The sequence below is a fragment of the Cottoperca gobio genome, chromosome 6 (assembly GCF_900634415.1).
Source record: "Cottoperca gobio chromosome 6, fCotGob3.1, whole genome shotgun sequence".
Classification (NCBI taxonomy): domain Eukaryota; kingdom Metazoa; phylum Chordata; class Actinopteri; order Perciformes; family Bovichtidae; genus Cottoperca; species Cottoperca gobio.
This window is the reverse complement of record NC_041360.1, coordinates 23340201-23484379: the sequence shown is the minus strand read 5'-3', so window position 1 is coordinate 23484379 and position 144179 is coordinate 23340201. Positions and strand designations below refer to the sequence as shown.

Here is a 144179-nt window from a genome sequence, read left to right as displayed (position 1 = left end):
TTTCAGTGACATATGGATGTCACATTACAGCATCTTAATTCATTCAAAACAAACAATTTGGGCCCAATTTTACAGATACACAAACAGCGGAGACTCATCAGCAGTCCCGGCATCATCCATGCTAACATGTCATATCATCTTCACTGTGACCTCAATGACTCGATCGATCAGTGTCAGCGCTGACGGGGCCACGTCAGGGATGGGGAAGATCTGTTGGTCGGTTACGTCCACATGGCAGCTGACAGCGTCTCAATCTGTGTACGCTCACGTTTTCTAACTTCTCGTCTGAAACGTAGATTTCTTATACAGAATCATCAGTGTTGTTCACTTTCCAGAGCACTACAATCCTGTCTGATAGACTTATAAACCTTTCATCAGCATCATGGTGTCCGATAAGTCTTAGATATATTACTTAAATCAGCCGTCATCCTCTCACCAATACCTTAAAGATGACCCACCAATGAACGTACAGCTTTCTATGGTCTGAATGCCCGATTACTCTGTAACTGCTCTGTAAGGAGTAGTAATTATCTGTATATCATGACACTAAGCATAATTAAACATTCTTTGTGTGGCTTTATGAAATGACCTGTACATGAACATAGGGTGATGGATAAGTCAGTGACACACACCTTCAAATCATATCATAATGCATAATTGCAGTCAGTGTCACAGTGGGCAAGAGAACGTGTCATCCATAGTTACTAATATTAACTTTCAGTAACGAGACCACTGGTATGTACACCATGCAACATACGATCAGTCGCACCTAACCCAACTTTTTTGCATTTCAGGGGTTGACCTCACCGGCTTTTTTTTGCCTCGTTTGCAGAGTTTTCAGGAGTGACGGCATCGTCTAAAACAGCTCCCACATTTCATCATGCATTCCTGAATGACACCTCGAAAGGGTGAGGAGAACATGTCATCCTGTTTCTTGTCTCACACACACACACACACACACACACACACACACACACACACACACACACACACACACACACACACACACACACACACACACACACACATTCAACGAGGTTGTAAGTCGTGGAAGTGAACTTGCAAATACCTGCTTGCTCTATTTTGAGTAGATCTAAGGTTACCCATGATCAAGCCAGCAGCTGCTAGTCAAGTGACATCACATGACACTTGTGATTCCTGCTTAACTGTAGGTGTGTGTGTGTGTGTGTGTGTGTGTGTGTGTGTGTGTGTGTGTGTGTGTGTGTGTGTGTGTGTGTGTGTGTGTGTGTGAATGCTTGATTTATTCATTTCATATCATCACCCATTTCCTTTAGCACACGTGTTTTGTGCCATGCTTGTAGTGAATGAGAAGTGTCTTAAGCAGAAACTGTGTGTCCTTGGGGACGCCTTGTTTTCCTAAAAGAGCCAGCCAAGGCTGCATGTGTTGTAGACGAGGACATCGTTTGGCAGAAACAATTCCCAGAAAGAAACATTTGTTGTTAAAAGCTTTATTTAAAACGAAGAGGTGGAAATCTTTTTACACATGTTCCCGGGTGCTGCGTTGCTCTATCCCATCCTGTATCCTGTTGAATACAGATTCAACAGCTGATGGCATTTGGAGGAGAATACTTCCATCAGGGAGCATCAGCAGAGGCAGCTGAGGAATAATCCCTTTGAATCCTCTCCTTGATTACCTACACCACCCTTGTCCCATCCGAAACACACACACACACACACACACATCCACCTATTACAGATGGTTTCAAATAGACTATATGTGGATATGGCTATTAACTGGAGCACTTGAAAAAGCTCTCTGTACATTTCTCTTGTTTTTGACTTACCTTAACCTCTTTTAGCTTATTGTTTTTACTGCACATTCACTGCATTAGGTTCAGTCTCACCACTCTGAGAAACCAGCCGTGCAACCTACCAAACCAAACTGATGCTACAACCACAGTATAGCTCCTTTAAATGTGCTCGCAACAACATATTCCAAATGAGATCTTAACTGGAATACGAGCCAGTATCAGTGATATAATATGTATATAAATACAGTCCTGGTTATGAAACATGGTCGAAACAAGGGCATCGGCTGGAAAAGGAATCAGAAGGAGTCATTGCAATTAGCAAGCAGGCTCCACTTTCACTAACTTCCACTTCATTAGTGTGCAAGTGTGTGTGTGTGTGTGTGTGTGTTCAGCATGTTTGTGTGTGGCAGGTACAGTTACAATCAGGGCCCTAAAGTTAACGTTAGGCTATAAACAAACTACACCACGGCTGCATGACTTCACGTCACCACCAATAAACTAAAGGCGGACTCGCCTCGTATCGTAGAAGAGAAATCTCTTAAACGTGTGTTAACCACACACTTTATCTCAGGCATCTAAGCCATTAGCAAACCCATCGACTTCGAGGCGAGGGAACCGGAAGAGCTCAAATGCTAACTCATTTCTGCACCACTCTATATAAAATATATTTGAATTGTCTTAACTTAAAGTACATTGTGATCATTAGTGCAACTCATTGCATGTTAATTAGTGTGGCTTACTGATAGTGAGCGCTAAACCAAATGCACTATAAGACAAGTCAATAGAAGGAGCAGTAAACAGTGAAACAAATGTGTTTGTTACAGAAACATGCGGTCTGGCTCTGACACAAGTGCCTTCAGAAAACCAAAAGGAAAAGGAAAAGACTGGTCACTTATTTAAATGATGTATTTCTCTAGCCATGGTCGGTCTGTCCGTCGGTCCACCACTTTCGTCCAGACTGAAATATCTCAACAACTACTCGATGGATTGACATGAGCTTTTGTGCAGACATGTGCGATCCCTCAGATAAATCCTTAAGACTATAGGTGAGCCCCTGAATTTTCGTCTTCCGCCACCAGCAGGTTGGTAGTTTCGGCGTTTACTGAAATATCTCAACAACACTTGATGGATTAAATTATTTACAGACATCCATGGGGCCCGGAGACTTAACCCTGGTAATTTTAATGATTAATAACATTTGCCTCACAGAGCTGCTAGCATAGCTATGGACTTTTAGTCTTACTTATTTCAGTTTGCACTCTTTCAGATCCTTCTTAAACAAACAATTCCCCGTATACTGTTCTAGGTTAGTTCAGGTCATACTGCTCCGCTTCAAACACAGAATGCAGACAGACAAGAACTGTGTGTTTACCAGCCGACACTGTGGTGGCCTTTGGCAACACAACGATTATCTGTACTTGTGCAATCAAAATCAAACAGCCCCTTTTAACACACATTTCTAATTAGGGCACATAAATGCATTCAGTCAGAGACAACAACACTTTGCTCTACTTACACACATAAAAACATTTGCATCTGTCAAAGAATCACACACACACACATTACCAATGCTGTTAATTTAGTCTTATAAATCCACGTTTGTACACTTACGATTCCCCTCTCCCTATAGATTCATGGTTCTTAGAAAAGAACATCGTGTGAGTGTGTGTGAGTGTGTGTGAGTGTGTGTGTGTGTGTGTGAGTGTGTGTGAGTGTGTGTTTTGGAGTTTTTGGTTGTTTTTGTTCAAGTGGATTCCAGTGTGAAGAAGCTGGAGCTGTGTCTATTTATTTGTTTTGTTTATTTTGTTAACATTTCAAAGCTATATATAAAATAAGGACACACTAAAATACTTATATACATAAAGTATTTTCAGAATGTGTACACAAGTATTGCACAGCAGCCTATTAAGCCTGTTGTGCTTAAGTTTGTGCTGAGAGAGCGAAAGGATGTGTGTGTGAGAGGGAGAGAGAGAGAGTGTGTGTGAGAGGGAGAGGGAGAGAGGGAGAGAGAGAGTGTGTGTGAGAGGGAGAGAGAGAGAAAGAGAGTGTGTGTGAGAGGGAGAGAAAGAGAGAGAGAAAGAGTGTGTGTGTGTGTGTGTGTGTGAGAGAGAGAGAGAGAAAGAGTGTGTGTGTGAGAGAGAGGGAGAAAGAGAGTGTGGTATTGAGAAGGGAGAGGGAGAGAAAGAAAGAGAGAAAGAGTGTGTGTGTGAGAGAGCGGGAGAGACAGAGAGAGGACGATAGTGTGTGTGTGAGAGAGAGGGGCGCGAGACGAGGCCCCCCCGAGCGCGCGCGGGCGCGCGGAGTGTGTGTGACTCGAGCGAGCGCGACCCGCGCTCGCGGGCGCGCGTGTGTGTGACGCCGCGCCTCGCCCGCTCCGCGCTCGCGGGCGGGCGCTTCTGTTTGTGTTCTGAGATCTCCGCCCCCCCGCCGCGGGCGCGGTTTGTGTGTGGAGCCGGGCGCGCGCCGCGCGTGTGTGTGTAGGGAGGGAGCGGCTAGCGAACAGACTTTGTTGTGTTTGCGCGGCGTCGCGCCCCGCGCGCGCGCCGCGGTGTTGTGTGTGCGCGCGCGGGCGCCGCGGCGCGCGCGCCCCCCGCGGCGGCCGCGCGGCGCGTGTGTGGCGCGCGCGTGTGTGTGCGGCGCGCGGGCGCGCCCGCCGCGCGCCCGCGTTGTGTGTGTGTGTGCGCGCGCTCGCGGCGGGCGCGCCCGCGGCGCCCGCGTGTGTGTGGTGCGACCGCGCGCTGGCGCGGGCGCGCCCGCGGAGTGTGTGTGTGTTGTGTGCGAGCGGCGCGGGCGACGGCGCAGCGCCGCCAGCGCCGCGCGGAGGAGCGCCCGCGAGACGGAGCCGCGCGAGGCGAGAGACGAGGAAGAGAGAGAGAGAGAGCGCGAGAGCGCAGCGCACCCCGAGAGAGAGGAGCGCAGAGCGAGAGAGAGAGAAAGAGAGAGAGGCGAGAGTAGGGAGAGCGGAAAAAGAGAGGAGAGAGAGGGGAGTCAAGGAAAACCCATTATCCAGGTCCACGGGTCAAGAGGTGAGGTACACGCCACAGGCCACATTCCCGGACCAGCAAATCAGCCCGTACCCACCACGATGGGACGCCCATGTTACCATAGCAACCTAAATGTCAGGGAACGAGAGGAGGGGGACCAAAGTTGGGAAGTCACATAACAGCTCAGGTACACTGATAATAAATATCCTGCTTCTTCTACCAAAAGAATAAATGCAACTGTTTGCATCAGAATATTATATATATAATATATCAAGCAAGACTAATATGTTGCAATGATTTTAAACCATAACTATGAAATTGTAGTTACTTGAGTCACATTCTGTTGATTTGATTATTTCTTTACACCTTCGGTTTCTGCTCAAATCTTATTAAGAGTTGGGACCATCACTGCTAAAGCATTCAGTACTTCAGTGGTGCAACGGTTTGTTCATGGAGGGCAAAATGGTGTCATCAGATCAGCCTGTGGTCTCGTTCAGCGGCACTGGGCTTTGGTAGTCTTGCAAAGGGCCAGGGCCTGTTTCAATTATGAAGGTGCTTAAAACAAACGTACCTCTTCCACAACGTCATGTCACAAATCAAATCCAATTTATTTATATCGCCCAATATCATAAATTACACATTTGTCTCAGTGTGCTTTACAGACTGTACAGGATACACACCCTCTGTCCTCAGACCCTCTGTCCTCAGACCCTCTGTCCTCAGACCCTCTGTCCTTAGACCCTCTGTCCTTACACCCTCTGTCCTCAGACCCTCTGTCCTCAGACCCTCTGTCCTTAGACCCTCTGTCCTCAGACCCTCTGTCCTTAGACCCTCTGTCCTTAGACCCTCTGTCCTCAGACCCTCTGTCCTTAGACCCTCTGTCCTCAGACCCTCTGTCCTTAGACCCTCTGTCCTCAGACCCTCTGTCCTTAGACCCTCTGTCCTTAGACCCTCTGTCCTTACACCCTCTGTCCTCAGACCCTCTGTCCTTAGACCCTCTGTTCTTAGACCCTCTGTTCTTAGACCCTCTGTCCTTAGACCCTCTGTCCTCAGACCCTCTGTCCTCAGACCCTCTGTCCTTAGACCCTCTGTCCTTACACCCTCTGTCCTTAGACCCTCTGTCCTTAGACCCTCTGTCCTTACACCCTCTGTCCTTAGACCCTCTGTTCTTAGACCCTCTGTCCTTAGACCCTCTGTCCTTACACCCTCTGTCCTTAGACCCTCTGTTCTTAGACCCTCTGTCCTTAGACCCTCTGTCCTTAGACCCTCTGTCCTTAGACCCTCTGTTCTTAGACCCTCTGTCCTTAGACCCTCTGTCCTCAGACCCTCTGTTCTTATTATATTCAATCTGAATTAAAGTTGTATTTTTATATCAGCGCTATAATATGTATATGATATACATTCATGCATCTATGTTCATTGCAGTACGCAGAACATGACTAACATCACTCGATGGTGTGTCGTTATTAAGAGGTATCTTTAGTTCTGTTTGAAAATACACGAGACAGTAAGAAGCAACATTAGTGTAAATCAATAAACACGTCATCTTCTGGGGTTGGCCTGGTTTCCCTTCCCTCCCTCTGTTGAGTCAGTAAGACGCCATAGGGACAACATGGCTATTTATAGACTGAGACTTGGAGACTGAGAAGGATTCCCATCCAAGAACACTGTGTCTGTTTACACACAACCACGTGCATCCACAGATAATAACGTTTTTAGTGTCACAGATAGAAAATAATATTTTCTTCCGTTGGTTTTGCTTGTGATTGTAATTCAGGAAGAATCCAAACGTGTCTGATCGTGTTCAGAGCCGGCATTAACCTGCGTCTGTGGACAGCTTTAAGTACAGGTGTGAATGCGCCCAAGGAGCATCGAGGTCCGATCACCACATTCGGAGGTGGTCTTTCAGCAGTGTGTGTGTGTGAATGCATCCTGGGCCTCACTGAAGGACTGCCTGCTCGACTTGCAACCGTCTTGAAATACTCACCCTGTATATCGCAATCATTGCACAATTCAAATGTATTCCCTGTGAATCGGTTTATAAAGTGTTACCACACTGGTGTGCATTACAATCTCCCTCAACATGCCACTAATGATGTGTGTCAGTTAACATGAGGATAGTGCCAGTCGCTAAAACTCACACAGGAAAGACGTGATCTCACAGGGCACGGATAAATGTTGGGAGAGGACCAACTGTGGTGGAAAGACTGACACATAAAAATGCTTCTGCTTTTAACCAAAAGAGTAAGTGTAAAGGTTAGTTTTGATAAATTGTACCCATCAACTACAATCAGAAGATATATGTTGCTTATAGTGCGCTTGATGTTGAGTAGAAAAGCCCACCTACTATGGAGGAAGAGTGAAGGATGGAGGAGAGGAGGAAGATGTGCTTCTGACTCCCTGTAAGTCCAAACAATCTTTGTAAGTATCAGGGAGAGACTGCGATGTATTTTAAGTCCAGCAGCTGATCTCAAGTTAAAACATTTAGAGACACAAATCTTTTCATCTCTCTCAGAGGTTTGACCAGAGAGAGGCAGCTGCAATGTGACCCGACCAACAACACAACGTGACCAAGAGAGGAAAGAGAGGAGGAAAGGTGATAAAAGACAGGGCTGGAGAGATGAAGATTAAGAGGCTAAGGAGGAGGAGGAGGAGGAGGAGGAGGAGGAAGAGGCACAGTAAAGGAAAGTGAACTGAAGTTATGAAGCCAAGGGGAGCTGGGAGGGTGAAGTGAATCGGTCAACTCGTTCCCAGAGCAGCTTCCCAGCAGGACTTCAGACTCTACTTAAGACTATATTAAACAGGTACACACACACACACACACACACACACACACACACACACACACACACACACACACACACACACACACACACACACACACACACACACACACACACACACACACAAACACACACACACACACACACGGCATGGAAACTTTAGCTCGACAAAGAAAGACATGAGTTTGCTGCACAATGTATTACTGTTGGAAACCTGCAGCTTTTCCATAATAACTCATAAACACAACAGCTTGGTCAGGACTGCCACTCACAGTGCAGTTTTGGACTTCAGGGGAAAACAAACTCCTGTAATTGACATTTGCTAATGAACTCTGTCATATGTGGCATCAACCATTAGAGTCATCGTCCCCTCAAGCCGGAAACAGCTTTCAACGTGTTGTTTCAACGCTCTGAGTAATACATTTCCACATTTCAACTTAAAGCTCGACTTCCCGACTCGGAAAATGAGACCATACCTTGCTTATGTCTTAAGTATATATTCCAAAACCTTCCCTGTGCGTATGACAATAAAGCCTGTGAATGTTTAAATCTTTAAATATAACCTTATCTAACACTGTTGCATGTGTATTAATATACATGGTGACATATTCCCCACCGGACTCCTTTCAATATCTTTGTATATCAATACTTCATGTGCCACGCAACTCATCTAAATCTCTGTAATCAAACATCCTGCAGTTTACAGTTCACTGTCGGGGGATGTGAGACTGCAGAGGCTGGTGGCTGGAGATCAGGTGGCCGCAGTGAACAGCACGGGACAGGAACGTCGCTGGACTGCGGCCTAATTAGGTGTGATCCATACGGTGTCTCCAGAGAGAGCCAAAAAGGAATTAGAAGCAGCCGCAGCTCCCGTAAATCCAAACCCACATGTTTGCAGCTCTGCACAACAGGTGTAGGGATCTGGAAGCAGTAAACAGTGGCTAACACAGGAATGCCCGGGCAGCTTGTTAGTTAGCTATCGTGTCACATGCCAAGTTCCTTTGCCAGGCAGAGTGGAAAACGTCAACAATAACAAGGCAGAGCCGGGAAAGTGCTGCAGATACAGGAAGACGAAGTCTAATTCTGAATATTCAACGGGAATTAAGATGGCCAAATGTATTACAGTACGGTACAATTATACAAAACAGTTACTCAAGTCAGACTACATTTATGTAAACACTAAATTAAACTTAATAAAAGTCGGGCACAGCGCTGCACCGACGAAACTACTACGACCTGTTAGGCAACCTGCTGCCCTCACTGAGGGTCGTCTTCATTAACACGTGTTGCCGAAGCTGTTTGCTCCTAACAGAGGAGTGTGTTTATGACTCCTATTGTCGGGGGAAAGATTACGGCCGGCACATCAGACTCCATCAGACCAAAGTAAGGCAAGAGTCAGATGGGGCAGCCAAGTTGTCATGGTTACAGTGAGTGCTGTACAGATGGAAAAGCAAATGGAAAACTGAGGCTTGGGGGAGTTTACGGTGTCTTGTCTGTGTCAAGTGGTGTACAGCTTTGAAAAGTACACCTTGGTGGTCTTAACTTTCAGAGCAACTGAACACTAAATCCATTTTTTGAGTTTGTAAATACAGTTTGTGCCGTAACTGTGTTATACTTTCAACTGATCCTAATCCCAGTTTATAATGTTCATCACAACAGAAGTTATTTGCCTTTTTTTCCTCAAGAAACAATGCTGTGCTGTAGACCAAAATGAAAGTTCAGGTCAGAAAAGCTCTGGTTAAGTTGTAAATTGTATGCATTTGAAAAATTAATAGATTTATTTGGTAAATTAATGGATTATGTTTGCATATGTATGGTAAAAAAGTGTGTTTCTACATGCATGACATGCTAAATACATATTTATTATCCATTTTATTCCATAACTTCTCTTGATTCCCATTTATGTCTTTAATCCATGTGACTTTATCTTCCTTTTGTGGCTCTTGGAAAGATTTTTGAGCAGATATTTGGTGTTAAACCTCCACGTACAACCTCTTTATTGGGATTGCAGGACAGTTTGTTCTACTCGACCTGTCCCTGGCTGCAGCAGGACACCTTCTTACACTGTTCTACTGGAACAAACTGTTACACGAAGCTTCCATATCAAAAACAATCTTCCCGTCTCCCAGCAGTCGAGAAAGAACAGTTGAGTCAGGTCTATTTATGTATTTACCACAGGATGGCTTCGCTATGAAGAACCCTCTGATTTAAACACTGCATGGAGGGGGATTGGTTTGATTGGACTTGCATCACCGAGTTAATGTTACATGGTGAGTGAGCTAATGCCTGAATATAATAACCTGAGATCAAATAGACTGTTTAACCACGGGAAAAAGAGGAAGTTTCTCTGATAAATGTGTAAGATTATTGGAGAAAAACTGGCTTTAACTGATAGATTTCATAAAACTTAACAAACTGATACGGAAACAGATACGGAAACGAGGCATGAAATTAAACAATGTTATTTTATACTATTTTAATTCTGCTATTTTATACTATTTTAATTCTGTTATTTTATACTATTTTAATTCTGCTATTTTATACTATTTTAATTCTTCTATTTTATATTATTTTAATTCTGCTATTTTATACTATTTTAATTCTGCTATTTTATATTATTTTAATTCTGCTATTTTATACCATTTTAATTCTGCTATTTTATACTATTTTAATTCTGCTATTTTATATTATTTTAATTCTGCTATTTTAATTCTTCTATTTTATATTATTTTAATTCTGCTATTTTAATTATTCTATTTTATATTATTTTAATTCTGCTATTTTATACTATTTTAATTCTGCTATATTATATTTTAATTCTGCTATTTTATATTATTTTAATTCTGCTACTTTATACTATTTTAATTCTGCTATTTTATACTATTTTAATTCTTCTATTTTATATTATTTTAATTCTGCTATTTTATACTATTTTAATTCTGCTATTTTATATTATTTTAATTCTGCTATTTTATACCATTTTAATTCTGCTATTTTATACTATTTTAATTCTGCTATATTATATTTTAATTCTGCTATTTTATACTATTTTTAATGCTACTTCACACTCATTTACATCAGCACTGTGATTATTGTCCTGTAAATGCTCTTCTGTCTAATCTTGTACTATGTTTTTGCTGTGAAGCATTTTGGGCTGCAATTCTTGTATGAAAGGTGCTATACAAATAAAGCTTATTATTATTATTATTATTATTATTATTATTATTATTATTATTATTATTATAGAACATATCACCAGGAATCACCCAGAGGAATGAGTTGAATGTGCAATTCTCCATTTTCACAACATTATTGTTAATCATCCAGAAAAGTGAAGCTCAATGCAAACAATGGAAACACATAACTAGGGAAGAAGCAGCAGCAGGGTACGTTCTCAACACATGACCTGACCCATGACGGTTTTGACATCATGCATGTGTCTTTTAAGAGTGCGTGTGTGTACGAGAGCAGGTGGAAAAACTAAAAAAGATCTACATTTTCTCAGTATATTAGCTAATCTTAGAAGTGTCTGCACCGTCACATGATTCTTTATAAAATGATCAAGAATTGTTTTCCATAAAACAACCTCATCACATGTTGTGGGTATAGTTACAACACAGGTTGCATAATCCCTCTAGTCTTTCACTGACTCCTGTATTTTGCCAACATTATGCACAGATTGCAGAATATTTTCACGACACACTTCCTATAACAACGTGTATGTGGCTTGAACTTGCCGGTCCTATATTCATTTTCAGCAGCGGTAAAAAAAATAAAAAAAGCATTTAAATTCAATTTAAAGTATCAAACACTTTTAATGGACACACATTTGGTTATTTTGGAACATAGGACACAATCCAAGATAATTCAGAGACAATTGTTTATTTCAGAACTACAGCAATCAAGAACACCTCATGCATCTCTTTAGTGTCACAAAATAAACAGAAGTACTTTCTACATGTACAAGTATTGATGTCCTATCTGTTACACTTATGTCATGTTTGAACATAATAATGGAACAAAAAGTCATGAAGTTAAACCTAAAGGAACCTCAAAGTCATGTATTTGTAAGTGCATGTTACCTTTTAATAGTGTTGCCGAGAGCATTAGTAGTTCCCGTTGGTTTATTATGTTTATTTCAGGCTTTTAAAGCTAAAGTTATGGCTGTCGGAGTCTTGTGTACTTTTACTACAGTAGTTTAAATATTCTGCTTCATTAAAACACGAGGTTTTAAAAACCTGAAGGACCCGTTTGAGGGTCTGAACAGACAAAACGTGTTCAACAGGACAATTAACTAATTCCAGTCCTGATGAGCTGTAATTGGCTGAAGTGGCCACTTTACTTGTTCCTTCTCTTTTTATAGCAACAATGTTCCCTCCAAAAAGCTCCAGAAGATAAACAAGGGAGGAAACCATTTGCATTTCATGGCACTGCACCAAAAGTCCCATCAACAGTGACTTGTTGTCATGAGGACACTTTTGTAAAGACACTTTTCATGACGTACGAAGCAAAAATGTCATCAAATTACAAAGTGAAACGAACAGAAACAACCGTCTGTGCTTAACAAATAAATAAAGTCAAAGTAATACGCAGAGCTGATATTTTATCCAGCCTGTAAACCTTCATGATCAACCGTTCTGCTGCTTTAGCTCCTCTGAACACACTCATGTCTGATAATCACCACTGCAGAGTTATTATGCTTCAATTATGCAAGAGGTGAATTCACGCTGAGCCGCAAATCTCCCCGTTTGAGCTGTTGTTCACGCTGTACACCGGCTTAAATGACCTGCATGCTCTCTGAGAAGGACGACGACACACTGCAACCATCAGATCTAGCATCTAGGCTCTAGGATCAGCATTTGAAATCCAGAAGAACCTCAGACTCTGAGGGGAGTTTATGTTCGGCTGGGTGTGAATCGCAGCTTCGTCCCCGGCCTGTGGCCCGCCGGCTCTGGGTAGGTAGTTCTGAAGGTCAAGTTGATGCGTGGGCCTCGGTCGTGGTACTCTTTAGCCACTTGATGCTGGTGGAGACGGATAGAAGTTGTATTTTACACTCACACGTCAAAAATGTACATGTTGGTCTGTAATCCAGAAGAATTTATATAAAGTTAGGAGGAAGTGGATTAGAACTAGAGAAGGTTTGATAACATATTTCCCCTCTTAAACAACTGAACACACACACACACACACACACACACACACACACACACACACACACACACACACACACACACACACACACACACACACACACACACACACACACACACACACACACACACACACACACACACTATGTAAGTGGAGGCAACTCAAATGTAAGGTGATTAAAAGTGTAATTAAATAGTAAAAACAGTGCAAGAATAATGCTTCATGTGGATAATATAAAATACACATTGAAGATAAATATATAAACAAACAAATGCAGTAAAAATAAAAAAGCACATTTGTGTTTTTCCTCTGGACACAGGTCAACCAGAGAATGTGAAAACAGAAATCAAACACTATTTTCTTACCATATGACTGCACGGGGCTAAAGGCACATCTATACCCCCTTACACAGACTCAATTAAGTCTGGACCTTTTGCATACGAGAATAATTCTGCACCTCGTGCACAGACCCACACACACACACTCCTTCACACACTCCTCCTTCACCTACATCTCAAAAGGAGGTGAAAGATTTGCTTTTCCACAACCGTGTCACGAGAAAGCGTCGGGGCAGGAATAACCCTGTATCCTTTTTCAAACAGATTAACTACTTTAGCAAGATTGGCAGGTTTACTTAAATATTTATCACTCACTTCCAAACCTCTCCAAAAGGAGCCAGGAGGTTTTATTAGGCAGACCAGGGCTGCAGTGACAGAGGAAGAATTAATGGATGGTGTGATCTTCTTTCTCTGGCAAGATCTTTAAAGGAGAGATGAAACCTTTGTTGAGATACTCGGCGAGGTGTCGCCATAAAACACCTGTGACCTTCTCCCTTTTTTTCTTCTGCTAAGCTCAAACCTCGTTACGGTCTCTGTAGGTTTTTCCCTTTAACTCTTCTTCTTATTTTTCCCGGCATTTCTGCTTTATTAGCTCGGAGAGGATGACATGCATCACATGTCGGATTCGAACCCGGGACCATCTTTCTAGTTCTCACGCTCGAAAAAAGAAAACTCCCCATGTGACAAACAATGTTTAAACAGTTCAAACTGACCGATTGTAGACAGAAGTGGAGCTTTCATCTACTAAATGCTGAGAACATTAAGTTAATATGAAAATCAAACCATATAATATAACTTATTGTCACTGTTGAGTGCAATCCAATTCTTTTCAACAGAAACCAGCTCCACGCTCTCCATCACACACTAATGTAAGACTTCATCTGTTTTCATGCACTCGTATAAACCAGGCCGCTGTCCCTGATTGTAAAACAAATGACTGTCATTATGCTGAAGCGCTGCTATTCTCTCAGGGACACTTCATCCATCTCGCTGCCTGTCGGTCAGCGGAGGAACAGGAGAGCCTTGAACACAGGTCTCTCCTCGCATGTGTGTGGAGTCTGAAGCACTTACACACTGCTCCGCACGCACGCAAATTTATCAGAGTCCAAATACGTCCAACTTTTCATCGGATCAGAAAAGTGAACATATACAGATACGCATGTCTAACCTGTTGATAGTGCATCACTTACTAATACAAAATGTATCAGACGAATGCATAACGTATACAAAATATGGGCAACACGCTGGTGTACGTTGATATAAGGTAAGGTATAAGTAGTGTTCGTTAAGAGCTCGCTGTGTTACGCTGGGGTGCGTTGTTGAACGCTGATGTTTTGAGCATGTTCAAAATTACCGGACGTACCCGACGTGTGCTTCATAAGATATGCAGACGTTACGTTACGTTAGACATACGTGAATACGTACGTGACTACATTAGAGGTACATTAGATATCGGCTACGTCGGCTGACGGTGAACCCTACAGCCAATGTATTGATAACGAGTGGATACTCTATTCCTACCCGATGTTAAGATGATGCCTGACGATGGAGTAACTTATTAAACGTGTTTCTACAGTACAGCTAGCGTTCAGCATGTTAGCCGTTCTCCAGCATCAGCGTGACGTGAACCAGATGGCACTTTTCCAGCTCCGTCGTCCAGACGCTCTGATACGTTTTAAATAAGTAAGTGATACGCTATCAATGTTTGACATACGTACAATAATTAGTTATGTATTCGTTATGTATACGTCAGCTACAACACCGCTGTGGACAATTTGGACTCTGAGACATTGTGAGCTACTTTACATATACGCCCGCATGTTTCTGCCGTACGGAGCTGTGTGACAGGGCCGTGTGTCTGGCGTGTTCGGCGTATCGTTTGCGTCCTTCAAACGATCACAACTTACCCTTAATTTATATCAACCTATTGCCGATATTTCGTATGTGCCGACATACGTTTCTGTCATACGGATATGTGTGACAGGGCCTTAACAGAGTAATAAATATAAACTAAATAAATAACTTGAACCGGAGGGTCAAATCAGATCGAGGTTATTGCTTACGTTTCAGATTTGGTTCAAACCTTATGTACAGTATGTGCCGTAAAACATTTAGGCTGAATTTGGTAATTTTGAGAATTGAATAGTTTTTCTGCCACAGAAGACCGTGACGATGTGGAAAGGTCTACAGTATACGTGGGCATTTTGTGAGTAAAGTTCCTTCCATGTTGTCTTTTTGTTTAAATTTAAAAAAGCTATGAACACTTTGCAACAAAGAGGTTTCCGACCAAACAACACTTCTTTCATTTCTGCTTATTTCTGGCCCATCCCTGAGTACAGACGCTTTTATAAAGAGGCCATTTTGCCGGCACGGGCCGTGCATGTGATTGACAGATCCTACCTGCCAATCGTCTTGTGTAGCTCCGTCCATCAGCAGAAGTGTCCCGTTACTCAGAGGAACCCGAATCCTCTCCACATAAGTGTAGTCACCATTCTCCTCCTAACAAATTAACATAAAGAGCATTAAAGCACAACGTATAAAACACACGTGGTACAATGTACTGTCACATGACAGGAGAACAAAAGGCCACAAACTAAGGTGACGGCACATTGTGTTACCTGCAAATCACAACTACATGCCAGCACAACTCTTCTACATCAGGACTAATGAACCTCGTCTCCTAAGAAGTGTAAACTTTAACACTTAAAATAACAGACAACTATTAAACACAGGCCTCTAAGTACTGTGCTGAGTCCAAACACAATACCTAACTTAAGCCTCCCCCCTGTTTCCACAGTTTCACTACCTCCCCTTGGCTGCTGTTCCACACTCCGCTACCTTCAGTAACTTCTCTTTTATTAACATTTGCGGAGCAGCTCTGCTTTATTTCGCAGCGTGCGGTGGAGGCAGGAGATCTTACCACCAAACTAACTCATGAGAAACAGCAAAAGGTCAGGAAGAGTGTGTGCAGGATTTGGAAGGCCAAATCAAATATTTAATGAATCTGGAGCTGGATAAAGAAAACATAATGAACTTTTCTTTTTCTAAATAAAGCAAATCACACACGCAAGCAGAAGAACATGATTGCTAAACATTCAGTGTGCAGAAGCACAACAGATTTAATAAGTATAATTCCTAGTAATGTAAGAATGGACACCCATTTTCATGCTCTTCCATCATCTCACCGGTGGAGGCTGCTTGCGGAGGCTGAACATTCTGGTGTCGCCCAGACTGAGGGAGGCGATGGTGGGCGTGTTACCCAAGGAGGCCTCATCGTCGCTGTGCCAGCCGATGCTGTCGTGGCAGTCCCGATACAGGTTACACAGCAGGGAGTTGAAGCTGCATCCGCTCGCCTGCTCCACTTCCTCGCGAAGGTTCGACAGCAAATAATGCCACTAAACATAAAGAGAGTTCAGCAGATAATTAAGAAAAGAAACAGAAAAGTTATTACAAATAATTCAAATGAAGAGGAAAGAAAAGCTTAACCAATACAAACTAATTATTATAATAAAAAACAGAACAATACAACAAGCTAGGGACATCCAACATGTTCTCAGAATAACATAAAATAGTGCTTGTGTTGGTGGCTTGGAGGCGTAATGAGTTTATCTAACCTGTGTGTTAGCAGGCATGGTGGAGCGAGCGTATGTGTAGGGCAACTCTCCATACCAGCAAGTCAGCCTGGGCTCCTCGTAGGCCTCACCTGGACACACACACACACACACACACACACACACACACACACACACACACACACACACACACACACACACACACACACACACACACACACACACACACACACACTTTGTGTTCAGTACTGTATTTTTGGGAATATGCATTTTTTTTCTTATTACTATTCAGCAACCTGCCTGATGGTGTGATTCAATGCTCTGGGGACGTGTTCTCCATGGCAGGAGCGAGAACAGAGCGTGAGCAGGGTGGCTGGTGTCCTTAATGATGTTTTGGGCTTTGCTTTAGCAGCGGGTGGTGTAAATGTTATGAAGTTGTGTTAGTTCTGCGCCAATGATTTTTCCTGCCGTCTTTAGTCATCTGAAGCGGTCTGAAGTCCCGAGCAGAACACTCAACGGTGCTCATACCAAACTTCTCGAGACGCCTCACAGAGTACAGCCTCTGTTGTGCTTTGTTGAGGATGCAGTGGAGACACCATGTCAGGGGGTTTAAAACTAACAACAATTCAAACAGATGATTGTCTGGTCTTCCTGAAATTAACAAAAGATATATTTTTGGAGAGGTTTTCGCTGCATCATATTTTGCAGCCCATCAACGTGATTCTGCTCCTATCTTTTGAGTACCAAACACTTACCCCCCCCCCCCGCAGGCTTTAAATACACTACAAATCTGTCTTCCTTTTGGAGAACAGCAAGCTGTGACACTTTTCTCATATCTATCTTTATATTGCATCAGTAATTGGGTCAAGGCAATTTCAACTTCAAAAGAGAAGGGATCTGTTTGTTGCTGAATGACAAGTATAAGTGGGGCAGAACGCTGACACAGATAATATAATATATTCCTTCCCAGCGTTAACACACGTGTACAACGATCGTCTGCACCAGAATATATTAACATGTGAATTCAACTTCTCTCCGTCTGTTTTTCTCTGTTACTGTTTGTGTATCTTTCTTTCTCTGGGAACAACAAGACTTATTTCAAGAACCAATTTAGTGTATTTTGGCCCTCTGGTACGAGAACTCAGAGAAAGCAAAACAAACTGCTCGAGCAGCAATCGCTTTTTATGGTCCTAAATTATTCAGGGCAGTTTGGAGCTAATACTGTGCTAATATGTGTGGTCATTTATCAATTTTTCAAAAGCCTTACTCATTCCATTAATAGATGCTACCAGGGGGAAATATTAACACAACCTTAACGCAATCACAGGATCCAATTTAGAGTCGTGAGCGATCGTCGGAAAGAGTCAGGAGGAGAAACGACAGAGGACGTAGGAGGGGGTTAACAGCCTCTTTCCACTACTTCTTCTTTAACCCAAACATCACATGGACTTTATTGACAAAGTCTCAAGAGTGATGGATTGAGATTACACAACTTTATGATCCATGTTAGGAAATGATCTTGGTCTTTATCGTGCTGTTTGCCTGCTTGGGAGCTGTCGCAGAGCAACACACAAGATGGACGAGAGCCAGCTGAGAGAAAGAGACGCTGAGGCAAAGTCTGGCTCCAGCTCAACTATCGCTGTAAATAGTCTGTCTGGGTACAATGTGTGAGTAAGTCTTTGCTTTTAAAAAAGGAAAATGCCAACTGTATTGCAAAAGAGAAACCATTGCACAACTCACACATGTGGCTGCAGTTTCTATCTCTTCCAAGATACACTAAACTAACTTCAATTAAAAATATATCCATATCACTATACAAACCCAGATGCACACTGAAAATAACCAATTTAGAGGATTTTGTAGCCTCAAAATGTCACAAACGTCTCAAACATGAGTTCAACACTGCACTGTAAATACACATGAACCAGGCAGCACACCAGCTGCAGTGGGGGAACCCTGTTCACCCTCCAGGATGCATCATACGCTCACATTTCACCCCTTCCATACTGCTCATCCTCAAGCCCCTGGTACCCACCCTGTCTGTAGTTGGTCTTCTGGGACCAGGGAAGCTCTGCTAACAGCTTACTGAACATCCAGTCAGCATCTTTTGGGGCAAGAAACCCGGGAAGCAGCCGCAGTCTGGACACATGGAAAGACGAAACACACACACACACACACACACACACACACACACACACACACACACACACACACACACACACAGTTATTATATTAAGAGGATATGTTTTTTATTTAGTTTCAGATTAGGACAATCATTATCACTGACATCAACGCTCTAATAAACGTAAACAGGTCACAGTCACCGTATGAATCTCAGAAATGTTTGAGGTTTCCTTGCTCTTGGTTGTAATTGCGGTGGCTCTAGATGTTCGTCTTGATAAAAAGTAAATGTAATATTCTGGTTGTCCAGTTTGCTATATGTACAGCACATGTTACTACATATTCAGTGTCTATTGAAAACGTGGCTCACGCTCATGTGAAATATAAACGATTGCTTGTGGGGTGACTGCCATCTAGTGGACTTAAAACTCAACCACAGATTTCTTATTATTACTAAACACACTGCTTTGGAAAACAATCACATCATTGTTTATTCCCGTCTTTTTCATTTGGTTTAAACTTTTTTCATCTATACAATAACACTGTACTCACCTGGACACTCCTGATGGTCCAAGGCTGATCTCATGATCACCTGCCTGCCTGTCCAGAACAAAATTAAATACATGTTGGCCAACATGTGCGTAGTATACAACCAGATAACAAGACAAAACACCTTGAGATAAGAGATAGAAACACATTTAAAATAGATAGAAAACCCCCCCTGATGTGTAACTTACTCGATCACCTTCTCTGGTGGAACATCCCTAACTGGCTGCAATGTAGAATAGACAGAACAGAGAAGGAGTAAGCACCTCCTTTGTAAAAGGCAGTTATAGATCAAATTTGCCTAAAATGAAACAGACTTTTTATGTTTACAGTCTACCTTGGAGGGCTGGTGAAACTCAAATGTCTTAGGTGTTTTCTGTGGATCACATCCCCAAGAATTAGGTGCATTTTTTGGTTGTTGATTGTTTGGAACTGCACCTGGAAAACCCCCAAAAATAAGCAGCTGTTGTCTACATATCAGGCGAAGAATCCAGCATCCAGGGCTATGAATAAGTAAATATAAGGAGCAGGCAGAGGGAGTCACGTACTACCAATACAACAGAGTATACATCGACCCTGGCAGTACCTGATGGTCCAGAGGGTTTTGGCAGGGGTTTGGCCCAGGAGCCCTGGACTCTGGCTCGCTGACGCTTATCTGACATCTGCGGGTGGACCGAGGAGGATGAGATTTCATCAACATGGAAACACATTCTCCTCAAACCAACAGAAATAAAGACAACTGTGCTGTGCTAGAAACCCACACACACTTATTATTTATATAAAAAACAAGAGCTTCCAGAGGGAATATGGGAGTGTTTCATCTGTGTCAATAAATGATGACAACTCACACACATTAATGAAGTTAACTTTTACAACAGGACACAACCGACTCCAGGGTTACAGGTAGCACTATACATATATACATATATATATACATATACATATATATATACATATACATATATATATATATATATATATATATATATATATACATACACATACATACATATAATACAGTTATTAGTGACATATTCTATATTTATGTTTCTCTAGTGCCACGTTGAGAGAAAACAACACAAAAAATGACAAATTCTTCACTTACTCGGATCATTTCTGAAGCTAACTGTTAGCTACATTAAGATAACTATGCTATGTTAGCTAAACCTACTTGGAGTTATTTCAATAAACCTTTTGTAAAGGTCAGAATTAAAAACAAATGTCCGGTTGATTAATGTTAAACTACATATTTAAACTACTTACCAGAAAGGCTGCTGAAACGCAACCATGCTTACAGAGAAAAGACAACTCCACATAAGCTAGGACGTCAGTTGAAAGCAGCTACGGCTAGTATGTTACATAAAAACAAATCCTACCCGGAACTGAGCTGCGTTAAAAGGTTCCGTCCCATTATTTTCCTGTTTTTAAATTTAATTGACAAAAGAACATAATACAGATTCAGTATATAGTTGATAGTTAAAAAATAGAGCCAGGGGTATACCATACTATATACAAATATTTTAAAGCATACAGATAAGTAGTTTCACATATTGCTCAACATCCTTCAGGAATACAACATAAGGATTTTAATTTTAATTTGATTTACATTTATGAATATTCTTTTTGCCAACATTATCACATTTATTATAAAAATAAGTCTTATTTTCTTGGGTTTTTGAAAAACCAAAAAACTAATTTTAAAACTAATAAAAAGGTATTTAAAGATATGACAAATCACAAATCTCTTTGTGATGTGAGAATAATGCCAAAAGAGTTTTTTTTTTAAAGTTTCTGAATTTAAAAGAGAGCAGTTCATGTTAATGTCTTTTTTTAAACTTTTCTGCAGGGTAATATTTATTAAACACCTCAATCGGATTCACCTCCTAAACCTTATTCAGAAGCAGCATCTGGACATTCTTCCAATACACGTTTATTTCCTCCATTTCAATCCTGTTCTTTGTTTGCCTCTAATTTTAATGTGATCTATAATCAGATTTACACAGTATGAAGGTTATTTTTTGGTAATGAGCCAATAGGATATAGGCTAAAGTAAGATTCTAAAAATATTTTGTCAGCTAAAAAAAGAAACCCACTTACACACTGTGCTGTGTGCCAGAGCTTTTATTAACAAACAGTAGAAAACATTAGTTGCCACTTTCCAGCTATATAAATGAAAACAGTGAATTTTACATGTAGAGATTTTTATTATTTATTTCCAAGCATATTAAAAAAGACTTATTACAAAAAGGCAAAGCATTCACAAGACCGCTTTAGTTGCGGCACAGGTCAGACCAAGTCATATGGGGTATTCACTTTTGCATCAACTGCATAAATAGGAGCAGTTCTCCTGTTTTTGAAGAAAACATTTGGTAGCATGTGAACCAGTCTGTAGGTAATGATGTAAAACTTTCACATTTTAGTTTTAACTTCAACTAGAGGGAGATTTGCTCCACAATGAACCAAGAATATTCTTCATCCCTGTGAAATCCTTTCAAACACACACTGGAGGAACTAATGTAGATGTCCAGCGGTCAAGAGGTTTTCCTTCGTCGGCTAAAGGTTTACATTTTGATTAAAAAAAGGCACAACACGGAGCAACTGTTCAGTTCACAGACATCATACTAGTTGAATTACATCCTTTCATAATACATTTTTAACCAGTCAACACCCGCTCATTGAATTTGACCATTTCCAGCATTAATGTCAGAAGGCACTTGTGAGGAATGCCAGTTAATATGAAAAACTTTGGTTTAGAACATTGGTGCAACAGCAACCCACCACAAAATATCATTTTAAATATACTGTAAACACACAATATTATGGAAGAGCCAAAGCATGATGATAGCAGTTAGTAATGAAAGTTAACCGACATGATAGAAAGCAGAAATTGCCATCTTTAAATAGCTCATGAATTGTAAACAGGACTAGGTTGAAAGCTAGCCTCTAAAAAGAGTTTGGCTCATGTGGTCATACAAATACGAAATAAATAATTATATATATATATAAAAACCACCACCAGTTTCCACTGCTTACAACAGCAGGGTTAACAACTCCTGCATTCATTTTTTGGTTGCATTATTTCCATCAGCGTCAGTGACAAAATGGATTAATGTTCTTTGCCAAGAGCAGCATTTTAACAACATTTCAGCTTCTGCCTTCTTTGATCATTTCTCTCCAGACAAAATCACATCAGGGCACAGTTTGCCGTTTTAAACAAAGTCATACATTACTTTGACGAGCACACTTACTGAAGGCACAAATGTGAAACCTCAGGTAACCCTGGAGGATCAACCACACGCATACTAAAACACAATCTCTCCTTTCCTTTAACGCTGCACCTGGTCAGAACAGAGTTGATCAACACCGATTTGTCAGCCATCTTCCTAATCATTCTTCAAACTGTCTCCGTTCCTCTCCTCCCGCTGCTTCTTCCTCCGCAGGTATCCGGATCGCTGCAGACGGTTCATTCTGGCTCCAAAGAAGATGACGAGGTTGATCGGAACCAGCTTGGTGGTCAACCATCCCTGCGAGGAGAGAAACATCACAGCAAGAAGGATGCGAGTTTACAAATCAGGTTAAACTACAGGCTTTAATCTTTCAATGAAAACGCAAACATTTATCAAAATCTTTCTGAAAACATTCAAAAAAGAAAAAGCTTCATGTCACTTATAGTAGTTTTGTAGCACGTAGAGCATTGGATAAGCAAAAACCATCAAATGCTCCCATTTCCAATATCGGGGGGGTTTACTTGTTGCATTTCTGGATAGGTTCAGTATAAAAATGTCCATTTCTTACCATGACAGCATGTGGGAAATAGCCATTGGTCTGGGACTGCAGACCCACAGTGGCGAGCTCAGCTGCCACATAGCGCTCAGGAGTGGGCTTGTCCAGGGTGGGCTTCTTGATGCGAGTCATTTTAGTGACCACGAAGAAGGGCAGCACACTCTGCATGATACAAAGAGTCAAAGGAGTTAAAAAAAAACATATTGTCCCAACCATAAATGTACATTTCTTTAATAAAAAGAAATTCCTTGGTGTTCCTCATGGTTAGCTTTAAGTCTCTTGTTTCTTGATGTAAATGACAACATCCCATAGTTGAACTCCAGATTTGCAGCACAGACAACTTGTATCATGTGTCCTTACGACCAATGGCACTGTAAGATGCACAAACGTACATAAAAACTGTTGCTGTGGGCTGGTCTAATGCCTGGAGTCATCAGGTGAAAATACACTCAGGGTTTGCTGAGGTGAAACTGCAGTACACACTTCAAACACAAGGTGGCACACATGTGAATACTACAGAGGGGGCTAAAAACAGAACAAGCCTCATGTGGAACAACATATTTTCATAAATACCTCTGCTGTACAAAATGTATCATTCATGAATGTTTATTCATTGTGTTGCCCTTCAGGCAGGAACAGCTGAGATTTTGTAACTTCTTTTATAAGAGGAGTTAAATATACGAGGGAATTCAATTAGGGATCATCAGACGGACACATCTTATATCCTTCGTCTCAGAATCTTTAGCAAAGGTTTCTATAAAACAATGTTGTTAAGCAGTTCCCTCTTCCTGCCATCTGTCTGCCTCAAAAGAAAACTAAAGATCCTTCAGTGTCTTCACAGTTGAGAACACAAACAAACAAAACATATGCAAGGTGGAGGAGAGGGATTGATCCCTGACAAGCCTTGAACTCACCTGAATGATGACGCCCTGACGCCTGTACTCCTCCTGAAGGCCACGGGAGAAGAAATCCACAAAGGCCTGCACACAGAAGGATGAAAGACGGTCGATATTAAACACATCCGTCCGTAAAATGATGATTTGTTATCAAAACCTCCAAATGGGGCAATACAAGGAAGGGTTGGCTTGATGAAAGTAAGGATGTTGAACATACCTTTGTGGAAGAATAGACTGTAAGCAGAGGGAGGGGGTACATGCCGCTGGCAGAGGAGATGTTCAGGATAATACCTTTGGACCTAAGAAAAACACAACAAGGAAGATTGAGGACAAGAACTTCACTTTGTAATGCTAAGAGAACATTTAGGGGCTGCCATTACAACACCATCTACATGGCAGGGCTTTCCTCAAGAAGTGAAGCTCTGATCCCAGAACAGCGTTTTCAGAAGTCCTTATTTTTGCTTCAAATCGACAAACTTTCAAAAGATTTTCCATGCCAGTGGGAACCCTGCGTCTATACAAATAGAGCACGAGCACACACACACACACACACACACACACACACACAAAACATTGTGGTAGTGGCCGTGTGTGTTGCCATGGCAGCCTGTTGCTGCAGTGATGTAGTGGAGCGACGCTCCATCCTCACACGGCACCAAATGTGCCGGCGCTGCTATTGGCCAGGAGGAGTCACATGGGAACAGAGCAGCCAATTGGGTGGGAAGAGCACTTTGTGTGAATTGAAAGCTTGTCAGCATTGTGAACAAAGGAGGAGAGGAAAAGAGATGCAGTGATGGAAAGGGCTTGGTGAGGATTTCTTATCCGCCTTCCCGAATAAAGAGCCACCTTTATAAAGTTTAATCTCCCCAAATACTCTTCTTGTAAAAAAAACAACAACAAGCTTTTGTTTAATTTTGAGATTCCTTGTGCAGCTTCTGTGTCACAATGCCTCATTCACAACACTGACTGCAGTCATGTCGCAAAACATGGAAGCCGATCATTTAACTCACCTGTCAGCCATTCTGGGCAGCACCAGACGAGGTCATCTAAAAAACAACAACAACAAGCTCAGTTAGCATCAGCTGTCACACAAAAACAATGATAAAACATGTGAAGGAGAGCAAGGGGACTAGGGAAAGAGTTTTATTTAATAAAAAAGACTAAAAGTAAGGGAGAGAGAGACACCGGAAGAGAGAGAGTTGCGTGGGTGGCGAGTACAGACAGCGTTGGTGTAGTCCACCGTTGCTTTGGGAACAACTGAGACACTGCAGGTACCATGGTAGAAACAGCAGAAGAGGAGGAGGAAAAAGAAGAAGAGGAGAAGAAAAAAGGGGAAAAGTGAGGGGGCAAGTGATGCGCATGGATCAAACTTTAAAAACACTACGTATAAATTTGTAGTTTGCAATCACTGGGTTGAAAGTATTTGGTGCATCTCCTCTCTGAAGAGCAGAAGTGTGCAGAGTCGTTCAAACCTCACCTGGCAGACGGAGGTCACGTTGACGTTTATCATGTTTGTGATGAACTGAAACAGAAACAATCAGTCAGTTCAACACTCATGAGAGGATGCGTTTGTACAGTAGAGAGCACACTTATCACACAATGTCTAACAGGAAGACGATGATCAGGCATGAGACAAAATTCATCTGAAAAAATGATAAATTGATTGGCTCGAGTCAGATCAGTTATTTCAGGAGTGCTCTTAAAACTAGCAGCATCAAAGAACTCACATTGTCCAGATCAGGAATATTGAGGTAGTACTCAGGGTAGGAGTAGGACACACCAACATTGTTGACTGTTGAGAACAAAAAGGAGGGAAAAAAGCAATTATTCTACAGTTTTCACAAAATAACCTGGTGCTGAAGAAAGCAAATCAGTTTACATTTCAACCACAAGGTGGCAGCAAAAGCAAACAAGGTAGAAACAGACACTACACACAGCCACACCTTACCAGTAGAGCACAATTGGCATCATAAAAGAGGACAAAGAGTCCCTTAAATGTTCAAATCAAAAGTACAATGTGGACTCTTCAGTTTAAACGGCTGTGCAACTTTAAAAATATACCATGAGTCAGGTGAAATAATGTTTTCCTGAAAAGTCTCTCAAAGAAAGACAGAAAGCTAAAATAGTTTCCTGCACAAAAGAATCCTGTGTGCTCGGTCAACACGCCGCTTTCATAATGTCATGATGATTCAACAATGACCCCAGTAAACAATATGCACGATGTAGTTTTTCTGTCAGATTATCAGATTACTGTTCAGAGAGAATCATGAAATCACACCTTACAATTCCACAAGTGTAAGATTTGACTTGGCTGATGCATGTTGTGAAATCCAGAAGGGAGCTTTGCCAACAAAAGGCTAAACTGCACGGTTTTGTACAGCACAAAGCCCTTCAACAGAATGAATTAGGTCTAATTTACTGACTCTAATGCTTCAACTCCTGCGGCAAACACAAAGCGTCTCGTCCTGCTCGAATACACTCGTCAGGATGTGTATTGTTAAGTGATAGTTTGTGGTTTTGCTCTCTTATGTCTGCAATACAACAGGTTCTTACGGTACGTTAACTTCGCTGAAGACAAAACTAAACCAACATGTTTTTCAAGCTGTAAATCATCCCTGGACAGAGAGGAAGGATGAATGAACACACTGTTCTGAAAGAAACAACTTACCAAGAACACCGATCTCTAAGCCAGTCAGCCCCTCCTCGATCTTCTGGTAGATGTCCGCCTTACCAAAGTCGACTGTAATGGTCCTGGTCTCCACTTTATACTGATCCTCTGAAGGGAGAAACAAGTGGCCATTAACGTTAAAGCTGGTGTATTGACTTGACCAAGACAACAAGTCAACAATACTTCTCATACGTATAAAAAGAGCTTTAAAAATCAGGCAGAGAGACCATCACACTAAGTTCCAAGTCTTTTTGAAGACAGTGCACACAAAAGCTTAAAGTGCATGAATGAAAGATGCATTGTACAATTGTTGTGATAATTCATCCTTCACAACACTCATAGCTTCATGTGGCACAATACAGCGAGCATTACATGGCCCAACAACAGAGCAACCCCCTGTTTCAAATGAATGGAGCATGAAACAAGTCACTGTCAGACTTTAACTGAAGAGGGCACTGCGTACCAACAAACCAGCAGAGCAATCCCCCCCCCCCCCCCCTACACACACCTCGACCCTCCCTCCCCTTCACCGTCATGTTTGACGTGCCTGCTGCAATTACAATTTATTGTCCAAAGACTCATTTAGCTGATAGGTGGCGGAGGGAGTTATAAGAGGAAGATTCCTTGGCTGTGCTTTGGCAAAGACCAGTAGTGTGTCAGAGGACATTCAGAGTTGATGCAAGAAAAGGGGGAACCTGAAAGGGATGAAAATAATAAAAAGGGGGTGCTAGGAGTTGGGAGCATTCCTGAAATCTATATCCAGCTCAGATTATTTTAAGACATCGCAGCCACTTTGAGTCCATGTCAAAGGAAATTATCAAATCATACGCTTTGGTGGCAAAGAAGCAGAAATATTAAGGCCGAGTTGCCAAATTGGAGTCATTTGCGGTTGCCAGGTTGGTGCGAATGAGACATTTTGCATGAGAAAGGAGAAATATTAATGACAATGAAATTATAGGTGGGACCGCGTGGGTTCCCCCGCTACATGCTAAGGAGGGCGGTTGTCAGACTAAATCGTGAGGGAGGAGTGCCGGAGTTTGGCACGCCGCATCCCGCTCGTGACTACCCATCAGCCCCCTCTGTGGACTTGAAGCACGACAGGGGAAATTGCGCTGTGGGAGACGTCAGAGACAGATGGAAAGAGAGCGAGTCAGGGAGAGGGCACTATTTGAACAGGGGGGGGGGCACTCACCATTCAGTCCCTTTTAAAAATCTGGAGACGAGCCAGGAAAAGAGGAAAAAACTTTTTCCTCATTTGTCATTTAAGTCTGTGTAGACTTAAACGTGGAAAGCCTTGTCTTGTTTCTGTCTCTGCACAAAGCACAGCCTGCTTTGTTTGCTGCATGTTTCCAAATCACCAGCACGCAAACAGATGAAGGCATGACTTCGTGGGGAAGCAAAGAAAAGCATGACAAATGGGATTTAGAGGATAAATCTGAAAAGTGAAACTACTCACATAACGAGTAGAAGCTAGTAGATCCACACTTTTAAAACAAACTTATGCTAACTTGTTTGATTATCGTGTCCCCTTTCCTTCCGCTTTTGACTACATTTGAAATCTTTATGTCAAGGGTAACAAGGCCCTCTTATCGGGGCCTGGGAAACCCTGTAGTCGAGCGGGTGGGAGACGCACGTCACCGCCTGCCCATACACACATCCTCATCAGCCCCCCTCACTGTGCTCTCAACCCTAAATAGGTTTCCATGATGTTGTGCACACACACAAACACACACTTACCGAGTGACTTGGCCACGTCATCCAGTTTGTCCTGAGAGCGACTGATCAACACCACAGAAAATCCGCGACGAGCCAGCTAGAAAAGGAAATACCCGTTAGTAATGAATCCACCAGTTCGACCAGAATTTGGATACATTGGCGAGCAATGTCACATCGTGTTGGCAACTCCAGGTAGAGCGAGGAGACCGAAAGAGCACTTCAGTGCCCGTCTCTCCTCCCGTCTCATTTTCATATAACATACTAACTAACCCAGGTTGATCTTTGCGTATGTGGGCATGTTGCTGTGCACAGTGAACTCATGCTTTTGAACCGATGCACTTTAGAGCACAGAGGATTCATCATAAATACTAACATGCCTACAATCCCTACATAACATAACACACTGGGTAAAATGGTGGCCTTCCATTGCGTGACAAGCAGCCACATCCACTGTAACGTCAACAGCAACAGCATGAGTCAAAGGCCCTACATGACTACATTATACAGCCTGCACACCCACACTAGAAGGTAGCCCCTATTCAACGTGTGCTTGTAACCTCCGTATGAGCTCTTGTTGACGATGTGTACACACGTGTGAGGACTCTCTTCCACGCTAATAGCCCTCTAAGAGCTCTCTCCTACCGTGGCCTATGAGTGAACACGGTGTGTGTATACATGAGTCACAGCTTTGCCGTACAAAAAATGAAATAAATAAGGGTCCGGGAGCCTCACCTCCTCCGCATAGGATTTCCCGATTCCATCAGTGCCTCCCGTCACAACTGGAGAGAAGAAGAAAAGAAGAAGGGGGTCAGTATTGTTGTTTCCTTCACATCACTCATACATGTAGCAGGACAGGGGTCGAGTCAACTTCTGCTCAACTAATCACGGAGTAGATCTTCTTTAACGTCCCCAAAAGTTCATATTCTTTGAGAATAACTGAAACCAGAGTGTCACTTTGTATTTTGAACGTAGGATTACATCAGCGTCACCAGTATCTCACCGGCAAGTGACCCCGACCGACAGCAAAGAGATGTTTCAGAGAAGTCTGTCAATCTCCACATTTTGTTATCTTGCACTTAAAAATGTGCAAATACGATCCTCTTTGTTCACAGGCTTACAACACACCTTCACATCAGGTTTGACAACTTCCAGTATTCATCATAATAGCTCAGCGCAGAGAGTTTACCCCAAGGCTCTTCACGAGTGACAGGCGAGACGTTCATATGAACACTTGAACTTTGAGCAAACCTACCGACGGCCACACCCCGCTGTACTATTCACCGGCTATTTAGGAAAGTCTCTCTAAGCTCTAACATGACAACTTCTCCCCATCAGTCTAGTCAAGTTCTCTTTTGTTTCAGATACTTATACAGGGCGTCCATTCTCAAAAGGGAGTGTGCAGTTCGATGTTTGGAGCAGATATGAATATTAAAATCCCCAAGATCATATAGATGGGAGTCAAATCCCAAAGATTAAGCTACAAAGACAACAGAGGGGCTGGAGATTGTATAGAGACGGAGATAAGATGGAATAACGCAGAACGATAGATAGAAGACAGTGTAGGATTCACAAAGCCCTCGCTGGGAGCTGCTCCCGCGATGCAGAGCGATATGTTCAAGATCATGTACATCTGACTGACAAGGTTAAAGTGAAGTGTATCCTGGGAGGAAGGAGAACGATGGGAAATCAGAGGGAACATTTCAGAGAAGCACAACAAGATGGTAAAGTGGCTGAATGGTGGGGAGACGGAGACCGAGAGAGGGAGCTGATGTGCCGCTTGTGTTCAGAGCTCTCCTCACCTCGTCAAAGCAAGCAGGGCTATTTTTAAACACTCACTGCCCATCAACCCCAGATCCTTCTTGACTGACTGAGGATGGGCCGGGAAAGGAGGGAGGGGGAGAAAGAAGACGCATGACAAAAAAAAAAAAAAGGGTGGTGGTGAGGAGGGATTGGGGGGGACTCACAAATACACACACATAGTGGTGCATCATGAATATATTAGTAGCAAGGCTTGATGAAAGATTAATAGAGGTAGAGGACATTCTCTGGCAAAGAGCTGGAGAGCAGCAAAAAGAGACAAGATGAGAGAGGGGATGCAGAGAGGAGGGAGTGATGACGAACATGGAGCGGGAGAAAGGAGGAGGGTGAAGTGGGGTAGGGAGGGTGGCGGGGGGGGGGGGGGGGGGGGGGGGGGAGTGAGGAGGGATCCTAGGGGCGGCTAAAATAGAACTGGAGCGAAGCAAGAGAACGAATGAGTGAAGGAGGAAGAGACAGAATAGAGATGGCGGTGGAGGAGAGGAGAGGAGGAGGAGGAGGAAGAACAAGAGAGTGAATGAGAGAAGAGGAGTGAGAGCGAGAGAGAGCAGCACAAAGTCAAAAGTGAAAAGAGAGCAGAACCCCTGGTTATTTTTAAACCTCCCCCGTGTTAAGAATGAAACGCTCCGTGGCAGAAAAGCCTCAATGGGCGCGGGCTGTACCAAATCAGGGGCTCTCGTTGCAGATGCAGGTGGGGGGGGGGGGGATACAGAGGCAGGGAGAGGCTACATTCACTGCAAAGTAAAATGGCTGAGGGGGGGCAAAGACAACAACAACCTCGACATAAAAATCTGCTTTTCCTAGTATAATCTAGTGACGTGAAAGAGGCTCATTTGCTTCATGCGCTACAGGGTTCATTCTTTACACATACCCAGAACACGCATGACAACATCTCATTGGAAATATTAATCTTAGACAATATAAACCTCATGTATTGTCAACTTGCCAGGAACTGTAAGAATCAGCCTTTCTACCGGTGACAAATACACAAGTTGTGGGTTCATCTAGTGCATGAAACTCGATCACACGACTGGAGTAACAAGGTGGATGGATGGTAACAGCAAGACCGCGTCTTCTGAGACATTTCGTACCAATAAGTGAAGACATTACCTCGAGCTAGAAAGAACAAACCATAGAATACAACAATGTGTACAACAGGCCCGAGCACATTCCTGTCACATGGGACAAAGATACCCTAAAGACAAGGCAGCTGGGACGCCGTTCGCTCGCATGACTGAGGGGAGGTGCAGAGAATTACACCTGCGTGTAAGAATGTGTCAACATGAATGTATAGCTTTGACATGTGCTATTCTCCAAAACCAGCATGACCGTTTGAACGTGAACATGACAGTAAAGAAATGAGTAGGAGACGTTTTTAACTAATCTTTTAGAACAACATCTTATTCTGGAAGGGCCAAAGGTCATGTGATATCGAAGTCATAACAACTGTAATATATAAAAAGGAATTTGCATGACAAGGAGACAGTTTAACAAGAAAAACAGGACTACTTAAGCAGCGTGTTGAAATGAAAGCAAAAGAAAGGAAGAATTTAAAGCTGAAGTGTATAAAGGGGAATTTGTTGGGTGGTTGGAAAAGTGAGAGGAAAGATATGTTCAGCAGTCTACCAATGCCCCCTCCCCAAATCCTCGTGCTGTACTTATGAATGACTACACCCCCCACTCATTATATAACAGAACCATTTTCTCAATAAACGTCGTCAAGGGAGGGAGTGAGAGTAAAGTGTGCGTGTGTGTAACGGGGCTAGTAAAGTGGAATCGAGGACACAGAGTTCCTCTCGAGTCCTAAGACATTTCATTTTGAGTCGCCATCAACAATCAAGAGCGCAACAAATGCAAGAACAAATCCAACATTCTGGACAGTAATCCATTTATGGGTTTTATTAAAACCCTGAAATTAAACAAAATTAAAATGTGATGCCAGTTGTGTCACCTACTGTCGACCTACACTGGGGACACTAAATACATAACAGAGGAGATATAAAAAAGCCACGTCTTCATCTCTTCCACTGAACACAATGTCCAAAAATAGCATTGTGTTCACTCACAAACACGCACAGATGCAATGTAACAAAATAGGATCTACGCAAGCAAGCACGTGACTGACAGCAGCGCTACAGACGCTCACACACACACACACACACTGACAACAAAAGGATGAATGTGTGTTGATGGGGAAACCACATATGAAAGTGATGTGTGCAATGAAGACAAGGAGAGGCCAGGGAAGAGGATTGTGTGAATCCATGAATGTATTCATGCGCGTGTTGGCAGAGCGGATGTGTGCACCGCTGCCTCTCATTCATTCCCAGCAACAACTCTCTGAACCCAGTTCCCCCCCCCCACCCACCCATACCAACGCCTGAGAGAACTGGTTCACCATGCTGGCTCTGAAGCGCCCTGACGGTGGCGCATTTGCACCGCAGCTCTGCTATGCTTAGTGCTGCACATCACGTCCAGAGGTATTGACATCCCCAGCCTTTTCTGTCTCCCTCCCTCCCTCCCTCCCTCCTCAGCAGTGGAGCAGCCCCTGCCGCTGCCTGCTCACTATTCCGAGGGTCTAAAAAAAGCAGCAGGAGGAGTAAAAATAGCAGCGCGCCTGCACTGCCTCGTCTGGGAGCTGCCTGCCTGCCGCAGCACCTGAATACCAACAAGATCCCCCACCACCATCACCATCACCATCACCACGACGACCAGGCTGCTGCTGCATCCTCCACCGTAAACCCAGATGCCAACATGAGCACTGCAGGCTGGGGGGGGAAAAACACACAAGATCTGATGAGCAGTGGACGAAGAACACAAAGCCCACCGATACATCTTTGATTTAGATTAACGTGGACCGTATGAGAAGGCACACGTGTGTGAGGATGAGCAGCTCGTGTTAAAATGAAAAGAAAACCTCAAGTCTTTATGAAAATGGAGATTCAGATTTCTATTAATTCCCTCAAGATGAAGGTGTGCTGATTGTAACATCAGCTGATTGTAACATCAGCTGATTGGTAACATCAGCTGATCTAGAGTTTATGTGTAGAGAACGCTGGCATTGGTCTTGACTATCAGTTACCCACAGGGAGAGTTGTTTTTTTTGGAGGATTCAACTTCCTATGCAAAGAAAGAGCGAGACAGAGCTAACATGAGTGCAAAAACTCCCCCCTCCCCCCTCAACCCTCCCCAACACCACCAAATCCCCAATTAAGATTCTCAGTGAGGAGAGACTGCGGTCCTTGTATGCCCCGCTCTCGTTACGTACCGTTATGTAATTTGTCGCACCCCAAACTCGCCTATCAACGAGCAGCCCCTCCTACCTCAGATGAAGAAAAAAAAAAAAAAAAAAAAGATGGAGGGAGGGATGCAGCAGAAGATCCAAAGACCGCACACACCCCCCCCCCCACCCAAACACACACTCTCCATCCGCCCACCTTCCACATTCAAACACACGCTGCTTTAAATAGCAGGGGAGGAAAGTCACATGGTGATATAAAAGTCGACAAAAATAAAGCTCAATCGGGGGGGAGGAAGAAATGAGGGGGGGGGGGGGGTGAGAGACAGACAGAAAAAGCGAACTTGTACTTCAGAGCTGCCCAAGATAGAAGCAGCATCTATATTTGGGAACAGAGCAAAACACTGTCGTGTCCCCCTCCCTCCTCCAGTCACGTGCCTCGTTTAAAAAAACCAAAACATTTGGATTGTGACGAGGAGAGTTTTGAGGAGGCAACACACTTTGTTATTGACCGTGTGCCATCAGAGATATACTGCACACAGCAGGTGCTTTCACTTCATTAGTCCGTCCTCTCCGACTGACAGAGCTCATCAGTGGAATCACCTGCAGGAGTCTAAACCTGCAGACACTCCACCTCGGTGGTGATGACAGAAAACACCTGTTGGATCCGTTACATCCCTGCAATGACACAACTCACTGATAACATTCATGCAGACTTCCTTTACCAACGTAATGACACTTTAAAAGTAACTTAAAAAGACTTGTTTGGTTACACATGGGGCCCATGATCCTAATGCTGCTGATTACTCTGACTGGATGTCATGTTATCCATCAAGGGAGTGCTTACACACACACACTGATGAGGTGTGAGGTTACGTAATGACTTGAGGTTTGAACACATTCTTCTCCGGTTTGTCGCACAAAGACTGACGCAAACATTTCCAAGTACATTTCAACAGATACTCGACACTGAACAAACTGCCTTTCTGGCATGTTGGATCGCAACCAACATAGAAAAGGTGTTACTTTACAGAAGGCAATAAAACACCGATTCCAAATATGCTGGTGGTCCAGTATTGTGCGTTTAGAGAACAAGACTGAGCAGCTGATGAACTTGATCTCCTGGTTTTCTTAGAAATTGCGTCAGATGTTAAACTGTAAACTTGGATTAAGTCAAAAGTAACAGTACGTGGTTTAAGACGTAAAGTGCAAATAACAAGATATTAGTGAGATGCTGTATATCTCAATATGGTTTATCTGCTGAGGCCATTCAGTTCTGTGAGATCTTCAAACGATCATCAAAGAGAAAGAACATAGTTTGTTCACTTAATGTTTGTTTTTATGGACAAATAACAAATAGAATACTTTCTTGTGCATGGACTAATACTAGTATTACTATTATAGTATACTATTATATTACTATTATTACTACTATAATACTATCAGAACCGGTCGTGTCGGATAGAAAGCGTTTACGTTTTTAAATTCTAAGAAAATACAAAATGAGAAGGAGTTAGTGTGCAAACAAATAGAGCGGCACGGAGACTGAGAACAACATGCTCAGAGGAAGATGGTACTGTTGCATCCAACATGGCAAGATGTAGAGAAACAGAGAAACACACTGGATAGGAGGGAGGACGTGAGGAGGGGAGGGAGGAAGTGAGGGAGGAAGTGAGGAGGGGGGGCTGAGAAGAGCTTGAAATGAGGGAGAAGCAGAGGATTTTTTTTTTCATTTTTACCCAGCATCCCTGGCTCTGGCACGTGTCACTGAGCGTGTTCATCAGATGAACAGCAGTGTTTGCTCTCTCTCACCGCCCCCCCCCCCACACACTCTCTCTCTCTCTCTCTTACAAAAAACTAAGGCATAAATATTGAACACTGAATTATAAAAAAACAAAAGCCTTTAAAATAGCAGGAATCTCTTCTCGAGTGAGCTAAAGGTTTAAAAGAATAGAAAGTGAGCTGCAGGAGGGCGAGTGTGGATGCACAGTGCAGGAGGGCGAGTGTGGATGCACAGTGCAGGAGGGCGAGTGTGGATGCACAGTGCAGGAGGGAGAGTGTGGATGCACAGTGCAGGAGGGTGAGTGTGGATGCACAGTGCAGGAGGGTGAGTGTGGATGCACAGTGCAGGAGGGTGAGTGTGGATGCACAGTGCAGGAGGGAGAGTGTGGATGCACAGTGCAGGAGGGAGAGTGTGGATGCACAGTGCAGGAGGGAGAGTGTGGATGCACAGTGCAGTAGAGGGGCTGGGGAAGCCGCCTGCTCTCTTGCTGCAGGGCTCCTGTTCTGCCACTAGGGGTCTCCTCCACTAAGGGGAAGACCAGCAGAGGAACTCCAGAGAAATCCCTGCTCTCCTCTGCACGTTAGAGCTGCAGAGCTTCAGCACAAAGTGATGTGCAGTGATAACATGAACAACTCTAAAAGAAAAAACTACAATTAAATACATATGGACTTGACCTTGCAAAAAAAGGGGAGGGTTTAACTCCTCACTGTCATGACATCGTTTTAGTGGCTACAAGGTAAACTTCACCTCAAACCTGTCTGACCAGGAAAAAATACCTGTCATCTCCTGTGTTGCAATAACAGCCATGTGGATCTCAAAAAGCACATGCTCAAAGGATTATCTAAGTAATTAAACATGACACGTTTGCTAGAAAGTATTTCAGTCTGAGAACTATTTCTATGGGTGAAATGAAATGTGATTTTATGTCTTGGAGTAATTGTTTAATGGTTGCTAGGCTAGCCAATATCCTCTTCTTACTTTATCTCTTTAAGTCACTCATTAATTAGTCCAACTACAACAGTGTGCATTTAAAACGACAGAATGTGTACGTACAGCTAAATTCTTCCTCAGTTCACCAATCAGGTGATGTATCGCACAAAGAAGCATTCTTTAACATTGGCAAATGTCATGAAATGTCAAGCTTCAAATGTTTTCCTACACAAAGACACTTTATTAGTGAATATTTACTGCCATAGGTAGATACAAGAGTTTATACATTTGTGCAAGACCTTAATATGAGGCGTCATACAACTGCACTGAATGGATTCAGGGGAGAAAATAGTTTCACGATTGAAAATCTTACAAACTCTAGTTTCGGTGGAGCAGCTCCAACAGGACTTCACATATTACACCCTTATTGCTTACTGGGCAGTAGAATAAAGAACAATACCAGTGCCTATTCAGTGAAAGGAGGTGGTTTAACGTGTTGCAACAGGTACCTCAGTCATTTAGGGAGAAGGTGGAGACACGGAATCGCACCATTTGACGTATGTAAGAGAAGAATCACACCCCTGCCCAAGCGGGCCAGACCTGCACATCTGGTACAACCAGCTGGAGAAGGACACCTCATACGCAGCAAACATCTACCCTCCTCTACCCGTTCACTTCCTGCCATGGCTGCAACCGTTGCTTGTCAGACTGGTGCCAGGAACTGGTTTCAGGGAGTGGCATGCAAGTTCACAAGTTGAGAAAAAAGGTATACAAGAATGAACGTGATGTGTGGAAAACTAAGAGTATAGTTTTCATGAAGTCTTAGATTAGTTGAATGAGAATCGTTACTAAAACTGATGATTTGGAAGCATTTCCTGCACTCTTAAAGCTTACAGAATCACATGTCACCCATTATACTTGATGCAATAGAAAACCTCTGAGAAAGACTCTTTACTGCACCAAAAATGGGCTCTGGTAGAGCACGAGCCTAAAGCAATCATTTCTGGATCCAAAAGATGCAGGATGGAAACATAGTGCGAAGTTAGAGCTACATCTGACAAGAAACTGGGGGTGCTGCTGGAGGTGGAGTGAAGGAGGGTGGGGGTGATTTCTATTTGACCAATGGATGACGGAGCTATGAACAAGCGCATGACTCATCGGTGTGCACCGGTATTCCTCCGCATATTCCAGCAGAAATCACAAAGAAATGTACATTAGTCATTCCTAAAGGCACCCTACCTTTGCGCCATGCGTTTCATCCCGCCTTATGGCGCACAGGGAATCAATTAAAACACTCCATTCATAAAAAGAAACGACGATTTGGAGGCACAGTGCGTCACGGTGCAGATAAACATCTAGGTTATTACAAAAAAAAAAGACAACAACAAGCATTCAAACCATCCGGGTCGCCTGGTTTAGGGGATTATCAACCTATCCCGATGCAAAAGGGAGCGCTCGGCAAATTGCGCAGCAAGAGGCTCCAGACGCAGCAGTCTTCTCCTAAAAAGGAGACTGGAGAAGTGGGTCAAGCCATGGCAGGGGCGATTCCTATGAGACTAGTCTCTACCAAAACAAAATACACTTAGATTCGACTGCTAACTCGCGCCTACGCGTCCAAGCACGTTGAAAAAGTACATTATAGAAATCCAATCCAACTAAAGACTTTAATCTTATCCAACAACATGTAGGGCAAACGGAATGGGACGAGGTAATGTGACAAGAAATAAAAAAAAGAAACCGGCGACACAGGCAAAAGCGTGACAAAACACCGCCTGGATATATTCAAATACAAAGTGAGGTAAAATATGGATAACACAAGTGTCAACATATTGGACAAACTAACCCAACGTGACACATTTCGAGGAGTCAAAAGCTGTTGTGGGATGTAGGTAACGTTTTAATTGGGCATATGGGTTTGTCCTACATCATGCGGATGGGCTAATGTGGTTCAGTAGTGCGCTGGCTGAGAGCTCACCCACATAAAACAGCTCTCTGAAAAAGTGCGTATAGCCTGCGCAATTTGGCTCCTGGCTCACCCATGTGGGGCATCCCCTTACCGCTACATATGTAGGTGAAAACGCTGACTGGAGCCCCTGGCAGCAGACAGTGCGGTCTTTGACGCGAGAGAAAAAAACCCACAATTGAGCTAATAAGGACCATTATCTTGCCAGTCAATCAGCTGCTTACCTGCGCTTGTTACGCAACACCAACCTCCCCTTCAACTAAGCCACAAAAACGCACCAGAATGCAGCTCTTCTTTGTGCCAAAGTGAAGTTTGAGCTCAAAAACCTCATTCTGGTGTTTGCACGTCGAGTCCACCTGTCTACTTCTGAGCTGCCCTCTTCGTGACCGTGATGTAGGTGGCGTGAAAATTGATGTGACCCAACTCACCTGCCCATTTGCCCAGCCTCGGAGAGATCAGCAGCCCGTTTCCCAAGACCCAGATCCTAAAGCCTGAGAACAGCCTGTAGAGCACCCACAGCACCAGCGAGGCCACAGTGAACGCGCCGACCCAGAAGAGAGGCGTCTCGGCCCTGCGGAGCGTCTCCTCCACGTTCATCCAGTTCATGGCAGCGGCTCTCGGTGACTCGGCGTGTGTGTGTGTGTATGTGTATGTGTGTGTGTGTGGAGACCTCAATTTTAGGCTATGTGCTCTAATTTCCAAGCCACAACGTGAGAGAGTCCCTTTATAAGGAGGTTGTAGCATCACACACACTCCCCCAACACTTGTCTAGCCTGATTTAACGCGCACCGCCCACCTGCTCCTCTGCCCCGCCCTCCTCTGCTCCTCACTGGCTGCAGTAGCTGTCTGTCGCCTGATGCACCCCACTGGTTGGTGCATTTGCAAGTCAATCAACTCCACAGCTTCCTCCATTCATTCGATTTTCTGTATGAAGCAGGGTGGGTCAAAGGGCGACCGGGATGAGGAGCGATTGGGCAAATATTACGGCTGCTCCCATCCGGAGTCTGCTATTGGCTCTCGACAGAGCAGGTTTGTCGGTTTCAGTCAGGATTATGAAACCCTCCAAACCCACGCTTTCGGAAAAAAACTGCCCACACCACTTTATGAATGAAAGGATGTTCTCATTGGTGAACCATGTGCGCCTCCTGCCGCCCCTCGCAGTGCGCTTGGAGACAGTTTATTGGCTAAAGTGATGCCAGTCTGTGAATTCAGCTTGCTCCCACCTAGACATGAGTCACTCGTCTATTTTAGGTATTCTGCCTGCATCATACTGCTGATAACCACTGAAATGTGGACACATGTGCAGTGAGTCATCTTAATGCATGTATTCACCCGTGTTGCGCCAGATAACTTTTCCACTTTCGCCTCTGCTGCAACACGCTCGAGTTCAGGTTCCTCAAACAGGAAAAACTACAATCCCCTGTCTAACTTTCGCTTTTCAGACTCTCGCGAGAGTACACCCATAGTAGTAAATTCCCCATCCCTAACATTGAAGAGGGAGAGATGAGATGTGATGTGTGTGTGTGTGTGTGTGTGTGTTACATAAACACTGAGACAGGCACGTGCGTTTCCATCGCTTTATTTAACAGTTTAACATTTCAATGCACATGAATAAACAGACAATAATGTTTCAGAACAACCGTCTGTCACGATTTTCTCCTCAGCAGTATTTAGTTACCCACACCGACCCAAAAAGGCTTTTTGCTACAGAATGTTTTTCTCCAACTCACCCCCTTCTGCCGCCATGCTCCCTGTCTCCCTCACACACACACACACACACACACACCGAAACTAAACATGAAATTCTGACTCACCGATGCTCTGTGGCACAAAGCAAAACCTGTCATGTACTCAGCAGAGGGACAAGAGTATAAAAATGTGCCTACATGCTGACAGTCATCGTGCAGCTGCTCGCATTCTTTGACACAAGTGGAGGGATCGAAGTCAACGTGACACCGAGAGGAAGCAGCTGCAAGTTGTGTAACCATTTCAAACGGGGGGAATTAAATGCATTGCTGACCTGATGTCTCTCAGTCATAGTTACAATGTGCAGAGTAAATGTCTTCTGTCAAAAAAATACTTTTACAGGAACGATTTTATACTCTGGCAAATATAAATTAATCTACCTTTATCAATTTACAGGCTGCAATAGGGACGCTGATTTTGCACACATATAGCATATTTGCCAACAATTTTTACATTAAAAACCGCACATAAACAGCATTTAAGTGTAGTGAACACAGCCATTTAATTACATTAGATTTGTAAGAGAGTAGCCTCAAAGTGTGTTTAAACTGATAACATTAAATAGCATCACATTTCAAACATTAGACACACACACACACACACACACACACACACACACACACACACACACACACATTCCCATCGGACGTTTTTGAGAGTCCACTTCTCGTCTCGGTCGTGTCCTCGCAGCACAACAGCTGAAAACAAGAGAGGAAATGTGGATTAAGTGGTGCACAATTCCCTGTAAAAATCTCTACATGTGTCTGTGTAATCTGCAAGACTGTAAAGACGCAAAGCACACAGAGAAAGTGCACAAACATATTAGAATATCAGCGTGTCCACCGCCCCTTAAACACACATCATGTTGCATTTTTAGAGGATTTCTAATTTCTAACAGGCTAATTTTTTAAAATTAAAATATCTTTTTGTGCCACAACGTTTATCACAAACTACAGCTTCTACTGTTCAGTGTTTTTTGTTTTGTAAACAAGTATATTTACCCCTCCCTAGTATCGACAGCCCTAAACACACACACACCACCTCCTCCCCTAAATCCTGCAACACAAAGCTTTCCTCACATTTAAGTTTCTGCCCCCTCCTCTCAACACACACACTCTTTCTCTTATCAGACTTAACACTAACCCCATGTCCCCCCCCCCCCACACACACCCTAAATCTAACCGTTAGTTTAGACACTGCAACGCGACAAATCAGTTACTCCACATTAATCCAAATCTTAAATTATATATATTTAATTGTACTAATCGTGAAACAAAAAAAATTAAGTTAAGCAAAAATTGCCTTAATTTAAATAAATAAAAAAGAGAAATAAAATAAAAACACCCAGAGTGTCATCACCGATTTTAACCACTTTGTTTTAATTTAGTATGTTGATACACTTTGAAGCTTTTGCTGACAATAGTGTAGTTTATACACACACTTTGCCAGAGCTTACAGGACAGTCGATAAACATGTTTTAATTCTCTGCATTTATGTCTCTGTGTGTGTGTGTCGCTGTCCATCACCGTGGTGCTGAAATGAGCATTTCAGCACCACGGTGATGGACAGCGACACACACACACACACACCTCTTTTAACACTTATAATAAAGCTTCTCAAATGTAAATACTCAACAGGGCTCTTCACATCTGCCCGAGCATCAAACACACACACACACACACACACACACACACACACACACACACACCAGCAGACCACACTGGCCTGTCCTACACACACGACTGTCCCCCCTCCAGTGAATACTCCTGGTCCTGTTTAGCTGATGATATTCATTGTTAACGTCTGTGACACTTGTATCAGCTTGAAGAATAACTTTTATATAAAAGCAACATCAACACAACACACACAACAACATTCCTCTTTTACATCTCAAAAAGCTGTGATCGCTGCAACATGAACAGAAAAACAATCCGCTCCAAGTTACAGACCCTCAAATAAATCCACAGTCTAACTTTCCTCTTCTAGACTTTAAATAATAACAGCTCCTTACATAAATATCTGCCCAGTGAGTCATATTCAAAGCCTTAAAGAGTATCTGACAAGCGTCACAGCTTCAGTGCGTCCTCTCAACAATATTACAGACATTTACAATTCTGGTTTGTTTATTTAATTTAATACACACCTATAGTCCTGATCCATCGACCACAGCAACCTTACAGCATCCGAGGACACTGAGAACCAAAATGAGCTTAATTTTAATATCAGCAAAAAGACAGAAAGGTATTCTTAAAAAATAAAGATATATTAACTTCTCCTTTTATATATTCATGTCTGTAACTTCTCAGTAATCACTGACAGAGACGACTGAGGCATTACTGCACATTTCAGAGGATTTTACAGCCACAATTCCAGCAAAATATGTGTTTTTATATAAAAACCTTATTTATTTTACTAAATGGCAACTTCAAACATACATTTTGTGCTGAGAAATTACCTTATTTGTACTGCGTGTTGGAATTTAGTTTCAGCGGGTCAATGGATGTAATCACATCAGCTGCGGTTTCTCATCAAATTATATTTTAAAGCTTTTCAGTAATTAAGTGTTAAAAAATAGGATTATAAGTGGAATTTTTTGTATGCGTGCAGTTTAACACTGTATATGTGTATATGTTCTGTATATGTGTGTGATTAGCTTTTTATAACATATAACATGAACGATGTAACATACCTGTTTGCATGTGTGTGTTACTTCCAGATATACAGCTGCTCACATGGTGGCTGCTGTCAACAAATAAAGAGGACATCAGAAATCCTTTAAATTCATTGTGTAACCATACAGTAGACACACACACACACACACACACACACACACACACACACACACACACACACACACACACACACACGTGACACTCAAGCTTCCTTGCTTTCTATACAACAAATCTTTGAATATAAACTGTAAATTCATCATAAATCATCTGAAAAAAACCCACTTTAAACATCTGATTTGTTAAATCCACATCGAAATGAACATAATAAATTATTATAATATAAAATAATCCGGGATGAATAAGCATGCAGGGAAAATATTCTCATCGTAAATTCTCTCAGATATAAAAAAAGATAAGAAAAGATGAAAATAGGTTTTTAATTTAAGCGTCACGTCTCAGTTTTGTATGTTAGAATTAACACTAAACATACAAGAACAAATATTATAACACAAAGCTAAAGTCACTGCTTTAAACACAAGATGGATTCAATTATTAAATATAACATATATATAATATATATATATATATTGATATATATCAATATATATATATATATATGACAATATAAATTTCCCCTTATGTATGTTTTGAGTTGTTCAAATAATTGTCTCAATTTTATCTATTGAGAATGAAACACGAACACACACACACATTTCCAACCGTTACCAGTGTGTGTGTGTGACTTGTGCGTGTGTTAGTGGGAATGTGTGTGTGTGTGTGTGTGTGTTTCGGAAAATTTTCTGTACTTTTACAAAACATTTTATACCAATTTAACTGATACTTTATCGAAACACAACTCACAGGGATCATGTGTGTGTGTGTGTGTGTGTGTGTGTGTGTGTGTGTGTGTGTGTGTCACTCAACATGTACCCTGTTTGTGTTTAAATGAACCTACATTCATGTTTTAAAATGTATACCATACATCCCCCGATAAACACACACACACTACATTTTCATATATATGTTTGATTCTCAGGAACAGAATCAGACCCACACACACACTCGGACAGTCACACACACTCTGAGAGTCACACACACTCGGACAGTCACTCACACTCGGAGAGTCACACACACTTGGACAGTCACACACACTCGGAGAGTCACACACACTTGGACAGTCACACACACTCGGAGAGTCACACACACTTGGACAGTCACACACACTCGGACAGTCACTCACACTTGGACAGTCACACACACTCGGACAGTCACACACACTCGGACAGTCACACACACTCGGACAGTCACACACACTCGGACAGTCACTCACACTCGGACAGTCACACACACTCGGACAGTCACACACACTCGGACAGTCACACACACTCTTGTGATAATAACGCTGGTAAATCACAAATTAAAACCACAGCTAAAGAATAATATAGTCTTGAGTAGTTTAAACACATTCTTTTTGTTTATATTTGTGTTTAATACTAATTTACTTTAATATAACGTTCTACATTTAATCAACACTTTGATATTTAATTCATATAAAATCTCAACGTGAGTGGGAACCTGTAACGTCATTACACTGCGTCACCTCCTCTCCACGCCTCCAAATCAGCAAACTCAAGCTTCTAACACACACACACACACACACACACACACACACACACACACACACACACACACACACACACACACATACATGTTAGGACCTCTGAACAGAATAGATCAAATGTCTGAGAAGTTGCCAGTTTCCAGATTTGACTCAAACATTTTCACACTCTACCTCATCGCATTTCAATTATACGTCTTTTATTAATATAAAAAAACTACTTTCACACTTGTCTAATGTATATAGTAAGTTTATCCTATGTTTACATTTGAGTTGTAGTAGTTTGGTATATTATATCTGTCTGTCTATCTATGTGTATATGTATCTATGTATCTATGCATCTTTGTATCTATACAATATTCACCCTGCACAACCTGCTCTCACGACCCTGTAAATACATTTTATCATTGCAGGTTTCAAATGAACATATTTCTGACGTACGACGGCCTGCGAACTGCTGCGAATGATTGAACGGACATTGAGGGGATAGCACTGAATATTTAAATGTGCTTTCCATCAGAATAATCACATTTAAAGGTACTCAATATTAAAATTAAATGTCTAATACAACAGACCTGCAATAAATCCCACCTTCACCGCGGTTATAATGTTCAGCTTTTAGAGAGATGTTGATTCATGGCTGGAGTTTTGCTTTTTACTGGCAGGTGTTTCTATTTTTTCGTCCACTACATTTTTATCAATGAGGGGAGGTATCTCAGAAACACCTGGACAATGATCGTAAGGTCAAATCAACACCTCTCTAAAGCAGTTTCAACACAAACAGAATATTATAACCATGAATGTAAGATTTATTGCAGTCTCTTGTTTAGAGACATGTATACCATTTAAGGGGGAAATAATTAATCCTCCAGGGTGAGGAGTTACCAGCTGACTGGTAAGACTGGTTGCAGTCATGTTCTTCTGCGTAGGTTTAGGCTCTTTAATGTAATCTTGTGTCTTTAACAAAAGGGTCTTTCTGTTGGTTTTATTTCCCAACCCCTCAACCGAGATGCAATGACCCCATACGGAAAGGCTTCAGTTGTTGCTCTGGAAAACAGACCTCAGATTTAATATTTAGAAAACTAAACTCCTCATTTCAGGATGCAGCTAGTCCTCTGAAGGCCCCCCCCCCTAATGTGTGCACCCTGGTTTGCGACACGATATAACCTTTATGTTATGATCTGACACAATCTTTGGATCCAGCAAAGTTTCAAACACTGGTGTCGCATCAGGTGTTCTGTTTCCCCCCCCCCCCAACGCTCCTCTTCCAAAATACACTCTACGACTTACTGAGAGTTCATCTGAACCGTGTTTAATTCATTTGTGATCGTGTTGATTCATTAAACTCACTTATTCAGCTGCTTTCTAAGCCAATGTCTGATGTTTTACCAACTGAAATGATTCATTTGAACTCGCTCCACCTTTCTGCTCGTCTTTCACGTCTATTATTCTTTTTCTGTCCATCTGCACATTCACAGAATTGATGTAGACAAGTAAAGATTAATGTTATACAGCAAATAAACCCAAATTTAACATTTTCAAACAGATTAAATGAGGTAAAACCTAGATTTGTAGATTTGTTAAAGTAACTTTTACTAAACTTGTTACCTTCTAGTTCTCACACGCAGTATTCATACTCAAAGTCACACCCGTTCACCTACCCGTACTGTGATTAGACGACTCTGTGGTAATGAGGACAGGGGGGGGGGGCGGGTGTGTCCGTCTCAAACCGGCCTGACTCCCACATTTCGGGTGGTGCAACTGCCTCACCCCTCCTTCCCACTTCATTGTCCTTTCCTGTTTCCTCAGTCTTCCCTCTCACAATCATCGTTTAGATCCTACGAATACACAAAGTGTGAGGAAACAGAATCAGGAAAGAACACGAACACAAACACACAACAACAAACCCAGAGGTTAAATACTGTCCTGCAGTCAAACGGTGAGTAATGATCTCCATATCCTGAAGCAAATATGTAACAATATTATGTAATTAATATAACACAGTCTGTGTGAGGGCAGGTGACAGGGGCAACACTCCTTTCTGGGGCGGGACACAAACTGTGGGTGTCCTGCTTCTGTCAACCCCTCCAGCCCACCGGACAGACTGCTCACAGTTCCTCTTTTTGACAACACTGATTCTGCATCTGCTGCTGCGTTATAGTGAGACACACACACACACACACACACACACACACACACACACACACACACACACACACACACACACACACACACACACACACACACACACACACTCACACACTCTCACACATGTAAGTTAATGAGAATATATCACACAGAGACGATACAGTGTATGTATGCACAGTTTATTGTGCACACAAACACAAAAATAAAGTGAGGTAATGTCACAGAAATCCAAAGGTAATGGGAGTACACACACATACACACACAAACACACACACACACACACACACTTTTTCTTTTCCTTCTCTCAAAAGCATAAACGTTTGAAAATGTAAGTTTAATTAAAGGTTCACACACAACGATGGAGCAGTAAATTAAATGATACTACAACTAATATAAATCCTTAAACTTTCTATCAATCTGGATTTACTGCACACATGACCATCACACAAACCTCTACTTCCCCTGTAAACTTAAAGTATTTATTGCTTTTGTGTAAATTGTATTTGCGTTGTATCGTCATTTACAATACTTTGTTTTGGTTTCTTCTAATCTCATTTCTGCATTTTGCTTCATGACACCCACAGCGAAACAAATTCATGCACACACGTACTTAGTGAATACATTTCAAGCATTAACTTGTAACATTTTCTTACTAAACGTTAATTTAATGTAACTTATTTAAGTCTCATATGTTTTATATTTAATGTAAAGATCATACAGATTTATATAAGAGCCTAAATAAGTGTGTGTGTGTGTGTGTGTGTGTGTGTGTGTGTGTGTGTGTGTGTGTGTGTGTGTGTGTGTGTGTGTGTGTGTTTTCTTGTATATTATTTTCTGTTCTTGTAACATTTTCTTACATTTCGTTCATCACGCTCTTCTGTGCATGTTACTTGCTGCTCTTTGCATTTTACCGTAAAGCACATCAAGTTCAAATCAAATCAAATGCACTAGATAAACATAACTGCATTGCCTTGAATTAAGAGTCTCCCTCAGTCGTCCTCCCCTCTTTTACAACATGCATTGTCTAAAATACCATCAATTTCAATGTCTGAGAGTTTGACATGAACCTCTGCAGCCTGCGAGATGCAGGAGCGCTGCCTTCAGCTGTGCAGACAGACACGAGGAGACGTCACTGAGGCTGCACTGCTTATAAAAGAAGCCTTTTGCACGGCGCTAATGACGCTCTGCTTCAGTTCTTCCTCACATGTCGGACTGCAGACCCAACGAGTCAAAGCTGCTGCTTTCTCTCAACTGTTGTGAAATATGATTTTAAATGGTATTAGTGGAAGAGTTTAAATGTTCCTTTCTTTGTAGAGAAAGATTTGACTTCTAAAGTTTAAAGTCATTACATTATCCAAATTAAAATGTTTATATTCTCCACATTTCTGCACAATGCTACCACTTTTATTTCTTCACAGTAATTTGTAATATTATTTTATGTATATGTAGGATTCTTGTACACATTTTTACTATATAATAGCTTTTATAAAATTCCCTTTTCTTTTATATATTTGCTCCATTTTATACAAAAGCAAATTCCTTGTATGTGAATGAATCCTACATTTAAAAATGTCCTGAAGGTTTCTCATCAGACACACTTAAAGGTGTTACATGTAAACAATGAGCAGCTTCAATCCACAAACTAACATCAGTATTAGTTCCTGAAAACACCCGTGAAACAGGAATCTAAAAGAGTTTATCTTCATGTTTCATGAGGCCAGAATTAAGATTTGTTTTTAGTTGAGAGATTACGTTTAAAAAATGTTTTTTTAAATGTATCCAGTAAAATATCCTTTTCTCTGAAATTAAATTATTTGTAAAGCTTTATCAAAAGCTTTCGACTCCTTTTGTCTAACAGAGTCTCACTCACACACACACACACACACACACACACACACACACACACACACACACACACACACGCACACACACGCACACACACCACGCACACACACACACACACACAAAAGAGCACAAGTGCATGAACCCAAACACACACAGATACCCAGTCCTCTCTCTCCCTCTCTATATCATTAAAAAACACACACACGCACACGCACACGCACACACACACACACACACACACACACACACACACACACACACACACACACACACACACACACATGTTATAGTCCATTAAAAAAGTTTAGCTACCACTTTAGCTGCAGCCTCTCAAAACGAGAGCTGCAGGTGCACTCGCAGTTTGAGTCTGTGAGTCTCTAAATAAACTAAATTAAATGTGGGATTAAATACATAGATTGCAAGAAGGGAATTAATTGAAATGATTTTTTATATTTGCACATTATCTTCTGTATTTTCTTTAACTTTACTGCTTTGTAGTCGAGTCAGTTGTATTTCTACAGCCCAGCAGTCCTCATCGTTCTGTTCTGAGAGATTAACCTTTGTTTGGATGACGGCTACATAAATACACCTTCTGGGATTATTATAGTCCCATCACTGGATTGACAAAACCCCTGATTGAGTGCTCCCACTTCTCTGCAGATATATCATTTGAAGGTTGTTTTGTATGTTTTGAAACACCTTTTATTTGTTCTCTGCACGCATCCGACTCGTAAACTTCAAAGTAAATATAATTTGAACCTGCTGCTGTACACCATCAACATTATAGCAGCTTTACGTTTGTTACAAACGGCTGGTGATGTTGATATTCATGTGTTTGTATGTTTGTTATTGGATAGGTTTTAAATAGATCATTTAAAACAGCTTCCTCCTCGAGCTTTATTATTTTCTTCGGCACTTCTCTAATAAGAGGATAAAAGGAACTAAAACTTTACTTTCAAAGTGAACTACCTCTACGGTGAAAATATAAACATTACTTTAACCTTCATTGCCTTTAGATACGTCTCAATTAGATGAACACACACACAGATTAAAAGTTACACAGTTCCGTGTGTGTGTGTGTGTGTGTGGAAATGCATCTGACTGACATCCAAATTGCAATTTAAAGCAGAATAATCTTAAATTTCTGTTCATCAAATCATGAAAACATGATCCTGTTATTGAAAGAACCAACATGCTCGGAAAATAAAATAGAGTTGATGCATTAGTTTTATTTAATTTCACTTACTTCAGTTAAAAAATTAAAAAATACAATTAAGATTTTATATTAGAGGAAACGTCAACACACACACACACACACACACACACACACACACACACACACACACACACACACACACACACACACACACACACAGGTTTAACATATAAGAGTATGTCACACACAGTCAGAAATCCTAAACTTCACATATTGTATTTGCAATTCTCTAAATGTTTTTTTTTTTTAAGTAAATTCAAATATATTTGAAAATGTTGTAATATGTTGAAGAGGTAGAAACTCTGCAGACATTATTATTATTATTATACAGTATTGTTATTATTATTATTATTATTATTATTATACATTATTATTATTATTATTATTATTATTATTATTATTATTATTATTATTATTATACATTATTATTATTATTATTATTATACAGTATTGTTATTATTATTATTATTATTATTATTATCCAGTATTATTATTATTATTATTATTATTATTATTATTATTATTATTATTATTATTATTATTATTATTATTATTATACAGTATTCTTGTGCATTACTACAATAACTCTGATAGTAAAACATTATTAAATCAACACTATGAGGTGTAAGTTACTTCAGAACCTGACGTGGGACGTTTGTGCCACACACTCTCTGTGAGTCCGGTTACAAACTGCTCTTCAGGTTGTGACACTTTTTGCTCCTGAATATGTTTCAGAGCCGGTTAGTAAAACTAAAAAGCACAACGTTATCGAGCTGGAAGAAAGAACTTCTGTAGTAAGTAGAATTTCTGATCACATGTGTCCTGCTCTACTGTTTTCTACAGATGTTGAGAAGAGAAGAGGAAAGATTAATGAAAGTGAGGAAGAGAAAACAGCAGAAACATGTTTGCGTCTCAGTCTAGGGTTAGGACTTTGCTAAAATACAGTCAAATTGTACAAAACGAATGAAATGCATGTAGGAATCATCTTAATGCACGTCTATAATATGATAAAATAAGGATTTAGTACATTTCTTTACTCTCTAGATCTGCTGAACCATCAAACGTGAAACTCTGCTCCTGCGACTTCCTTGTTTGTTTGTTTTTCTCCAGAATATTAGATTTCATAAACCTTGAGTTTCTCACAAGGTCACTTGTTGTGCAGATGAGGACGGACGTCTCAGACTGACTGATCTTTGTTTTATATTTCTAACTTACACGAGGTATTGAACAGGTTTGTCATAGATATGCATTTGCAGCGGCTCAGTCAGTCGGGGCTTGGACTGTGAGCCGTAGGGTTGCTGGTTCAAGTCACCGACCCGACCTAAAGACTGTGACTACTACGTGGAGAGGACCTCCTTCCCTGCCGTGGTGCCCTTGAGCATTTTTTCTCCAGGTTTCATATGACGGTGCGGTTATATAAACGTATATAAATCATATGTATATCATATACAACGACACTGGACCATGTGCAGCTTGCAGAGCAGTTCTCACAGTGAGAGGTGTACGTTATCCTCCACCTGATCTCACAGTGCAGGTGAGGGAGGAGTGTGTGTGGAGGTTAACGACGCCAATCCAACACACCGAACACTGAAGCTAAAGATCCTCTAAATGTAATTTCACTGTGAGTTTAGGAAGACAGAAAGTCCAAACATGCTCTGTCAGCACCTTTTCAAACTAAATACATGACAATTCTAAAATTTAAAATCTGAATAATGTCTTCCTGTGGATCAAGACAATCATTGTGTTCAGAGTGCAGCATTTTAAAAGAGCTTCACATTAATTTATCAAAATGTTAAAGAGAGAATTAAAGTGCTCTAAAATTCAAATCTCAAAAAGAAGAGAAGTGTGTGTTTGCATTTATAAACAATTTGTATTTTAAAATGTGAAGTGAAGATAAAATAAAGCAAATAAATGAGGAAAGGTTTGAGCAAGATAGTGTTTATTAACACAACTGTACGGTGCGTGTGCGTGTGTGTGTGCGTGTGCGTGTGTGTGTGTGTGTGTGTGACAGACAACAAAGAGAGATCAAGAAAAAGTAAAAGTGTGAGAGTGAGTAAGTGTCAGGACGAGTTCGTCAGCATACGAGTGAGAAATCACTTGTGTATTCCTGATATTTGCAAGTGTGTGTGAGAACGTGTGTGTGCGTGTTTATATACATACAGTATATATGTGTGTGTGTGTGTGTAAATGTGTGTGTACGTGTTTATATACATACAGTATATATGTGTGTGTGTACGTGTTTATATACATACAGTATATATGTGTGTGTGTGTGTGTGTTTATATACATACAGTATATATGTGTGTGTGTGTGTGTGTGTTTATATACATACAGTATATATGTGTGTGTGTACGTGTTTATATACATACAGTATATATGTGTGTGTGTGTGTGTGTGTGTGTTTATATACATACAGTATATATGTGTGTGTGTACGTGTTTATATACATACAGTATATATGTGTGTGTGTGTGTGTGTGTGTTTATATACATACAGTATATATGTGTGTGTGTGCGTGTGTTTATATACATACAGTATATATGTGTGTGTGTGTGTGTTTATATACATACAGTATATATGTGTGTGTGTGTGTGTGTGTGTTTATATACATACAGTATATATGTGTGTGTGTGTGTGTTTATATACATACAGTATATATGTGTGTGTGTGTGTTTATATACATACAGTATATATGTGTGTGTGTGTGTGTTTATATACATACAGTATATATGTGTGTGTGTACGTGTTTATATACATACAGTATATATGTGTGTGTGTGTGTGTGTGTGTTTATATACATACAGTATATGTGTGTGTGTGTGTGTGTGTTTATATACATACAGTATATATGTGTGTGTGTGTGTGTTTATATACATACAGTATATATGTGTGTGTGTGTGTTATAACATACAGTATATATGTGTGTGTGTTTATATACATACAGTATATATGTGTGTGTGTTTATATACATACAGTATATATGTGTGTGTGTTTATATACATACAGTATATATGTGTGTGTGTTTATATACATACAGTATATGTGTGTGTGTGTGTGTAAATGTGTGTGTACGTGTTTACTAAAGTGTCTGTTAACCGTAAAGACAAAGTGAGAAACAGAGTTTTTAATTACTTTTGCTTCAACTCTTGGTTTTAATTTTCTTTTAATAAAAAAATAATAATGAAAAGTAAAAAATTACTTTTACTTTTTCTTTATAGCTTAAATTTACTAAATTAAAATTAATCTGAAACAAATTAATTAGAAGTTGTTTTGTCCCATTTGTCCTTGAACTTGAAGTAACAGCCGCAAACTGGACAAACTAATATTAGTCCCACATGTACTTGCGCATGTGCTGATTTGCGTGTGTGTGTGTGCGTGTGTGTGCGTGTGTGTGTGTATTTATATGAACCTGTCTGTAGATGTTGTGACCAACAGAGAATATATTTAACTAACTGATGCGTGTGTGTGCAAATAAGATGAATGTGAAACATGAAATACTGTCTATTTATATTTGTGTGTGTGTGTGTGTATCAAATAAACTGTATGCTATGATGCTTCATTCATCTACGTCTACAGAGCCACAGAGGCAGCTCTCACACTGCTGATGACGTCCGGAAATGCACTGCTGTGTGTATCTATCTGTCTGTGTGTGTGTGCCTGTGTGTGTGTGTGTGTGTGTTCCCTACGTCAGGGGCCACAGAGTTACCTCTTACCGAACCTTCACTTCCCTCCTTCCTGAATAATTTTCCACCACCACCTATGGGACGAGCCGCTTTCTTTTGACTCATACAGCTAAAAAGTGTGTGTGTGTTTGCATGTGTGTGTGTGTGTGTGTGTGTGTGTGTGTGTGTGTGTGTGTGTGTGTGTGTGTGTGTCAGGTAACGGAGGTGTAAAATGACAGGAACAAGAGTCAGATTCAAAGTCATACACACTGTACATCTGGAGTTAAAGTCTGGAGAGATGCTGCCATAACCAGGAGGGTTTCTACCATTGTAGCTGATTTGCCCACTAAATAACTCGTACAAGTACTCACAATGTGTCTGCACGGGGAAGAGTATTTACAGGAGCTGGAAACTAAATAACAAAACTAATTATGGATGTGAGCATGACGGCATCTGTAGATCTTGTTCTGGGTTCTCATTAGACAGAGAAGGTGTGCTGAAGTTTGATAATATGACTTTTGTTTTACGAGTAATATGATTAAAACTGTCCAGACGGTAAATTGTGAAGACATATTAAAAGTCATGAAAACAAACCATAAACATAAATCATATAAATAAGTGTTTAGAATATCTTGTGTAAAAGTGGTTAAGAAAATATCACTTCCTGAGAGCATAGAATAAAGGTTCAGGTTGTATAGAAACAGAGCCAGGCTAGCTGTTGCCCCCTGGTTCCAGTCTTTGTGCTAAGCTAAGCTAAGCTAAGCTAAGCTAACTAAGCTAACTGGCTGCGGACGGATGTGAGAGTGGTATCTTCTCGCCTTACTCTCCGCCAAAAAGCGTATTTCCCACAATGTTTAGGTACTTATCAGATGAACGTGAACATGATTGCACATGGAACTCTCTTTGTCGTATAATAAGTAGAAACAAGGAGCAACTCCATTGAAAAGTCAAAAAGGTGTGAGACAAGAAACATGAGGTGAGATCTACTACGTGTCCCGACGAGCACTGCAGTGGAAACTCTCTGAAGATAACAATCAGCCGTTTGAATCAACTTCATTTTGGATTCTCAATCAATTTTGGATCAATCCTGCGAGAAGAATTGTTACAACTCTTATTCCTACCTTCGCTTGGCTTCGTCTCCTCAGCAACTACTACTGAGGCTCATGGGTAATGTAGTCAGAAACACTGAGTGAAATCTAAGGGATTATGTATGGTTATTCATTCTCAGCTTTTCATGCAGCTCCGCTGTCATCATACCTGCATCGTGGTAAGAACTCTCTGGTGTTCAGTGCTGTGGGATTGTATGTAATGTGCTTACGTGTGTTTAACTCTGTGCTGTAACTGGTTAAATCTCCATAAGGTTGTGTACAGTGTGTTGGTTTCCAAAACGAGATGCACCTCAACGTGCTTTAGTAAGCACAAAGAAGAGTGAAATCTCATCATGTGCGCCACACATGTATGTTGCTAGTGTGTGAGTACCTTAATCCATGAAGTTTTACAGGTTTAGGGGGAGAATCTGATGCACGTGTTGTAGAGAAGGAAGAGAAGGAGAAGAGGGAGAAGAGGGAGAAGGTGCTCACGCTTGGAGAGAAGGAAGAGGAAACTCATCGGCCGGGGTTTCAGTCAGTCAGGATTTCCCCTCACCTCGGGCCCCTGAGAGAGAGTGAATGAGAGAGAGTGAATGGGAGAGAGTGAATGGGAGAGAGTGAATGGGAGAGAGTGAATGGGAGAGAGTGAATGGGTGAGGAGGATGAAGACGGAGTGAGGGGGAGAGACAGAGGAGAGAAGAGAGAGGAGGGCGAGGAAGAGGAATCACAAGTGAGACAGAAACTTAGAGACAAAGCAAGAGGAGAACAATGCACAAAGAAATAGGGGAAAAGCAAAAGGAACAAATTATTTAAAAAAAGAAATCCAAGCAGGGAAGAAGTTGCAGTTCGTGTTAGATGATGCATCTTCTTCTACTTTAGCTCTTTGCATGTTGCATGTTTCTGCAACAGCCATTCAATGTTTTCGCATTCTGTTAATAAATCTCTATAAAAGTAGTTTTTATCGGTGGTGGCGGAGTCCGCCATTCCCGATCCTGATTACCTACACACGAGGGATTCACACGCTGGACACGTGATGGATGATAGAAAATGATATTAGCCTTATTGTTTACTCTGCATGTCAGAGCTGTACCTGCTTTACTTTATTGTATCGTGTATCGTGCAGCTGCTTCACGTTAAAAGCGTCCAACTGACCGAACACGACGGTGTGTTTTACTGTGAAGCAGCCGCACAGAACACTGTGTTTGTTAGCATGGAGACCATTCATTAAACATGTGTCTGCTGAACAAGACGATGGGCATTTCTGGGCATTTCTGCACATCTTTCGGCATGTTTGGGCATTTTTCCGTCTGCGAATAACTTTCCAGGGAGTAACGTAAGAAGAGGTGAGCTGTTAGAAGAGCTGCAGGCTGCGGAGCTGCAACTCCTCACTCATCATATTGCTGTTGCATTTATTTCTGATGGACTTTATTAGAATAACGGTGAATTTGTTTGGCTGCACTATAAGCTGATACACCAGTTGCTCTTGTTCTTGACAAAGTAGCTGCTTAAAGAGTCCTGTAGTATTAAACCGGGCTTGCTGTTACTATGGTAACCACATGTTGCAAAATCAACCAGGTCTGAACACACACACACACACACACACACACACACACACACACACACACACACACACACACACACACACACACACACACACACACACATTTTCTAAATCTTTAAAGTTTCTATACAACCTGAACCTTTATTCTAGGGTTAGGGTTAAGGGTTGACTCTCAGGAAGTGATATTTTCTTAACCATTTTTACGTAAGATATTCTAAACACTTATTTATGTTTCATGTTTATGTCTTGTTTGCATGACTTTTCTTTTTAAATATATCTTCACAATTTACCGTCTGAATGAACGTGCAGATTTGAGTTTAGCTCTCTGAGTTCTGGCTCAAGCAGGAAGTGTTAATGACCACCAACAAACTGTTTCCAGTGTATCATGTTCGATTTAGTCTGGATCGTCCAAAGAACTTGTAATGAACAATTGTACAGTAATGTTGACACAAAGACAATCATTTACCTCGACTGTAATGCAGTATCTTAAAACCTATAAAATAAAACCAAAACTCTCTGCATGACACAACTAGAGGTCAGTGAGATCGAGGAGAGTGTCTGGAATAAGAGTCATTTGATCAAACAGCAAAGCTTTGTAAGAAACGACTGCTGCAGGGTCTTCAACGGCCAAAGACCTCTCAGCTGCTACATATGTTTAAAATGTTTATACTCAAGGCCGCCCTACACACACTGTGTTTAATATGCAACTACAAACCTTTTTATGGTGCATACAACACTAAGCTAACGTAGCTGCAGCTAACCAGTTGCTGTTATGGACACGTGCCGCTCAGTGACACACACAGGTGCGACAGCTCATGGGTCAGTTAGACTATCATCGATGTTGTGGAGGTAATGTGTGAATTGTATTTTATGAATAGTTCGATCTTCTGAGAGAAAAACAACAACATTCAAAACATCAAACAATAATTTGACAGACCCCCTGCAGTAACCCTGAGGACCCCCTAGGGGTCAAGGACCCCCTGTTGAAGACCCATGGTCTACTGTATCTGTTCTGACATCATCTGTTCTCGGCATCACTGTTTCCCCCTCACCCTTCGACCCCACCCTCTCCCTTAAGCCCCATATCCGCCGTATTGTCAAAACTTCCTTTTACCACCTCCGCAATATCACAAAACATTATATTATAACATTATAACAAACATCAGACCGTCTCTCACCCGCCCAGCAGCTGAAGGACTGATTCACTGTAACTCCCGACTGTATGGCATCACCGCAAGCTCCATCAACACACTCCATCTGGTCCAGAACTCCTCACACACACCACATCCCCCCAGTCCTCAAAGAACTCCACTGGCTACCTGTCTCCCTCCGAACTACAAACTCCTGGTCCTCACTTACAAAGCCCTCCACCACCTAGCCCCCTCCTATCTCACTGACCTCATCTCCCCCTAACAACCCCCGCTGTCCCTCAGATCCACCTCAGCTGGTCTCCTCTCCACCCCCAAATCCAACCTGCGCAGCTTTGGAGACAGAGCCTTCTGCAGGACAGCACCCAGGCTCTGGACCTCCCTCCCCCAAGACATCCGTGACTCTCAGTCCCTCACTATATTTCAGTCCCGCCTCAAGACGCACCTCTTCTCAACTGTCATCTGCCAGCCCCCCCCCCCCCCCCCCCGTCAACCGTATTATTCTTTCTTCTCTTTCTCTCTTCTTCTCTCGTCCACCCCACCTCCCCTACTATTGTAAAGCCACTTTGAGGTCTTGAAAAGTGCGATATAAACTAAATGTATTATTATTATTATTATTATTATTATTATCTGGCTCAGTTATCTGCAGACAGTGCAAAGACAATGTAGGGAGGGACTGCAGACGCAGACACACACACACACACACACACACACACACACACACACACACACTGTGACATCTCAGAATGTGAACTTTAGTGTGTGTGACCAAAAAAAAGATTTGACCGCTATGACTGTCAGACTAAAACAGAATAAAAATATGTGTGTGGATGAACGGAAGTATGTTATGCATCATGTGTGTGCCTGTGTGTGTGTGTGTGTGTGTGTGTGTGTGTGTGTGTGTGTGTGTGTGTGTGTGTGTGTGTGTGTCTCATCTTGTGTGCAGGCCTACAGTTCGGGCGTATAAAAACGTTGCTCAGCTAAAAATAAATAAAGGGCTCGGGAGAGGAGCGAAAAGCATTGTGCGCTCTGAGTCACCAGGAGTGGTGGTGACGATACACACACACACACACACACACACACACACACACACACACACACACACACACACACACACACACACACACACACACACCTTCTCCTCCCCATTCAAATGCTGACAGGGAGAGTACTGAGTACTGAACACCAAGAGATCAAGAACTCCAGAAACTAAACTCCAAAAGATATACCTCAACACACACACACACACACACACACACACACACACACACACACACACACACACACACACACACAACATATAAAAAACTCTTTAGATTTTCAACATCTTAATTTACAGGAAATCATTCCTTCTCGTGTTTCCCCCAGAAAGATCCCAATTAAGTGAACTCAGCTCGTCTCCACCACCTCACATGATTTATAACTTGTTTTCTTACATTGTACAGATTTATACCAGGAAAGATAAATGGATAAACTGTTTATTTATTGTTTACTCTCCACAACATCAAGACCAAAATTAATTGAAAATACAAAATGATATTACTCCAACAAAAGAATGATTCATATCCAATGCATCCGTCTAAGACAATACACACTTTCAAACTAAACGTGTGATTATTCGGCTATATAGCGATTTACTGTCTTGTATATGACTCAGGTAAACTCAGGTAAATCTTCCCTGGGACAAGTATCACAACGTTACACAAAAATGGACAAACCACTAAAACAGATGCTGTGAAGAAGTTACCTGAACGCATCATGTCCTGTGACAACTTTAGACGTTTAGATCTGGAAGTAAAACTGTTAAATGTTTGTTAAAGAGTTGTTGTGTGAATAAGCAGGTGATGATGTTTCACTCCCTGGAGAGAGAAAGAACTAAAGTCTCAGTTCTCCCAGGTTTATTTAATGTCAGACTAAAACCCTCCACAGAGCTTGTCCTCCTCCAGTTTTTTTCAAGTATTAATTCTCAGATTTAATAGGGATATCCCACTTGAAGAACTCATTTCTTACTCAGTCCTTCCTGTTTGGGACAGATCAATCTGGATTTGTCAGCATGCACATCTCAACCGTGTGATCTGGGCTTTCTGCACATTCTTATAAAACAACATGTTCCATCCTTTTAATGTCGTGAACGCCAACTTCTGCAAGAGTGTGAACATTTGTATGCCAGTGTTGCAAACGATCTTCTCCCAGATCTGTGTTTCTCTCCAAAATAAAACTTTAAACTTCAAACACCAACTTAAGAAAGACGCCTCAATCAGCTACATTCTGAAAATTAAACAGACAATCACAGGTTCAAATGTAAAACCAATATAAAAATAAAATAAAATGTATCTTGTCAAAGGTGCGTATTTTACTTTTGCTCATACGGAGATTTAAGATTAAGCAAAATAATTCTCTAATACATTTAATTAGTTAAACTGAACTGATTTAAGTGCTGAACGGCCGACATCAGCACCTTGTCAAATCCAAAGGACATAAACCTGCTGAGTGGCAGATTTTCAGTCCAACGGCTTAGTGAGGGAGCCAATCAGAAGTAAGTCCAGATGTGATGCGTTCACAACTGTTACAGGCCCGACACACGGAGCCAACCTCAAAGAGTCATCCCAACACATCCCAAACAAGCACCTCAAGTTACCCCGTGCATTTTATTAGAATCTAATCTGGAACTCGCTGCAAAGACGAGGATCGAGTATGTTCTGCACATGTGCTACCAAATGTAATCTGTTTCTTTGGTGCAAAGACAAACCAAAGACTAACTAAGAAACCGTTTTCATTTAATTGTGCTTGTATTGAAGATATGTTTGACAAAAAGTTGCCAAATGTTTGACAAAAGGTCTACACACCAAATTGCTGGAAAAGGCTGCAAGTACTGCCAATGGTGCCAGACTAAAGACCCTCAACAGCAACCAACGTGTATATTACAACAACCCCCCCCCCCCCCCCGACCCTAAACATGAACCCAGAGTTGAAGCAACTCCACTCTGACACTCAGCAAGAATAAAATAATCTAACAAATGAAGCGTTTGTTACACCAACACTGTAATATAATGCATCACAGTGCCGAGACATAACCATAGAAAAGTGAAATATAGCGGGCAGGTGATGTATTGCAAGATTGGATATTTTTGGCGGGAAACAATTACCAGTCCAACAACTGGACATTTGCAGCATTAAGGACTGCAGTGTGAGGGGAATCGGCCATTACTGAACAAAGGGGAAGAAGGGTTTCATCAAAATCTTAAACTCCTTCACAAGTGACTGAAACCCGTGTAGCGCTTGTGAGATGTCGTGCTCTGGCTTTATGAGGCCAAAGTTAAGTAAAGCAGTTTGCATATATCAAGAAGTCAGACCTTTACAGGGGTTACGTCTGTACGAATACACCTGATCTCACGAGAAAAGCATTCTTATTTGTACAAAGGACTAAACGTACAGAATATTAAAGGAAAGTAAGTAAAAGCATGACATTTTAACCTAAATGAATCCTGAATGAATCCTTTAGATTTGTAAGCACTTAGTCTCCTTCTACAACACAAAACTAATGCAAATAAAACAGACAATAAACACACACACACTCACTAAAAGAAACACACTCATTGTTTAGCAAATAAATGAGGGAAATTGTTCCATGATTATAATTTGTGTTTATACTTTAAATTGGTACTTTATACCGAAAGACACATTTAAGTAATCCACATGGGGTCTTCAAGCTGACGCCACACTATTAACGTTTCTCTGCTAAAACCCAAAGGATGCTGCTCTCTGCGGGATAATCTGCAAAGATACATGCATTAATAAACATTGTCTACTTTTGATGACAAGTTATAATCCCGCACATACTTTGTTTTATGTAGCTAGACTTCCCTTTTTGTCTTCAAAGCCCCTTGGTGTCAGTTTTAACCTTCATGCCATCTCCCCAAATATAGTTTAAACTGCTCGTATTAAACAAAACAGCAAGATTGTTATTGGATATTTAGCAACAGGCCGTGATTTATCACACACACGTGGAGTGACGTCAGGACACTTGAAGGTAAAATGTACTTCGTGAGACTTATGATGGTGTGAAGGGTATTAAAAAGTCCCATCAAAGCTGCGATTATTCATAAAGTATATTTAGAGCTGTTGAGTATGTAAATAATCAGACATCATGAGTCATTATGGATACTTATGATTAGATTATTAATATATCCTCCAGCACAGTGCGTCTGTATTTGGACCTGGAATCAAGTTGAAAGCGATGATTTCACGACTGTTAGATGAAGCCACAGTGTTACCACAACACCAATAGCTTAACAGTAGGATAGAAAACACACACCAAACAATTCCCACTGTTTTATGGTTGATCATTTTGAATCCCCACCATCATTATTCTGAGGAAGCGACAACACAAGCGTCACGGACGTTCAAGTGATACAAGTCAGGAGGATTAAACAATCGCCACAGAGGTGACAACACCTGACGAGCAGCGGATCATTTCAATTATATACCAAAGAGCTCGTGGACAAAATAGCAAATGTTTCAAGAAATACAAAACACACACACAAGCTGGTTTTCATAAGAAAAACCTTTTTTACAACAAAAAGAAAAATCACTTTTTTTTTATGATTGTTGCAAATAAATGAGAGCTGTGAGGACTCAACTTTATTTACCCAGATTTTTGGTTTTATTTTTTGAGATCTGTCCGAGAATTAAGACACAACCTCACAGCATTGGAAAATGACATTTGGACATTTAGCAGCGACATTTCTTCTGGAGTCAGAGTGCGTGTTGAACACACTGGATAATAAACAGAGCTCAGAGCTCAAGCTGTCAACAGCGTTCATTGGATCTACTTTCTACTGAAGATATAGTCCCAGAGACAACTGTTCACCGAGTGTCTTGTGTCTGAATCTAATCCAAAATAATGTACCCTGACTTTAGCCATGATCATTTACTGAACACAGAGAAATTACCCAAACTTGCTGTCATGCAACTTTATATTTACAGCAGGCCAAATATATAAAAACTACTCCAGTGTTTTAATACACACATACACACACTTACTAAAACATCTATTGCATCAATTATGTTGCTTTTAATGCAAGATTGTCAAACCAACTGACATTACCACGTGGTGTATTAGAAGCAGGGGCTTAGGATGAGCACTTGGATGAAATGTCATGCCAAGAAATGTCTCCAACAGTCTCCAAAGACAGCAGGTCAGGGCGAGCCCATTGACCTTCCCAGCCAACATAACGTTTATACAGCAACATGATCATATTTGCCATGAATGTATATTCTGTCTCACTCTTTCATTTACACCGGAAATGGATCATTACTGCGATAATAAAACCTAGAATACACACATGTTTGGCCTGCATTGCTGCACGAGGTCACGGCGCGTTTCCCCTCTGCGCGTAAGGTTTATTTAAAGGGCAAATAAATCTAAGGTTACGTCGAGGTGTCGTCTGAACTGTGACGATATGATGACTCACACTGAGAGGTGACATAGCAGATATTTTGGAGGAGACTTTACAGCTCCTGGTGCCAAAAAACAAAAGGTATAAAGTAGACACAGGGGGAGTTACGGTCAGTCATATGCTACATGCACGCTCACTCCTCATCCAATATCATCATTACGCATTTATAATCACTGGATAACTTTGCCCATCACATAGTTTTACATCCAACACTGACACTGAACACACACACACACACACACACACACACACACACACACACACACACGGAGGGGGATAGGATGGAATCTTAATAATGTGAACGGGGACCCAACACAAAAAAAGATCTCTTAAATTGAATGACTGATTCTAGATCTACCAATTAACTGTAGGCTTGTGTGCGGGTTTCTGACACATTATGAGATATTATAATAACATGTATATATATATTCATATGATGCCTAAAATAGTTATTTTGACGTTACAGGACAACAGCAAAGTACGACTCAAAATTCGACTCGCCGGGGTCATCTCATATATCACAACAAAATAAAATCCGGATTAGGAATATTATACTGATATGACATATGATATATATATATATATATATATATATATATATATATATATATATATATATATATATATATATATATATATATATATCATAGGAATATTACAAGGCTTTTATTATTGAGGTAATTTACACGCTGCTACTTTTACGCATCGTCTTTTTATGCGTTTGACAAAATATACTAGCCTCAAACCATCATAAGAACAAAACACATCTACTTTTGAGACAGTAATTAAACATATAGCCGACACAACACTTCTTGGCAAGTATAATTGAAAGGCCTACAGTGAGGTGGAATAAGAAGAGAAAGAAGAGAAAGGAAACCAGCATCAGAAGTGTGCGAAGACACAACTCCTGTCATAACGAGCCTCACGCAAAATGCAATTTAAAGGGTGATTTGGGTTTGACGTCATACTCATCCTCTAACACATCTCAGGACGTGCAATTACCTTTCTCGGGGTGAGGAAGAGGGGACGACAAGCAGCAGGAGGAGGAGGAAGGTGGGTCTCTCTCTCTCTCCCTCCCTTTCTCTCTGTGCTCCTTGGTGAAAAGCCTCCAATACGCGTGTCCCCCTTTTTTCCCCGGAGCACAGCTGGAGGCTCCCACAGCAGAGGCAGGGTCCACCCGGGCACCTCACCACCATCTTTGCTCTTGTTTTTGTTGCCATTGTTCTCTCCTGCAAGGCAGAAAGACAAGACAAGCATGGTGAGATTTAACCGTCTATAAAGTTCACCTGCGGACGTGCGTACAGGCCTACACGGACAGGACAGAGGTGTGATGCACATGGTGGTCTGGAGAGAGGTGGGGAAACTTTACTATATCTCTTTTATGGATATCAGACTGCACCACATAGCCACAAACGTAATCTATTGCTGAGAAGTCTCCGTTTGTACACCCTTACGAGATGCAGGGGTGAGTTTACCTCCAGTCACACCCCCACCCAGAGAACATAGAACCCGTATCCTACACAGAAATGTGACTTTTGTCATTATACGTACTAATAAGACAGAGAGAGACGCAGGGCGACTCCACAGGTCACGCTGTTTCCCTTTATAGAAAATAACGTCATCTGTTTCCAGACGGTTTTTGTTTTGCTTTGTCTTGTCAGAGTTCATTTATGACATGTCTAACATACGTTTCAGGCCACGTAGGAAACCTGCAAGAAGGTGTTTTTCATCTTCTGAGCAGCATCATCTCGGTGCTTTGCTCACGGGTTCGGTCACATGTGACTTCAGTAAAATACAGAGACGCCTGCTGGGACATTTTTTTTTAGCAAGGTGTGTTCATGGTGCTCGCTGTACGTCGTGAACCTTTCTGACGTATCAGTTTCCTTTTCTGGTAACTCCACGTCGTCACTGAAAGATAGAGACCAGCCCATCTAAACGCTTTCATTTTCTACGTCACTTTCTGCTCCCTGACGTGCACTTTTCCCACCCTGACAATATATGTTCTTGTCATTCGTCAGGCCTGTGACTTGCAGGTGTTGCAGCGTAAAAGAGGCCTAATATTTCAAAATGCACGTAATTTATGAGTAGGCCAGACTGCACTTGGCTACTATTTGGCCCAATATTGCAAATATATTTTAGCGTGATTCATGATTATTCACACTGGTGCTCCCTTCAACTGGGATGTGACAGCAGAGAACAAATTGGGCATCAAGTTGCATGTGCTTTTCTTCTCGAGGCTCCTTTGAGTTGCACCTCGTTTTGTTTTTTTTACTCTGTCTTTTCAGATGAAAAATTCTTATCTCTGGCTTTTATTTTCATCGTTCTGATCCCTGTGTGTGCACACATCCCTCATAATTCACATATAGACAGATAGGGGGCCGTGGGTTTTGATGTGCTGCAGAACTTGTGAGTATATTGATCGAGTCGTAAAGCTGCAGAAATGTAAGGTTGTTTTGGTTTTGAATCTGGAGGGTCAGACTGAAAGGACGCGTGGCCGTGCTCTGTGTGCCATTTGTGGGGAACAGTGGTGGGCTATGCTTCTTGAGGTGGATCAACTTTCTATTCAAACAACTGGGAGGGAGACACGTGTGCGTTTCCACGGTGTGTGTGTGTCTGTGTGTGTTAAAGGAGAGAGAGAGAGAGAGAGAGAGAGAGAGAGAGAGAGAGAGAGAGAGAGAGAGAGAGAGAGAGAGAGAGAGAGAGAGAGAGAGAGAGAAGTTCCTTATTCCTCTCCATCTGCCAATCTGGGCTTCTCCCTAAATTATGATGGCCTTGTTGGGGAATCCCTTGCATGTGCACTTTGCTTACAGGGGAGTGTGTGTGTGTGTGTGTGTGTGTGTGTGTGTGTGTGTGTACACACTGCTCTGCTGGGGGCCACTGTCACCTGTTCAGTGTGGGACGGGGTGTGTTTGGCTGAAATGACTTAATCTTGCATGGTTCAAACTTTTGGGTCAGAGTAGTTGTTGTTTGACATGGATACCACAGAAATTTTTTTGGGTGGGGGGGGGGGGGTGATGCACGCAAGAGTTTGAGTAAAAACTTGGGTGCGACGTGGCTGCAGATCTTCGCCACAATTTCTAACAAAGAAGAAAACTGTTGACTTGAAAAAAAAATGACACACGGATAGAGCTGAAAAGCAACCATGACAAAAACGCCACTGCTCTGGCAATGACGAAAAATACAAGAGCAAATAAGGACGACAATAAAGCAAAAAGAAAATTCGAGTAGAAAAAAGGAAACATGCCCTTAAAAAATCAAAGATCGTAAAATTCCAGGAGTGGAGCCGTTTTCCGATGTCGATGTCTCGGCGCGGCGAATGCGCCCTCCGCAAATGCTTTTTGGGGTAAGGGCTTCCCAGATTAATAGTTATGAACAGCAAGCCCAGACCGCAAAAAGATTCGTGAAGGACATTTTCTGCTGCTGCTGCCGTCCGACGGAGACTCCGTGACACCCGGAGAGTCTGCTCTCTTTTCGCTTCCGTGAATTTATCTCCCATCCTGACTCGGTTGATTGTATCTCCAGCCATCGGCAACCCGAGGCGAGTTTGTCCCTCCAACACACACACACACACACACACACACACACACACACACACACACACACACACACACACACACACACATACACACACACACGGAGGGGGATAGGATGGAAGGAGAGAAAGAGAGAAAAAAGGGGGGTCTCCGGATGCCAAGGCTGCCGCTGCAACTGAGAGCTGTCCAAGGTCCTTTCGCTTTGATTCCCCACTCCTTCTCCAGTTTGAATTCTCCTCTAGCTCCCCTCTCGTCTCTTCCCTCATCCATTCCTTTCTCCTTTCTCCTCTCCCCCTTCCTCTCTCTCTGTCTGTCCCTCATATTTTCCTCTCCTCTCCTCTCTTTTTCTGTTTTTTTATTTTTTTTATCCAAACGGTCGGATGTGCAAAGCCCGTGTGATCATCGGGAGCTGTGCATCGATGCGTTTTGTTGTCAGTGTGCTCTCCCTCTCTGTATTATATTCCCTGGTCCGCGGTTGTGTCTCCGTATAGTGAAGCGCTGACTCTCTGCAGCCGCTCCAGAGCTCTGGGTGAGGAGAGAGCAAGGCTGTAAACTGCTGGCAATAAATAGAGAGCAGGGAGGGATCTTATTGGAGAAACCAAACCTCGTCATCAACCAATCGGTGTCTCGCTCATATAGGGACCCCCCTTTTTGAAAAAAATAAATAAAGGACAGGGTTAACCAAATTGTGATCTATACCAGAGAAAGTGTATATTTATATGCATTGATGGGGGATATGAGGATTTGATGCAGCTATTTGTTAATATGCATTTTCTTTTTGTTTTGTTTGCAGGGCGTCTAGCGAGGCTGCGCAACCTAACCATCGTTCAACATGGGTTATATTATGATACATAACACTGAATTATGGTGAAAATAATAATAAACCATATGTGACAGCAAGGACACGCCATTTTTACCTGATCACGTATAACGCCCACCCTTTCCTTTTCGCGACATACAATCATGAGAAATGCAAAGACACCGAGCAAAAACATAATAATGAAAATAACAGTTGCATGTCGACAAAGTGTGGGAGGCTTCGCACAGCCCTCCACATCGCATCACAACATCAGCAAGAAGCATCTGAGGCGACTCATGGTCACCTATAGAGTTCACCGGAGGGTACCACTGCAAAAACCACGCGGGGGTCTCCCAACTGCAAATACAGTCCGAAACCGCGATGCTTCAGTCATTTACAGCGATGTTAAGGTTGATCCCAAACAGAATAACAATTATATCACCACTGCGATGTACGGCAACAGTTTACAGCTTTATGAAGCAACAATGTACAACTTAACAAAACAACAACACGACGCTGAGCATCACATCAGGAGTTAAAGAGTTAATCACAACCGTAAACCTCATTCTCACACACAATCTTTAATATGTTTTTTTGGTCAAATTTAGCGAAGCAACAATGAAATAGAATAACTTACCTGTTTTATTTCCCTGCAACAGTTCTATTAGTTTTTCAGAAGCTATTGTAATATCTCACCCCCCTAAACAACCATCAACTTCCCCTCCATGCAAGTTACTGTACCGAGGTGGAGATCACGATCTGGATCCGGACCAGATCCCCCTTGTTTGTACCAGGTCTGATCCCGAACCAAATATACCCCCCCTCCCCTCCTCTTCTCCCTCCCTTCTACTCCTCCTCTTCCTCTCTCTCCATCCACACCGCCCCACTATCACTGATGAAACTCGTCTGCATTCAAGTTGGCTGCCAGCATGCCAGCAAGCAGCAGGGCTCACACTAAAAACAAGCTTTTTGATAGAAAGGAGATATTTGGGATTGAAGAGGGGAGGGGGTTTTAGGGAAATGGTTAGAGCGTTTTCCGCCCTCCTGGTAGGGGTTGTTTTTTTTTGGGTGGTCTTTTCATTTGCAACCCAGTCAGTCACGATTCTCCCCTACCGTCTGCACAGCACAGTGACTGCCTCTCCTGACGCAGCCAACGCGCACATTACTCACTTTAGCAGTCACGACTCGGGAATCCGTGTTGTTTCCACCGAAATTACACGCTCGGTATTGAATTATTGAGCCAGATCTGGCCGCTCGAGTGGGTATTGGCGCGTTTTGACCGACGACGAATTACAGAGTTGTTGTTTTTTTGTGTTTGGGGAGGTGGAGGAATGTAAGTACAATCGGGATTCTGCATGACAAAGACAGGTGGTCGATGTTATTTTTATGTGGCATGGTAGCCTCGAAGCCTGCATTTAAAATACTGGGAAAATTGGCTAATGTCGTGCACAGACTGGGATTGGGGGTGAGCGCGGTTGTTGTGTCCCAGTCGGGCTGTAGAACTGCGCAGACGCCTGCAGCCTATTTATCATATTGCCGGTCCGGGTCGCTAATTCAACACTGATATCTTATTAGAAAGGGTGATTCCTTCAAACTCTTGGAGTAGACGCGATAATAGCGACGCTCCCTTCGCCTTTCATGCGCGCCCTCCTCGTTGCTATGACGCAAAGTTATTGTGATGAGACACATAATTAAAGTTAGGAGCGTCTTGCTGAACTCAAACACAGAATATCTCAACTATTTATGCTACTTCCTCTAACATTTCTTACGCGCACTGCAAACTTTGACACTAGCTAGGCAGTTTATGTTCATTTGAACGCAAGTTGCTTCACTTCAAAAAGGCTGGGTTAGTAAAGAAATCAGACTGACGAGTTGGTCAGACACGGGAGGAAGTGACAGGGCTGACGTGAGCAAAAGAAGAGCTGATCCAGGTCGGTCCAGCTGCTGCATCCGTCTCTCTGTCTGCCTGCCTATGGCATCCAATGAGGCCGTTCAAACTATACAGGCGGGAAAAGCTCTGTTATAATATATTTTCGAGCCAAATGTCTTCCCTCAGTTTGCGCAGGAAATTCAAAGGAGGCGGGGAAGCTTCAGTATTTCTCCTCCAACGTCGCCTGAGGAAAGAGGATTCACTCAGAATAGATGCTGTTGGTTTCCAAACAGGAGTAAATAAAGCTTTTGGCTGCCAGGAATAACACACACACACACACACACACACACACACACACACACGCACACACACACTAATACAAACACACACATAGGCAAACACACCACCACCAGCAACAGCCCACTACCGCCACTTGGTGTGATTTCAGCACCATTGCTGCTGGACAGCTCCCGGGTTTCCCCATGCGGTGCGCCTGGTCTCTGCCGCAGCAACAGCTCCTTCTCTCCACTTCACTTCCGCCGCTTCTCTGTCAGTACGACTCCTCTTAAAAACAAGAAAACCGGGGGAAAGGCGTCCTCAAGCGCTCATCAGCGAAGGGTTCCCCTCGCTTTCGCGGTTAAGCAGGGAGATGGGAGGGAAAACATAAATATGTGATAGAGACTCAACAGCGCCAACAGACAAAGGGAGTTTTTGCACTTGCTTATTTACCAAAAAAAAAAACGGTGATTCCTACTCTGCAGGAAGGGTTGCTCTATGCTTCTGCTCTAACAGTCAAACATGGCTCGTAAAGCATGCCAATAAAATCCATGCCTACGACCGGGAGTCAAGTGTTTTTGCGTGCATGAGACAGAGGAGGAGGCAGCATTGTGAGAAGGGAAACAGCACAGGCAGTCGCGAGCATGCATTACTAAATACACAAAAGTACAAAGAATTAAACATGTGTCTCACTCACCGTCGTGCAGGCACGTCCTTGTTCTGAACTAGAAAAGATAAGAAACACAGAGAAAGATTGAGATTTTAGTGAAAAGCCGCAACAAGAGTCTGGAAGAAATGCAACAGATTAAGTCCTCCATTTGTTATTATGTAGGCTTACAGTGGCACGTCCAAGTTTGCTCAGGATCGCCTCCCTTTTTATACAAGTGATACCCGTCTGTCTATTTATGGCGCACGATCAAAACTATGATGCTATTTTTAGGTCTCAGTACGAAGGAGAAAAAAATTAAAAAAAACACACTGACAAAAGGCATCGCTTAGGAACGTTACGTGAAGTGCATGTAATGTCAATTAATTTTGCCTCTCCAACTCTGCACAAGAGCCCCGATTCCCCTCCGTTGCATCATTGCAGTGATTCTTTTTCTTTTTTTAGGAACCCAATGTGCCTTCAACAGCAGCACCACCTCATTCGCTTCCTTAAAACACACTTTCAGCCTCTGCAACTACAATCTGGAAGTCGTCGTCGCTGCCAATATCATGGACAATATGTGATGTCTTGTCGCCCTCTTCAGAAGCTTCTCGTCCCAGTGTCACTTCAGCAGCTAAAACTCATGAACGCAAAATAGGTCCAAATACTGATGTATGCAGATAACCCGACGCTGCCTGCCGAATTTTATTTTTTCTGTTAGTCGACAGAGCACTGTAAAATGTAGTAATTAAGCTATGCTGACGAGAAGAAGAAGAAAATAATAAATAAAAAGCCAGTTTTTTTTTTCGTTGAAGGGCTGCGTCAGTCACTAGGCATTGACGTCACGTTTAGATTCTCTCACTTTACAGCCCGTAGAGTCTGATTAAAGACACTGCCGCTCTGTGATCAGCTCTTCGCAAATGTGCCATGGAAAAAATGAGTGACAAAATAGGAAAATATTACAGGTGGATAATGTGGTGTGGACACGTGGAAATTGCAGCTTTGGAGAAGGTTATCTCCTGGTAAAAACCCTCCTCTAACGTTCGGGCATCTGGGTTTCCATCCAACCTCCCCCCCCCCCCTCCCTCTCTCCCTCTCTCTCCCTCCCTTGTCTCTATATATCCCCCCACCAAGCGTTGGTGCTGTTTTCGTCTTGGATAATTTTTATCCCCGCATCCAGTGCATTTGGCGGGCAAAACACTGTGTCTCTAAGCCGAAGGACAGGCACACACAGCGAGCTGAGCCGCTGCCTCCTTCATCTCCTGTATTCACTGGCCGTGCCCACGCACCAGACCCCGCTCACCCACGGAATAGACCCACGGGGAGCGCACACTTGTCCATGTAACGGCGCACAAACAAACCTCCCTCCACAGTATGCTCTGTCTCTCACTTCAATATCTATAACACCTTTACTGTAAGACCCTCTCCACACACCCCACGCCGTCCATCTGCACTCGTGCCGCGTGGAGATTCACGAGACTTAACGGGATGGGATGGGGTGAGCTGAGATGGATAGTGTTGGGGGTTTAGAGATGAGTATCCACTGAGTGGCAGCTACCTAAAAGTCGGCTCTGAGAAGGGAAAAGGGCTGCGCCCGTCGCATCGGTTTGTGCTATTTATATCCCTGCCTGTAGGCCAACTGTATGCCCGTGACTGCTGGCGAGAGCATGTATAGGGACAGACACACACAGCGGATTTAGCCATGTCCTCTACACTAAGAAACCCTGCATTATCACAGAATAAAAAAGAAAAAGTTTATTATCTGGATATTTTGGCATCTGATGTCTGGCTCTTTTTTCTTCTTCATAGTCGAAGTACGAAAAGATGAGTGAATAGTAGAGTATCCCATCCACCCTTCTCACACCACCACCACAAGCCACCCCACATGTACACACATACACACAATTCCCTGTAGTCCACAATCCTTCAATCAAAGAGGGAGCAGTATCAATGGGAGTTGCAGCCGAGGTTTCTCAGTGCAGTGCGCCAAGATCCCCGCGTGATGTCGACAAACTCGGCCAGAGATCCTCCTCATTCTACACCACCACTAACACCCCCCTTAACTAAAGTATGTACTCCTGACTCCTGCAAGTTGCAAGCCGCAGCAGACTTTTTCCCTCTTTGTGAAGTCTCTGTTCGTTCATCTCACAACGATAAGGAAGGGAACACGACGCAGCTCCTATTGGCTTTCCTCCCTTGAAAACAACAACACTTCTTCAGTAAGTGAAAGCCAGAGATGGACACCTGCAACCACTAAAAATACAATAATTTTAAGGATATATCATGGTTTTAAACTAGTGCAACTCCAGAGGAAAAAGTGGTTTAAGTTTCACTTATTCTTAACGTTATTCACCCTCAAAGCAATGTTTTACTGTCACTAATCAACTTTACCTGGTGGTGATATGTGTGCGCAGATTAATGTATACACTGTAGGTGCTGTCCATGGTGCTGAACAGCTCAGTCTGCCTGTCGTGTCTAACCTCCACGACCTCCCTCCTGCTACACATAGCAGCCAGTGTAATTTACACAACACACTTCACAGTCAGAGTAGTTAGAGCAGTTAGAGAACATGCACGATATGCAAATTAAGTTTCATCGCTGCCATGAAAAAGATCAAGACAACATGTAAGTATGAGGTGGCAGGCAGCACGTGCGGACTGACGCAAGTCCTCAGCGGAAAGTTGTTTGCGAGTGGAAACTTAAGGCGCCTTACCTCTAAGCTGAGCTTTGTCTATTACAAATATACACGAATGAGGGTCTCTCTCTGTCTCTCTCTCTCTCTCTCTCGCTCTCTCTCTCTCTCTCTCTCTCGCTCTCTCGCTCTCTCGCTCTCTCTCTCTCTCGCTCTCTCTCTCGCTCTCTCGCTCTCTCGCTCTCTCGCTCTCTCTCTCGCTCTCTCTGTCTCTCTCTCTCGCTCTCTCTGTCTCTCTCTCTCGCTCTCTCTCTCGCTCTCTCTCTCGCTCTCTCTGTCTCTCTGTGTCTCTCTCTCTCTCTCTCTCTCTCTCTCTCTTTCTCTCCCTCTCCCCACTTTCTCCCTCCCTCTCCCTCCCTCCCTCCCTCTCTCACGACATGGAAGAGATACAAGAACACAATTGTATTTCCACAAAGTTTCCCTCTCTCTGTATCTCTCTTACTTGTTACTAGGCATCTCAGCAGAGCAGCCAAAGCAGAGGATCCCCAACACGTGAACACTCCTACGCATTACCGCAGCCCGCTCTCTTGGAGTGTCTGCAAAATCCCCTCCGTTGTCAACATGCATGCACACACAAAACCAAAAAATCCTTCCTGAGTACAGTTTTAATTGCTGTGTTTATATCCTAATCTGATAGTAAACGCCGGTATGTCCTGCGATTAACCTAAATAAAGTCACCTTGGATGTCTCATGTGCAGCAAATATGAAAGAATGCTCATTAAGAGCTTGCGTTATATTTCTCTATAAGACAACAACTCTTATAAGCATACTGTTCACACAAACGCACACATGTATCCTCGCATAATTTAGTGGGTAACCTGACTCTGGATGGCGTTCCCCGCCACAACATTCCTGCTCGTGAGAGAGCTACTACGCTCGTCCTCAGATCAACCGGTAATCACCCCAAATATCTGCGCATGGTCCGACTGCAAACTTCCCTCACTAGTCGGCTACAGCACATTCTGGGTCGGGATTCGTACCATTTACAAAAGAAAGCACTTACCTTTTGGATTATTTTTCTCTTTTTGAACTCGTTCTTTAAGAAGGACTTTGTGCAGGTTAAGACATAAAGAGGGTTAAAAGCAGGGCAGCCTAAAGTCTCCGCTTCCTGCGTCAGGATGGAGAAAGCAGGTCAGTCCGATGTGCGTCGTCTCCCTGTTCTGTCGCAGACTCAAATATTTGGTGTTGCCATTCAGAATTCAGAAAGACAGCTCAAATGAAAGGTGGGTTGGATGGGTGGTGATGTTGGGAGGGGTGGAGGATTTGGGAGTGGAAGGGGAGAGTTAGGGGGAGTACACAGAGTTACAAATGTGAGCCAGCTGATAGAAAGAACCCGCCAAATCTGGGGGACATTACGCATTTGGGGAGGCGCGCGACACGACGCACCTCACCAGACTCTTTCTTTCTCCCTGTCTGTGTATGTGTGCGCGTGTGCGTGTGAATGACTTCCAGACAGAGACGGAAAGCATGAATGGGGCAGGAGAAGCGCGACTGAGAGTCCGCACTGTTACTGGCGCAAACACGCCAGGAAGGAATAAATCAGGCGCAATTTAAAAAGCAAGGCAAAGGCAGCTCACAACAGGGAGGGCTTTGGAAAGTGTCTTGGCGACGACACCTGCAACCACCTCTCTCTGTCTCTCTCTTTGTCTTTGTCTCTCTGTCTCTCCCTCTCTCCCCCTCTCTCTCTCTCTCTCTCTCTCTCTCTCTCTCTCTCTCTCTCTCTCTCTCTCTCTCTCTGCTGTGAAGTGTGCTATTGACCTGCATTGACGTCATTGCGTCATTAGGTTTCCCTTAGAAACACTGACTTTCAAAAATAGTATCAAATTAATTCAGCTGGCAAGGAGAGAGGGGTGGGGCTTATTACTGTGTGTGGTTGGGGCGTTTGGGGTGAAGGGGGGTGTGTGGGTAGGTATGGGTGAGGAGTGGGGGGACATCGTGTTCTCATATTTTTACACCACCCCAAATAACCCTTCACATATTCCCCGCACCACCACCACTTCCAAGCCGGCTGAGGGGGATGGCTGGATCAGGCACATCGGTGCTCAACAACAGTCCCACCGGGAACAATAGAAACATATGTTTGTCTCTTTTTGTCTCTAAAAATACCTCCATGTTGAAAACCTCTTCCCCGTTTGACCTACAGCTCAGAGCACCACGCAGACAGACAGAGAAGCAGACAGACAGAGAAGCAGACAGACAGAGAAGCAGACAGACAGAGAAGCAGACAGACAGAGAAGCAGACAGAACAGACAGAGAAGCAGACAGACAGAGAAGCAGACAGACAGAGAAGCAGACAGACAGAGAAGCAGACAGACAGAGAAGCAGACAGACAGAGAAGCAGACAGACAGAGAAGCAGACAGACAGAGAAGCAGACAGACAGAAGCAGACAGACAGAGAAGCAGATAGACAGAGAAGCAGACAGACAGTGAAGCAGACAGACAGAGAAGCAGACAGACAGAGAAGCAGACAGACAGAGAAGCAGACAGACAGAGAAGCAGACAGACAGTGAAGCAGACAGACAGAGAAGCAGACAGACAGTGAAACAGATAGACAGAGAAGCAGACAGACAGTGAAGCAGACAGACAGAGAAGCAGACAGACAGAGAAGCAGACAGACAGAGAAGCAGACAGACAGTGAAACAGATAGACAGAAAAGCAGACAGACAGATGAAGCAGACAGACAGAGAAGCAGACAGACAGAGAAGCAGACAGACAGTGAAGCAGACAGACAGAGAAGCAGACAGACAGTGAAACAGATAGACAGAGAAGCAGACAGACAGTGAAGCAGACAGACAGAGAAGCAGACAGACAGAGAAGCAGACAGACAGAGAAGCAGACAGACAGAGAAGCAGACAGACAGAGAAGCAGACAGACAGAGAAGCAGACAGACAGAGAAGCAGATATACAGAGAAGCAGACAGACAGAGAAACAGATAGACAGAGAAGCAGACAGACAGTGAAGCAGACAGACAGAGAAGCAGACAGACAGAGAAGCAGACAGACAGAGAAGCAGACAGACAGAGAAGCAGACAGACAGAGAAGCAGATATACAGAGAAGCAGACAGACAGAGAAACAGATAGACAGTGAAGCAGACAGACAGTGAAGCAGATAGACAGAGAAGCAGACAGACAGAGAAGCAGACAGACAGAGAAGCAGACAGACAGTGAAGCAGATATACAGAGAAGCAGACAGACAGAGAAACAGATAGACAGAGAAGCAGACAGACAGTGAAGCAGACAGACAGTGAAGCAGATAGACAGAGAAGCAGACAGACAGAGAAGCAGACAGACAGAAAGTGTAATTCTACAGGTTGTTGGGACGCTGGGTTCTTCAGGGATTCGCAGGATAGCAGACCTGAAATGACCCCACACAAAAAAAACCTTGGATTCCTACAAACACTAAATCAATATACAGAACTCAGCTTTTTTTCTTGGTTTAAATAAATGTTATCACTGCTGCTTTTGGAGCTTGTTTCACAGTCTAAATGGTTAAATGATCTAATCCTCAGAGGACTGGACTAACATGGAAAGTAATGTTAAAACCAAAGTTCAGTGTGGTGAATAAGGGTTCGTCTACGGGAGCTGTCCGTGGTGCTTAATGTCACTAAAGCTGGAAACCGTTTATATTGTTATGTTAAACTCTAAATCTATTATACACAATTTTTTACTAATTTATCGAATGTACTTTTTAAAAAACTCTTCTGAAGTGTGGCCTCCATTAAATATTGTTAATGGTATTCATTTGGACAGGCTTGTGACTCATCGGCAGTAAAATATCGTGACTGATTATTGATAAGGGGCTGATGAAGCAAGTGGCAATACACTCAGCAGAATCACAACATAACTGTTATTTACATGTCTTATTCACAAGGTATGGAAGATGATATAGAATTTATACACAATTAAAACCACGTTTCCCTAAATTAGACAAATGTCCGAAAAACTGAAGGTACGCGATAAAATACATGATGCAGATTTTGCAATCTGTTCACCCGTTTCCACATTTTTAGTCTGGCTCCTTTGAAAAGTTGCCCAACCTACTTTAGTCACTGGGTTATCATTTCTTTTTTCAGGGTGTGCAGAAAGAAACCGTGTTTCTATGTGCGATATATGAGAAGAGAAGGAGAAGAAAAGAGTGAAGAGGAGAGAAGGAGATACATACAGAGAGAGAGGGAGGGACTGTGACAAAAACACATCACCATTAGCACTGAATTAGGTCTTATGAATCATCCTCTTCTTGAGACACACATTTCAAATGTCGGATGCACCATCTCACGACTTGTAGCCATTTAGCACTACACCTTTCAGGTGTTTTTTCTGTGAGAATTGTGCACCAAACACACTAAAATAAGGAGTGTGAGTGTTGTTCGGGAGGAGGAAGTAGAGTGTGTTATCAACAGCGGAGAGGAAAGAAGCTCCATCTCTGCCAAAAGACATGAACACACCACTGACCTGCTCAGGTTACCACCAGTAAAAGATGGTTGAACCAGTGGGTGTCTGTCCTGGGGTCAAGCTAATGTCTGGCCTGCTGACGAGCTCCTGAGGAAGTCCTGGTGCTTCAAGGAGGCTCTGTAGCTGCCGCTGACCTCTGACCCCTCTGTGAATGAAGAGACATGTTTTCTCACAGGAATCAATAAGAGAATCACACGGCATGAGAAAACAATAACAAGTAAACAAGTGTTGTTGCACACACAAGCTTTGTGGGAGAGATGTGTGATAGCAGAAGTAGGCGGGGTGACCCACATGGGGAGAAATGTATCATAGAAGACGTCATCAGCACCATTAGAAGTCACGCAGCTTTCAGGGGTCAGTGCCAAGACTGACGACAGAGTGAGAGAGATCCTGGGTGTGACTAAGACACTCGGACTATGGAAAAACAACGTGCTGTCCTCCGTTCCTCCTCCATAATAACATAAACACACGAGGCAGTCAGTCTGTTTGGGCGGAAATGTTAGTCTTGATAACGAAATTAAAATGTCACTCCCTCTACAGCCTATTGAGCTTCAACCCTCCGCCTAGTCCTTTCTTTAAGCACGTCAATACAATAATAATACCTTCCAAAACATTTGCCTTGGGTGTACACTGGCTCCCGTCTTTTCCACTTGTATCTCTGCCTGTGTGTATGTTTCTGTTATACACACACAGCTCCTTTTAATTTGTTTGATGTCCCCTCCCATCTGCCTTGTGGCTTTCCATTCCGAATCGTAGGCTGCGTCTTTCTAGGAAACAGTGGGTGTTTTGGTCTGATGTTTACTATTGGGCCCGGGTGGATGAGGGCAAGCATACACACCGAGAAGAAGGGATCCTTCGCCAGGGTAATGCTTCATGTACTGAACCATTATGAATGTAAAAACAAACAATATCAGGATTGCGATGTCTTTTTTACTTGGTTTAATGTGTTTTTTTTAAGCCTTGCTAATTTTTTTTCCGCTCAAACTGGCTTAATAAACTGGTGAACAAAGGAACACCAAAATATACATAGAAGAAGTCGGGAAGTCTACTGTACGATATTAAAATAATACAAATAAAAAAGATCTTAAATATATTTTAAAAATCAATTATAAAGTCTTGAAACCTTAAAAGCAGTTGATTCACAGCATGTTGTGCATTATTAGGGTCTGTGTGGGATCATTTAACACTTATTTTCTGGTTTCTTCGCTGTGTATGATAATCCACAAAATAACACAAACTAAATTAATCCAAGAAAAGCTTAAAAATATAGGTTTCATGTCCAGAAGAACCATTGCCAGCTTTACTATGTGGGACCGTTTTTGTTGAGAGTGTACAGAGGGATGGCTGACCAGGTTTTGTTTGAATTTCAAGCCTAGATTAAGAAACCCTGCGCCCTCCCCTCCCTCCCCTCCCCCTATTTATTTTTCCATCTCTCCTGCATAAATGATGTCAATGGAAGCAGAGCTATAAGGCTATTTATAGAACTCCCCCCCCCCCCCCCCTTCTCTCACACACACACACATACACACACCACCACCAGCACCTCTTACAAACCCCTCCTACACCACACACCAACCATCACTAGCATCACATGCTCGGTTGGGAGCTCTGCTGCACACAATAAACCACCTCAAGAGAAGAATCCGCATGAATCGAGCCGCTGAATATTTATGAAAGGCTTTGTCACATGTGCGCGCATGCCTGCCGCCCCCCCCCCCCCCCTGCCCCATCACCCCTCTTTGTAAATGTGTGTGTATGTGCGTGTGTGTGTGTGTGTGTGTGTGTGTGTGTGTGTGTGTGTTTGCTCTCCATGCTTGGTTATTGCCCGTGCAGCCGTACTTCCCTCTGCAGGAGAAAAAAAACAAAGAAAAAGAAAACCCATTGAGAGGGACAGGAGCGATGCGCGCCCCCTGCCTTCTCATTCTGCTGTTGCTCTTCATTCACTCATTTCGTGCAGCCAGCCAGCCATTCATTCATTCATCACTTTCCCACTCAGTCATTCACACAATTCCTCCCGCAGAGTCGGTGAATGGTCGCACAAATGGGATGAATGCGGGAAGCCACCTGTTCCGTTTGCTGCAGTTATTCTAGATTGTTTGTTTTTTCTTCCTATACAGTTGGAACCACCAAGGTGTGCGCGTGTGCGTGCTCGTACGTGGAAGGAGGGGGTGAAATCTAACATGCCATGTCTCAGGGGACACCAGAGTACACAGTGTTCCCTGGGTATGAGTTTTGGGAGCTCTATGCATAGACCAAATAACACCCCCCTCCTCCTCCTCCTCCACGACTCGTTCGGTCTCTTGACGTTCACATGCTAGATTACGTAACATAGTTAGGGTTTTTTTTTGGGGGGGGGGGGGGTTAAGGTCTCCTTCCATCACAAATAAATGCACGGTTTGCTGCACAAGCGTCTTGGATTGAGAAGAACTCATGAGGTCTGTTTTCTTTAGACTGCCTTCTATTTCTGAAAGGCAGCCGTGATAAAAATAAACTACCCACCCCCCCACCCCCCCCAAAATCTATCATCCACGCTTAGATTCAGAAAAGCTGAATTTCAAACCCGTCCCTCGTCAACGGAATCGTGTAAATATTTATCAGGAGAACGGCAGATGATGCGGCTTATATCGGAAATACGAGATAATGAGGATTTTGGGGGACTAACGGGGAAAACCCCGCGCAGAAATCAGTTTAATCACCGTTTTTGACTTCCTGAAAATCGTATTCTAAAGCTGGTATAAATAGATGAGGTAATCTTGCTATAATGTCTGTTTTTTTGAGAGGCGGGGAGGTTATATATCTCTACAAATGTTTTAATGTGCTTATTGTTTGGCACTGTTGGCATCGTTTCCTTGTATGTTTGGCCATTTGTGTTTTTGTGGTGCGACAGGAGGAATTTAGCGTTTGTTTGTTTTTTAATAAACCACCCCCGGCTTGGTTTATGCATATAATATACAGCAGCACAGGGAAGGGCTGGTTGGTATTTATAGGATGCTGTGTACATCCACAGCGGTCACACGAGCAGCAGCCGCTTCCCTGCACTCCTGCTGAAGTTGACATGTTAACACTCACTGGCTGCTATATTTAGCACAGCCTCACAGTGCTGTTACTATTCCCAGCATTGTACATGAGGGGGCGGATGGTGCGTTTTTCTTTTTTCTTTTGTTTTTTGTTTTTTTTAAAAGGGAAGGAAAAGTTCCCTTTTCACAACTGATGTATTTTCTATCTCTCACCGATACCTCACGAGCTCAGGGATGCTGCAGTTAAAGGTCATCACGATTACAAGCATGAAGGGTGATGGGTTTTGATTGGGGATAAAGGAATGCCTGAGCAGAAACAGCTGATGATGCTGGGTGCAGAAGTGATCAAAGCACTGATAGGGTGGAGCTGACCATGACCTCTGACCTCTGTGTGGAGCAACAGGCCAGAAATAATTGAACTTCCTCACATGAGAAATCTTAACAAATTGTATATAAAAAGATGTCTTCGTCAGGACATAATGCTATTAAACACACACTGCAGTCTAATGAAAATCCTTTAATGTGTTCATCCTCAATCAAATGCTGCTGTCACTGCTGTCTAAAAACTTTGTGTCTCCTACTGGATGCATTCTGGGCAAACCCTGCATTAGTTACACTGCCTGATTCAAGTCTCGTGTGACTTCAGCACCAAGGACAGCTCCCATCAGACTCCCCACACACAGAGGTTCAGTCATAGACATCTCTGTTACTCACGGCCCTCAACATTTATATGTTCCATAAGCGGTCATCTTTTCCCCTCTCCTCACAACCTTTCCTGGACATGTAAAGCAGAATTCACGAGAAACTGGGAAAAGACAACGGTGGGGCTAAGAAAACATGCAGCTGTACCTTCACTGAACAAAACCTTAATGTCTGTAGTGTCAGTTGCAACTTGTGCTCGTAAAACAAGACCTACATCACTACAATACTGGCAACAAGAGCATCACAATCTGCATGTAGGACCATTAACTGTAGCAGGAAACAGGCAGCCTCGGCAGGCTCAGTGTAGATTTCTCCTCATGTCTGTTGGGGTACAGTAGGCCTGGTTATATCACCCCCCCCCCCCCCCCCCCAAAGGTTGGTAATACAGTGAGGAAACCCATTGAGTTCCTCCAAGTGCTTCAGGACTATTGATTTACCTTCACTTCTACTCTCACATGGACTCGTACAGTCGCTCCTTCCTTCTCTCTCTGAGGGTCGTCTTCGCTTCCTCTCCCGCTGCTGCCGCCCACTCCTCTTCCTCCACCACTTGATTATTTTCAGCTCCACCGTATGTGTGTGTGCAAACGCATGTGCCAGGGTTTTGCTGGCTGGCTGGCTGACTGACTGACTGGTGGGCTGGTTTGGGAAATACCTGGTCACGATCAATGAGGAGAGGGTTTATCTTGGTTGCATATCGCCCCCTACTGTCCTGAAATGAAAGGTTCAACTTAGACCTTAAACGCACCATGATGCCTTTGCCAAAGATGTACAGTATCTCTGGAAGAAATAAGAAAATACACCATCAGCCTGCAACTCAGCGAGGATGAAAGATCCAATTAGTAAACAAATAAAAACTGAGGAAATTGATGCATTATAAAGAATTTCATGCATTATTTAGTCCGAGCCCACTGCATCACACACTATATAGACCATTCACACACAAACATTGGATCAAAAGCACTACATGTATTCTGCAGCATTATTTCATTCCAGCACAATAATGCAGTAATTGACAAGTACACCATGTTTCTAAATATACTCGTCAGTTGGACATGAAAAGGAGTGTGATTTAGGATATATTTGTATCTCCCTCTTCTCTGCATCGCTCGCCAGGATCGCAGTGTTCCTCTCTGCGCCTTAACCCGAGCAGGAATACAAAGAAGAGACAAAAAAGACATCATGAAAGCTTTAAGTGACTACTTCGGGTTGGGGATAAAAATAGATCTGGTTGCTCTGCGAGGAAAACCCTGGTCTGGATCGCCCCCTAGAGGGGAGAGTCTGCCAAGACAAGAAGCTGTTTGAGTGGACAAGCACCAAAATCAGATCTTATTACAATTACTTTCTTTTTATGCGTTTAACATACTTCGTTATGGACAATGTCCGTCCAGCAAACACGATATCTGCTCAACTTATATAGAAATTATTTGCACTTTTTGGTTTTTCACCCGAGTTAAAACTATTCAGTTTCCTTTTAAACGCTTCCAGTCGATTCAGAAAGTTGAGTTTGAGCGCCCCTCCTGTTTCAAAGCATCCACCTACACACAGCAGCACGCACTTGTCTTCACGTGCGGACCTGTAGCACCCACTGAGTGCGTGTCTTTAATACAGTGCACGTGGACATATTCCTTGTTTTTTTAATTGCTGCATACAGTTTACGATTAAAGATTTGGTTTTAGAGTATTAATAATACTGAAGGTTATTGACAAAGATGTGGGTTAAATTAGGATTTGGTAGGATTCAGTTTATATCAAACTTGGATTATGAGGTATAACCTAACTTTCACATCCAATTACTGTGTGCCAAAGACACTTTAAATTACAGCAAATATTGAACGCACTCAAAAAAAGGATGTTTTTACAGTGGATTTTGATAAAGCTTAATGTTTACGTGAATGAATATAGTAAATAGTAAAATAGCATAAAGTTGTTTGTGTAGGAAAATGTGCACAAAGCAAGCAGAGCCTCCACCACCAGTGTGTAAAATAAAGTGTGTTCTAAACATGGCGCCTACTATTTATAGCCCGTTTCATTATCGAGAGCCCAATTCTACTTCAAAGACACACACACACACACACACACACACACTATTGTTGCAGACATGTAGACAGCTGAGAAGGCACGTTTCTGTACTGTGTATTCTAAATGTAGATGCCAGATCGTGGGCTAAAAGTACTCTCCTTACCCCCCCTGCTTTGGCACAGATATAGGAGTACAAATAGAAGGAAGAGGGGAAGGGGAAGACAGAAGGGTGGAAAGGATCATTGCGTGACGGGATCGTCTGGAAAAGGTTTTAAACATGCACGTAAAGTTCTGAACTGTGACAGATTAAATTGTGTGGAGTTGCATCTTTGTCTTGATACCAGATTAAGTTTTAGCACAAACTTATAATAACAAGTAAAAGGACAAAAGTTCATACTTCCATACAAGTTTATGATAAAAATCCAATGAAACATCATCATTGATTTCATACAAAGTAGCAGTCAGCCAATTCAACTTAAGGTCTAAAAAATAATTAAAAAAGGAAATAAAGATTAAATAAAAATGTAGAAAGAAATGCATTCATCAACACGTTCCAAACAAAAGGATTTTTATCTTTTCCTACAACAATCTGACAAAAATATTCATCAGTTACAACTTGGCAGTCTTTTGTCTTTTGTTCCACAAAAATACACAGAATATTTTAAAAAATGATGGGAAAAAACATTTAGATTTACTTTAACTATTGCCTTGGCCAAGAGGATTATGGGGAGTAAATGTTGCAAAGTCTGCGCTTGTTATGTTGATATTCTGAAGACAGGAAACCGAACACCCCCGCCCCCCCCCTCCAAAAACACAAAAACCTGGATGTGTGAGATGGAAAGTGAAAAAGACGTGGAGACCAGTTAAAAAAAAGAAAAGAAGAGTAGGTGTCAAATAGTCCGTCTTGATGCGGAAAAGATCCTGATGTGATGCAGTTCAATGAGCAATATGTACTGTATGCGTGTGTGCGCGTGTGTTTCAGTAGATCCGGCCTCGGCTCCTGTTGCCTCTGCCGCCAAAGCCTCGTCCTCGGCCGCCCCTGAAGCCGCCACGCTGCTCTGGAGTAAAACAAAAAACAAAAACAGGTCAGTACGGACATACGACTGCAAGCTGACCAATCATAAACATTTCAGGCAGAGATGTGGTCATTAAAAAAAGATTGTATAATATATAGAAATCGAAAAAGTAAACGCACAACCGTTGCTACTGAAAATGAATAGAAAAGAGTGCCACCGAGTGCTCCTTACCATTAGTAAAATTGCCAATGGTGGCGCTGTACTTGCCGCTGGGGGGATTGTAGATTTGCCGTGCGTCCCTCCGGGGCAGAGGAGAGACCTGTTTCTTTGTGGTACCGCCAGAGCCCATCTCCTCACCCGATGGGCGCTTGGGCCTACAAACACAAAGACAAGAAGATGACGACCTCATAGGGCAACAAGGACACTTCAGTTGCTGTGTGTGTGGCTTCCGATTGCTTAAGCAGTGGGAGCGGACTTACGCAGCTGCCTCTGACTTCTGGACAGGTTTCCAGGAAAGAGTGACGGTGCTCTTGAATGATGGAGGGTTGTGGAAGAGATCCTGGAAAGAAAATAAAGATTAATTAGGTGATATTTATACAATAACGAACTATTGGTTGCAACTCAGCGTAACATTGTCACAAAGTAGAGCCTGAACACACGTTACCTTGATGAGGACGTTGATGTTGTTTGTGATCTTGAGGGCCACCACTTTCATCTTATTCTGATTACAGAGAGAACAAAAGTTAGTTACAAGATTCAACGGCAGAACTGAAAACACGGCCGAGTAGAGCTGAAACAATTAGTATTTTTTAAAGAAAATAAGTCATTTTTCATGCAAAAATATATATATCTCTCAAATATGGTGAGGTTTGCATCATATTAAATCATCAGTGATGTTTTGGACTCACAAAACAAGACATTTGATGACATCATGGACTTTAAAAAGCAAACTGGGATGGACATCATTAACTATTTTCTGACATCTCCGTTTACATGTTTACATTTCCACGTATCAAACTAAAGCGGTCGTTACCTCGTCTGTCTTCAGAGCATCTCCCGTTTTGCCTTGCAGTGCTACTCGCAGCTGTCTGATGTAAACCTGCAGACCTCGGGCGAAATACTGTAACCTGTTGAATCACAGAACACATTCCATATGAAAAGCGGCCATTTTGGATAAAAGATGACCAAAGTGAGCGAAACCATCAAAATCATTCACACTTTTGGAACAAGCTCATTTACATGAATCATTTCAGCCTTGATGTTCTTTGTGCGTCACTCCCTCACCTGATCTTGAAGTCTTTGAGGCCCTCAGCATCCACTTTTTCGAGGAGGAAGTCCGGCAGCTTCTTTCCCAGCTGGTGGAAGCCGAAGAGGAGACACTCCACGTAGCTGAACTGCAGTTTGGGCTCCTCGCTCGCTGAATTCTCTCCGTTCTCCGCCTCATCTGGTGGCAGAGGCATGAACTCCTACACAAACAAAACAAAAACATGACAATGAATGTGGGAGCCTGCACTTATAGATAAGCCAATGAGGACATGTTTCAATAAACCCGCCCCTACTTTGAGATTAACAACGCTAACAGAAGTCAGAAAATGAATCCTCAGTGGGCCACAATAGAACACTGACTTAGAGGATGTACATCAATATGAATGTAAAGAAAGGAAACGTCTCAGAATGGATCTGTGGGGACAAACTGCTCGTGTGTATTTTGATATTAAAGTCCGTTTCCACTTGTATTCCTCCAGGCTCAACAACAGGACAGTCTGTTCTCACCAGCAGCTTGGTAAACAGCATGTTGAGGTTGGGCTCCAGCTTATCCATGTCTCCGCAGAACGGACTCATCTCAGCCAGTAGCTTCAGCACCTACACACACACACACACACACACACACACACACGCACACACACACACAGCTTAGCAGATCCCCTCACACAGTGTAATGTGCTTTGCTAATGAGAAACAGTGCTGTGTGGTGCAGACTAATGACCCATTAACAACATGCAGTTGGCTGACACCTCTGACAGGTGGCTGCCACGCTGACTGTTTACAACCGCTCACCAAATGTCTGACATTAAGAGGATCGACCTCATAACAGTGGCCATATTTTTATTATATTATCGGCCTCTTTATTCAAATGCCAATGCATTTTGTCATTGTTCTTCTTGATTGAAGTTACCTCAGATAACCTGCACATGATCAACCTGGAGTTTCCGACATTAGTTTATTACTCACCTCCAACTGAATGTCCAGATCAGCCACAGGAGTTGTGAGGGCGCTGAGGTTGGGCAGGACGTGTTCACAGAAGTAGGTTACAAAACGTGTGGAATGGACATTTTTCTGCAAAACAGGAGACAACTATGATTAATTCACGCTTTAAATATAGTAAACCACGATTGCTCGTGAATGCATAAGTGGCCTTTACTGCTGGTCATATCTTCTAAACAATGGAACTTAGTTGATAAAGTGCATTGGTTGTACTCACAGAGAAGAGGGGCAAGGCCTGGCGCGTGCACTGCAGCAGGCGGTCAACGGTGTCGGGATCGGCTGGGTTAAGAGCCTGCTCCAGGAAAGCCTGCTCCACCACCAGCTCCACGAGCTGCTGCCGCCCGTTCACCGTCTGCAGCACCCGCAGGCCCGACACTACTCGCATCAACAGCACAAACTCCTCTCCTGTCACATCCTCCAGCACCTGAGGAGACAAGAAACACTTTATGAACACGTGTTAGTTGTTAGTTTGTTTTTACACAGACGTGATTTCTCTTCCACAGGGGGAAGCATTAGTAACACACAAGGCAAAAGCTTCTTTCTACTTTCAAAATGGTAAAGCATATGGTATAAAAACTAAAATAGCAACAGTGTTTCTAATATGATAATTCCTGCATTGTTTTAAATCAGGCTGTATTTTTCTCTCATCTACCACGATATCGAGCTGCACAGTTTTTCCAAGTCGCTCGTGAGGATATTCAGAACTTTTCTTTTGCATTATGTGACAAAATCTGAATCCCATCCCTAGTTTACAGAGCATGACTCGAGTCCATCATATGGTGTGATGTAATTACATGGTTACATTCAGATCAATCCCACACTATATGCTAACCTTCTTAGTCTCTGCAAAGACGTAGTCCTCCACCTCCTTTGTCATGACTTCCTCTGACAGGGTCTTCAGTTTAGTTGACAGAAACTTGATGGCCCTTTCTCGCACTATGTCCTCTCCCTGCAGGATCTGAGAAAAGAGGCCTCCGAGAGTACCTGGGCGACAAGACAGCAGTAGAGGAGGATTGTGTCAATGCAAGTGAATAATTACAAAACTCAATCTGAAGTGGGGGTGCAACGATCAAGAAATACACAGGAAGTTGACTGATTGATATCTTATGTTTACAAAACAGTACAATCAGAACATTTGAGAATACATACAGGATTACATAAAATCCTCTCCCTAAATAATACGAGGGGTTTCACATGGCCAACAAGACAGCCCTACCAAAACACAGGATTACAACAAATCATCGCAACAAGCAGAAATACATCTCACTCTGGGATATAATTATGCCGAAGGAGGTGGCGGTAGAGTCATTTTTCACACTATCCTCTGACATGTAAACAAGAGCATTATTTTTGGCTCAATGGTGGAGAATGCAACACTTACCCTTAGCATCTATTTTGAAGATAGAAACAAGTGATCCATTCACTTGGTTGAACTCTGCTGTATCATCTGAAAGCACAACAAAATACGGATTCTTCAGAAGTCCTTCAAAATATGATATTTAATATTAGCAACACCAAGAGACCGCTATGCTGCTCGGACTTCCAGGATATCAAAAGGAATTATTCCGGCTGAAAACCAGATTATGATTTCTAAAACTTCTAAATGTAAACATGTATTTTTAGGAATAATCTGCCGATGTCAGTTTGGTTGTTTGTAAAAAAAAAAGACAATCAAATACACAAAAAGCAACTATTCGTCTCTTAAGTGTTTAGCATGAGACGTCCAATACCTGTCTGAAGGAGCTGGGTGAGAATATCTGCAACTCTGAGGATGTTCTCGCCAGTTGCAAACCGCGGAAGCTCCTTGATGGCCTGCCGCCGGATCTGGACAAAGACAAGCACACAGGATTGTTATGATGGAATAAAAAGGGCTGTTGTGAATCTATACGGCCATGGGAGGAATCCGCACAACAACCTGCAATTTTACACGCCCGGTGTCCTTTAATACTCACCGAGACATCCTCATCTTCACAAAGATCAAGCTGGGCATTAATTGCTGAATCGGCCAGTTCAGGAAAGCTGCTGAAGAACTTGGGAATAAACTGCGCTGCCAGGCGCTTCTCCTTCGGGCCACCCTTCACGCCATCCAATATTACTTGATAGGCATCTTTGTGCTGCAGAGTAAAAGAGTTGATCAATAAAAATGTACAAGATAAACAAACATTACAATTCATACTGAACCTCACATTAGAAAGTAGGTCGAATATATTAAGAGACCTAAGCTGACCCTTTTTAAAGTGGGTGTTGCTTTGCACATTGAGTGGACCTGTGTGCAACAGTTCAATGGGGAACCCCCCCCTTAATGTTTGCATGTTTACAATCAGTGAGGCTGAGAGTGCCCTGAAACTAGCCTGTTCTCAGTTGCATTGTGGGGAAGCGTTTTCTACTTTCTAACGTTATGGAAAAGTACTTCACACGAGAATACTCTCTTTAACTGGCAGCCTTGTAAGATATTTCGTTAATTTACTAGAAGAGATCTCAAAATACAATAGAGTAGGTGCCTTTATGTTTTTGATACGCAGTGTATGCAGGGTATTTTTAAATCACACAATCACAAAATATCAACTCTAAACCGGTAACCCGACAAAAAACCTGAGTGTTGACTAACGTATGAACTCAAACCACGTGATCTGTGTGCTATGAATCGAAACTTAAATTTTGAGGTGATGTAAATGATTTGTAGTTTGACCCAACAAATCAACATGCAGATACACATTGCCTTGAATGAGATGAATAGCGGCTGGTTTTTAACTAACAAAGGTAACAAAGTACGCATAATTGAGTTTCACCCGATTTCGGTGTAAATTAAAATGGGCTCATAGTAAGTAAATCAACGTTTGAGTGATCTTAAAAATAATTAATGTCGAGTTAGTGCCGCCTATCGTAAGTGTCGCTATGTAGAGGCCATTGACATTACCACGGTCACTACGTTAGCTAGCTACAGTTAGCCTAGCACGCACACAACAATGTTGTGTAGCTTACAACAAACAGTGGAAGTGATATAAGCTACTGCGAGAAAGAAACAACGCTGCCCGTTCAACAATATTTTTTAAATGAACTATTTGGCTTGTATTTACCTGACTGAGGTTGTCCTTCGCATCAGCAAGGACCCCGTAGCTCCGATAGAGATCCTCGATAGTGACCGCCATCAGCGTGCGTCCGGCTGCCTGCCGCTCACAGTTAGAACCGCCGATAAAACCAAACAAGAAACCCGCTTTCTGGTCGCTTTAGCTCCTTTTAAGGACGAATGTGACCCAAACAATGCCGTACTGTCAGGATATATGTTATTCGGAAAGGGGACGGTGAGATGAAATTTCGAGAAACCCGTGAATGAACACTGTCCGTCTTCCCGCAATCTCTAGTGTGCAAGCTAAAATGCTAAGGAACAATGAGTAGAGTGCATGCGCATGTGTAGCCAATCGCTTGAAGACTTGAACACACGTGACCAAAAGTCTGCGCTGAACTTGTGCGCAGTAAAACCACGCACGAAAACAAACAGTTTGATGTGGAACAGCAAAAGCGTATTTTAGCCACCTAAAAACAACATCCGTTGAAGAGTACGCTATATTTAGAGTATTTTCACCGTTCATTTTTACCTTGCCGTGAAAAAAGTTATAGTTTTTGTTTCTGACTGAGAATTAAGCCGTAATCTAGGCACTCACCAAAGCCACCAGACTCCATTGACAATAACAGCAATTTTACCTCGCAAGAACACAAGAGTTGCTGGTCTACAGCTTCCTCGATCAGTTAGTTTGTTGGTGTTATTGTGGGATATTGGTTAGTTCGGATTCACCGAAGTCACACTAAAACACAGAAAAACAACCGATGGCGGCAGTGGTAAACCAGAAACCCCCGTGTTCTGCGAAGTAAACTTACACTTTTGTTCAATGGAATCTGGAGTCTTTGGCTGAGAGCATAGATGGATACAACTGTTTCCTGTCGGAATATCACCTGGCAAGGTAAAGCAGTCCACAGCAGTACATTGTTTTGCTTCTGTCTTTTTGTTTCTCCAAACTGGCGGCACCCCCACTGCCATATAATGTAGGTCCATACCCTGACGATCAATAGGTACCTCATACAACACCACTTCAAAACATCCAAACTATCGCTTTAATATGTTCCTGTTTTCAAAGTGTTGTCTCATTCACTCATTAAAAGCAAACTAAATGATCGTTTATTTGAACATGATGCCAGTTTATTGGGACATTTATGAGCAGCTTACAGTGAGAGGTAATGAAATACCAATATTACAATTCACAACTGTTATATAAAACCTTTAAGGCCACATATACAAGGAGGTAACTGCAACAGTAATACAACAGTTTGAACTAGTTTTTAAAAATGTTTTTCCTTGTCAACAGTGAAAACCATTTATAAAGCTGCAACTAGAGTGTGCTCAGAACAGCCACATGTTCTCATGTAAACAGACATTTTTAAAAATCAATTCCAAAAACAGTATCTGTGGCCTAAAATCAGTTCCATGTCCTATTTATAGTTTAATTTTACCTTTCAAGTAAAAGCAAATACTGTTTGAGAACTCCAAACTCTTCATATCATAAGTTAATAACCTCACATTTTAAGAGCACCAACAATTGTCACCCTATAAACATAATCAAGTCTGTCACAACTAAGAACTCTGCAGGTAAATATCTGGTTTCACAGCAAAAGAATATGCCGTTAGTAACTCCAATACTCTTTAAAGAGGCATTCATTCATTCAGATATAAAGTTATTTCACCAAAGTGATGTAGTACATCCTCTCAATGAGACAATGCAGATAATATTTTCAGATTCCCTTCAAAAACGACTTTATTTACTGTCAAGGTGTGTTTTTTTTTGTCCATATTATTTAAAGTTATGTGAATCTGCTCTGGTGACTGTACATCACCATATATAATGTACTCTGTTGAGGTATTTCCAACTTCACACATGTCATAAATAAACTCCTCTCATTGGCTGTCAGCTATGACATCATCCGGCCAGTACTCGTCCTGCATGTAGTGGTTTGAGGAGGCGAAGTTCGGCTCGTGTGGAGCGTCGTCGTCCCTCATCTTGTTCTGCAGCTCCTGCTCCCACTCGCCCTCCACCAGCTTGTAGAGGTCGAGGGAGGCCAGAGCGTCCTCCACCGAGCAGTGACCCCTCTTCCCCACCTGGGCAGGTAAACACAGACCGGGTCAGCATGGGTCACAACGAACACTTTAAAAACACAAGGCACTGTAGTCCAAAGGAAAATCATTCTAAGATACTGTTTAACCACTTGGACTGTTTTTGATGACCAATTTTCTTTAATCGCAAACCAACTGGAGCCCAACCAACACTGGATGTTTGAGGTCGATAGCAATATTGCAAGGGTCGCTCTATAACACATTGATAATAAAAAGCACCTTGACATACTTCAAATAGCCGGTTTGGTCCCTTAGAGGTAAGATAGAAAAGATAAGTACACTAGCAAAACAGAATTGCATGAGTGTATGTGAGAACCAATACAGTGGCAATACTTTGTGTACTTTTGAGATAGCTTTTAGTTTCAACGAAAACCTTATTTATCAGTAAGTATATAATACATGAGAAAATATGGGGATAAGCAAATTTGAACAGACAAAATACACTTTTCATTTTATTTATAATGGAAACACATATTTACATGTATTGTATTAATACATACATGTATATGTATATGTATATGTATTAATTCTTAAAATGCTCACCTGTATCCTCCTGTCCAGCAGCTTACTGGCCAAGATTTTGAGGGAAGAGCAGCGTTCGCGGGGGAATCCGGCCAACCGGCTAAGATAGCGAGTCGTACACGTGTCCCGGACCATGTGACCTGGATGGAGCATGTCCAACGCCTCAAAGTCGTTGTAGATAGAGTGGCCGACAACCACTTTGCCCTCAAGGATACCGAGGACCTACAGCAGAGAGGCCGTGCGAGTGCAGAAGAGGATCAATATAAATGTACCTGTTTATAATAGAGCTTCATGTACCCCTTCAGATTTGAACTTTCATGTGAGGGTTATTCAACCTGCACTACAGCTTCTCTCAACAACTCCTCACATCTTCATACTCCTCTCAATTTTACTTCAATAATTAATATTTGCTAATTTTAGGTGTGTAGCTGTTACTCTTGAAGCTTAGACATTACACATGTATACTCACTGCTTAAGATGACTTATTCATTACTTTCTTAGTAAACAAGTATTTAGAGGTATTTAGTAGTTTTCAGATTCAAAGCGGGCCTCACCTCCTCCCTGGCCTGAGTGAAGGGCACGGCGTTGTGCAGGTGATGCCTCCGGATGCCACTCCAGCGAGTCCTGTAGTCTGTGACGGGCTGACACGGTCTGACATATTTATCATACAATACGCGGCCGTGATAGTCCAGGATGCTGCAGCGGGCCAGCTCACTGCAGCGCCCGCCAGGCCCCGTCCCCACCATCTCACAGTCCAACGCCACCACTGTGGTCGAGCACGAGCTGAGGCACGGTGAGCTTCGACCGCTGACTGGAGGACTCGCCTCAGAGGAAAAACCACTGTCCACCTCCCAGTGGTCTCTGAAGGATGAGACTAAACTGTGGTTTGCGTTGCTCGATTTTGTTTTTTTGACCAGTTTATTTGTATCCAGTGGTTCGTTGTTGTTGTTCATTACTTTCCTCTTCACGTTGGCGATTATCATCTTCTGTGGCCATTTCTTCTTGCCTCTTGCGTTATCCATGGCATGAAGCATCATGGATTTTTTTGCACAAATACCGGTAGTTGCTGAAAGGCCCCCGGGAGCCAGCTTTATTAATTTTTGACGACTCTGCCATCATCAACAATTGAAACCTGCATTGCAGTCATTTTCTGAGAAAGTAAAAACAAAACACAAAAACACCCATTAACTTTAGGAAATAAATTCAGTAGGTGATCACTACTATTCATGATGCTTGTACCTTTTGCCACTAGGGCTGTTGCATAACATTGGTGTGTGTGTGTGTGTGTGTGTGTGTGTGTGTACAAGAACACGTTTGGCCAATACAACAGACTGACACTGATTCTGAAGCAACAAACTCTCTTGTTTAATGCATTTAACAGTCAAATAAGATCATTAATATATATCTAAAACGGTTAATTATGAAAGTGTGGGAAATGTCAGAGGGGCATTAATCCCATATATTCCGTGTAAGATTATGGGCGACATATGCCGTTCTGTTGAAAAAGACAGTGCCACCAAACTCCATTCAAAAACCGGCAGTTTAAAGCCTCGCTCGTTATTAATGAAAGTCGATGGTAATACATAGTTGGTAGGTTTCAGTAGTAAATCTAGCATACTGTAATTGTAGTATAACTGTATGTACGATCCACTGAAAGTCAGAAAATGTGTCCTCGTGCTGCTCGTGATGATCAGTGGGCGTCTGGGTGACCCATCGTTATAAAAAGCTAATTACTAAACAAGGCAATGACGACTGGTCCATTCAGGAAAAAGCAAGGACACGTGTTTAATGTATGCATGTGTGTAACTTTGTTGATAGAACAAGCCAACAGTAATTAACAGACATTTCGATGGAGTTTGGTGGGCAGTTCTGGAAAACCGACAGTTAGCTAGCTGAAGAAAGAGCCACGTCAAACAACAACACACTAAACATCATTCAAGTTTAATATCACCACAGACTAATGCGGAGAAATGAACCTGTTGACACAAAACAGAAGAGTAACGTTGCGACATGACAATACATACAAATTAAATCATCTCTACATTACCTTATGGGGTAGCACGTGTACAGTCTGATCAATGCCTGGACGTGTCTGCAGCTGCTGCTTCTTCTTCTTCTCTTGATTTAATGGCGGCTCGCAAACAGCTTGACGGTGCATAGCGCCACCTACTGTACAGGAGTGTGTAACACAACTTCTTAAACTTACCTTAACTTCCGAAAGCAAACTATAAAATATTACTTACAATATTTAACCATATATATCCTTGAGGAGAACTCTGCAGACAAAGGCTTAACATTGATAACATTAGCTGTATATCCTGTGATGAAGATGTATTTTACCTTCATGCCTGTGAGAGGCAGCAACGTGCTGCACGGCTTTTAGACTGCCGGTAAATATACGAAGAAGAAGAAGACTTAGAGTACACGTGCTGGTTTAGTCGGTGTTATAGTCATTATTAAATATGTTTTAATGTCATATCGTAGCGTTACTCTTGTGTTTTGTGTCAACAAGACTTCGCATTAGTCTTACGTGATATCTTTTCAAGGGGCTTTAGGATCTAAACTCATTTTGTTTGCTTTTAATTACAATTTGCTTTGGACCATCATTTAGTAAAATAGCAACACAATGTGATTACACTGAAAGTTAAAATAATAATAATGATGTGTCTAGAAATCAACCTAAAAGTTAGGACTCATCATACTTTACTTATTTTCAAATAAGCATTTATTTATACTTTTTTGTGACCTTTAATTTTGAAAATCAAATATAACTTTTTATGGATCCGCAGGAACAATACTAATAAAAAATCTTCTTGTTCAAAATTCAATTCATAAACCTTTACCTTTACCTTTACACAGTTAGTTTGATAAGTGATTGAGGACTCATTGGCCAGCAGTCTTAACCCTGCACACAGGCTGAGGGATGTAATTTAGTGCCGTTTGTCCACCAGAGAGCAGTGACACGTTTATTTTTCAGCTTTAAAATGCTGCTGCTCAGTACATTTCTTGTCACAGTTCTTAAATAACCATATTTGATTTGCCTTGAATTGTTTACAATTGGATTGTGTCCTTGTGATTTTAGCTTTTGATGATTCAGATCACTTCTTGGTTGATCCGGTTAAACTTTTTTTTCGACATACAGCACAGTTTAAAATATTGTATGCATACCCCATTTCAAACTGTGACAACAAATTATTCTAATTTATGGTTAAAATGTGCTGTTATCTTGTTTTGTAAATGTCCATCAATGCATTTAAAGGTATAATATGTAACATTTCTGCATGTCTAAAAACAACTAGACCGATGTTATATGTTATATGTTGTTATATATTTTAGTTGTGTACTATCCCAAATTCCAACTATTTTCAAACCCAGAGAAATCTGTAATTATATCTGTTTCATGTGGGTCTGCACGGACTGTATGAAGTCTGTAACGCATCAGTGTTGCTGTTTTTATCCAGTTTTGAGCCACATTTTTATGATACACTTTTTAGATCTTGATTGTTTAAAAACATTATTTTTAACCTGATGAAGAATTCTAGTCTTCGGATTAATGTCGGTGATGACTCCATCTTTTGTTATTGTTCTGATTAAGAGACCTCTAGTGGCAGAAAATCTGACTTTCATATTGCAATATTGCTATCGGCCTCAAAGATCCAGTGTTGGTTGGGCTGTAGTTGGTACACAATTAAAGAAAATTGGTCATCAAAAACAGTCCAAGTGGTTAAACAGTATCTTAGAATGATTTTCCTTTGGACTACAGTGCCTTGTGTTTTTAAAGTGTTCGTTGTGACCCATGCTGACCCGGTCTGTGTGTACCTGCCCAGGTGGGGAAGAGGGGTCACTGCTCGGTGGAGGACGCTCTGGCCTCCCTCGACCTCTACAAGCTGGTGGAGGGCGAGTGGGAGCAGGAGCTGCAGAACAAGATGAGGGACGACGACGCTCCACACGAGCCGAGCTTTGCCTCCTCAAACCACTACATGCAGGACGAGTACTGGCCGGATGATGTCATAGCTGACAGCCAATGAGAAGAGTTTATCCATGAACATAAACATAGAAACATAGACTGTATAGCCTTCTCACGTTAAGGTAAAACGGTAAAATATTGTAGATATAGAGTACACTAAAACTTCTTTTTTAGGTGGCTTAAATATGTCTATGGTAAGTAATACCCTGACTATGGATAAGTACCTCATACAACACCAGTTTATAGCATCCAAACAATCCCTTTAACACTGTTTGTCTTTGTTGTTGTGCCTTTTATTTACGTCACTTTAGAAGTCTTGTGCTCTGGTTCAACTTCAGTTTGTGGTAGAGTGCTGCCGTGTGACTCATGATTTACACATCGGTACAAGAAAACCCTCTGCTTGGCTCAGCGCTTCATACTTTTGTAAAAAAACAACATAACACAAGGTTTATTTTATTACTGGGCGACAAGGATAACTGAAGTTCTTACACACAGACTTGATCTTACAGGGAACATGGCTGAAGAGTAATCTGTGCACCATGTTCTTTTCATTATGGTGGTTTTTTCATCTCTACCAGCATTCCCAGTTAAATCCCAGTGACTGAAATACTTTCCTTCATGTGAGTCATTGAGCTGGAAGGCTGCACAGCTGTATGTAAGTTTGTAAAGCTCTAAGTATATTGAATATAATATCATTTTCTAGATATGAAACAAAGCGTGCTGCAGGTGGAGCTGTACATTTTGTTTTGCTCCGTGGCTCTAAATAGCTTTGTCATTCAAACACATGAACAAACAAAGCCTGAACTTGGCCACACAGCTCAGGCTGTAGGGAGAGAACAGAGTCACATTGTTTTTTGTCCCAATCCATCTAAATGTGTTCCCTAAATCGCTTTATTATATCAGGCCTGATTTACAGATTACGAGTCGGCTGCCTGCTCCTTCATCGTTGCATCAGGAGAAAAATGTGTGTTGGTGACGTCACCAGAGTCAGAGAGAGGAAGATGGCCAACTTACAAACACCAAGCACAAGAAACCTGCCCGGACAGAGGTTCGGGATGCTCGACGTGGGTTTGTGGCGTTCCCAGTTCAGGTCCAGCTGGGAAGCTTTGCTGCAAAGAATTAAAGGTCCAGTGTGTAGGACTTAGAGAGATCTATGAGCTGTAATGGAACATAGTTTGCATAGCTACGTTTTCATTTGTGCATTATCATCTGAAACAGAGAATGATTGTGTTTTCGTTACCTTAGAATGAGCCTTTCATATCCACGGAGGGAGCGGGGCCCCACACACTTTTTATTTATTTATGTTTCTTAAAACCAAACAGACTTTTCTTAATCTAATCTTTCAATTATTGTTAAGACAGAAGGTTTTCACTCACTAGCAGCTGAAAAGCAGAAACTATAGCAGCTACTGCGATTGCAGCGTGGCGTTGCGTTCACTGTCCAGCGGCTCTTTGTTAATGTGTTTCCACGCACACACCTCTCTGTTGCTCAATTACTTGAGATTAATCTAGAGACTCAACCTCTGAGTACGTTCAGTGCGATTAGATGAAGTGCTCACGTTATATAAACCTTTATGTTGCTTTCAGCTCCTAACGCTGATATATTGTGTCTGTGAGAACTAATCACAGGCAGTTGTGGATAGTTCAGATCCACGTTTACTGATCTGAAGTCAGTCTAAATCCTTCTGGGTATTAGTTTATGAAAACAGAAGAGATGTTGAGTACATTTTTAAGCTTTTAAGATTTCTACTTTTAAAGCAAACATGTGATTTATGAAACGTTCAGAATATAAAACTGGTCGTTTGTACCAAACCTTTTCATTTTCTTTCCCCCCTACCATTGTGCTTGTCCTGCTTTTAATGATCTTTCCTTTATAAGTGTAGGGTTGCAACTGAGTCTATGAATTATCTTCTTGATTAATCATTTGGTACATGAAACAACTGTGAAACATTCCCATCACAATTTCACATCTTCAAATGTTTTTGTTTTTTGTTGATACTTATGATAAAATGAGGTAGAACTTTATTAACTGTGAACACCTTTAACCACCGTCAGCTGATCGAGTTTATATATAGTTGGCTACATGTATATATTATATATATAATGTGTTGTTGGCCCCTGTTGTCACATCAGAACCGTGTCTCATGGATTAGATTTATTTATTAGATGATAACTATAAATTAAATACAGATTTATATGATTATATCGAAGCCCTTTCTTTGCAGAGTAAAGAAATCCACTTCAATAAAAGAAATCTGAGATTTACTTAAGAAAATAATTCCTTTTGCTGCTGGTCTTATTAAAAATGTCACACCATTAGAACCAGACTGAACTCCCATCCAACGTCACGTCTCAGGCCTCCACCTCTCCTGAGTGTGATCACGTTGCTGAGTGAGAATCAGCCGTCACAATGGTCACTTTTCACTCCGGTCTCCTTGGAATGCGATCAAATCCCTCGACCCCCTTAAACCACCGTTTACCTAAAGTGTGTACTCGACATTACATCACTGAAAATGTGCCCTGCCTCTCATCACAGGAGCCTCTCAACCATTGGCCCAACGCTCTCCCCATCACTTCCTCCCACACTCAGCCGCTTTTATGTTGATTGAAAAGAAAAAGAAAGTCGTCTGTAATCTGGTGTGACGCGACTAATCCCAACGCTACAAATCATAGGACGCGTCCACCTCGCTCCACACAGACGACTCCTCGCCAGCAACCTCACATCTGCCTCAGGTAAGACTCGTCCGCTCGAGGTGCTGCCTCACTTCTCTTTTCTTCCTCAGATGTTGTGCAACTCTCAAAGTGTGCAGCTCTCCTCCGCTCCTGCTCTGCTGTTCATGGAGCAGTGATTCTGACCAAGAACACTTATTGTTGATGAAAGAAATGTTGGATATTTAACTGACAAACACAATGTTCTGCTTGTATCTCGAGGTATTTGAGTGGTAAATCTAATTAAATGAAGGTAAGACTCGGTAGTTGCATCATGGGAGCTGCATGTGAACAACAGTTGCTCGTGGTTCTGCAGCGTTGGAGCGACTACTGAGTGGAAAATATTATTATACTCCGCCGGACACACGTGTACTCTGTGTGCAGAGACAGTACAGCAGGTGGAAGTTCAGTCTCTCCAAATCTCTGACTGCATAATAAAGATTTCTGTATGTATTATATTCAATATAAAGAAATGTAATAGTAATGAATGCCTGTCTGCGCTTCAAAGCCACGATGTCCAAAGACTACAAGGAAATGTGTATATAATGACACAAGATATTTAAACTAATGTTGCAGCCAAACAAATTAAGTGTTTTAATCAGTTGAAGCAATTAATGTGACAAAATCAGAGCTGAAACTTTGTATTATTATATTTCAACATTAATATGCAGGTTAGTATTCATTTGGTTCAGTCAGAATATTCAAACATGTCATCACGATTGCTCAAAGACAAAAGGGATATCTTCTAATGTACACAAACTGTGTTGACGTGATGTGTCGATTATGAAACCAAAAGGCCGTCGACCTTAAATCTCCTGCTAAATCATCAGGAATGGGCGAGTGCTAAATATAGCTGAATCAAGGTACCCTGTGATAGCATCAGGGAGGGGTGAAGGGGGATTACAGCACAATGTGTCAATTGTTTTTCTGCTTAGTTTTTACCTCCCTTTCCATCTCTTCCCAACAGTACGACGCTGATCTAAGGAGCAGAAGACATGGCTGTGGTTGTGAGTATTTACACTTTTACCTACATGCAACTTGCTTTTCTCAAAGAGATTTAATCAATGCAGATATGTTACTGAGCTGTAATGGCAGCGTTGAAGCATTAAAGACCTGCCATTAGGTAATTTGCCAAGACAAATACCTATTCAAGTTCCTGTAACACGGACTCAGCTGCAGATCAACATTTCTCAACACCAAAGCCCATTGTGACGGACGGCTGCAGTAGCCTCAGCTGCTAATCTCTACTAGAAGTCCTCATGTGAGGGAGATTAATAAACACTGAGGCCTATTGATTATTGCTCCTGCAACACTGCTGGAAAGGCATTTTTGTCTCACGTGGATAAGATGCTTTTTAAGCCTCACACAGCACAAACAAGTCTTGTGAATTAAATTGACATATTTATCTTCCGTCCAAAGCGACATGCAAGAGGTGGGAACAAGAGATCACCGGATTCACTGTCAGTCAGCAGGATGGAGAACAAGTGTAGACACGGTGAATGCTCTCCCAGTGAGTGAGTGTCCATAATACTGTAGCAGGACCCTGGAACTGGCACAGCATCCATTATTAATAACACCTGTGCTGTTCCTGCTATGATGAACTGTCCACTGTGTGAATGACCTCTTCAGGTGTGGACACTAGTTGTTATTATAGATACTTAAGTGTGCTGCTTTGCTCTGACTTCAATTGTTCCACTTCTACGAACTCCTTATATTACAACTTGCCATGAATTATGTTGGAATCCAATGTCTGGTCTTTAAAGTTATAGATATAATGTGAAGAATATGGATCCGGATATCTAACTCCCTGTTACCGTTGATCCAACTAAGTCGTCTGTTTGTACATTAATACCGACGCCTCTCTCTTCAGAGTGGAACTTACCGTATGGTGTCGGAGGAGGAGCAGGCTCTCCGGGCCAAGCTGGAGCGTCTCACCGTCAAGGACCACGGGCCGGTGTACGGACCCTGCGACAGCCTGCCGGACCACACCAAGCAGAAGGTACCCAGACATGTTCTCACATTACACCAGTCAGAAAAGCCACGACTACAATCTGTCACTCAGGATGTTTTAAGCTATATACGACTGGAGGAGAGATGAGTGTATTATGGGATATCAGCAGACTATGTTGCAGTTTTGTTGCTCCTGTGCAAACCCACCTTTCCTCACATTAGTCTTCTTCAAAATCATGCACTAAAACATAGGAAAATGCCGACTCAGAGGGTAAAAGGCTCGCTAGGCTAGCTGTCTCTTATTGCATGCATCGTAACAGCTGCTGATTCCAAACCTTGCGCTAACTGTCTGCTGTGGCTCCCCCTACAGGCCAAGGACGAGCTGAACGAGACGGATGAGAAGCGAGTGTCGGCGGTGAAGGAGCTGCAAGGAATGATGAAGGAGAAGGCTGATGCAGGGGACGACCTCGCCAAGGGGGTGCAGGACACGTTTGGGGAGAAACCAGACAGTCTGCTGGTCCGCTTCATCCGGGCCAGGAAGTACGACGTGCCCAGAGCCTACGACCTAATGAAGGGTATGTTAGAAGCAGTTTGAAGTGGCAGTCATGTCTAAAGTTAAATACTTCAATACTTGACACCAAAAAAGTCCTGTTGTGACCCTATAATCTGCTCCTGCGTTTCCTCCCAGGCTACGTGCGTTTCAGGAAGGATTACCCCGAGCTGTTTGAGAATCTGACCCCGGAGGCCGTCCGCAGCACCATCGAGGCCGGCTACCCCGGCATCCTGCAGAGCAGAGACAAGTACGGCCGCGTGGTTCTGCTCTTCAACATTGAGAACTGGGACTACGAGGAGATCACGTTTGATGAGGTGAGCAACCACATATCCCACAATGCACCTGGAAAAGCATTTTTCCAATCTCACTTTTCATTTAAATGGTTAACGAGTTCTTTGTTGCACCAATCTGATCTCGTCAGTGGTGGAAGAAGTATTACTTAAATTAAGTAAAAGTATCATTACCACCGTGTAAAAAAATATGCATGCATTGAAACTCTTACTTCAGTAAATATAAATAACTATTAATATCACAATCTACCTAAACTACAAAAGGTAAAAGTGCTCATGCAGAATCACCCATTTCAGAATAATATAATATATATATATATATATATATATTATAAATATATATATATATATATATATAATATATATATTATAAATATATATATATATATATATATATATATATATATATATATCTATATATAATATATATATATATATATAATATATATTATAATATATATATATATATATATATATCTATATATTATATCATATTATATAAATATATATATCTATATATATATATCTATATCCCTCTACTATCTTATCTATATATAATATTCTTCTTCATATCTATATATTCTACTTATTATACCTATATATCTTATTATATAATATATATAACATCTCTCTATTCTACATCCTTTCTATCTTCTATCTTCTCTCTTCTATCCCCTCTCTCTCTCCATCTCTATCTTCTCAATATTTATATTATAAATATTATATATAATATATATAATTTTGTTGTCATGTGTTGGAGTAAAAAGTTAAATACTGGCTACCAAAATGTAGTAAATGTAGTAAATAAATAGTACAATAAACATGTCTTTCTGTGTGTGTTTGTGTGTGTGTGTGTGTGTGTGTTCAGATCCTGCGTGCCTACTGTGTGATCTGGAGAAGCTGCTTGAGAACGAGGAGACTCAGATCAACGGGTTCTGCATCATTGAGAACTTCAAGGGCTTCACTATGCAGCAGGCGTCAGGAATCAAACCCACCGAGCTCAAGAAGATGGTGGACATGTTGCAGGTGGGAGAGAGATGAATATTCTAGAAATTAAAACTGCAGATGAAGTTTAAGTGTCAGATTCATTTCTATGACCATGTCTATTCTGCAGGGCTCGTCTTCAGTGAAGGTTTCAGAGTTATATCACTAAACTATGTTACTTTTCCGTTTCCCACCAGGATTCATTCCCTGCCCGTTTCAAAGCCGTGCACTTCATCCACCAGCCCTGGTACTTCACCACCACCTACAATGTGGTCAAACCACTCATGAAGGGCAAGCTGCTAGAGAGAGTGAGTCACACCAACATGATCCTCTAATGACGGACTGCTGCTCCTTCAGTCTGTGACATATAATCATGTTAGAGCAAACAGTCAGAGAGAACTTCTCCCTCTTTAATCATTTTACTGAGAAAGTGCACGTGAAATGTTGTGACGTACACTTTACATGAACTGGTACTGCACAAGTGTTAGCGTCATCTATCTTAATTGTGGATTCAACACACAGATTTAATCAAATGTGAAGATTTGTGTCCACTTATTTACATGTTGGACTGTTTGAAAAGCCTCTAACAGCTGCCGTCCTTGCTCTAGGTGTTCGTCCACGGAGACGAGCTTGAAAACTACTACAAGGAGTTTGACGCCGACATCCTTCCCTCCGAGTTCGATGGTAAAGGTTCCAAGTACGACGGCAAGGCCACGGCAGCCAGTCTGTTCGACTGAACCTCCACCTCGCTCCCTTTGCGCCAACCAGGCGGAGAGCCACATCATATATTACAAACCCCACAGAGTGTGGAGACTCAAAGCCCAAATCTAGCTGCGTGGTTGTAGGAAGAAAAAGAAGAAGTTATGAATGAAAGTCTGTGAGAAGTTCAAGACATGTTGTTTTCCATAAGTCCTGACAATAATGCATACTGTAAGTATTAAGATTTTGGACCTTCCCGGCTGTTTTGACGTTTACTTGTTGAAAGAAGCTCTAAAAAGACCAGATTCACTATATGTTATTTACTCCTGCACAAGCACGAGAGCTCAGAGCTGAACTGAAACCACCAACAAAGAAGAGTTTCCACGCTCACAACCGTCACTAATCAGAGAGTAATAGTGACCTCATGTGCTCGGTGGGGAATTCCCAGGATTCAAGACTTTGCAAGTTGATTTCCATACCAAACTGAAAGGAATGGAAGTCCGTGGCAGCGTCACTGTACAGTACACATAACGTGTCTTTAGCAGGCGGAAAATGCAAATCATTCAAATACAACAAAGTCTTTAAATGTTATTTCACGAGTCAGAACACACAGGCTGACCCACGCTAAGCCTAAACGAGTGCTTTCTGCCTGGCTTTGTGCTTCGTTTGGCCCGTAGTTCACACACACAGCTCGTTCTGAGTCTCCACCCTCTGCCCCCTCGTCTCTCCGTGAAGGCTGATATTCCAACAAGTGCCTGTCTCTGCTGTGTTTATTAGATTGTTCTTCAGTATGAATATTATGAAGTTTTACCCATCGTGCTACCTGGTGCACCAATAAGAATGTCAATGCATGTACAATAAACTGTATATAAATATAAGTTGCAGTCTTTGCATTATTCTGCACAGAGTACTTTTACTTTAAGTACATTTAGCTGATAACACTTCTGTACTTTTACCAAAGTACCATTTTGAAATCAGGAGTTTAAGTGGTATTTATATTTAAGTTAATATCATACATACTGTTTACATTAGCATGTTTATTGTTGCTTTATTTTATGTTGAACTGATATAAGAGTTTGAGATTGCTCTCAGTATATTCATGTCTCCTCTAACTTTAGGTTGTACTCATGTAATGTTTACTATGTGTTCACCATCTTAGTTTAGCGTGTTAGCATGCTAACATTTTGTAAGTAGTACAAAACCTTTAAAAAAAGTCATGAGTCATCGTCCTTGGACAAAATGTCCTGCCAACCCAGTCAACAGTCGTTGAGTTATTTCAGTCTGGACCGAAAACCTGCGACTACAATAAACAGACGAAAATAATCTGTGAAAAATATTTATTATTGGGTGAGTTATGACAAATATGACTCATCAGTCATGACATTAGAACAAAACACTTTAAGATTATCAATGTTACACCCATATGTTGATTCATACTATATAGTGCCGCAATACAAAAATAGGAACTGTAAAGACAGTAAAGTGCAAGCGAAGGTCAGGACATATTGCACAAGAGTGCTGCAGATTATATTCAGCTTTTAAAAAGGAAAGATAAAGAATTAAAGTTGTATTGAAGTTGGGTGGAGTCGTCTGCATTTATTTAGAGTGTGACAGGATGTTACTCACAGGAAACTGTGACTAACACACACACACACACACACACACTCCAAAGGCCCAGATTAAACCACATAACACAAATTATTTCCTCACATGAACATCAGCTCAATGTTTGTGTCACGAGACTCAGAGGGAAGTTTTGTGTGATGCTTTTCATGCGTGTGCGTTTTAATGTAACAAAAACATTGTGTCTTTGACGTGCCGAACGCCACCGAAGTGTTATGTAGCAAAACGCATCTTAAAAACAAACCCCAAAAAAAGATTGGTCACTTATGAAACGTATAAATCAGCCCTTGTTCTAAGTAATGTGTAATATGAGACCTCCGAGCCAAAGCCACATGTGCCCAAAATGCAGCATAATCATTAAAAAAAGTACAAAGTTGAGCTACTTTATATTTAAAAGTGAAGAGTGCTTTGGTCCATTTGTTTGGTAAGTGCTTAAAGAGGAAGTCCACACTTGGATTTCTTATTTAATACGCTTACTGCTCGTTTCCCGTTTGCTCTCTCGTCTCTCCTTTCTGCCAAACGTGTTTGTAAACACAGTTTGAACCTGCGCCGTCATGTGGACTTCCTGCTCCGCCATGTGGACTTCCTGCTCCGCCATGTGGACTTCCTGCTCCGCCATGTGGACTTCCTGCTCTGTTATGAAGACCTTTTCAGTAACTTGTGTCTTAATATTTTTGTGAACAGCATTTAGGAAATGAAACCGTCTGACCATCCTCATGCTTTTACAGCAGTTCATGGAATGGGACAAGCTGACCTGGAGCAGAGCACAATCATAACGCTGGGGTGTATGAAGTGCCCACAGTGCCGTTCAACAAAACAAAACAAATAAATGAAAGATTACCCTTTATGTTTCTCTGCGTTGTACAACTCTTTAAAAAACCTGACACCCTGATTCCTTTATTTTGAAGGAACCGCAACAATGCCGGCTGATGGTCCACTGCACACAATGGAAAAACTGTTTTCAAATTGAGATCAATTACACCTCAATATATATATATATATATATATATATATATATATATATATATATATATATATATATATATATATATATATATATATATATATATATATATATATATATATATATATATATATATATATATATATATATATATATATATATATATATATATATATATATATATATATTTTAATAATAATAATAATATATATATATATATATATATTAATAATAATGTTATTTAACCTGCAAAACACCAAACCTTTAACAGAAACGAGATGATTTTATATCAATATTAGGAAATTAAAGTTTTTACTCAACACAGCAGATGTTCTGTTGAGCAACAGCTGGAAATCCCCACTGTAAACAATAAATCACGTCATACTGCTGCTTCGAGGTAGCTCAACACCAGAAAACTATTTATATTAAGGCACTTAAAATCTGGTTGTGAACTTTACAAGTTAAATTCTGAACAACCTTTTACATAAATGCACCTGAGGTGGGTCTTCAGGTGTATCTAACGTTAACTATGGTTTAAGGCTTCATATTGTGTCCTTCACACTATGACACATTTCCAGTTTCTATAAAGATTTAAGTTATTCTAGTTGTGCTAACTTATGAATAATTTAGTATCTAGGAACGTTTTCTCTTTCTACGTGCAGGTGAAAGGTCACGCTCCTCCTCTGGTTGCAGTGCGCTCGTCCCTCCACTAATTCATCCTCCTGCTTTGCAGACTCAAGAAGCAGCAGCTGCCAAAACCAGCCGAGGGTGAACTCGTGTTACGCTGGGGGTTAACTGGGAACAAGAGGAAGGACTAATTCACCATGGGGGGTCATGTTACATTTTCAGGTATCTTATGAGAGTTTCCGTTTACAACTTGGTGTATCCACTTTAACTCCGCCTTTTTCTAATCCAGTTTGGGACTTCCTACATTTCCCATTAGTACAGAAGTGGAGCAAATACAAGAAGCGCACAGATGCTTTTGTAGGTTTGGGCTTTTGTTTTGTCTCCTTGCTTCTCTGTACAGTTCGTTACCCACTGAGTGTTACCCCTGTGCTCTGCAGGCAGGAGTTCGAGTCCCGGTTGCCGCTCCTCTGGCAGGCCGGCAGGTTCTTCTCCCAGTGGCAGATGGCGTTGGTGTACTCCACTATGACCTTGTCCATCCAGGTGAGGGGTTGAGGGAACAGCACGGCTCCCTCAAAGAAGCCCAGGTGGCCTCCGTGTTGAGTCAGGGCGAATACCACATTGGGCATCTTTTCTACAGAGAGGAGAGGTACGAGGTCAAATCAACTGAAGATGCACAGGAAGGTTTCTCTGCTGGTGCATCGTAAGCAAAGCTCCAGCACACAGCGGGATCGACACCATTTTATTAGCAGATTTCTTCATCAGATTTATTTTATTACGAGTATATTCTTGTACTTTGTACTCTGGTTCTCAGACATTAACTAGATCCTTCAGCCTGCAGGCCAACAAACCAAACTGTACAGTAGCGCTCCTGAAATATAACCGTGTAGTAACAATGATTCTTAGTGCCGAACATTGGACACAAACGTACGCCCGATTGTCTCTCTGTTGAATTTCAAAACATCAACAGGGAGATCACAGACACAGATATTGCCGGTGAAGACTGTAGCGCAGAAACATGTATTAAAGAAAGAAACGAGTTGCACTTCATTGTGTTACTTTGGCTTTTACTGGTCAAGCATATCCAGCCATTTGTTAATTAAAGGCTCCCTGATCTCGTCCATGTGAAGGTAAATAATTCAGCCCTCCTGCTCTGGGGAGGTGACTGACTGCAAGGCCAGTGGCCCTCCTTTCCCTTTCTGTGACTTTACACCACTTACACTCTCTCTGCTACCGTAACACTTGTTGTTTGGTAGATACACACATACACACACACACACACACACACACACGCACACACACACACGCACACACACATTCTGCAGTTCAACTTGACATTTGGGGTTGAGGTAATATTGTTTATCGAATGTGTTTTAAGGGAGTTTCCTGTTCAAGAGTCGAATCATTGCATCCAGAAGATAACAGTTCAAGAGTTAAGGCATATGGCACACGTAACCTCAGCTCCTTTAATAAGTCTATAATAAACTGAGCAATTATTATGCGTTTGAAGCAATGTGTCAAAATCAATGTTGGTGATCATTTTCATAACCACGGCAGCATTTAGTATACAGACAATAATGACATCTTTAAATATGTATATAATAAATGAATATTTGGAGTTATGAAGAGTCCAATTAAACGGGGTTAACGAGGGTTATTCAATACAAACTTATTTGAAAGTTTGGACCTTGTAATGAAGGGGAAGAGGTTAAGAACAACTAGAATTCATGTGCGGTCATTTCCTTGAAGTAGAGGACTAGTTTAGAATTTCACTTGTCAAGGTTTAAGTCATTACTCAAACTGATTTACACACATAGGGGCCAGTGCATGTGACCTCCCGAGTCAAGACAAGGCAACAGGCTAGGTCCCCACACACACACACACACACGGCTCTCTATATATATATATAATCCGGCAGCCTCGTCGTATCACATGGCCCTGAAAAATTCAACAAGACTGTCTGGGTTGGGTGGTGTTGAGCAGATAGCAGCGAAAAGACTTTATCAACACTTAAGACTGCGGCTCCAGTGTCCAGCTCCAGAGCAGAGGAAGCACAATGGGACAATTGCGCCACACTGGTCCAAGTTTGAGTCACTGGGAGGACAATGATTTACTGTTTTAGTCACTCGTAATCTAGGAAACACGCAAAACATTCAAAACATGAGTCGTCATAGGAACGGCTCAGTTAACGCCGAGAGGAGCAGAGCGTACTTCCTGTTTTTATAAGGCTTGTAAAAATATCATTTGTTGATTTTAATGTGTGACCTATTATCTGATTGGTTTGAAAGTTACTTCATGATGAGACTGATGAAGGCTTTCATACTGAAGCAGAATACTTTGTGTCAAACCCTGGATTACTTTAAATAAGCATTAGACACGTTTGAACTCATCATTATGAAGTAACGGTTGAGTGCACAATGTAATGGCTGTAGAATAATGACGCCATCTTTTATTATGTTATTCCGTCAGCCACCGCTGTCCGACAGATCACTCTCCGCAGCAATTAAAATATATGGTCAAGTCTTACAGACTTAGTATCACTTTGGATAAAACACATTTTATATTACTGTAACTGATCACCAAAGCAAATGAAACCGTCGCATAAGACCCCAAATACTTCTTATCTCTGAATGATTTAACACAAACCTGCGAGTGTGCGTGGAATATCCAGTAGCGACTGATGGACGAGCGGGTCGTCTGAGGAGTTCACCAGGAGGAGCGGCACAGTGACCTGGAGGCAAAACAACGGGTTGTTTCTGAATTACTTTTTAAAGCAGCAGCAGTAAAAGTAAAAGTAAAAGTAAGTTATCTTGAATATCTTTGATAATTGCAGTTTTTGGCTCCTGGGAATGTTGTAATTGTCGCCCCCTAAAATAACTTCTAAGGCAATTTAAACATGAAGACAACAACGAAGAGACTTTACTTTACTTTACACACACAATGCCCACGCAGACGCCTGTTCATGGTGCTAGTAATAAGTCCACATTGACAGTTTGGCATCTCAAATTGCTACATTGGCTTTTTATAATTGGCACGTCTCAGATTCTGTTCAGTTCAGAGCCCTTGACACAACTTCAATTAAATACTGTAGGAGATATTGAAACGTCCATATGTATACTTTGGGGGACTGCCTGGGACCCCAAAACCTCCCAGTTTGCACTTCTCCAGGACCAGCAAAGACAAATATGACATCTACTTGTGCCCGTCAATGATATGGATCTGTTGTACATCGTTAGTCTGGACCTCTTATATCCTGGCTGTAGCAGCTGAAGATATTTAACCCTAAACATGGCTTCCTGGCCAAAATGACAACATTCCCAGTGGCAATAAAATGTTCAGCAGAAACATTTAACAGAACCTTTATGTTAGTCTAAAGGGTTTAAACAAAAACCTTGTATCTGATTTCACAGTCTGGAAATAGAAGCTGTAGTAGAAGCAGGACAGGCTAAGCACCATTAGTAGTCCCAGTAGTTGTAATGGTAGAAAAGTAGAGCAACTAGTAAAAGATGAAGTACTATAGTAGCAAAGATGCTATAAAAAGATTACAATGGTACAAAATATACACTTCCTGTCTCCTAATCTAGTTATATTTCATGCTGCTAACACAATATATTTACACATCTAACACACATATTTAGCATTTAAACTAACGTTCACACTCTGGGACAGACAAATAATACAACTTGTTCTCAAACAAAGTTAATCTTCTCCTGATTTAAATGTCATTTTAGTGTGAACACGTGTCCAAGTTACTTTGGTGACTAAGGGGCCGAAAGAATCTGTGCCACGCTGTGCTCCCTCACTTCTGTTAATAATCTCAGGACCTGCTGTTAGTCTCATAAGGAGCGGCAAAACCTACATGACGCAGGAAATTGACTCTCAGTGCGCTGCCTCCTGTCTAAACAGTCTCCAGTAGTAACAGCAGAAGCAGTAAAGGTAGTGATAGAAGTATTACTAGTAGGACTAGCAATACAGGAGGAGACAAAGTAGTAGGTGAAAGAATAGCAGCGGTAAACGTGGCAGTAGTACATTAGCAGTATATCAAAGTAAACCTAGAAAGCTTTCTGTACAAACTTCTCCACGCTCACTTTGTGGATGTAGTGCACACAGCTCTCCTTCTCGTAGTACTCCTTTAAGGAGCTGTAGCCGTGGAATTTCCTGCAGTACAAATCGTGTGATAACATCAGTGACAGAGACAAGAGCTGCAGAGTTTGTGTCAGCCATTAGCGGCCGAACCACACCGTAAAATCTACCCAAACTTCACCTCATGATGCTGTCGTCGATCTGCATCAGAGACGTGGCCGCGTACAGTCTGCCCAGGTCGGCGTCGCCAATGTTGCTGGAGCTCAGGCCAAGCAAACTGCTCCTGTTGAAAAGTACAATAATGGGATTTAGACTAATCAGGGCGGGGAAATAAATCTTTGTTTGGCAATTCATGGCTGAAGGAATTCACACTATGAGCCTATTTCTTCAGCATTTTGCTAATTTTCTTGTATACAGACAGTCAAGTATCCCCCCCAATGGATGTTTATCTTGTCACCAACCTTTTTGCTGCAGAAATACACTGCAATTAACAACCCAATACAACTGAGAGAAAGCAGGATCCAAGCTTTATCTTGTCTCTTTCTGACATACAAAGCAGAGAAAGCAATGCTGCAATGTATGCATGATAAAATGACACAGTCAGACACTTAACAGTGGTCTATCTTTATTTACCTGTGCGACAGGATGAGCTTCTTCATGTTGCCCGCCAACACAAAGTTGTAGAGCCTCCGGCACTGATCCCACTGAAGGAATGTTTCCTGGGCCCTACACAAACACACACATTCACTAAAGGTCGAAAAAAACACCCGACCAGCTTAGAATAAAAGCTTCAAGGTGACCAAATTCAATGTTAACGTATAATGTATATTCAAAAGGTTTGGGGCACCACTCCAGTAAACTAGTATATGCATTGTTAGACACATAAAGTCCTGGTTCTGTACATTTGTTTGTCCTTTATTGTACCAACCTGAGGGCGCTGTAACCCTGACAGACGGTGACGCAGCAGAGCACTCTGTCCTGGTTGGATTGGTTCTCACCCAGGAACTTACAGACGATGTTTCCCCCCAGACTGAAGCCCACGACCACCAGCAGCGTCTCAGGAAAAGCTCGTTTGATGTAGCCCACCATGGCCGCATACTCCCAGGTACAACCTGAATGAAAGAGACACTTTTATGTAGTCGTGATGAATACAAGGAGTGTTCATTTCTTTGTCTTGTTTTGCTTCCCTTAATGTTTAGTTCTCGTCAACTACACAATAAAGTGAACTTCCCCATTACTGAACTGTCACACGTAATCACACCATTACTCATATCCACCGTGGGACGTTTCCCTCTTTACCGTAGGTGAACATGCGAGGCGAGGTGAGCTCCATGTCGGGCAGGGCTCCCAGGTGGTTGAGGACGGCGCAGCGGTAACCCTGCCGCTGGGAGTAATCCACAAAGGTCCGTATGTAGTTCTTCTCGCTATGGTTACCAATCCCAGGGCAGATTACCATGGTGATGTCATCTGACACAGACAGACAAAGTGGAGTCACATGTGGGCGTAAAAGTGGACGCCATGTGTATGTGCGTGTTGATTTAATTGGTTGCATTGCATTTTGGCTCTTGGGATGTCATTAGAGGTCTTCCTGCTTGTGCATACAGTCCTGTACAGTCCTGTAATGTGAGCTGCTTGTTACTCCAGCATGATGTACTCACAATCCAAACAAACACATCAAACTATAATAACAATAATCAAACAATAGGCTTTAAAAAGACAGAAGATCAGTAGTTGTACGATGCAATCCTAAATATGCAGTAAATCCAAAGGCAGCTGCTTCACCAGATAAAGCAGGATTAGCCACTGACCTCCTGTGCTGTGGTCTCCACGAGCTTCAAAGAGGTCAAAGGACGCTGTGGCCCCGTCCTGCATTGGGAGGAACTTGCGGACCCCGCAGGGCTTTGGAGTGTTGATACGCCCCATCTTGCCATACAGGGCCGTCTGGAGATGTCCGCTCTTACCCCACAGTAAGGGAGGAATGTATCTGGAGAGACGGACAAGCTTCATATTACAGCTATAACCTCCACCTTGAAGATGTTTTAGCTCAGTCTCAGTAAAGATTGTCACACATACCACTCCAACTAAAGGAGGCGGCAGACACGTCTACAGACAGCGTGTAACAGACCAGCCCAACCAGCTGAGTTAGATTTAAACTGAGTTTGAGAAGATTGCCATTTTCATACCAGCAAATCCTGTAATTCTGGACTCCTTGTCCAGAGTCTCAAGACAAAAATATTTAGCATAACTGTCTTTAACAATCGAGTTCACAGGATGAGCAAGTCAACTCATCCATGTGCAAGCAGCAATGGTTTGTTTTGCAACAAGAGCACAACATTAGCATAAATGTTAAAAATGTAGATAAACAAACACACCCACAGACAATCCAGCAGAAGATCTTTGCACGTGCAGAGCAGGAACTTAAAGGAGAACTTCTGTTTGTCTTGAAGTGAACGACTGCCATGACTCTACATGTCAGTGGAGTCAGAACGGGTTGGGGTTAACGACTACAGTTTGGAGAATTTGAAAAGTCTGGAGGCGTAGAGTTAGAAAGCCTTCTTATCATCTCTGCTAGACTCAAGGTTACAGAAGCTGCTACTAGCATAACACACCCGAGTCTGCCACTGAGCGGTCAGCTCACAAGTTGCATTGTGGGTTATGAAGGTGATTAGTTTTGACAAGTAGGAAGGAAGAATGTGAAATGGGTTTACACTGAGTTTTTGCGAGATAAGTCACAGGACTTTAGTCATGTTAATTCCCTTTGAGGACTAAATGGACAGACTGATGTAGACTTGAGGTGATGCCCGGTTAGTGTTTTCCTCATGTTCTTCCTGGGACTACGAGTAACCCTTAACACACAGCTAACTACTGATAGCATGAAAGCATTCGCTTTAAATAAAAAGAAATTTGTCTATTGCTATCCATTTGTTTTTGCCTTTATGCTATTGTTCTCATCACTGTGTAGTGAAAACTACTTCCTGCTCAAAAGAATGAAAACGTAAATCCAAGTGGACCTGCGAGCTCTCAGGGTCACTAAGTGTCATGTCCGAGACTGTGGACCAGGTCAAGTCTGAGGGATTCACGTCAATAATGGTTGTAAGATAAAAGTGTACTCGTTAACACTTTTACTGTTAACTAAGAGAAGCAGGGAGAATCGCACGTTATAATAATGAACACTCACTCTTTGGTCAGCATTGGGCAGGTTTTGAACAGGTAGCGGCTCAGCAGTGTATCCTGGTAGATGATCTCCGGTGATGCCGTGGTACTCTTCAGGTTCAGACAGCGCACAATGATGTAGAGGACAGTTGCCACGGCTGCCAACCTTATGCCATCAAACATGGCCGGCAGCTCTGGGCCGAAGGTGTTCATGTCACCGTCCTTGAGGGTGGTCATTGTGGACACGGAAGAGGACCTATGCACTGCACGTTAGGAAAGTTACATCACTTATTAAGAGCGTACAGGAGGTGGAGGGTTATTTAGACGGTAACACGACTCTGAGAATGATCTGATTTGCTAAAATTGAAAGAAATACTAATAGAATTAAAACATTTTAAATAAGCTTGTGATGGTTTTGGGCTCTGCCTTCCTCAGCATGTGTAGTTGCTCTCTTTGGAGAGCTGCTAGCTCTAAAAATAACATATCTGTACTCTGGTGTCAGTTGGAAGTCTTATTTTCTCACGTTGGTCTGAAGTCTGGGTCAGAATCGCTGATCCTGCAAACAAACCTTCTGCACCGACCTGCAACATCTGACACAAAATGTATAAATATTGGCTCTTGGCACATCAGGAGTTGGCAGAGGGGGGAGTAGTACGCAGATATTTTATTAAAGGAATACTTCACCCTCAAAATTAGAATTTGAACCCGTGTTACCTTGAATTCTTGTTTCTGTAAACAAACAACTCATCAAGACTTTTCTGTGTTTTTGCATTCTTTGTTCACCGTGTGAGAAAAGTTTTCTTCAAGAATTCAAGGTAACACGGGGTAAGTAAGATTTGCAAATGATCATTTTGGGGGTGACAGATTCCTTTAAGTAATAGTAGCAATACTACAGTGTTAAAATACTCTACCCTATACTACTCTATTGCACTCTAAGTAAAAATACAAACATATATTAGCTTCAACATGTACTTAAAAATACCAAACGTACTTATAAGTGATCCATTCATTCAGAATTGTAATGTTGCAGCTGGTAAAAAGGTGGAGCTAAACAAATGTGGAGTAAAAAGCACAATAATTTATTCTAAAATGTTGTGGCAAGTAAAGCACAAACACTTCAAACTTACTTTCTTCTAATGGGTATTTGAAGCTTCAATTCAAAAGTCCACATACCGATATTGACCATTGCTGTGGACACTTTGTATGATGGGGTTAACCTGCAGAGATGCCCTCTACTGATTTAAACACTTTCACCCACCTTGTCGTCTGACTTTGACGGAAATGCAGTGGTTGTAGTGGTCCCTCCTTTTTGCCTGATGATGCCCACTTAGTGCTGGAAAACAAACAGTTGCTTGTTAAAACATACTGGTTTCAGTGCCTCAGGGAAAAACACAAACAAACAAACAAAAGGCGAGAGCAAAAACATACAAAACCAGCATGTCATTTGCTGTTATATCGCATTTAGCTGCATGTATAATGCATGAACGACAAAACCGGAACGACAAAGTAGAATAGGGTAGAATATAATGGAACAAGCGGCCAGCTGGGTTGAGGGTAGCTTCAAAACGACTCACATCAAGTGTCCCTGGTTTAAGTTTCTTGCCCCCTTTTGTTTTGTCACTCAGGTAAAACTGTTCCTGAAGAAGGTCGAGGTGAAGCTGAAGGCTTCAAACTAACACAAACACCACATGGACTGTCCATAAAGTACATATTAATGTTTTTAAAAGTATACAGAGACAATTTCCGGTCGTACCATCGTTGTTTCTGGTCGTCTGTCCAGGTTCTGGTCGGATCCAGCCGGAGTTGAGCTGTGTCCCTGAACACCGTCTGTTTACAGCAGAGGACTGACTGACCAGGGAACTCACAGCGCATTCAAGTGCTCTTATAAAGCTCAGACTTTAAAGTGTAAAAACAGCCAACAATAAAAAATAACACATTTAGCTTATTCTTTACATTACCGTTGCAAGGTAATTATCTTCACTTACACATGACATCTGTTATAATAGTGTTGGTATGAATTCAAACCACTCTTTCTGAGTCATAGCCTAGTTAAACTTCCGTATGCGTCGTGTGTATTTTTGAAATCCGACAGCACCTGAAGGCAGCATACCAAATAGCGGTGTAGCTTACTTCCTACTTGAGAGAAAGTCTCATTTACAGTAACAACACGCTTGTAGTTACATTGGAATGATCCATGTCCACCTATTGTAGACCAACTCTCTTCAAATAACAAAAAAAAAACTAAAGACCTATTGTTTTTATTTGGCTTTTAATTTGGGTTAACTTTACTGGTATCATTTTTTGTTGAATTGTGTTTGAAAGGTTTTACTTTGTTTTTCTCTAACTTATTGCTATTTCTATTATAACTACTATCACTATTCTTATTATTCTTATTATTCCTATTATTCTTATTATTTGTATTACCATTGTAGGCTTTATATTTTACAACAACACACAGATGTCACACAAATATTATGTAAATCGGAAATATTGGCATAATAATCCCACACACTAATAGTTAACCTATTAAATATCATATATCTGACGAAGTTCTAAAAAAAACGTACTACCCGATACTCCGTTCTTACACAAGAGATTTAAACTATAAATAGGATGTGTTTTTTTATGGGAAGTGACAACACAACAACAGCAACATATCCCCTTTTTGTGATTATTGTACATTTAAAGCGGGTTTCAATTCCTCATGAACTGGAATAAGGGAATTCAATAATTTCACTTCAGTTTCCAGTGATGATTCACTCTACTTCCTTTTGTATGTTAACCACTGGAGGGCGCCATCCACTAATGGGACATACAGTCCTAATATTTATTCAAAGTGAATCATGCTTTTAATGTATTTTGTGTTGGACTGTATTTATGAGAAGATATGACATTATAAGTACATATTTTTACAGACCTATTCCATTATTACATAGAAACGTACCCTACAATTACCAAACCACTAATATAGTATATTAAATGTAATGAGAATGTGTGAGGAATCGCACAATTAAACAACAACAGCTGTAGATAATGAAGTTAAAATGGTTTTGGAAGTGTTTTGCATTGTAGTTGAAGTAGAGTCTTTCTCTTTTGAAAGTTGAAAGGAAAAAGGTGCACAGATGTACAAATGCACAATTAAATGAAGAGCTTTTAATTATTTCTTTTAATTTGATTGAATACACTGTATATCTTTAGAGAGCCTAAATTGTTGTTGTTGTTGCACCCATTCGGTATGGCACAGTCCTGATGAACTTTGTGAGCAAACACAGCTGTGTGTGAATTATGAACGACAAAATGAGGTTTCAGTTGAACTGTGGCTTTTGTTTTTCTTCCAAAGAAATAACACCACAGAAATGTAACATTCCCCTCCTCAATCATATTCACTTCTTTATCTACGATGCTGTTTGTAAGTGTGAATCCTCATCCGTGTTTCCAGATGGAAGACGAACGTGAAAGAGGACTTTGTCTTGTTTGTTTTGCGGGAGACAGAAGTGAAAACTCACAGATACGCAGCAGTTAAAGATGTATGAATTATATGACACATTTCTTAAGTCTTTAGGTGAAGTACATTTTCACAAGGTTTGAGTCTGCAGGATTATTCTGCTCTTGACATTGAGGATCAGGATCAAACAGGCTTCTGTCACGTTGAAGCTCCATCTAACCATCATTAACCTCTTCCTCTGGCTCAGACTTAGTGAGGGTCAGTCATGAGAAGAAGCTTTGTCTGACACAAGGGGAACATCAGAGGATGCTGCCCTTGTGGAGTCTCACCACATTTGACGGCTGCTTCGCGTCAACCAGCCCACAGCTCACATGACTGCTCTTATGGTTTCACGACTGTACGGATAAAGCACATTTCTGCCTGTTGAGTTTCAGCAGTTTAAGGATTTTGCTGACACTCTTTTTCTGAGTCAAAAATAAAAATAAACCAAGAGGGGTTTAAATATCTTTGCTGAAGCACACTTCAACATGATGCAAGCTTGGGCATTTTAAGTGACACTTTCACTACAGGAAAGGAAAATGTCTCTTATCCCTGTATTTTACTGTCTCGACACATTTTTCTAAAGCATTGTCAGACATTTTTGAGGCTTGTTGTGGTTGTTACCTGCTGTTTTTATGATGCTCTTAAGCCTGAATTTTGTCATGTCAAATGTCTTAGGGACATGATGACTGCATGTCTGTGATGCTGGGAGGTGTATAAAGTAATTCATACATATGGTTGTAATTCAAAATGGACTGCACAAAGATTAAACAAAAAGTCTGCATGCTGCACCGTGAAGACGGTAAAAATATGACAGGAAATGAGACAGTGAGACAGGGTCACATAAAAAAACCCTGTTTTTCCCACTCTCGCTCAACACATTTCAAATCTATTATCTAATAAATATATATATATTTTTGCAGCTGTCATTTAAAGGCCCTCAGCATTTAGTTCATATTGTGCTTTTGTGGTGGTCAAAGAAATAATCTAATTTAACTGCCAAACCGTGAAACTGATGCCCTCGTGCCCCCTGAGGGCCTGGGGCACCCCAGCCATTTTGTTAATCCAGCCTTAGAAATCGAGATGCAACAAAGTCCACCCCTAGACCCAGGGGCGACCTGTAATGATACATATCATAATAAGCTTTTCTCATACTCATAATATGCTTTTCTTTTCTTTATATGCATACATTGTAGATGTGTTTGTCTTAGTAGTTTCCCATGGTACCAGTTCCACTATTTACTCAGGAGGTCGAGTCTCTTATCACTCTCTTTTGGGGAAGTAGAGGACTAGGGGTGATGGTATTTTATTAGGGTCATATACTTTATGGCACCCAACCAAAATGGGGCGCAGGGTCTGGTCTATGTCATGTGTTGATAAGCTTTACGGCTCGTCCAAAACCTCCCCTTTCTTACCTTTAAAATGTATGAACACACCGATACATAGGTTCATTTGAACCTTCTTTGAAAAGAATAAAGAGCTCTAAGATTACTTATTTATAGGTTCACTTCTCACAACTCTTTAGTTTAGTTGTATCGGCTAAGAGGAGACCATCCCACTCGTTATTACTCATGTTGCATAAACAGAAGAAGCTCGTACTGTGATGATACTGCCGCTTTAAATTTCTCAGCATATCCTTGGTTTGCCTTGGAAACACCTCAAATAACCTTCTGCATTTACATGGAATTTAAAGGATAGAAAGAAGAACAAACATTTTATAATGACGTCCTAAACAGAAATATGCACTTTCACTTCTAAGTTCCTGTTTCACAGTATATGCACCTTCTGTTAGACCTACTTATCATCAAACTGATGAGTGGGAATACAAGAGGAGCTTCGTATCGGCCCATATAGCTTGAGATTTAGCTTTGATGGTAAAAGGTCATCATTTCTTTTGGTCCAGCATGTGAGAAGAAGGGCTATAGGTTTCACACAGCACGGCATTTGATCTAAACGTGCATGAGAACAGAGAGCCGAATGAAGCATGGAGAAGTGATGAGAGCAGACCATCAAAGCACAGCAGCTTTTTTCCTCTGTATTTGAGCTAGTCGCCAAGCGTGAGATTACTTTAAGCTGCATTTAAATGACTTTGGCTTGTTACTAGGCTACAGAAGAGTACATTTGCCCTGCCAATCAAAGTGTGTAGAGTTCCTCTGAGAATATAGTTGCTGCTACTGTAATGTGCCACATTTTAAATCACAGGGGAAAGAAATGTGAACATGAGAGGCAGATGTCATATCCTCTAAACAATCACGTGACTGTTGTTAAATGTCTTCTTTTGTCTACTAAATGTGGAGCAGGATAGAAATCTTATTTATCCATGCAAGAGGTGAAGACTGAAAGGGTCCGACACTCCTGGACATCCATCTTAAACTCACACCCATTAAAAACAATTTTTCGCCTCACGCCCACTCCCTCTGAGAGCACAAAAATCAACTATGACCCACTGCTGGGTCTCGGCTCGAGAAACGCCCACAGCTGAACCTTCTTGGCTTGCCACAATAAAACATTGGCCTTAATCTGCATTTCGGAGGAGGATTTTATGCATGGCGCCATCATGGGAATTTTCCCAGAACTATTTAGGAAAATGGCAACAACACAAGAACACATTATGGAATAAAGGTGCATTGATTTAACCAGTTACTGGCCTGCTGGATAAAATTAAGCTGAGCAAACACATTCAAAGTCAGTCTTAACCATGATACATTTCATACAATTAAACGGTCAATGTTTAGCTTGTTTTAGTGCATTTGAAGCAGAAGCTTGAAATGTAGCTATTTAAACAATGTATCCATTATTTTTAGTAAGCTTACTATTTAGTTGTGTTCAAGTTACAGCTGACTCAATATATGGATTTATTTAATTTAATTTTCTAATCAAATTGTTGTTTTTTTCTTTTCAAATGATTTGAGCTTCACCACAATATAATAAATACCCCCTGCGGTGTGAGTAGGCCTACCCCTAGCAATGAATCACTGCAACTCGATGCACTAATTTAGGTCACAGCCAAAGTAAACGCGGTTTTACTCTCAGTGGTTTTATGTAAAAGATCTTAATCAAGATATTTAATTAAATGCAGCCACAGACGCTTCTTTTGCTTACAGGGTGATTTACTGCTCTCAGTGTGAGCGTGTCTTTTGGGTCACACACAGACAGCGGGAAGAAGGGGGGCGGAGTTACAATTAAAACGTGACTCTGTGATTGGCTCGGAGATGAGGCGCACGTGCTGCTGCTCTAAGCCTGCTGCTTGGGAGTTTTAGAGTCACTGACACAACAAGCTCGAGCCACCGAAGCAGCAACAGTCCGAAGAGCCGCTCCTGTCGTCTCTTTAACTAAATAACTAAATAACTAACGGTCTGCTGCTAATCAACTACTGACCAAAAACGGCAGCCATGAAGCAGCAGACAAGTTTTGTCCTTTGGCTTCAACTTTTCACCGCGTGTCTGGTGTTCGCGGTGAACGGTAAGTTGCCCGTTTACTTTTTGTTTACAGTTCAAACCGCCGCCGTTAACGTCCGTTGGTGTTGAGTGGCTGCTGTGTCAGTTGTACGTTAAAGTTGCCTCTTTTTCCGTGTTTTGTTTTCTCTATCTTTTTAAAATTACTCAGTGGAAATGTAGTTGTTTGGTACGCGATGATTTAAATCTCAACATCACCGTTAATTCATCACCAACGTAACGGAGCAGTGGGCATTTGTAGCTAGGTGCACAAGTGCACGCGAGCCTTAATTGAATGGATGGACAGGACGTGCGGGAATGTGAGACAATGTTTGTCTCTGAAACAAACAAAATAAGACCGTTGCATGTTTAGAGACACTTTTATCATTTAAGAAATCAATAAATATTCACTTTGAATCTATAATATCTGCTGTTTTTGTAGGCCAGACACTCCTTGTTATGTCTGAAAAGCCCGAGGGCAATGTATTTTGTACAGAGTGCCCCTTTTTAAGGATCACGACACACACATATGCGCGCTATTATACTTGTCCAGTGTTAACCTCATGCCTTTGGCAGTGGGCTTTGTTTGCATTTCCATGCATCAAACACATTTAGGGCAATGGACAAAGGGTAAAAATGGCCTGGATTTTCCTGCCTTCCTTTTCTGCTCACAGACCAGGGAGAAGGCATCACATGTCACACAAGGGTTTGTCTTGGTTTGATGTATTTTCCAAATGTTCCAGTTCCATTTGAGATGTTTTGCACATTGACAAAGAGCAGAATTCATGGCTTTTGGTTGGTGCTGTGTGAAAGCCACATTGTGTATTTCTTGTGAACTTTAAACTTTGAGTTGAGGAAAAAGTCAACATTTAAAGGATCAATGCTCTCAACTGTAGGTCAGGGATCTTTTCAATCGTTGAGATTTATTGGAAAATGTACAGGAAAATGTATAACCAAATCACAAGGTTGGCCATATTACATTAGATACGAGAGCACTCCTTTTATTGAATCTGAATGCAGCATAACATCTGCTTATGAAACCTTGTTATGTAATTAGTTTTATTCTTCCTTCTTACTTGGATACCCATCAGCTTCCCATATCTAAAATCACCCATATCAATACATTTAAAAAAAACGGCAAATATTAAGATCAGGTAATAAGTTGATTGATTCCGTAAATAAAAGATAAAAATTAAAAGCTGAAAAACAAAGCATAGTGGTCACAAATAAATTGCACCAAGTAAAAAAAAAAACAAAGGAAAAGGTTCACTTTGTATAGCCTTTGTGTTAATCCACAGGACAATACATTTTGCATTTCATAGTGTGCACATGGTTACAGAACCAAATGTATATATTTTTTAACAGATAATAAAAAACTGTTCTGCCAAACTTAAATTTTGACTATTTCCATTCATGTCCTTGTATAGACCTGCGTGTAAGTTTTCCCTAGTGCATTACTCGCATACATGTTTTATACACTTTCTTTAAATACCTTTTTTGGTTTGAATTGAAACGGTACACAACCAGAAGAGAAGCGCACATATCCCAACATGTTTGTTCCCCAAGGCTGAGCGACTGGACAGCCATAGAGAATAGGTGTGGTTGCACCGGTCACACAGTTGAGTCACTTTTCCGGATCCAGTCGCCAATACAGGCATGGCAGTGAACTTCCACCCACAACAGCACTCTCTAAGACCTTTCCACACTGTCAGGGAGCTGAGGTGGGGGCAGGACTTGTGGCTGCTGTGTCATGCAAAATGTTTACAGGGCAGGATAAGAGCTGAGGGAAGGTTTCCCCCGTTGTGTTTTACCTGATTAGGGTCAATTCAGCAGGTTTACTTGTCCTATCAGTTTGCTGCTGAGGGGAGAGAAGTGGAAAATGGTGACTGTCGGGACTGAGGCAGACTTTTCTCACAACAGGACCACTTAGGCAACTGAGCGAACCAGGGCTAAATATAGCTAGATGGTGGACCAATGGTATGCCATGAGTGTGTATAATTTGTGGATGTAGGCAGGTGAAAATTAACCCTTTTCAGTTGAAGTGCAAATTTCCTTGTCTGTGTAAGATTGGATTTAATTGCCAATATATCATGCAGTTATTGGACTTAATTAACCAGGATTTTAATTTCCTGCTAATATGATGGCTTTTCCATCTCAACTGCAATAGTTAAATCGTACAGTGTGACTTATTTGATTTTACAATGATTACGACTAATTGAGCAGCCAAATGACAGAAAATATAATCGCCAACTTTTTTGATAATCGATTACTCTGAGTCAGGGTTTTAGAGGACTTTATCATGAAAACAGCAATATTCTGTAAACTACTGAATACAACACTGTTTTTGGGGATTGAAGATGCTACATTTGAGGTTTAAATTAGATTAGTTTTTGAATATTGGGACAATATAATCTGGAGAAAGTAATTTCTTATGCAAATATGTCAACTTTATCCCAGGTTCTTAAATGTGAGGTTTTGATGTTTGTTATGTATGATAATAAATCAAATATCTTTTGAGTTTTGGACTATTGGTTGGACACAGAAAGGCATTTGAATAAGTCATGTTGGGCTCTGCAAAACTAATAAAGGGAATTCAAAAATATATATTTTCTTACATTTAATACACAAAACAATTAATCAGTTAATCAAGATGATAATCAGAAGATTCATTGATTAATGGAAGTTATATTTAGAGTCAGCCCCAGCCCAGTGTTCTGGTGTCAGTAAGTTTGAATGTGTGTGACAGAACTATTCTAGTCTTACCATCTGCCTGTATTGGGTCTTTTTTCCCTCAGGCTGCTGTCTTCCTGATGACTTTATCATTACCAAATCCCTCAGGACAGGAAAGGCTCCATTTCTTCCATTTGAATTTTGAATAGCTTCCTTAATCAATGTTTCATTGCAATATGGACTGTCTTCTAATTCGGGCCACTTTATTAGTGTCTTAGTGGCCCCACTTTCCAATCTGCCATGTTGAATATTTTACATGCTGTCATGTGACCTTACATATTGGGTCATGGACAAAGTCAGATGTACTTGAATCCAAGAGCAAGAAATGTATACGCATGTATGTACAAGTCTTTGTTAATAAAACCAGACAGAGAAATTGATTTATTGAGTTTATATCTAGGTACAACTCAATTCAGTTTAGACAGTTGTGACACTTTACTCCAGGTTCTATTTCAGTCACAGTACATCAGAGAAAAGCTTGTTGTTTGGTGTGTGACGCAGCCGTATGTATTTTTAGTGGCTGGCCTGTGTTTTTTTGTTGTTGTTTTTTTTTGAGCAGCAGATGGCAGATTGTGTTGCTGTGGAGTAGCACTTGCAGATTACAGAAAGCTCACCTGCAGCTGTGTGTGTTTGTGTGTGACGCAGGCCTCTCTCCTTTTCTTTCTGGAACACTGAGTTCTCACACTTGCCTACTAGCCTAAAAGCTCCAGCATGCCAGTGTGTGCGTGACAGAGCAGAGGGCAGAGCGTTTACTGTTTTCAGACCTCAGGACGCATCAGATATGAGCACGGACTTCAACCACACACACATTTATATTTGCATGGTCATTCACATGTATGCATTTAGCAGCCCCTGCACAACCACCAGGTATGGAGCAGATGACTGACGCTATATTTTTTACTTTAATTCCTTTTTAAGCCAGCCTTTTAAACGTTGTATCTTTGTATACTATTGATTTATTCCACGTCATCTTTAATAACCCAAGAGTAATTCCGATTAAAGAGGGTTTATTCCATGGCCTGCTTATCTATTTCAAGGCAATTTAATAATAACAATATCCACCCCCACCCTAATGTCCTGAATTGGCTCCCTCGTCCTCATCCTCATTCATGACACAGAGCCCTTAAATAATTTCCTAGATACTTGTACCACACAGTCCTGTTTTACTCTTGTTGTGATGCCTGCTAAGCCTTGTAAAGGGTTTCTGTTTCCCTTTTGTCTACCTGGGCTCTTATATGGTCAGTGGGCAAGTGTGTTGACTCGCGCTGATTGGCCCACTCAGTAGCAGCTGATTAACTTGTAGTAACGCCTTCTTCTGTGAAGCTCCTACAGCAAACGTGTGCACCATTTGTGCTGCTGCTTATTTGTTTCGAAAAACTAAACAAGATTTATCATGGTCACTCGTGCCAGACCCAGCCCCCAGAAGCAAAACAGCAGTCACTATAATCATTTATGATGTATGAGACTGGTTTTCTGAGTTACAGGTTTTAAAATGTACATAGGCGAAATAGTAAGGTCAGTAAAAGCTTGCTTTAATGGCTGTATGCACATCAAGTAGTTCCTGTCATCAGACTATAAAAACAGATACTTTCAAGTTTGTAAAATACCTGAATTCAGCGTGATTACGCTTTCTTTTAGGATTTTTATCTATCTTTTTAAAATGTTTGTAATAAGATAATGCCATGATGTCCAATCCCAGCTGTGTCCTTTGAATCTGCTATGAATCTGAATCATGTGATTCTGGCTCTTTTTTTGTTGTTGTGGTATTTGAACCTCATTCTTGGGCTGAGGCATCATGGGAAAGGCTCAGACCATGACTCATAAGGAGTGATAAAAGCACAATGCCCTTTTGGAAATGGCTTGTCCTGCCAAACATAACTCCACATACCTTTCTAATCTGTCACTGGTGTGGACAAAGTGGGGCACCATGTTGGGTACTTAGCCCTGCTGTCATTTTGACAAATGTATTAAATGTTTTTTAAAATCATTATTAAAAGCTGCAAAATAGATGTGTTTGACACTGTATCCTCAGATGAATCATAGCTTTATTTGGTAGTTATGTTTATACGTGCACACCCTCATTTACTGAAAGAACAAGACAACATTAACATGCTACGGCTTGTTTTCATTGTGGTTCTTGTAATAAAGGAATCACTCCTTCAGCAACAACGTTTCAGTTACATAGAGACTGAAATGGGTTACTATAGACTAAACCAACGTTTGTGTGCCAATACTTGATGGATTTTTGGATAACTGATTAGTTTTGGGACTTTCCCCTATTTTCTTTTTTTATAGAAAGCGGTCGATTTGTCCAAATGAGCATTTGCATCTAGTGGTATCTAGCCATTCAGATGTTTCTTTTGTCCAGGTTATAATATATATACATCCCTGATATCTATGTTGCCTCCAACACCCAATGGAGGGGATCACAGCATTTAAAAGTGGCGTCCAGCAACATTACTATTTCTCTCCACAGCTTTCATTGGGGCAATATCATATGGGTAGAGAGTAGTTCCAATACAAACTGTTGACGTAGACAGAGACACTGATTCTGGAGAGATGACACTGTTGAAATGTGAACATTTAATTTTCCAATGCAGTGAGCCCCACAAACAAAATTCAACAACCTGCACTGTATTGGGGCCAGAGGCAGAAAGGTCAGATAGGAACATCCCATAACCTGAGTGCATAAAACCAACATTTTCTTTAAGGCATCACTAGAAGTTAGTGAGGATTGAATATTTATTTTTTCTTCAACCCTTTTAAACTGTGGCGTTTCACTTGGACTATTTGAAAACCTATATTTCTGCAGTGATTTCTCAATAACTGAAACTACAGCCACAGATTTCTCCTGTAATATAAACTCCCATTATCTGAAACTGTACTCCTCTGAAGATAACGGGAAAAACAAGTCTCTTGTTTCCTCTGTAACAACAGCAGAGATTACAGTTGATGTGGGGGTGTAACCACATAACACAGCTGCATATTTTCTTTAATTGGTTGAATACAAAGTCGTTTTTTCAGTGTCTCGTGTCTTGTGCAAAGCAAAACCTGTTTGAAACCCCATCATATCACTATGAAGACCGAAAATAAATAAACAGCCCTTTCTTCATTCTCTTGTTTTGTGTACCTGGTTTTTACAGACAGTGGCATCACTGGGGATTTTCAAGGAGTGTCTGGTGGTTTGACCACTGTATCTTGGCTGACACCCATTGACTAATACGTCACTGATTTAATTTCCTCGATAAAACTCCCGGCTAAATTGCCCTTCAGACCACAAGCAACGATTACAGAGACGGATAAATTAAGTTCTTTTCTTGGAAGGTCATTATTCAACATTGTTATTTCTCAGTACTAGGAGTGTCTCCTGAAGGGATCTTTCTGCCAATGTAGGAAGGGAGGCTGTGTTCCCTCACAAAGATAAACAGGCAGTAACTTTTGGATAAGGATGTGTTGGCAGGGCCAGCCAAGCCTGTTGCCTAACAGTCCCATGAGATGTGAAGGCACTTGAAGGCCATGACATTGGATACAGCACTGATGACCCTGGACATGCATGAGAAGGCAGTCCAGTTGATAAATGGCTAAACAGGATGTTTGCAAAGTGGATCTCTTTCATTTCTCATTCTCTCTCTCTCTCTCTCTCTGTCTGTCTGTCTGTGTGTGTGAACCCTCGTCAATTTCTAATGGATAGTAAATTCAAGATTTAAAGAAGCAACTGCTAAATGTAATCCACCAACTACAGTATGTTCATTTGTCTTTTGAAGACCAGGTAGTTAGTTTTTTCTGCAGTGCTTCACTGTTGTGCAAGAATTTTTACTGAGAACTTCTCACCCTTGACTGTTTTGAAGTACAGAAAAAGACGTGTCTGTAGTTTGGGGTTACAAAGATGGAGAGGACAAAGCGATTCACAGGAAGTAAGAAGTCTCTTCAAAATGCCATTTTCAGCCGTGGCCTTGTGGCCTCTGTGAATTATACCCTCAGCGGGACTAAAATGGCAATTTCCTTTCCTTTAGAAGTCTATAAAAAATATTTATCTTCTCCCACGAGTCTACTTTGTTTGAGGTGGGAAGAGGTACCGTGCTGAAACGCAGAAAAAATGGGGTCAGAGCCTCTTTTAGCCTCCTTGGCAGACACTGTGGTACCTCAACCCACAATTTCACACTTGGGGTCCAACCTCATTTTCCTTAACAATTATCTAAATGATGAGTTTAAACTAAGAAAAGCCTTCCCTATCTTCACGGGTGTTAAAAGGCTCCCATTTATTCACTTCCTCTATATTCTAAGTGTCAAATCAGGCTATAATTGAAACTTCCACTTCCAAAATGCTATGTGCTGTATCTATATTGAGAAACGATTGAATTACTGTTTCATTGTTCAATATGTTGTGTATATACTAGGTGCTAAAACTTTAAAAAATCATTTTTATCAGGAACGTGTATCATACTTTATTTCCATTTTTGCCATTTATTATTTTGTAAGCAATGTTGTCATAGTTTCCAAAGGGCAGAAAACTAATTTTGTTATGCAAGTAAATCATAGCTCATTCAGTCATTTTACTTTGAAAACCACTACATGCTTCTTGATTCCTTTCTTCCCCACCCACTGGGAGCTGACACGATATCCCTCGTGCCCAGAGAGTTGCCAGATTGTCAGGTTCAGGCCAGGCATCAGTGATGCTGGTGGAAGCATCCAGAGTTTGTGTTGTGTTTACAGTGTCGTGATAGCTTACTCAGCTGTTCAGACATCACATCCAACGTGCAGCAGGCGGCTTTACTCTTTATTCAGCAGCACAACAAGAGAATGGAAAAGTGGAAAATGTAATAATGGGAGAAAACATGATTTTTGGTGATACTCTGAACATGTTTTACTCCTTTATTAAAAACTAGAAACTGCACAAGGAACAAAACATGCCTAATGCCAAAACTACTCAAGTCACAGCTGCTACAGTATCTGAACGCCCTCCTCCTGTACGGTAATGGGCCAAGGTTTGCTTTTTCTTCAGTTTTGTTTTAAGATAACATCACTCTTTAGACCTAACAAACATCTTATCAGTCATGAGTCTTTAAGCCAAAGTCAAACACCCAACATCTGTCTTTGACTGCAGTAGGGACAATATGAAAATGGATGGGGACACAATAATAATAATAATAATAATAATAATACTGTCTGTGTTTAAGTTTCTGTGAATTGAAAACAAGCATTACTTTCACTAGATCAATTTATTTTTAGTTGACACAATCCCCCTCCCTCTCTCCCTCTCCAGGGGATTACTGTAAGGTGAATGTGTGCAGTAATGGTGGCACCTGTGTGACCGGGGCAGGCGCTCCGTTCATCTGTATCTGCCCCGATGGCTTCTCTGGAGAAACCTGCAATGAGACGGAGACTGGTAAGCCAATCCTGAGGTCAAAATTACTCAAGTTTTTTGTTTCAGTTTGCTGGATTGACAATGGAGAGAAATAAATCACTTATTTGTACTTAAAATGATCTGGTTAAAAAAACTTTGACTATTTAGCTTTAGAGCTGATTCTAAGTCTGTCGTTTTAAATGAGAGTAGACTGACGAAACTTAACCAAATGCTGACATAAAAGATTAATAGCATTTTCTAAAATGCACATAGCTCAACACTATCCTTCACTCTAACTCGATTCCTAGATATAACCTCTGTTAACTTTTCTCTACTCTCCTTTCTTTTCCTCTAAAAGGGCCCTGCTACCCCAACCCGTGCAAGAATGATGCCATCTGCGAGGTGGCGGGCCAATCCCGGCGAGGTGACGTCTTCAGCGAGTACGTCTGCAAGTGCCAGCCGGGCTTTGACGGAGTCCACTGCCAGAACAGTGAGTCTGTGCCCTCTTCAGTTGTTCTATCAGGTTATATCAACGGCTATTCCATAATTATCAATATGTCTTCTGAAGTTGTGTTTATAAACTCCAGTCACGATCAGTTCCACTTTGTCATATTTGGATTTATATCATGATCCATGGAAAGTTGTTCTGTTTTCTTTTTTTGTTGTGGCCAGATAAATAATTCAGTGTAGTTACATTTTGTTGGGCCATTTTCCTGATCAGAAAGCTGCAACTGTAGTGTAATAAATGCATGGAAGGAACTGTCTATGAAGGCTTATGAGGAAGAATCTCTTAACAGCAACATGTCAACATCAGTGGGCATATCTTTGGGGCCATCTGATGCCAACAAAACATCTCTTGGGGCTACTTTATTTTTTACAAAATTGTCATTGAAATCTTTTTTTAATTTTAATTTTGTAGCAATAAGCATCTTTAGCTGCAGCGGCACACGGAAATTAAAGTTTCAGTGTTGACATGCTACGATCCCTTTTACAGACCACAGATATACATTCCGATACAATTCAATTGGTATGTTTAATGAGGTCCGAGCTAATCTGTCTAACCTGGCACACTAACATGGAGACAGCTGCTGTGAGTGCGGGCCACCAGACAGCTGTTGTCCTTATGAGAGCTTCATTCACTCGTCACTCAGACCAGGTTGGTTCATTCAGGGTCATCCCGAGAGAGGGAAGCAACAGTGGGAACATGTGCTGCGCTCCTCAAACTGCCTCAAGCCATGCACACAGACAGATGGCTACTGTTTGAGCTAGAAGGCGGCAGAATAACAGTGTCCACAAGATGTAATTTAGTAGGAATCAAGTGGGACTCTTAGGAAAAGCCTGTTTTTTGTTTGTTCATGTATGCCTTTTTATCCTAGGTGTCGACGGGGCAGATTTAAGTTGGAGAAAAGGTAAACGTGGACTCGAAGAGAGAATGATGTGTGTTTTGTTTTGCGATATGGTTGATTTTCCGTCTTGGTTCAAGGTGCTCTCTGTTCTCTTGGCTGCATGTGGACACACACACACACACACACACGCACACGCAGAGAGAAAAGCTGAGTTCAGCATTATCTCTTTTTAAGTCAAAGGCAGCAGCAAATCAGTTAAATGTTATCAGTTCACCCACCCAGACAGGAAGTCGTTATTTTACACACAAAGATGTAACATTCAACTCCCTTGTGCCTCATCAGTGAATCTATACACATCTGCCTTCTGAGACAGTTAAGTTGTTTCCAAGTAACTGTCTATTTTAATCTAGAGTTCCCCAGCCCATATTTACGCTCCAAACATTGTAATCCGTTATGTCTTTAACCCCTGAGAACCACAAAGCGCAGCTCATCAAAATCCATACATTCACAAGTCCTTTGGCAGGTACTGTTAGCTGAGCTGCCAGAATAAGAGCTCTCTGCAGAGCAGGCATTTACACTAATTGGATAATTCCTCAAGGATAATGAGGGGAATTTATCTGACCGTGTTGGTTTATGAGAACCCCCCTAAGGACTGCCGGGTCAGGGAGGTGCTGCTCTGTTCACAGCTACTGATGACTGTTGTGACAGTTTAAGTGCTCTCTAGTGTGTGTGTGTGTGTGTGTGTGTGTGTGTGTGTGTGTGTGTGTGTGTGTGTGTGTGTGTGTGTGTGTGTGTGTGTGAGAGCAGTGAGGTTCATGGCAGCCAGCTCCAATGGTTTGTGTGCAACAGTAAAGGAGACGAGCTGTAGAAAACCAGCAACTGTGGTGAACCTGAGGAGGCGTAACCTTGTCGTTAAACATTTAACTAGCATCCTTACACTCTCTTCACACATCAAAATGCATATTAACAGACATTGTTGTACAGAAACGGATTTTTAAAAGTTCATAAATGTCACTTAACTGTTCTCACTGGTCAACACTGAGTATGTATGGGAGCCTGTGATTGAAGGATGAACTGGTTTTTGATCAGAAAGCAAGCAAACAGCCTAACAAGTAGGTGTTTGCAAACTGGAGCCAGATGATGAAGAAGAAGAAGAATATGGTGTTCTCGCACAAACTCCTACATTTAGAAAAACTATAAATAGGAAAATGCAAAAGTAAAGACGTCGAAGATAGACTAGTGAATAGAATAAAAAGAACACCCTCCTCTCCTGCAAGACCTTCTGTCACTTATGGGAAAGAAGTTAAGAACAAATTAGTTTTTTTTTCTTCTTTGCTGGATACATTTCTCCTTCTAAAGAAACTGATTCAAGGGAGCTTCTAGTTGAGGAAATCTCTACTGGAAAAAGCTTAATCGCGTGTGCGCTGCACATCCCACATGAAAAACCACATGCAGCTCATGATCTCATTTACAGACTGTTTAGCATACACATACACACACGTCTAGCCAACAGAAAGCGGCGGTCGACGCTTTGCGCTCGCAACGTCAGCGCTGCTACTGTTGCCGGGCGAAAAAGTGAACGTGGAGGCGGAACGCTGAATTAAGTCTGCCCTCCTGACGATGTCACACTCACTACTCAGGTCTGCAGCACTTCTGACTGTCCTGTCAAATTGGCCTAAAAGCCTTTTTATGGGTTTCTGAGAAGGTGTGTGTGTGTGTGTGTGTGGCTCGAGTATGGAGAGGCAGAGCGAGTGAGGGCGACGTCAATAGCTGTTCCCTTCACTTGGGGCCAAAGCAGATGATGGATGATGAGCGGGAAGGAGTCTTTTTTTCTAGTTTTGGTCTCTAAATCCCAGATTTTCATAACGGATTAAGGCAGTTATTTGCTTCTTGAAAGTTGCCAAAGGGGGTGTGTGTGTGCTGCTCTTTCAGTTGTTTTGGGAGAGCTCCTTCCAGGAACTGGTAGTATAGGCAGACTGGGCTCCAAACCCCCTATAGATTACAGGGTGGGGGTGTGTGTGTGTGTGTGTGTGTGTGAGAGATCTGGCATGCATTTCCTGGTTTACTATTGTCTTCATTAAACAAACTAGATTGTTCTATTGGATCCCCAAAGCTGCCGACCTAGAATCACAACATGGTGTTAAGTAACAGAAGCAGTTTTGACTGGTGGAAAACATCAACCCTACTGTAGAAGATTTACAGTAAACTCATTTATACAGACTCTCAATATTGAATTCTGAATATCCAGGTCTGCTAAACTAGCAAATCATCATCAGCATTCTGGTATTCACTCATAGAGTTAAATGCTGCATATTCACATCTGTAACTTCTCCCCATTATTACATTACAGGTCATTTAGCAGAGCGACTTACAGTCGACTAACTACAGGGACTGTCCCCCTGGAGCAACTCTGGGTCAAGTACCTTGCTCAGGGGTACAATGGTGACAGCCTGGAATTGAACTCCCGACCTTCTGGTGTTTTGTTTGGAAGGCGTACATCTGCATACATGTATGGACTCTATACCTACTATAGCAAATATACATTCTGAGTTGAGGTGAGCTGATCTTACAATATTAATAATAACCAAACAGTTCAAACTGCAGAGGATCCTGAAATGCTGCAGATATTGCGGTTCTAAGGACCAGTACACAAGACTTGATGTCACCATGATCTATTCAGAGTGACCGCTTAGAAACCCAGCTTTAAACAATAAGCGCTGTAAATATACTTTATGACATCAGAAGTTTCATTTTAGAGCTCTGCATCCCTCCAGCAGAGTGACAACCTGGCAGAGTTCTGATTCAAAGCTATTCTGGGTGCTACTGGTGCACCCGGGTGTACTGCAGCCAGTCCACACGGTACACAGCAAATGACACATCTGGAAACCTTTTGGGCATTTTTTTAATTTCATAATGCCATTGTGGTTTTATCTGGTGACCATAATGCATTTAGAGCTCCCCCTTGGTTGCTGTACCATGGCAACGTTAAGAGTAGTGATTTAAAAATATGTAATTTCCTTATTTCATGGTTGAAATAAAAGACCAGCTTTTCTTCTCTGCAGCAGACCCAGTGCACATTATGTGACTACAAGGTGGAAGGTTGTTGTTCATAACAATTATACTATAAATATAGTACTTTTAATAGAGTATTAGTTTCACTCACACAGTTGCTTCTCTAAGGCTTTGCAGGGTATAAACATCACAGATAGTTTACTTTCAAAACTCAGTCAGAGTACCTTGTTGGCAGAGGTCTCTTTTATTTTTATTTTTTCTAAGCCTGGATCCTGCAGGCTGATGCACAGATCCTGGATCTAGATCACTTTGCTGATCGCCACATGCACTGCCAGCTGACCTTGGCTTTGCATTGATCAGGATCAGGTTTCAAACAAGCCGCATGAGATTTGTATTTGTTTCCGCTTCATGCTGAGACAGATATTGACGCTCTGAATATTGTGGTAGTGTGCTGTTTCCGCTAGGAGCTATAGTCTCTGTTGGATACAGGCCATGGCGTGGTGGTTTGTCTAGCACGTGATCATATGACATGATAAAAGGTTTGTTTCTATCTCCCTATGTTTCCATTTTATTCCCCTGAAATGTTTCCACCTTGAATGTGGATGAACCTGGTTGTCAGATAAATGGATTACAGCATGGAGCTGACCACAGACGGACTGTACGGTCCTCCTGGCGCCCAATCCTCTTAATGTCGGCGGATCCACCAGCTGACGCACGACAGGGGTTTACTTCAGTCGGTCAACGACTGATATAATGTAGGTCTCTGGGTTGTTGGGGAGTTATTCTCTGACGAGGTTAGGACACAATGGAACATGTCAACATTTTGTTATCTGACGTTTGCAATGACTAAGAAACCTACTCAAATAACACACACTAGAGTTCTTATGTTTGCTCTCCAAGCAGCGCCTGAAGGCTAAATCTTTTCATCCATCCTCATGAATGATCCATATTGTAATTAAACTTAAAGAAAGTACGTGTACAGGAATCACCATTTTAACATTTTGCTCTTTTCTAGTTAAAGATGCTCACTGACTTAACTGTTTGGTTATTGACCCCCAAGTCTTAATCCAAAACTGACTCCAAACTTATTTACTCTGTTATTAATGGGCCATATCCTAATTTATAATACTTTCATGAAGCCTTTAAAAACCAAGAGATACCGTGATATTATGAATATATCGGCATATCTGGAAACGGGTAGCTGCTGCCTATTCACTTGTTCCAAGACTGTAAATTGATAAAACAGTGGAGAGCTTGATGTTTAAGATATTCAGCTGCTGCTGCTAGAAAATAATTCTGTTTTATGTGATTTAGTTTAAGCTCCCAGAGCCAGAAGGGTCATGGCTGTGGACCTCGTTATCCAGAGTTTGTGGATGCACATTTCAAAATGACTGTATTCCTCCTGTGACTGAAAATGAATGTTTGGACACAGAGCTATTTATAGAGGGAGCATGTGGGTAGGGAGATGCTGCCATGTGTGTGTTTGTTGGATAGAAACATAACATCGGTGCACCATGGTTGTTTGCGTGCATTTTCTTCCATAATAACAACCACTGAGGATTAAAGCATCAGACTGACTGAAATCTCCCTTTTTCTGGTGTGCAATCTTCTAAACAACCAGCTAGATGTATGCCTTGTTCCTTGCGTATGCGGTCAATATAGAGCGCGTTCAAAGCTGGTTTAGTCACACTGACGGTTCTTGTGGGGGAGAGATGAAAAGGAGTTTGTTTATTCTGCTTCTGATTCGTTTTCCTCTTCTGACTCATCTGACAGACTGAGCTGCACAGTGTTGGTGAGGGTGCCATCAAGAGGCAATACAAAGAGTTACAAGGAAATTAAACCTGCGCTGCACTGAAATGGCCCTTGATGCTTCTCAAGTCTTCTTTTTAAAGCAACATGTAGGTTTTTGTGTAAAGCTCATCTTCACGCTCGACCAGCTACACACATTTACTCCTGAGACCTTTTCATTAAATACTCCACGTCCTGACCGCACAACCTCCTGGTTCTTTGATACCAGATATCTTGATCAAGGCTACATTTACTGTCTAATGACAAGAAACAAGCTCCTCTCTTTATCCTTCTCTCTACTACAGCTCCAATCCTGTTGGCATGGCTTCAACTAACCTCAGTGTGAAGCAGATGAAGAAATATCAAACCCTGTTTCTAAAGCATGACATGTGATCCGCACTCACACTTCTAACTAACTGTGATCCGCTTTCAGACCGGCTAATACCAGTTGACCAGTAAGCTGTTAATGTTTATGACTTCCATAAGTGACGGTATGATTTGTGTCTCTGTAGATGTGAATGACTGCGCCGGCCAGCCATGCAAGAATGGTGGCACCTGCAGGGACCTGGAGGGAGATTTCAAATGCCACTGCCCGTCCCCTTATGTGGGCAAACATTGCCAACTGCGTAAGTGTGACCAGTCAACACTCCTAGATAGATGGATACAAATGACATCATGTGACCAATTACTCATCTTAATCACTTCTGAAAATCTAAGGGGCATACAACTTGATTTTACTAAGTATCAATTGTGTGTTTTATTTATTAAAGTAAGAACCACATGCATACATATACAAGCAAACTAAATCCATATAAGATATAACTTTATTTATCCGGAAGGAAATGTTTGTGCTTGAGGTTGCTCAAAAATGCAAACATAAGAATAAAAAAACAATAGAGTTGAACATATGAAGGGTAAAAGAAGTAACTATAAAAGTAAGATCAATTTGGTAAAATAAGATAAGTAAAATTGACTGATATTGGAAAAAGTAACAATGCACATGACTTTGAAATATCTAATGGTGGTACCATCGCCAGCGTTGAAGAAATATATAGTATTTGAAGGAAGACATTAATGATGATGGGATTGGGAAGGTGGCCTTTTAAGATGATCAATAGGCAGCACATAGAGAGCCTGCTAAATGAGAAATAAATACTTCATCAATTAAGCTTATTTAAAGGTCTGCATCCTTTATGACTTTATGGTTTACACTGCTGAGAGATGTGGCTGAATGTGTATTAGACTTTACGTGACCATATACTCAGACATTTCTCTTTCTTATAATATACTGTAATAATAATAACTTTATTTATATGGCACTTGAATAAAAACAGTTTACAAAGGGCTTTGGCAGACGAGGCATAAGCAGGATACTCAGAAGATGATATAAAAACTAAAGGCAAGACAAAACAATGTAAACATGATTACATATAAAAAGAATAAAAGCCATATAAAGACTATAAAAGGAACATTGTGCATACTTTCAGTAGACGCGTAAACCTTTATCAGGTTTCTGAACGCTTACTGTTTGCATGAGGGACCCAGTGGGAAACTTTACACTTGAATCAGGATCTGACCCCCTCCCCTATCCCTCTTTTCTTTTACAGGCTGCATTTCTCTGCTCGGCATGGAGGGAGGGGGCATCGCTGAGTCCCAGATCTCAGCCTCTTCAGTCCGTTACAGCATGCTGGGCCTGCAGCGCTGGGGACCCGAGCTGGCTCGCCTTCACAACAAGGGAATGGTTAACGCCTGGAGCGCCGCTGCTCATGATAAGAACCCATGGATAGAGGTGAGACCAGGGACACGCTCTTTGCTCAGAACCTTCTTTATGTTTTTGTTAGTTTTAGAACTATTTGCAATCCTCACATTGACAGCCTTTATTTTATATCCGTTGATGTTTTAGTTGAACTTTTCAATAGAAGCTCTCCTGGAAAATAAACTCTTAACTAACTAAAACTCCTGCTAATGTCGGCTCTCGTTCCTCAACTTCAGATCAACATGCAAAGAAAGATGCGCTTTACAGGCATCGTGATGCAGGGTGCAAGTCGCATTGGAACAGCCGAGTTCATCAAGTCCTTCAAGGTGGCCTCCAGCCTGGACGGCAAGACGTACACCTTGTACAGAACAGACGGACAGAGGAAGGACAATGTGAGGGGACACGGCAACACACAGTGCTCTATAGTCCATCTGTTTCTAAAATGTATATAGAAATGAGCCACCAGAGGGAGCAGTGACACATCATACACACAACACATTTTCCTGGAACTTTACTTTAACTCACAATTCTAGTTGTCAAACAGAAGTTATGTTAGTGTTTATTACACAAATGGAGCTGAAGTTTGCTTGAAAAACAAATGTAACAAAGATGAATTCTTCAGGGAGTGCTTTACATCTGCTATTTGTTTAGAACAGCAACAACTAACTGCTCACTCTTCCTTTCTTTGTAGGTATTTGTCGGAAACGTGGACAACGACGGCACCAAGACCAACCTGTTTGACCCCCCGATCATCGCTCAGTACATCCGCATTGTCCCTGTGGTGTGTCGCAAGGCCTGCACCATGCGCATGGAGCTGGTGGGCTGTGAACTCAACGGTAAACGTGACAGAAAACACACAACATACACACTGTTGGTGTTCAGTATACCGATGTTTGTTAGAGATTTAAACAATCTTTTCGTATCTGAAGTCAGACTCCAGCTGGGATACTGTGCTATCCAACTGTTTTTAAGCAGAAGTTGGCTTTTCCGTTTCTCCACTAATTATTCTCAGCGCTTCGCTCGGTGATGATCATATTTCAAAGGAAATTACTCAGAGGATTACAGTACTGAGCATCTTTGAGCACAGATGCGCATTTATCAAAACCATATGATCCCATTGTAATCTAGTAACCCTGGCACAAGTACTGCACATGGATGCTATTGATTCAGATATGCATCGGTCATATTCATCTAAATTGTCAAGCCAGCAGGCATTTAATGCTCATTTAAGTATTCTGTGCTGCAACACATTTCTGTTCATCTTGCTGTTCCTTTTATGTAAAGCCAGTGTGGTTCTTTGGAACTCGCCGTCCTCATCACTGTTGAATCTTCGTCTCTCTTGATGGTTCTCTCATTCATCAGATCAAGTTCTTCTCTCGTCAGTCTTGCTTTCCAGTTTGTGCATGGTTTCAAAATTGCTTTATTTGGTGTCTCCTGTGAGTCTGATTTGAGATCACAGCCAGCATGCAAGAGTTATGACCCACTGCATTCGCTTTAATGCAAAATACTCATTATGACGTTTTGTTGCCTAAAGGTTGTATAGGTCCGGGCTTCAAACTCAAATAGTTTGAGTGAATCAACTCGAGTGTACAATTATATTTTGAAAATGAGAGGATGTCCCTTGATGCTGTACAGTTGGAGTACAGCTCAAGGTTTAAACATTTTGCATGAGTCTTTGACCCTCTGATCATCTGACCTGCATGTGCAGCTGCTTCACTAACGCACTCATTATAACGTCTGTTCCAGCCTTTATAGATTATACAATGCGCTCCACAAGTTTGTTTCTACTTTATGATTGGAACTTTAATATTAATAATAAACTTTATTTATATAGCATCTTTCAAAACACCGTTACAAATTGCTTTACAATCAAAACAGAACTATTCTAAAACAGCTTTAGGAGCCCTGACGTAGTCCTGTATCCAGACCATGAATATCTCATGCGAGGATCTCACGGTGCGGGAACGCACATGTCGAAATAAGAGTTCTGATAAACACCTTTGGGCAAGGCCTCTCAGGGCTTATTCTGCTCATACTGATCATGTGACATGATACAGAAAGTATGAAAAGACAGGAAACTTGTGGAGGATTACTGTATAACTCGATGGTGGTTCTTGGGTAAACCTAAAGCACGTTCCTCTGTACGCCTCTCGGTCCACTGCATCTGCATCATCGTCATCATCATCATCTGCATCTGCTGCTTCACATCTCTGGCTGGCCTGTGCCGCTTCCTGTCCGTCCCCTGTCTATCATAGTTTCTCTCTTTCTTTCCTCTTTTTTTTTCTGTCTCTTCCTCTGTCTCTCTGCCTGCTCTCACCTCACAGTGTATTCAAACACTCCAGGTTGTTCAGAGCCGATGGGCATGAAGTCCCGGTTGGTGTCTGACCGCCAGATCACGTCCTCCAGCACCTTCCGCACCTGGGGCATCGAGGCCTTCACCTGGCACCCTCACTACGCCCGACTGGACAAACAGGGCAAGACCAACGCCTGGACCGCCGCCACCAACAACCAATCTGAGTGGCTGCAGGTAGGAAACGAGGATCGGACGGAGCTGCACAGAGTTGTTATTGTTTTCCCATTGCTGTGTTTGTAAAGCGAAGCTGTTTCTGTGTCCACAGGTGGACCTGGGGTCTCTCAAGAAGGTGACAGGAGTCATCACACAGGGGGCCAAAGACTTTGGCTCCATCCAATTTGTCACAGCCTTCAAATTTGCTTACAGTGATGACGGACGGTCCTGGACCATCATGAAGGACGCGACCACAAAGACGGACAGGGTCAGTCCTGCTGAGCCCAGAAACAGGCTCACACATTTTTGGGATTTTGGGAAAGAAGTAAAGAATACAGGTTTCTCAGAAGTAGAGCTTGTATTTGAAGCGCTCGTCTACACACCTGGAACCAATTATGTTGACAAGCAATTATGTTTGATTCTTTATGCATTCATTCATAATGCGTCCAAAAACATCTTCAGCTGCCAGAGGAAGTGATTAAAGCAGAGATGTGGAACATTGACTTTCTCCTCTGACTTAATCGATGGCACATTTATAATGGGAGTTTAGTTTATGATCTGAATCTGTCTTTTGTGGGATAATGTTTGCTTCGTTTATGAGGTTGTGCTAATTGTCAGGGTTTATTTTACATGATTTCTTTTCCTGGTGACTGTTTTCTGCTTCTCCTCCTTAAATCTGAGGCCTTCACTGGCTCTGAGTGCTTTTCATATTCCTCATTGTTACTCTTATTGTCAGACATCTGACATTCCAGTAAATAATTCCTAAAATGATGAAGTTTATTTCCTACATGCGTCTCTATTCAGCAGGTAATCTTAAACCATGTTGTCTTTAATCGTGAATTCTTTTTGAATTGCACCCGATGATATGTATGACAAAATAATGGGTAAAAAGTAAACGACTTCATTTAACTCCAGTATTTTCCATTAGTTCTATATCGTTAAGGAAACGAGCAGCATAACAAATGTTAGTTAAGCCAACAGCAGCTATGATCTGTGTCGTTTTGATGGTGTGTTATTCTCTCTCCAGATCTGCCCAGGTAACAGCGACAACAACGTTCACAAAAAGAACATCTTCGAGCCCCCGATCTACGCCCGATACGTCCGCATCCTGCCGTGGGAGTGGCACGAGCGCATCACCCTGCGAATGGAGCTCCTGGGCTGCGACGAGTAGCACCGCCCTCCTCCTTCCTCTACCTCCTCCCACTCCTTCCCGCCTCCTCTTCTTCCCTCCCTCCCTTCTCTCTCCTGAGCCACACCTGCACTGCCTTGCTCTCAGCCCTAGGGGGCAGCAAACACCAGAGTAGCACACCACCACACCGACCCTGGCTGGTTGGAGGTGGGAGCGGTTACCCTTAACCACTGTTACCCTGATTGAGTTTAGTTTACAGCGTCCCCTCATTGTTCGTCTCCTGAATTGGTCGCTCTTCTTTTCCACCTGAACCAAATCTGGGATCATTTCAAGAAACAGCCGTACATCATCTTTGTCACGGAGCAGAGCTGGGGTCGGATAAGTCAAAGGCGGAGATCTGAGGTCAGGGGTAACGGGACTGCTGCTGTATCCGTTGGTGCTGCCTAGACTCTGATCCTAAATGAGTTGTACCTGGAACATTGAACCTCCAAGACCCACGGCTGGTGACGTACATAAGCTTGTTCACATCCTGTAACCGAACACTTCCCCACACACAAAATATAAATCAATTCTTCAGAGGATACATCGACGCTTACGGCTGATTATTTTTCTTGATCATAAAGTGAAGATGCACAATATGATTTATAAACCTTTAAATCTGGTAAAAGAAACGTGCTTGTTGCTCTTTAATGGGAAAAACTAGCAAGTAATACTAAATAGTTTAACTATTTACCATCATTTGTTGGATCTGTTAATAAGACTTAAAACCTTGAGGTGTTCCACTGTGTGTTTCAGTCTCTCTAATATTACTCTGCAGTGGTTTGAACAGTAAAATCCTCAGCTCATGTTTCTTACTGTACGTGTTTGAACTGCTTTAGAGGGTTAACATCCAAGATGTAAACATGATGATCACTGTGCAGCCAACAAGGAGCGACGTCCCACGATCTTCAGAAATCCCCATTTTTACTGAAGATGTGTACAAACGCATGTTCAAGCTCCGTCTCTTTTCTGTTTGAGGCCACGGCCTCAGTTGGAGACTTCGGGCCACATCTGGGTGAAGTCATCAACTCGTCTTGTGCCAACGCACCCTCCAGATTTCTGTTTCTGTGGGTTTATTTAGAAAGATGTATAGTTTATGGTGAGCTGATGCAGACACGCACAGAACAAAAGATTAATAAAATGCATTAAAGTCAATGAACCATGACAGACAGTTTAGCAGCAGAGGAGATGCCCTCATTGACAGACAGGATGTTGTAAACAAAGGACAAACGGAGCTTGAGATCCTTGTTGAGGGAAAGAGAGGAGACTTTATTGCTCTTTAAGAAATTAACAATAGCCGTTGACTGAGATTTAACACGTGCTGCTGTCACGACTATACAAACATCTGACACAAGAACGTCACATGATCCATTCAGAAGATATTTAAAGACGGCTATTGCAATATTCATTTCTCATTGGCTGCTACAGCTCGTGTGTATCAAATACAAATTCAGTTAGTTTACTTAAAATAACATGACAAAGCCACATTTATGGTAACTTTACACTTAGTTACGTCTTTAACGGGCTGTTTTGTGGAATAAAAGAAGTGTGTGTTGTGATCTTTAGCTCTGGACCCTTCACTTCAAATCCATTTGATGTGACGGGAGTCTTGAAATAACAAGACTGACAGTATTAAATCAATATAATGTACATTAAATGCTACTAAAACGTCACACACACACACACACTCTGCTTTGCTTAAAGTTGTGTTCACACAGTTTCTCTTTTTTTATGGCACTTTGATGTTTGTGTTTTAACATTTGCAATATAAAAAAAATGCGTATTGTTGAAGAAGAACCAGTAAACGGAGTCACATGCAGGAGTAAAGACAAACTGTACTCCCAGTTCAGTTTCTTTGTTGGGTTAAAGTGAGCGTTGGAAGTCTGGGGGAACCCCTCGCTTTGGTTGTTGGTGTGAATATGTGACCTGCATATATAAAATACTTTTGTACGGAGATCTGTTGGTATTAGTAGATGTTAATGTTTGCTGCAGACCATCTCTTTAGGGTCCAACATTACGCCTCCAGTTGAAAGCTGAGGCCCCGCTGATAAGACTGTAAGAGAGAAACCAAATTAAAACTGATTCTTTACGGTTCCACTGGACATGTGACACGAACCGCCATATCATCTGCTTCTGCCGCCCCCATCACAGTATTCTAAACCTTTCCACCCCATGAATTATGAATTATGGGCTCGTGCAATATTATACTGTGTTAGTTTTGATAACAATGAATATTAATTCAAGATCCTTTAAAAAATGCATGAGGGGATCGCGGTGCCACTGAGGTGGAGGATGGATGTTGGTGTCAAACACTGTACAATATTTATTATTGTTGCAGACGATTCCATGCGCAGCCCCCCCTTGTTATCCACGTCTGCATGCATTTTATTGACTCGTGTTTCAAACGATTTCTTTGAATTTATTGATGACATGGCTTTATTTTTTTTTTCTTGGTGTTCATCAACATTCAAAGTATTGTAGATATCTTGTTTCCCAGGTGTTCAGGTTTTCTATGATTGATCAAAAACAAATATGGATATGTTCTTATGGTATTATGACATGAGTTTATTTCTCGCTATACTGACTGTTGACCTCAAAGATGTTTGACTGGATTTTAAGCTTCTTTAAGTTCCAGTATTGTGTTTCTAAGAGGATTCCTTTGTATGTTTGTATCTTTAAATGAAAAATAAAGAATTTAAAACATATTTTGAATCGACTCTAAATTGCCTGAATAGTAATATTCTGTACAGGATGGAATATTTAGGTTATATTATTATATTATTACTCGTGTTGCTGAATTAATTGGATCTGTTTTCCATTTAAAAAGGTGGAGGATCAAAAGACCAAAAGCACTGAGGGGTCGTTTTGCCTGTTTAGCATTTAAACACCCCAGGGGCCTAATCTCTCTCTATACCACTATACAATCTTCCAAAGGTATCTTCACCCGAGGAGGCCACGTCCCCTCCTCGGCCTCATTACAGACTGAAGGTCACACTAAAGAGGGGGAATCCCTCCATAGGGGTTTGAGTCATAAGAAAAACCAATGAATGCTGTGAACCTGTGAAGGTTAAGTGATGGAGGGTCCACATTGTGCGTTAGTGTTTTAGAACGGCAGTAATGTTTGAGGAGAAAGGCGGCATCACCAGATTACATCACTTTTTGTGCTCAATTAGTAAATCTCAGACAACTGTTGTCTTAGATGATGATCTCATCTACTACCCAACAGACCAGCTGTTCCTGGTGGAGTCGCTGGCATTTTAAAGTGTTGAGGACCTAATTACAGCTTCATCCTCTGTGGCCCCTCATTTAATACAACTCTCCATCGTCTTCTCTCATGCTTTTCTCAGCACAGCTCGAGGAGGGCAACTGGTCCAGCATTCAGTGGAGGGATTGTTTTGTTTGTTTTGTACTGCTCCTTTTTTTTAATTGCATTTTTAATGGTTGGATTCCGATTGTGTGCATTTGTACTTCGCCACTAAGCCTCTATTGCATTTTGTTTCACAGTAATTAGGGATTACTTGAATATTACTGGCCAATTTCTGCCAGTAAAAGATAAAAACTGAACCTTCTGATAAAAGAAAGTATCCTGTAAGTCATTGTAATGACACACTTACTTGAAATAATGACTTAGAGGAAGTAAAAGCAATGTTTTAGATACTTAATCATCTTGAGATACGAACTCATTATTTCTAGAATGTTTCTCATTATGATTCCTTTTTCCAGCACATCCCTTCAGTCTTTTCCCCTCTCTGAAACAACTAAGCTGTTAATACATGTGTATGGATGGACTTTGCTTAACCTAGCCATCTAATAAACCTCATGCTGCTCCTCTTTAATTAAACCTTTTCATCTGACTTTATATTGTCCAATGTAAATTGCATAATGACTCCCAGAGTTTGTTTTGGAAAACATGAATTGAATCACTCACTGCACCTCCATCAGCCCTTCTCTCTCTCTGTTTTGCTTTCCTGGTATGACAGCTGTCCCGGGACAGGCCGAGGCGTCGTGCCAGAGGAGGCAGGAAACTGGAGGCACCGCAGCGGGTTCAAACAGGAAAGATCCACTCCTGGAAAACAACTGCTATTTTAGATCGGGTATGTACCAACACAGACAAACATCTCAAGGGACGTCATCTAAAAAGAGGAAATCCTATGTTATTTCTGCGCAAATAAATGTTTGAAACTGTTGCTTTGACCGGTGATGAGTGGCTTTTATCGTTAATACACCCCTTATTTGGCATTTTGCATGTTTGGTGGGTGCTAAACTTTCATCAGTGAGTAACAAAAAAATGGGAAATTGTAGTGTTTATTTGTTATTGCAGCTTATTTTGCCCTTTATCTTTTCATCAAGGCTTGAAACTGTCACCCTGAGCCCTGCACTTCACTCTCCTGTTGGTCTTTTATTGAAACCTTCCTCTTTAATCATTTCAGTCGCACCAAAAACCACACACACACACACACACACACACACACACACACACACACACACACACACACACACACACACCATTTGTGACAAACCTCTGTATGACGAGTCTCTGCTAATGACAGCGTGTGACTTCACACACTGACACGTTCACCTGCTCGGCTCTTCAGTCACACTGCACAAACATAAACACGCGCAGTCATCTCTTCCTCTTTCATGTGGTCACTCCGGGCTCCAGGTACGAGCTGCGCCTGGCCTCTCTGGACCTGAATGTTGCTGCTTTGCAGAAATTACACCCCTTCCAACGCCGCAGTTCAGACGAGCTGCTGGTATTTGAGGCCCCGGGCCAAAACCTTTCATCTGGGGCTTTGGGGAAGAGCCCTGGTCTGGTCTCT

General features: G+C 41.8%; 7 protein-coding genes and 1 long non-coding RNA gene across 16 annotated transcripts; 2 read left to right on the top strand and 6 right to left on the bottom strand.

The window, feature by feature from the left end:
- Positions 1-11351: 11351 nt before the first annotated feature.
- Positions 11352-20638, bottom strand: alkbh3 (alkB homolog 3, alpha-ketoglutarate dependent dioxygenase). The gene is made up of 10 exons (XM_029434794.1): positions 20531-20638; positions 19854-19929; positions 19605-19705; positions 19459-19493; positions 19274-19321; positions 18636-18739; positions 16643-16731; positions 16214-16423; positions 15429-15527; positions 11352-12560 (listed from the first exon to the last, which is right to left on the bottom strand). The coding sequence occupies exons 2-10, from the start codon at positions 19927-19929 to the stop codon at positions 12435-12437; spliced, it is 888 nt and encodes a 295-aa protein (XP_029290654.1). The 5' UTR covers positions 20531-20638; the 3' UTR covers positions 11352-12434.
- Positions 20639-21368: 730 nt separating this feature from the next.
- Positions 21369-38797, bottom strand: hsd17b12a (hydroxysteroid (17-beta) dehydrogenase 12a). Its single transcript, XM_029434831.1, is given in 11 exon segments — positions 21369-22791; positions 23063-23212; positions 23965-24030; positions 24164-24245; positions 24957-24992; positions 25419-25468; positions 25674-25738; positions 26615-26722; positions 28352-28427; positions 29063-29109; positions 38488-38797. Coding segments are annotated over 11 exon segments (999 nt in total). The 5' UTR covers positions 38666-38797; the 3' UTR covers positions 21369-22650.
- An 825-nt stretch (positions 38798-39622) lies between these two features.
- On the bottom strand, positions 39623-73626 carry LOC115010147 (uncharacterized). 4 transcript variants are annotated; one of them, XR_003832416.1, is made up of 8 exons: positions 73042-73626; positions 69398-69425; positions 63225-63451; positions 54446-54619; positions 45757-45933; positions 42495-42547; positions 41949-41997; positions 39623-40503 (listed from the first exon to the last, which is right to left on the bottom strand). It is a non-coding gene; the product is annotated as an uncharacterized LOC115010147 (long non-coding RNA). The 4 variants fall into 4 exon arrangements; XR_003832417.1 differs by lacking the exon at positions 73042-73626 and adding an exon at positions 69539-70326; XR_003832418.1 differs by lacking the exons at positions 69398-69425; positions 73042-73626 and adding an exon at positions 67192-67312.
- An 8990-nt stretch (positions 73627-82616) lies between these two features.
- On the bottom strand, positions 82617-88901 carry api5 (apoptosis inhibitor 5). 2 transcript variants are annotated; one of them, XM_029434826.1, is made up of 14 exons: positions 88585-88901; positions 87460-87621; positions 87238-87331; positions 86889-86954; positions 86340-86491; positions 85725-85931; positions 85475-85579; positions 85016-85105; positions 84527-84708; positions 84276-84369; positions 83907-83963; positions 83722-83801; positions 83510-83616; positions 82617-83284 (listed from the first exon to the last, which is right to left on the bottom strand). In XM_029434826.1, exons 1-14 carry the CDS (start codon positions 88654-88656, stop codon positions 83205-83207), a joined length of 1548 nt encoding a protein of 515 aa, XP_029290686.1. In that variant the 5' UTR covers positions 88657-88901; the 3' UTR covers positions 82617-83204. The 2 variants fall into 2 exon arrangements, with proteins under 2 accessions (XP_029290686.1, XP_029290685.1); XM_029434825.1 differs by having other exon boundaries at positions 83474-83616; positions 88585-88899.
- A 1018-nt stretch (positions 88902-89919) lies between these two features.
- On the bottom strand, positions 89920-93377 carry isg20 (interferon stimulated exonuclease gene). Its single transcript, XM_029434856.1, has 4 exons — positions 93241-93377; positions 91748-92343; positions 91215-91415; positions 89920-90656 (listed from the first exon to the last, which is right to left on the bottom strand). The coding sequence occupies exons 2-4, from the start codon at positions 92228-92230 to the stop codon at positions 90456-90458; spliced, it is 885 nt and encodes a 294-aa protein (XP_029290716.1). The 5' UTR covers positions 92231-92343; positions 93241-93377; the 3' UTR covers positions 89920-90455.
- A 5447-nt stretch (positions 93378-98824) lies between these two features.
- rlbp1b (retinaldehyde binding protein 1b) lies at positions 98825-103194 on the top strand. Its single transcript, XM_029434340.1, is given in 8 exon segments — positions 98825-98875; positions 99739-99867; positions 100189-100393; positions 100507-100685; positions 101530-101548; positions 101551-101687; positions 101843-101953; positions 102254-103194. Coding segments are annotated over 8 exon segments (921 nt in total). The 5' UTR covers positions 98825-98863; the 3' UTR covers positions 102383-103194.
- A 2032-nt stretch (positions 103195-105226) lies between these two features.
- On the bottom strand, positions 105227-114646 carry LOC115010065 (monoacylglycerol lipase ABHD2-B-like). 2 transcript variants are annotated; one of them, XM_029434460.1, is made up of 11 exons: positions 114545-114646; positions 114050-114124; positions 112817-113054; positions 111447-111622; positions 110938-111105; positions 110567-110750; positions 110272-110364; positions 109820-109921; positions 109644-109713; positions 108202-108286; positions 105227-106189 (listed from the first exon to the last, which is right to left on the bottom strand). In XM_029434460.1, exons 3-11 carry the CDS (start codon positions 113026-113028, stop codon positions 105963-105965), a joined length of 1317 nt encoding a protein of 438 aa, XP_029290320.1. In that variant the 5' UTR covers positions 113029-113054; positions 114050-114124; positions 114545-114646; the 3' UTR covers positions 105227-105962. The 2 variants fall into 2 exon arrangements, with proteins under 2 accessions (XP_029290320.1, XP_029290319.1); XM_029434459.1 differs by lacking the exons at positions 114050-114124; positions 114545-114646 and adding an exon at positions 113919-114033.
- A 4875-nt stretch (positions 114647-119521) lies between these two features.
- mfge8b (milk fat globule EGF and factor V/VIII domain containing b) lies at positions 119522-142071 on the top strand. 4 transcript variants are annotated; one of them, XM_029433856.1, is made up of 11 exons: positions 119522-119737; positions 127703-127825; positions 128142-128273; positions 129160-129192; positions 134442-134555; positions 135537-135718; positions 135922-136077; positions 136377-136521; positions 138028-138212; positions 138304-138459; positions 139219-142071. In XM_029433856.1, exons 1-11 carry the CDS (start codon positions 119668-119670, stop codon positions 139360-139362), a joined length of 1440 nt encoding a protein of 479 aa, XP_029289716.1. In that variant the 5' UTR covers positions 119522-119667; the 3' UTR covers positions 139363-142071. The 4 variants fall into 4 exon arrangements, with proteins under 4 accessions (XP_029289716.1, XP_029289715.1, XP_029289718.1 ...); XM_029433855.1 differs by having other exon boundaries at positions 119523-119737; positions 138010-138212; XM_029433858.1 differs by lacking the exon at positions 129160-129192 and having other exon boundaries at positions 119523-119737.
- Positions 142072-144179: the final 2108 nt, after the last annotated feature.

Bases quoted from the DNA above. Each gene is read 5' to 3' on its own strand.
- mfge8b (XM_029433855.1), top strand. From the start codon at position 119,668: ATGAAGCAGCAGACAAGTTTTGTCCTTTGGCTTCAACTTTTCACCGCG. The intron at 127,826-128,141 runs GTAAGCCAATCC...TTCCTCTAAAAG, and splicing joins CTGCAATGAGACGGAGACTG to GGCCCTGCTACCCCAACCCG. The intron at 129,193-134,441 runs GTAAACGTGGAC...GTGTCTCTGTAG, and splicing joins AGATTTAAGTTGGAGAAAAG to ATGTGAATGACTGCGCCGGC.
- alkbh3 (XM_029434794.1), bottom strand. From the start codon at position 19,929: ATGTCAGATAAGCGTCAGCGAGCCAGAGTCCAGGGCTCCTGGGCCAAA. The intron at 19,494-19,604 runs GTAGACTGTAAA...TCTACATTGCAG, and splicing joins AGTTTCACCAGCCCTCCAAG to CCAGTTAGGGATGTTCCACC. The intron at 12,561-15,428 runs GTAGGATCTGTC...CGTCTCCACCAG, and splicing joins CTACACAAGACGATTGGCAG to CATCAAGTGGCTAAAGAGTA.
- isg20 (XM_029434856.1), bottom strand. From the start codon at position 92,230: ATGATGCTTCATGCCATGGATAACGCAAGAGGCAAGAAGAAATGGCCA. The intron at 91,416-91,747 runs GTGAGGCCCGCT...TCTCTGCTGTAG, and splicing joins TCACTCAGGCCAGGGAGGAG to GTCCTCGGTATCCTTGAGGG. The intron at 90,657-91,214 runs GTGAGCATTTTA...TTACCTGCCCAG, and splicing joins TGCTGGACAGGAGGATACAG to GTGGGGAAGAGGGGTCACTG.
- LOC115010065 (XM_029434459.1), bottom strand. The intron at 109,922-110,271 runs GTAAATAAAGAT...ACTTTTCAACAG, and splicing joins AAGCTCATCCTGTCGCACAG to GAGCAGTTTGCTTGGCCTGA. The intron at 109,714-109,819 runs GTGAAGTTTGGG...TTTGTACTGCAG, and splicing joins ATCGACGACAGCATCATGAG to GAAATTCCACGGCTACAGCT.
- api5 (XM_029434825.1), bottom strand. From the start codon at position 88,656: ATGGCGGTCACTATCGAGGATCTCTATCGGAGCTACGGGGTCCTTGCT. The intron at 87,332-87,459 runs GTGAGTATTAAA...GTCTTTGTCCAG, and splicing joins GTGAAGATGAGGATGTCTCG to ATCCGGCGGCAGGCCATCAA. The intron at 84,709-85,015 runs GTGAGAACAGAC...TTGTTTGTGTAG, and splicing joins TGCTGTTTACCAAGCTGCTG to GAGTTCATGCCTCTGCCACC.